This window comes from Athene noctua, chromosome 2, assembly GCF_965140245.1.
Source record: "Athene noctua chromosome 2, bAthNoc1.hap1.1, whole genome shotgun sequence".
In the NCBI taxonomy this organism is placed as follows: Eukaryota; Metazoa; Chordata; class Aves; order Strigiformes; family Strigidae; genus Athene; species Athene noctua.
The window spans coordinates 156,094,100-156,207,825 of record NC_134038.1 but is presented as its reverse complement, the minus strand read 5'-3'; the positions used below and the strand labels follow the sequence as shown (position 1 = coordinate 156,207,825).

At 38.8% G+C, this 113,726-nt stretch overlaps 1 protein-coding gene across 2 annotated transcripts; it reads left to right on the top strand.

Moving 5' to 3' along the window:
- The first annotated feature begins 44,099 nt into the window (after positions 1 to 44,099).
- SEPTIN7 (septin 7) lies at positions 44,100 to 109,255 on the top strand. Of its 2 annotated transcripts, XM_074900804.1 has the most exons (14): positions 44,100 to 44,190; positions 47,016 to 47,118; positions 83,215 to 83,321; positions 88,173 to 88,273; positions 88,859 to 88,993; positions 91,909 to 92,026; positions 93,819 to 93,911; positions 95,141 to 95,237; positions 97,322 to 97,373; positions 98,290 to 98,415; positions 102,855 to 102,875; positions 105,558 to 105,693; positions 107,536 to 107,675; positions 108,229 to 109,255. In XM_074900804.1, the coding sequence occupies exons 2-14, from the start codon at positions 47,109 to 47,111 to the stop codon at positions 108,266 to 108,268; spliced, it is 1,176 nt and encodes a 391-aa protein (XP_074756905.1). In that variant the 5' UTR covers positions 44,100 to 44,190; positions 47,016 to 47,108; the 3' UTR covers positions 108,269 to 109,255. The 2 variants fall into 2 exon arrangements, with proteins under 2 accessions (XP_074756905.1, XP_074756906.1); XM_074900805.1 differs by lacking the exon at positions 102,855 to 102,875 and having other exon boundaries at positions 44,102 to 44,190.
- The last annotated feature ends 4,471 nt before the right edge of the window (positions 109,256 to 113,726 follow it).

The window sequence follows — 113,726 nt, the reverse complement described above, 5'->3', positions numbered from 1 at the left end:
ATTTTGTATATTTATATTTTTTTCTGTCTGAGCCATTGTTTCACATCTGTTTGATGACACCTTTTTTTTTTTTTTTTTTTTTTTTTTTTTGTGGAAACAAGCTGGTTTAGGTTTTGCTTCCAAATGCTTCCAAATATTTTGTTTCCAAATGCTTCTCTATGCTTGTTTGTCTTTTTAGGTGTCAACTTGATATCTGTACTCTGGAAAATATAACAACCTCAGCCTGAAATGCTGTTTATGTAGCTATAAGATTTTATAATAGTATTATATTTATCTCTGTCCATTAAAGATCACATTCTTATGTAAGGAAAGTTTTTACAAGTTCTTGAATATCGTAAGGAAAGACCTGAGTCTCAGTTAAAAGTCTCAGATGCTTGTTGCTCCTATGCATGAAGCTTTACACCATGTTCTGAGAATCTATAGTAACAGCTTATTTACAATAGCAAGATACAATAAAATAACCTAGGAGTGGCATTTTGCCTGTAGTTCTTGATGCTTTGACTTTTGGTTGTTCTAAAAATTGAAAAGGATGATTTCAGCCTATATGTTATGTAAGCAGCAGGGATTAAACATCGTTAAAATTTAATTCAAGCCATGCTGAAGTGGTTGCAGGAGGAAGAAAGGCCCAATTTCCTCACAGTGACACTTCAAAGAGGAGCCTGAATCGTGTAAATCTGGATGCTCCAGTTCCAACAAGAGTAGGAGTCATGTGTGTGTATGTAATCAGCCTTCTGCCTACAGAGCGTTTAGAGCTTTCATGGCAGTGCTGCAGGTTACACAGCTCCTCCTAAACCTCAGGAGGATCATGGGACTTCATTCACCACTTGTGAAAACTCTGTTCTTCAAGATGTCGTGAGGCTCATTGTGCAGAGTTGGTTACTCTGGTCAGTCTTGATTCCTACAGTCATTCCATAATGTAAGACTGTTTATATATTTACACAGTCTGCTGCCTCACTATGTTTTCGTGAGTGCCTTTTGGACTGCTCAGACAGCTACTTGTGCACCAAGTATGCCAGGTATTTTTTTCAGTTTGCTGACACACGGTTCCTGCTGAGTCTTACATGATTATTAACCAACACTTCATTTTTCTTTGAGGATTACAAAAGCCTTTTGGTAAAAGGGAACTTCTTGACATCCATCCAGGATCTAGGTGTTACTGTGATACAAACTGTCTTTAAAAGCTGTATTTCATCCACTTTCATTCCACTTCCATTTTCACATCTTTCACGGCAGTTGCATGAATGTGAAATGTTCTTCATTAGTTTGTTTCAGTGAGGGTCTGTGGCAAGACATGAACTTCCTGCAAGATTCCATGGTCTTAGGACATGTGAGTCCTCCAGTCACGTCACACACAGGGTATTGCACGTCCAGCTCCATTTTCAAACACGTGCATCATCACCAACCTATGAACAGCTCTAAACACCAGTAAATATCCTGATTAATTCCCGAGTCAAAGACTCCCGTGCCCTTATTTTGCCAGGTTGCTTCATCAACATTGTGCTGGTGTCCTCTGACTTCTACAAGTTGATCAGTGTTCAGCAAACACCAACCTGAGGTGTCAAAAGGGGAACAGGACAGCCACAGACATCAGGGAGTCTCGTCACATTCTTTGGTGGAAATGCGTTGTGATTATGATTTTCTCTTAGCCTTACAGAGCAGCAGAGAAGTGGAAACAGAGCCCTTGCATGTCAGCTGCAAGATGTGATGCCGTCTTGCACTTAGGGATATATACAGTACAGGCTTAGGAGTGCTTATACACACAGCTACCTAACCAGATGTCAAAGCAATGAGTAATAAGGAGAGTCAGCAAGTTACTAATCAGCTATTAATTGTGTGCCCCAGTAATTAGCTTCTGCTGAAAACCAGTTTTCCACGGGCAACAATTCTAGGATGGAAATACAGAGCAAGTTAAATGACAAGCACATACACATGCTGTGGTTAACCTTGTCAGTCAGTAGGTGGCTGTATTGCTTCTAGCCATCTTCGGGAAAGAAAACTTCATTTCCATGGCCAAGAGAGCTCCTTTCCCCAGGATATAAGGAGCCACTGACAGTGCATACAGACCTTTGCGCTTCGTTGTTTTAAAATTTGCACATAATATTGTTCCTCTGTGTATTTTTATGTTATTATTTGTTAATTGCACAAAATCTTTAATGCTCTGGTTAAGCAGTTTATCTGTTGCTGTTTTATACAACTTAGTTGAGGTAATTATCTGCTCTTAACATCACCTTAATTTCATAGCAACAAGCTGCAAAATCGCAAATAAACCACTGTGGAGGAACTGGGTATTTCAACTGCTTAAAAGTGAGCTCTGAGTTTCTTCAGCTGTGTTGTAGGCTCAGATCTAGTTTATATTTATAGTCACTGCCCTGTTTCCTTCTCATTCTCACCTGGTGGCCTAGCAGTCCTATGTGTGAATGGTTTCCTGTCAGTTTAAAACACCACGATGCTCACATCACCAAAAAATACAACTGTTTCATTGATTAGGCCCAGCAATGAGAATTAATAAGCACAAAGTTCAAGCTACTCTTTCCTTCCAAAAAAACAATCACACCAAATTGGAATTGCAGGAGACTGCCAGGGTAGCGGGAGGAAACTTGCAGTGTTAGGCTCTCCATTCTGCAGATAAAATCAAGGTTTCAGTTACCCAGAAAATCTATTAATGAGTTTTCTCATGCATTAAATGACCACACAAAAACTCTTTTCCCCTCTGCCCTAAAAACACAAGCCAGCATGATGCCAGAAGAGCTCAGTGGTGGAGGAATTCGCAACAGGCACAAGGAGATTGTATTGGCTTCAATGAAAAGAAATTTAACAAGAGACGAGTTCATTCTCTGGCAATTGTGGGTGAGTACTTGAAAATAAGCAGCAGATGTAAAAAACCTGGGAAAAAAACATAGTAAACACTTTCAGATGCAGGTGGACTTAGGTTCAGAAGATGGTGACATTATCTGAGCTCTTGGAGTGCTGTCACAGCACAAAAAAAAAGGTGCTTGTAAGCAGGATTTGCAGTCCTCTGAAGGCACTGGAATGTTTTTATGGGTTTCAATAGCCCATAGAGCAATGGAGCTGCCAAATGTCATGCATTTCACTGAGGCTAGCAGGGACACTCTCACACTGGCCTCACTCTCAACTGGATTCCCAGGCACTCAGACTGGCTGCGGGATAATGTGGCAGGTTTTTGGCTTGTAGTTCTGTCTTAGGGCTGCTAGAGGCCCCCGTGGGTCTATTCCTGAGGCACATAATCACAGAATCATCTAGGTTGGAAAAGACTTTGAAAATCATCCAGTCCAACCATTACCCTCACACTGACTGTTCCCAACTCTACCAGATCCCTCAGCGCTGGGTCAACCCGACTCTTAAACCCCTCCAGGGATGGGGACTCCACCCCTGCCCTGGGCAGCCCCTCTCTGTAACTGGATGATGCCCCTAAGCAGTGGACCCGATCCAGGCCAGGGGAACCAGGATAAAGGTTCCCAAGCTGACATGTCTGTGGCCAGTTACAGCAGGATCCCCTCTAACATTTTGCTCCACAGGTGAAGTAGCTTCTACCTGTAGAATGCCCAGGAGTCAGAGCATCCTCTGCTTTCCTCACCCAGGAATGTCTTACCCACTCAGCATCCTTCTGCCACTGAAGCTGCCTGGGTCCGATGTCTCTCTGCTTCCCTACCGATGGTACTGTCAGCCTTGGTGACCATCTCTCCCCATCAATCCCCTTGCTACTTCCCAGCAGCACCCATCCAATAGCCCTCTCCAGCACTGCACTATCCCACACCTCTGCTCTGCCGCACCTTAGACTACAGTGTGTTGCTCACTAGTCTGAATATTGTTTGCAAGCATGTGTAAAATTGCACACAGGGAGTGGGGCACCTTTGGAAGTGCTGTTTCAGTCCCAGTCTGGGACAATATAATGAGGAGAATAATAATAACAAAATGAAAGAAACAGTAGTAGCTGAGGCACATCAAATGTTTCAGCTCGTGGAAAATGCCTACAGTCAAGAAATGACTGCACAGCATGTGGAAATGTACGATCAAGGTCTGGAACAAGATAGGATTCGTATTGCCGTAGGTTTCATACTGGATGGCAAAAAATGGCAAACAGATTGAAATAGCAGGGGAGTTTACCTAGAAAATGCTGCTTTGCAGAGCTATGAGAACATGGAATGTCAAAAATTCACACTCAATGAGGGGTCAAGAGAGAAATTTAACATTTCTTGGACTGTACACACATGAAAAACTTTTGTTAGATAGTTACAGTCTTTACAGAAAGCTGACCTATTTTGCTGTTTAAAATATTCTGAGACTTCCATGGAGACTTATCTCATGCCACCTATATATAATGACCTAGATTTTAAAAATGGTTGGGAAGCAGACGTCTGGAAACCTGCTGTGAATTTAACATTTTCCATACAAAGGCTGAGTGTAAATTTGCAGTTTAATTTCACTTACGAGAGACTAAAATGCTTTTAGGACTTCTCAGATATATAATTAGGATCGTCTTGTTTGGGAGATAACCATGAAGTGACAACAGAGCCATCCTTTCCCAGCCAGATTCCTGTCTTAAAGGACGCTCAGGTAAGCACAGGTCTAAAGTCATTACTATCTAATAACTGTATAGTTGTCTGTATGCCATATCTTAATATGCTTATTAGTAAACGGGTGTCAGTGTCACAAAATTCACCGGCATCATTAGTGCCTGCTGGGTGAGTTATCACAATGACCAACAAATGAAGCAGCAAAGAGAATGAATTACTTTGCCAAGATGAAGCACTCGGAATAAAACAGACATGTGATGATCAGGATGAAGCGATTTTGAGGATGGCTTCCCCTCTCCTCAGATTAACAAGCTTCAGTCTGCATGTTTCTCTTCCCAGCTATATTCTCTGGAACTCACTCAACCATCCAAAGCATGGACTATGTGAAGTGGCATTTCTAGAGTTCAGCAGGCAGGCTGCCAAAAGAATCTCCTCTACTCCTATTTTAAACATGAATTTCTATGAGTTGGGGAAACAAAATTAAGCATTCATATAAAAAGGAATTGCTGGAAGAAAATATTTGGAAAAAAAAAAACAAAAAAAACCCCAAACTAAAATATCTTCTTTTGGATTTTAAATAGAAAATATATCCCAGAGCCTCATAGGCTCAGGGATCCAAAGGTCAGTAGAAACAATAAGTAGTAAGACTTAAAAAAATAAATAATCGGGGGAGGGGAGGGAAATTTGTGAAAATAAGCAAAAGCAAGTTAAAGGGTAATTAGTGAAATAAATAATACTGAATTCCAAAAAGATATTTCAGCTGACAGCAAAGGGACATAAATATGTTTTTAGTGGAAGCTGACCAAAGATAACTAAAAATTGGTCCATGGGAGCATAATTGGCGTGATTGTCACAGCTATTTAAATAAGAGGTTTGAGATTATTAAAACGGTTATGTTATACTGCTGAAAGGGCTCGTTAAAATAAAGCAGGCATTTCTGCAGGCTGTTAACGAGAGTTTCCTAAGAAAAAGTTTGATTAGTACATTCTTGAAAACCTCTCTACCTAGCTTTTGGAGACCAGTGTACACATGGAACCAGAGGAATTAACTATCTGCACTCTTCTCCCACGGTTTCATCAAAACCTTGGTGAATCACATCTCTTTATAAAATCAGTGCTCATTCTAATCCCCTGCAAGTCTCGCAAGTGCAATCCCTGTTACACAAACAAGGTTGACTCCAGACACAACAGTTATGTCTTGAGAAATATCAAGCTACATCATCTTTCATCTTGAGAAATATCAAGCTACATCATCGTTCACCAGGACAAATAAAGACCAGGAAAGATAAAATACTACAAAAGTATGTTATCCATTTTAGCAGATGTCAGGGGATGATCTGTGTTATAGTAGTAATACTGAATGAAGTCAGGGCTAATTTTAAAGTGGTTATTGCGAAGAATGATGCACTAGCAGACATATGTGCTATGAATTGAAATACTCCAGATACTTGTTCAGAAGAATCTTTGTTAAAATTAAGTCTAGCACAGTAAATTTTACAGCCACATCTCCTCAGAAGAGCATGCTTTGAACTACTGCCCATAAATATTTGGTGGTTACTCTTGCAACTTTTCTTATTTCCTGGCTGCAGTCCCTTTACTATAGGATGAGGTTCCTTGAGTCTATTTAAGTCCAGCACCAGAGGGGACATCCACCTGTTTTATGCTGGCCTCATAGCAGAACACACTGGTTTCGGACAATGTAAGCATCAAGGGCATTTGAATGGCAACTGGAAGGACCAGGTGGAAACCCCTGGCAAAGGAAGGTCTGCAGCGGCACAGCAGACAGACGGAGCCTGCGCAGAAGGCAAGCAAAAGCCAGGGGTGGACAGAAGACCAGTGCTGCCAGACCTGATGCTTTAGCATCAACTAAGTAACATCCAGTCATTGTCACTTAACTGTTCTTTCTTACAGCTGCAATAGAGATGTTTTGCCAAAGCCTCACTTTTTTAACTGTACTTTTGCAGTGGAGGATTTGAATCTCACAGGAGCCAAGATGGTACTGCTGGCAGCAGAATAGTTTTTGTACCTGTCTTTTTTTTAACTGCAAATGGAACTAAACTTTTGTTAGTGTACACTGGAGTTTCCAAAATTAAATACTTATTGCTTATCATAGATTCCAACTTTTTTTTAAAGAATAATTCAGGTGGTAAAAACATATAGCCACTTCTCCTTCTAGGATAAAGACAACTATCTCAAGGCTTGCAAAGTTGTCTTCCCAACAATTTATAGTTCATGCCCCCCACAAACATGAGAAGAGTCAATCCCCAGCAGTTAAACGAACCACATCCTCTGTGAATATACCAGCCCCCAGCCATCTGCAGAAGGCCTGAGAAAATAGAGCTAGTAGCATAACCCAGAAGGTCAATAAACTGATTCTTTCAAACCTGCACTATTTTGGAGTTGGAGATAAAAGCAAGGATGTGAGCTTCCTGAGGCCATTGCTTCTCTGTCTATAGCTGCACATTCATAAAGATGATTCAGGACTATGTAAAGTCTTCAGCCTTTCACACTTATTTTGATATTTCCTAATTATAATTTGCCTCAGTGACAGGCCAGTTGAAATTCCTATGATCCTCATTGTAGTTGTTTTGCAGGCTTCCTTTATCTACATAAACATTTCCTGTTCTGCTTTCTCATCCTCCCCCAGTGTCCTATAAGGGCTTCCTATCATCATTTTTTTACCCTTTCTTTCACTTAAGTCCAAACAGTTTTTCACTGGTGACAGCTCTGTCTGTAATATTTCTTGCTTTAGGATTACATCATCATGGCTTCTCACTAAGTGAAGAGGTTTTCTGTGTGCTACTAAATGCTTTAGATAAAATGTGTAGCGTGATGTTTAAAATTCTTGACTGCATCTTAATTTGACCAGAGCTCAGGCACATCTGGTTCATTGTATTGTTGTGATGGCACCGCTCTCTTCTGGACACTCACAACATACAGAGGGTTCTTGTTGCACAAAAGATCCTCTCAAAACTAAAACTAACTTTCTTTTACCGCTACTTTTTCCTCAAAAAACTGCTATGCTAGTATTCCAACTCTGTTGCAGAAGCTGTTCCACAAGTACAAGTTCTACATCCTACACTTCTGTAATCTATTTATCCAATTCATTTTTACAGCTGGGTAAGTTATTATTCCTAGAACACCATAGGTGTGCTTTAGATACTGTTTAGGTGCTGTAATACTCTGCACCTTATACTTTCCTGAAATAATGGTTTACTACAGAGCTTGCAGTCTGACTGAGAAAGTTACAGACCACACAGCAAAAACCGAGGGAAAGACCGAGGCCATATAACACCAGTAGGGAAGTTAGTCAAGTCAAAGTCAAGCCAAAAAAGAGGAATCTTAAACTGGATCTTAAGGCTTTGGTATGTGGAATAAGGGAGGCAGTGCATCCTGAGGAAGGTCTGGGAAACAAGCCTGAGCAACGTTTGTCTATCCTCACCCTCCCTGTTGTGCTCTGACCCAAAGGCATGCCTCCAGTGACTGCCTCATCCACTCATCTCTGCTCCCTCTCCCTACTGGCCTTAAATCATGTTAGTCACTTTTACAGCCTTTGCTTCTTATTATCTTCCTTTCTAGCCATAAAATTTATGAATATCCCCAGCTACCACCACTGGCCCTGTCCTCCTTTCTAGCTCCCACATTCTCTTGTTTTTTCTGTGCCTTCCATTTTGGGTGTCATAATCATGTGCAGTTAATCTACTGCCAGTCACCTAAACCTCACCTACACCACAGCCTAAGGGATTCTCCCAGTAACTCTACAGGGGATTTGTGCTCTCTTTCGTGCTTTTTGTTGCAAAAACATGCAAGCCTGGTCTTTTTCCCATCCCCGAAGGCCCTTCATGAAATACTAGTTTGCAACATATATCTGCATCCTTCTCTGCGATGGTGAGGGACCTGCAGACGCTTTTGTTGGCAGGTCTCAGTTCTTAAGTCAGTGCTCATCATTCACTTGTATGCATTCCCACCATAACTGTCATTATTCTGTATTGTCACCAAATAAAAGACACAATTTTCTGCCCCACTTTACTGAAACAAGCACCAGTTTTACCTCAGATGGGAGAGGAGATGGGATGTAGCTGCCTTTTAGCGTGCTGCATGTCACTTAAAAGGAAGGTGGCATAAAAATTACTTCACCCAGCTCTGAGGTTTGTGTTGGTCCATCCTCAGCTGGAATGCCTCTACTATAGCTCTTGTTTTTAGATGAAATAATGGTTATAATATAGTTCAAGTAGGAGATGAGAGTGGTAGTTTAACAGGTGATATATCCCTGTTTCTGTTGAAGGAAGGCCTGTGTAAACAATATGCATCTTGCAATCTTTTTTTAAAAAATCAAACAATGATCTGCAATTTGTTTCTTTTTTTTCTTCATCAGATTAATTGCTGTAGCAAACACATGTTCTTCGCAGTCAGTCTCCTCAACTGATCCAAGTTTCATTTCAGTCATGACAATTACATCAGCCCCTCTCAGCAAGTATCCTTGGAGTGGCAGGGAGGGAAATACGGTTATTGATGGGGTTGAACCCTATCCCATGGAAAGCCGAAAAGAGAAAGATCATTGTTCTGGTTTAAAGAAGCTACTGAATACAGAGTCACTAAGCCATGGGGAAATATGCTCTGATATGTTCCCATTTGTCTTTGCAGCTCAAGAGATGCATAACTGCATGGTGGACTGTTTAATGCTTCTGTGCAGCTTCCTGGTCAGTTTAAAAGATAGAGCATTCCCATCTTCTGTCTCAGAAGTAAAGAGTCACAGGGATGAATGCTGCAGTCCCAAGAAGCAGGTTGGGTTAAGATGAAAGGAGTGTAAACAGGCTTCATGGGCGTCCATACACTGGTGAGCATTAACTATTATCTGAATGGTGATGTTCTTGATATTTTCTCATACATAATTTCTCCTTAGCAACTGATGGAAGGAGAAGAAAGTCATGATTTCCTTAAAGTGCTGTACCATCTGTCAGCTCTACTCATCTTTTCTTCAAACTTATTTTGAGTTAGCTTCTTTTCTCCTTCTGACATTCACTATTCCCAGGCTTGGCTATAGTTGGATGATTGTAGTGTTCAGTACAAATTATGAGATACATATAACTTCTCATTTTTAAAAACTGAGGTATCTCATGAAGTGACATCCCATTGACACAAATATTGACAACTGGCTTTCCACAAGGGAATGTGAAGCAAGGAAGATAACCAATATGACCTTCTCAGATATTTCTGCAGGGAGTGCAGATAGTTTTATCTTTAGAATGACCCCACTGATCCCAGATAACTTCTGTGGAAAAGCAGCCAGATCTTAAGTTCATTTGTGTCAAAAGCTGCTGATAAACCTTGCAGACTTTTACCAGAGATAAGAGGACCATACTGCACAATGCTAAGAAAGGTTTGGATTCCTATGAAAAGTGTGCATTACTGAACCTGGATTTTTTATATTTTTCTTGAAGTAAAAAAATACAGTGATTATACGATGTATTAAATATGATTCTTTTGTTGAGTAACATCTGGATTACGTCTGGGAAGAAATTATGCAGCTTTTTTAATCACGTACTTGTTATATTAATTTTAGTTTTGTATATACTATTTATTACTTTTTAATTTTATTTTTGCTGTCAGTAGGACTTTATTGTAGGGTTTCAATTCTTGGACTTCCCGTCTGCATTCTCTCTCTTCAAGAAAACACTAACCCTCAAGAAGTTAAAATGACAAAAAAGGCACATCCTCATACAATCAGGATGCTAAACCCAGCTGAGCGAAGCAAAGCAGAGAGCAGATGCAAGACAGAAATAAAACATGCAGCAAACTCAGAAGGGAAAGAATAAAGAAGTCAGTATGGCAAACAGTGAGAAACTAAACAAACACATTCAAAACACAGCCCACGAGAGAAGCAAACACGCATCAAATATAATGAGAAAGGAAAAGTCAGGCTCAAGCCATCCCCACTCATTGGCAACACATGATGAGAGTCAACAAATGCACGGGTTTCTGTAAAAAGAAAGGCTTGATTTTTCAGAAGCACTTTTGAGGATGGAATTTTCTTCTTCCCATTAAGCAGCAGATCACTTTGTAAAAGTCAGTCTCTCCAAAAAGTCAAAGCAAATACTGGAATGTGATTTAGCGTTTTGTCTTCCGGGCAAATGTTTACCCCTGCTAACTGGTGGTAGTTGGAAAGAAAGCATAAATTATACACAAAACATCAAAATTTATCTTTTGCATTGCATCGTGTGCTGGCAGTAAAGCAGAAGTAACAACATTGGTGGTTCGGGGGAAAATTTGGAACAGGAAACATCAGGAACAGCTAATACATAATACATTAATTCCCAATACATGGATGTTATACATGCACCTGGAGCAAACCATGTGTATGTACGCAGTGTGTATGTACGCACACACCTCCGCCACACAGACGCTGAGGCAAGAGGCAGAAAGACTGGGGAAGTGAACAGTTTAAGCACTCTGAGCCCGTGTTCACACGTGTTAGACCTCTGTCCCAAGCCCACCCACGCCGAGCCCTGTTTGTCCACTTTGCTAGTCTTGAGAAATCTGACAAAGAGCCCTGGCATGTGGGAAAGAAGTTAGTGGTTTGCTAAAGCTCTTAGGGGTTGGTCTGCTTTTTTAATCCTCTGTTAAATGTGCGCACAGTCCAGAATACATACTTTTTTATGTTTCACAAATTGAAATCAAAATACATAAATAGCTAAAAGGAGCTTGCTGGCAAATTTCTGTCATCTATGTGTTGTTATAATGCTTCTGGCAAACAGAGTTTTTCAGAGGACAGCATTCAGGGCTCAGGGCTTAGAAGAACAAAAATGCAGAAATAAAGGAGCAGGGAGCTACAACCTTTGCCACCAGCCCAGCACCTATTACTAAGGCTATCATAGAGAGGCAGCAGTGACATATTCTGAGCTCAGGAAGATCTCATATATCACATAGACAGAATGAACAACATTTTTAAAAGATGTGTAATTTTAAAAGATAATGAATAAAGATGTATATGCCTTGTTCCATATTCCAAAACGAGCAGATATTCAGAACAGGGAACTCAATAAACCTATCACTTCACATCACTTTGCATTCTTCTTCCATAATTTTCACAGACATAACAGCTTAATGGGAAAGCAACACAGGTCACCAAGGTAGAAAAAGCTGAATGTCAGATGGTGAGAAAAAATCATCAGTGGCTGTAACATTATCAAGAGAATCAGAGGCTTGGACTTCCCTGAAGCAAATGCTGTCTACAACCACCTCTCACAGCATTTGAACTAGGGGAACTGCTGATGCAAAAGAGGCAAAACGAGATTAAGTTCAAGTAAATACCTATTGCCGAGGGGTGGAAAGGTTTAAGCACAACAGACGCCTCAGCTTGACAACATAAATTCTGCAAAGACTCAAACAGAAAGGGGCAATTACTGCTTTATGTTCCAGTTCTAATCTTAAATTATAGGATATTTTCCTAATGAGGGGGAACATTGCCAGAGACAGCTGTGGTGGATGGAAGGGAACACTGCTGTAATTACAGATCCTTGCACGTCGGTGACAGAAGTTCCCAAATTCCAAGGGGAAACACCTTCATAATGTTTGTTTTTGCAGAATCAAATAAAGTTCTCAATTTGCAATGGAATGGAAATGTTTGAGCATGTGAGCCTTTAAAACAGATTGCAGCCCTGCGTGGTATATGTGAGGAGCTAGACTAAACTGGCAGAGGTGAGCTAGTGTACTGGGATCCTAACTCAGACTGGGGGTACAATAATGACGGTCAGCTAGAGAAATGCAAGATACGGCAGCAGCAACTGAGGGAGAGAAAACAGAAAACAAGGAGACAAGTCTTATCAGAACATCTGATATGGCAAAGTCAAAACAAACTCATTCCCTTCTTTCAAGATTACTGCTAGAAGCAAGGGTGTTGAACATTTCATACACTTTCTTATTACACAGAGGATGTTACTGGAAAGACCTAGAAAACGATCAGGGGTTTTTTGCCTTTGTGAGCTATACCATCAGACAGTGATTTATAACATGTGGTCTACAGACTCCTAGGGTTCCACAGATGACTTCCAAGGCTACACAAGAGGTAACTAAGAAACAAGCTGTTGTTTTGTCCTTATCCAAGGGTCTGCATCTCTCCTGCATAGTTCACAGGGATGTACAAGTGAAGAAAGCTCAGAACCACTGCTTTTACACTATTACTGTTGCATGAACAGGAATGGATGGTATTTTTCCAATTAGTACTTCCATGGATGACTCAACTATTTTCAGAGTAGGTCTGCTTCAGCCAGTTCACACAATTGGAGCTGGTCTTGTAATGAGCAACATTCAACGATTTGTGTTTCCCTGGTCATTTAATGAGGTTTCAAACTTTACTGTGCCGTATTCTTTTATTTTGCTCTGAAGGAAGAATTCTTTGTTCCCCAAGGTACGTATTTACTGGCATTATAAAATCTGAGCACTTCACAAATATTAATGTTCAGGGGTTTTTTAATAAAACTCCGAGGTGAGTGGATGAAAAATGGGGGAAAAGCTAAATTAATTTTGGCATCCAATTTGAAATATTAAAACCTGATCCTTCTAAGCACTTGATTTTTTTTTTTTTTTTTTTGGTGTACACGAAAGACATAGCCTCCATTGACTTTAGTTATAGCTCTTGAACACTCAGCACTTTCTCAGGCATCACGATTGATCACTGGAGAAATGAGGAGCTTCCAGGTAACCATATGCAAATTTTGCCAGGTGTGCAAGGAGTTCTGGAGCAGTGGGACAGAGTCCAAGGCAGCATTTAAACCCCAGGGAACATTTATCTGCATCACATGTTCTTCTTGGCCTCAGCTTTATAGTCCTGTACCTTTCTGGTTGAGACAATCCTTGCCTCCAATCTGTAAACTTCTGCAATCTTCTTGCTCAGCAAATCCTAGGCCCTAGCAAATCCAAGATAAGTGGCCTGCAGACAAGAGCTCCGTGCACAGCTTGTTGCCTGGACCAGTGCTGTTATCCTCTCCCTGTCCCAGCATCGCTGTCCCCGCTGCCTTTCACCATTTTTCCCGTGTCACCTCAGGCAGGTTCAACCCCAAACTCTGCTTGTGGGTACTTCCCAGGTCCCCCAGCCCTGAGCCCCCTTCCCAGCTGCCTTCCAACTTTTGCCTTGCAGTTTGCTTCAGCAGCACTCTTCTCCTCCCATCTCTGCTGCTGGTTTTAAACTCTCGCCCTTCCTCCTGCCACCTCCAGAGCCAGTTTCTGCCATTCTGAGGCTCCTTAGCCCCAGTAGCTTCCCTCTGTAGTGCCAACCAGGGGATACTGGCTGGAAACCAGGCTGTGGCCCCTGCTCAGTTCAGATCTCAGCATGGAGCATGACCTGCCACAGAGCCTCATAACAAAGGTACGGGGGAAAAATCATCTTAAATTTGGACCGGGGTGTGCTCAAGGCAGACAAAATCATCAGGGAGGTTAGCTGCTGAAATTGTAAAGATTTCTGTGGAACATGTGTGAGCTGCAAACTTTCAAAGGCCTCTCTCTGCCCGAGCTAACTGTGGCTGAATTTGCTGAGGGAGTGTAAAAGAGAGAGCCCTTTCAGAAAGACCACTCTCCCTCCTCCCGCCACGCCTCCTGACTGCAAAGGCCAAATCCTCATGCCAAACCCCTTTGACCTGAGCACGATACGCATTTCACTTTTATCCTGTATCTGAAAAGTACAGCCATGTGTACGTAGGTGTACCTAGTACAGCCAGACAGCTCTAAATGGCTCAATTCTAGGAGCTGAACTCAGAAGTTACAACCAGCTGGAAATGGCTTTGTAATGAGATGTGCAGACAGCTCTAATAATACTTGGAGCCACCAGCTTCACCTACGATAACTGATTTCATTTGGAGAAATCCATACAAAAACTGTTTTGGTGAAGCCTACAGTAAATAAGCTTTTGTTTTATCCTCCTCCTCCCCATGTTAATTGTGAGAGATACAGCCTGACATCACTGTAATCTGGGAACCAGATAGTTAGGAGAGGAGTTGCAGCCACACCAGCACCTAGCTTTCATCTGACTTCTTTTTGCTCTTTGATCTCTTTAGCTGGCTAATTAAGAAGCTTGAATCAGCACCCTGCCAAAATAGGTTGTGCCTTTTTCCGTACCTGTGACCCTCAGAAAGAGCATCCAGTGTACTCGTGTTCAGTAAGAAAGGTATTACTTGTGAGTCTTTCAGCTCTGTTCATTTAAGTGACCCTGTTAATGTGTGCTGTGTTCTACTGTGGACCCTCCTCTTTCTGCGTTTACTATTTTAAGATGAATTGAGGGGGAAAAAATATAAGCCTTGACATCACATTTTGCAAAGGAAGCAAATGGACTCCTCCCTAAAGTCTAAATGAATGGCCTTTTAAGGTGACTGCTGAATTAAATTCCTGAATGATGAAATCAACAGGCATGAGAAGGTTCTTATTTCTGAAAAAGAAAAAAACTGTGGGGAAAAAAAACCAAACCAAAACAAAAAACACCCAGTAGTGTGATTGCAGGGCTGAGACCTGAATAGGAGCTGTTTACACTGACTCCGTAAAGATACATTACTCAGCTTTCATAGTAATGCAGCTTCACAGGCTGAAGGGAAATACATATTCTGAGCCTGCTAAGCTTCTCTAATGTAAGATGTGAATTTAGTTGAAGTCCTGAAATACCTCAGTAAGTAGAAAGATGATTGAAACCTCAAGCACATCTTTCTGTTTATCATACATTACATATTTCTGACATACTTTAAGCAGTACTGTATGCAGCTGACATTGGTCTTTATATATATAATATGCCTGTAAGGTATGCAGCTAAAACCCAGTTTTTGTGAAGACCTAAGATACCCTTAAAACAGAGTAAAATAATGTTACTAGGGGAACGGAGCATGTCTGGACATTGTCAGGATTGAATCTCTACCCGAGCACAGCCTGCCACTCTACCCTTGCAGGGGGAAATCACAGTGAATCAAATCACCATGAAACACACAAATGAAACAATCTGCCTATAATCTTGAAAACTGGAGGAAGCCATGAAAGCCATAAATACCCTACAGCTCAGGAGGTCACTAGTGGTTGATTAACACTACCCAAGCACTTTTCTATCATTTTTTTCACAGGGATATCACAGAAAGATGAGAACACAATGGACATGAAATCTAATTCCAGTTTTTTTTCTCTCCTTATACCTGATACTCCAGTGTAACTCCAAACCCTGGGTCTCCACCAGACTTTCCTCCATAATGTCTTCCATTGTTGGGACTTCCCTTGTGGCTGGATTGTTGACAGCAATATTAGTTTTAGGGCAGGAGAGGTACTGTTAGGTGTTGGTATTTTTTTTTTATTACTACATTAACCATACTAGCTTGAAGTAAGGTTAGACCACACAGTGATAAAACACTGATGTCTTATCTTAATTGTTCTCAGTGTTGCTACAGGCGATGGTGCTACACCAGAGATAACTGAATGTTAGGGGAGGGTGGCTGTTTTAGACAAGCCTGCATCTGCAGGAAGGAAGGGAATGTGACACCTCTGTAGGGAGTTAGTTTTAAGATAAATGAAGCAGAAAGCTGTGATTTTCCTTTTTTGAATGGAACTCCTCCTCCTATCACAGATTTACAGGTGGTAAATTAATTACTTGGACAGTTCAGATAGGGAATGAAGAGGGAGTTGAATGATGGCTTGAAGACCTTCTGTAGGTTAGTCACTTCAATGGGCTAGAAGGATGTTAGGGCCAGATTATTACAACAGGCAGGGGAACTGCAGCCAAAGCTACATTCTGTGTCATAATCTGGAGCTAACACTGAACTGGATGTCTAAGCAGGGGATTTGACAGCACTACACTCCTTTAACTTCTGTCTTCTTTGCTCTCTATCTACTGAAAGAGTGAATTTTGAGTTTTGGACCCTATATATATTTTATCCATAGCAACCACAACACTTCCCTCAGATTTGCTAAAACACAAGTCTTTAATTTAGAACAAGGAAGATGGATCGTCCCCCTGATACTCTGCTTCTGAGCTTGACTGAAATTTAGAAGTAAGCATCTTTGTCAGCACCAGGGCTTCCTGATGCCCCTTCCCATCTTAAAGCCTCCAAACTCTGGCTTAGCAACCCATGACCTTTGCTAGCAATCACTGGTAAAGCGCTGAAGAAAAATCGTTGAGTGATGACTCACTCTACCACAGTTTGGTTGCTTTATCATTTTCTAATGCTGCTGATGGGAAGATATTTTCTATTGTGAGAGGCTTGTTTTCCTGCTCCATAGGAACAATGATCCATAAGGATTTCCTGAGGAGTGACTTCTCCTTAGAGTGTGTGAGATTTCTTGTCTCCTGGTAGGCTAATTGAATTCCCCTTCACCCAGTTACTTATTACCTTCCTGTTCCCTCTCGCCTTTTCAACACGTACTTTAATGCAGAGGGCTCCTCATAGGACACGGGCACTGGGAAAGAGGGTGCAACTAATGAAAAACTTGCATAAATCAGCAGTGGAGGAGGAAACGTGTAGGACCAGGCTAGAGCAATCAGGGGCCACATGTGGATGACAGTGTGGGGGATTGCACAGGGAAGGGAGCAAAGCTGGGGGTTCAGTCCTGGTGCTGTTGGCCTTTGGTGTGAACTGCAGCTTGGAGAGGCCACAGCCGATGATGAGGGGCACAGCAGAAGACTTTTTCTTCTCTGATCAGAAACAGCACTTGGGGTTTCTTGAGAAAGCAAAGGTGCAACAGCAGTCAAGGTTTATCTGCTTGGGCAGAAGGCCCAAAGCCACTATATTCTTCTCCTTTCATTTACAGCCTTTGGTGAGGACTCCTCTCCTCTGACAATCACAGACTGTAATGTTTTGTTGCAAGCACAGCCGCCTGGTTTGGGCAGCTTTCAGGCAGAGCTGCACCTGCTAGACTAGATGATAAAAGAAAAAAGATATGTTCTGACAGATACAGGGAGACTGTCTGATCAGTGATGGATTGCACGGCCAAAAGAGTTTGAGACCATCCTGTGTGACCTCCTGCACTGACCATCCGTTGACTCCTGGTTGGGTGTCAAAGTCTTTTAAGATGATAACAAAACCTATAGAAATGACTTTGATCTGATGGTGAGTATGGGTAAATATGTGTGTGTGCCTTTAGGGTGGTGGGGTAGAAGAGATGTCAGTCACACTGCATAGCTCACTATTGTCCCTTTTTCTGCTCCCAGGAGGCCGGGAGAAGCAGCTGTATTGCAGAGATGCCAACCGTCAGCAAAATACAGCAATTGTTTTATGAGTTTAATGCTCTTTATCGCCTAATTTATTTACCAGAGGCGTGTGTAATGCTCAGTGAAAGCCAGTTTGCCGAGGAGAAAAGTCTTAAAAACATCATTCCATTTGCTGATGTGTTCTTATTAAATAAAATCGTTATGTTTTAGAAAATTAAAGCTCTATTTTAAAAATCTCAAAGAACGGAGGGTGGAGAGCTCATGCTGAGAGAAGACAGCAGCAGGTAAATGGGAAAGCAGGTTGGCCAGGTCTCATCTTTTTCTAATTACTTGCCTCAGTGAGTACGGAGATCCCATTGCCCTGGGACCATATGGTCCCTGCCCCAAAGGCTCCCACGCTGAAGGGCGGACGGTCGCTTTGTGTAACCATACCTGAAGGAGCTCAATCTGATCTCCACCAAACGCGAGGAAGCTGCTGGCTTGGTATTTGCTAGGTAGGGCTATCTCCTTCGTGTTTGCGTACAGATATATGTAATGGCCGGGGCTTCCATGGAGAGCGTTGCCAACCTTGTACCAGGTGGAATTAATTGCAGGATAGAGGCCCGCTGTGGAGCAGATAAGAGGGATCTAGAAAAGTGACGGAGGCCAGACAGCATTAGATAAATGGTGGTGAGAAAGCCTGCATTAATACCATTAATGTAGCTGTGTTTCCTGAAAAGAAAGCAAGAAATTCCCTAGTGTAGACATACTTTTTGTTGGCCAAAAAGCATTCAGTAATCAGGCAGGAAGTGGTAAAATCCGTCAGACAAAATGACCAATATGTTATTTTTTCCGATATCAAAAATATACTTTAGGTCATAACTACTAGAGAAAAACATTTTGTGGCCAATCAGATTTATTTTTTCAGCCATACTAAATTTGTTGTTGATGTACAGCAAATGGAATTTCCGTATACAAAAATGTATTTTAAGGACTTTGTTTCAGTCCAGACCGGTACTTTACCTTATAGGTGTATTATTTATAAGCACTCACTGCTCTTTCAAAAATTTGCACAAATAGAAATGATGTTTTAGTATTTTCCCATTCAAGTAATCAGAGAGAAGTGCAGAATTATAACCACCATGGGTTTTGTGTTGCTTGTAAACAGCTGGAGTTTTCACCACAAACTGACACAAAACATATACGGTAATTTCTGATTTAATTTCATCATTTTGTGTCATTACTTTTGTTTAGTTTCCTACATGACTGAAGTCAAAGTGTTGACTGTATCGCAACAGGTCTAGAGTCTTGTACCTAGCTTGCTTTGGTTGGCTGATCAGAGAACCTCTACCAGGATTTCCTGTTGTCTCCATTCTAGAGGAGTTCTGTCTTTTCTCTGATGAGTAGAAGTTAGTAGGACCCACCTGGTGCTGCTGCCTGAGTTCAGTCAGCAGAGTAACACTGTGATGACTTCCAGCTTCTTTGCTGGTAGATAAAGAGGAAGGAGGATGCTAGCTTAATAACTTCTCCCCATTGTGCCCCAGACGTTAGGTACCTTGCCATATACAGATGTTATAAAAAATGGTATAATTTTATAAATAAACTGTGAATTAACTGCAGTCTGGATAAATGTATGCTTTGGTTCAAGACTGATGTATTCCATTCTTTGAGAATATTCTCTAAATAAACTGTATGTTTTCATTTTGTACTTTGTTATGATTTATCACATTGTGGTTTATTTAAGTCTTTCCATTCCTTTAGATATGGGATTAAAATACCCTTGACTGCACAGTCTTCTCTCTGTGTTCTAAGTCATGTAGCAATCACAATGGATTAAGACCTCCTACATTAAAAACCTGTGTCACTTTTGCAACTGTGTGCATTTATGCAGCAAGACATCAGTAGCTAATGGGTCCATCTAAGACACTGAGTTGAACAGACACATTTTTCATAGTTGTGGTAATTATGAATACTCTGAAAAAGACTTCTTTGTCAATTGTAGCCCAAGAAAATTGAATACTGTTCTCTTGCAAAAAATGCTCTGCAAGTATTCAGCCATCTTATTCCATTACATGCCATTACAAACTTGTTTATTTGTTGGAAGTTACATGCACATACACTAGATCTTCTGAAGGTTCATAAATGCTGCTTTAGCCTGCTTTCTGTCAAAGGCACAGGGTCCAGCTAAGAAGCTTTCTAAAGGGTTACTTCTCCATTTATCTGCTATGGACAGCCCATAGCACTAATAGATCTATAAGCATAAAAATTCAATTATTCCCAATTCTTTCATGTAGAACTCCAACAGCCACCTTTGCTCTCTGGACTTGGCCACAACAGAGTAATGAGGTGATCCACCCATCCACAGGGAATGGGTTTCTTTGAGGGGACATCTCCCAAAGCATCGGGACTAAACTCTCAAATGTGCCCAAACCAACTTTTTTGAGAACTAGGGTTTTCCAGAAAAGAATATTAATGGTGTTGAGATATATTCACAATAAACACCTTTTGCTGTTACCAAACATATCAACTTCCATTTGGTATTTAATTATGCCTTAAACCATCTATTTACTGTCTAGTTATGATTCATATAACTATATATTCTGCCAAGTGAATTCCATTACCATGGGGATATTTGCAGACATTTTAAATAGCTGAGATAAATACAATAAACTAGAAAAGCACCAAGAAATAAATTTATATAAAATGGGAGATCACTGGCTCACAAACAATACGCTGAATTTTTGGACTGGCTAGTCAACACATCAGTAACTTCATGAGCCACATAATAATACGCTACTGGTAGAACAATACTATGATTCTTTTTGCAATAAAGGAGTCAAAAAACTTTTTAAAGAAGAGTAACACAGGTAAATATTTGCTTCCTACACCACTGAACCTTCTTTCACTAACATTCAATTCTTCAGCTAGACATTTCAAGGAAATAAAGAACACACAGCAAGTGTAGGTTAGTTTGTAAGTGTCATGTCCAATAGACTATTTCTATCACAGTCTTTGGTGAAGATGAGTAATATCTGAGAACAGGCATGGGCATTACTAATTCTAGTATATTCATAAAACATAAAGTCATGCAACTAGGCACTCCAGGTATAAAAAAATGAAGTGGTTTTATTTAGTATATTATGTAACAGAGGTGTTTCCATGCACTCTTTAGAGCACCGCTTAACTGTCAGAAAGTGCTATCAATGTATAACCAAACAGTACATGCTTCCCGTATATTCAACTGCAGTTTTTAACCATGGTTTTTACAGAACATTGGGCATTACATTAGACTGTTTGGAAAAAAAAAAACAACAAACCCACCAAACTGAAGACAAAGTGTTGGCAAGGAGCTTAGAAACATCCTGGGTAGGAAGAGTCCATGCTGCCAAGTTAATCCAGGGAGGACACTTAATGACCCCATGATCCAGAAGTTGCTTCATAAAACATATCAATGATATTATGCAGATAACCCCCAACCCCAATTTTTCTACACTAATGCAGGTTATGTATTTTTCATTATAATGTATATGCTCAAAGGAGTGAGACTGAAGTTTGGATCTGTAACAAGTACAAAATTTCTTCAAAAACTCTCTAACACTGTAACTTTCTATTATTACAACAATACAAGAACTTTTCTTATCTGGAAGACCAAGGATATGTCTTGGGTTATGCTAATGGATCTACTTTGAAACAAGCTCTTGAAATATTCTTGGCTTATATAGTGGATTCAGCATCAAAAAGACCATTATCTTCCATTATGAATCCCAAATGTCTATATAACTGATTCTTTCAGAACTGTGCTCTATTTCTAGTATTGCTCAGTCATCATAGCAAAATCACTAAGTACTGTTCTCCTTATGGAAAAGAGAAGTTCAGGATGATGTAATTCAGAATACAAATACAAATACAAAGAAGTAATCTGAATTTTCAGTTTTTAATTATTTTTCTACATAATGCATCTATAACTAACTGGGTTGAACTATAATGTATTTTGAGTATTTCTATACTGTTACATCCATATTTTAGCTGTTTGTGGTTTTCTCACAAAACATAGTTTTGAGATTATTTTTTTTTTTTCTGATAATAGACAAATTTGACTGTAGGAAATTGTGTAACTCTTAAAACCAATTGCAAAATGCCCACTGTCATCAGTGGCAGTAGGCTTCAGTCAGCCCCATGTGTAAACAGATACCAATCCTTACACATGATTTAAGAAAAAAAGCAAGTTTTGATTTTTACTTATTGGTAAGTATTTCATATCACCTTTTGTTGCAAGGGACAAGTGAGCAGCTCTATTGGATTAACTGGAACTACATGCATAGGTGTGTTCAGTTTAGGCTGCCGCTAGATAAGCTATCACCAGAGCCCAAAAGACAGGTACAAATAAGCCATCCTCTGACAAAAGCAGGAGATAAAGCCAAGCAGTGAACTGTAAATGTAAAGACTGTATTAACTGATCCTAGCCCAAGGGTTCAACAACTGGTTTTAGGCTGGAACCTAGGTCAAAAGTGCATGGAATATCTGAAATTGAAAAGTGCAACTGAATATCTGAAAAGTGACTTTCAGGAAGCACAGGGTTGATGTTCTGGTGCGGAGGCACCAATAATTTTGTTCAAAGCAGCTGGTCAGAAAAAACAAGAAGGATGGTCTGACTACCCTGAATGAATTACATGTGTACATGTGGTAGAAGATTAGATGGGTGTGGAGGTTCAAGTCCTCTTCTCTGTGAAGTGCTGTGCTCCTGATGGTCACGATAAGCAATTCATTTTGCTTCTTAATCGATTCATTTAAGTGCCAGGTGCGGCCTCAGAGGGTGAATCTGGGAGCCAAGTCATGTGCAGGTCAGAACAGTAAGTGCAGCGGTAGACTCAGGACCTGCCTACCCATAGGGAGCAGACACCAGGCTGGTCCGACTGGTAGTGCAAAGGGGAGAGACTTGTCGCTTTGGGATGAGTTTGGAAAGGACTCCAGATTGTAGGTAGCCCAGTAACCATGTCAGAAGCTAGAGTCACATTTTCACGGGTAAAGGAAGTGGAACAAAGTGACAAAGTGATTAAAATGCCAGTAAGCTTCACAATCTGCAATGCTTCACTTCAGTTGTTCAACATTTGTACCCAAGGCCTTGATGTGGCATACTGCTACCTCCAGTCTAATGTCAAGTACTAGGCTACTATTGCTTTGGTGTCTGCAAGGACAAAGCCCAATACAATGTTCCTACGGTGATGTAAATGTTCTTTAATCAAAAGGGGACAACTGGAAAACAAAGCCAGACTGCTGGGACTGCAGTGGCACAGGGTACACAGTACTTCTTTCCTACCAGAGCCCATCACTGACTTTAGTTTGTGTAGAAAAAATGTTCTGGTATGAGTAAAGAGAATGAAGAGCTGACTACTGTACATGCAGAACTCATCTGTTTTCATTCTGTAATATTTTACTGGTATTCATTCTGTAATATTTTACTTCTGGAATGAAAAAAACGGTGGCATTTATGCAGGAAATTAATTTTAAGCTCATTAATTCATGTTGAGAAAAATTATCTTTCTTTTGGAGGGCATAACTCCGTTCCTTAAGTGAAAAGAATGTAATAAAATGCCGCATTGCATTACATGTCTAAGTATTTTTTTTCCTAATGTAATATTCAAAATATGACGGCAGTACCTTACGTGGAAGCACTTCCTAATGTAAATAGGCAGTGAGCCGGACTCTCTGGAGGCCTTGCTCTCACTGCAGTAGCAGTATGAGCAGACCCTTTATGCCCACAAGGACTCTGCTCAGACACAATGGTTCATCAGTACATGTTTGCCTGCAGCACCGGTTATTAATGATTACACATCTGGGTATATAGAAAGCCTCTCAAGGATTTACCAAGACCTGCCCAACCCCGGCAGGGGTTACTTATTAACAAATAAACAAACGGAGAACTGGAATTACAGGACGTGTGCTGCACACAATCGCCTTGCTCCTGGTCAACCAAGCAGTCGCTGCTGCTGCCTGCAAGTGGAGGGGTGGAAGGGTGAGAGAGGCCGTTGCTTAAGGCTCCGACTCCCTGGCGTAGGAAATACATCTTTCAGTCTGTCAGCTCACCGGCTTGCATCTGTGAATGCTGTACAAACAACATACTAGATGGCGCATTTTTCAAATAGTTTAACATTACTGGAAATCTGCTGTTTCCCAAGCTGCAAGTCCTTCACGAGGATGAAGGAAACTACCACGGAGCTTCTATCTCACCTCACTTAAGGAAGTAATCGTTACTGGTACAAGTACATGACTAAGGGTTAGGCTGCCTTCCTGCTTCTACTGGTCTATATTCCCCACTACCCAACTATAACTGCACAAAGCAAGCATTTTCTACCTTAAACAATAAGTGCATGTGTGTGCCTCTCACAAGGATCACATCATTGGGTCGTAATCTATCAAAGCCTCTTTCTTTAGATAATTGAAGTAATGGATGTATACCAGGAAGATACAGTAAACACACTACAAAACAAGAGATGCTGTATTTTTCCCATAGCAATTATTCAATAGAAGCCTGTGTTCATAACTTTTACAACACTTTATAAGCATTTGCTGATGAATATAGGTCTTACTGTTGCAGAGCATTTTTTTAAACACCAAATGACGGGACTTAGAAGGGGGTCAAGAGATATACATTTTATGTTGTTTCATTTGCATATTTGTAGAATAATGTTGTAGGTGGCAGCCAAAGACAACAGCTGTGATGGCAGCAACAACGATAGGATAGCTGGTTACTGTGCTGCTTGTGAGTTTGCAAGGGTTTTCTGTTTCATGACAGCGCTCCTCTGAATACAGAAAAGCACCACAAATACAGTCCTGATTCTGGAAATCTTTATTCAGACAAGTGGCCCTTCTGACTTGGTATGTCTCAAAATAGGAAAGAGTTGATGGACAAGACATCAAGGCCCAATTAGATGTGACACCAGATGCCTCATACTATTGTTTGCATTTGTATTACCATTGTGTTGGGCCGTTTCTTGTGCTAGCGAACAAAGGAAAATGGCAACATTTACAAAAAGACCATCCAATGTTAAGGGCAACAGATGTCAGAGATGCAGCAAAGTACAAGGACAGGAGACATTTCTGGTAGGCATGACAAGCACTGGTCAAAGAGTGGTCAAGATGCTGGTAGGCATTACTGCAAAGCTGAGATTTAAGGATGGGTTTGAAGTAGGATACTGTGCTTGTTATTTAGTGTTGAGCATCCTCCGCCTCCTATCTTGCAAGAGCTAGATTGTTTACAGGAGTGGGAGTTTAGGACTTTGCCCAGTTGGTATAAAGAAAGTGGTTGTTTTGGCAAGGGATTGCTTGGTATGCAAAGATCTGTTACTCTTGCACAGCAGCTCGGAAAGATGCTGAATACATTGGACCGACTGAGCAAGCCTGATTTGGTCTAGAGATGCACCATGTGCTCTACAAACCCAGGAAGGATTGGAGTTGCCATGCAGGAGCAAGTCAACAGGTACAAGCGCAGTAATTCCACACAACTCATGCTGGAGCTAGTGCTATGTGCAAATTCACCTAGTGAGTCACGTCTGCTTGCCTTAAAAAAAAAAAACCAAAACAAAATAGTCTTCCTATGTCTCACTGGCAAGAAGACACTGGAACTGGCTAGGCTGGTTGGGAACCAACCTGGCGGCAACCCTAGTTAGCAGATTTTGTAAATAAGGCGAGTGGGTTTTGTTTCTGTATCTGAAGACAAGGACACAGATGGGTTCTCAGTGATGGCAAGTAGCTTTCTACATTTAAGTTTGCGAAGCTTTTAATTCATTTTACAAACAGCAGTCACAAAATTGTATCTTCTTTCAAAAGAATCAAATAAATAAAATCTAAAGAGTCCTGAAATCTACTTGCTGAGTCCAGTTTTTTAACGTTTAGTGACACATTTAGTGAAGTCTTCTCCTTTTGAAAGAGGAGCAACAGATCGCTACAGGAATGGAAAAGTTTGGATTTATTATATTGTACATAGAACACAGTATTATTCAAACCTCAGGGATGCATTTGCATTTGCTTTATTTCTTCTCAAAATGAACACAATTTTGCAGAATCTTCCTAACCCTGTAAATTACCGTATGAAAAGAGAAGCCCCCCCCTGCTATTCACAACACAGAAAAATGGGACATTAACCTCACATAAAACCCACTGGCTTGCATCTTGCTTCCTCATTAAGCCTGTGCTGGTTTTGCAGTAGATTTCAAAGGTGCAAGCTCCCTTTTGTTTTTTTTCCAATGATCAATCCACAAAATAATGTCTTACTTAAAAGGAAATTACTTAAAAATCTTTTTGAAGATATCCCCATCAGTTATATACTATGTTCTCAACATTGCACATCTGAAAACCAAGAGAAATATTTTTGAGCAATTTGAAGCTTTTACTCCAAGAGAGAAAACAAGTATTATTCATATTGTTTGTTTTCCCACAATGTATTTTTATGGGAGAGCTGCAGGGACCATATTTTGTATTCAGTGAACAACCTCTGTGGTGTAAAATGTCTCTTTTTGGTATTCAAATAACCACAAAAGCAATGTAGCCATACCTCATTGCCATGGACATCACCACCTAAACCAACCAGAATGAAAAAAAAGGTTATTTCTTACCTCATCCATTGTGAAAGACACAGATTTATGAGATAAGATTTGGCATTCCTGTGACCAACGATAATAAAAATCTATTTCCCTTGGGCATCTGAGAACCGCAGTATATTGTACCAGTTCCAGTTCTTAAACAGTGCTGAACCACATTGTGCAGGGCTGCATACTTTTCTGAAAAGATATGTTTTCCTTGTTGTCGTAAAAATTGTTTGTTTATCAAATGCACCCTAAAAAGGAAAGTCAGATATCAGACAAGAAAGAATTGATGGAAATTGATGAGAAACAAGGACAATCTTAGAGTTTTCATTGCTGCTCCTGTCTGCCTTGCTACGGCTCTACCTACAGAAACACTACATTATTGAAAGTTTCCCTTTTGCTGCTGAAATGAAAACTGCTATTTTTCATCCTTCTAGTACCAGGGCACACTCTTAAAATGTACTCTTAATAACAGTAGAAATAAAGTATATCACAGGCACAATAAATTTATATATTTTCCCTTTTTGCCAAGTACCTTTCCCTACTGTGCCTTGTGTGAAAGAAAAGGCAAGGAATGGACCATGCTTGGAAATCCCTAACACAAAATAAAGTATATTACGTTTCAAATCACACATCGTAAATACAGGTCTCCCGTATTTGAGTTTGGGCATAAAATATCCCAGAGTTTAAAAGGATCCAATGATACCTGTCCCAAACTTAAAAAGGAAATACAGTGTTGAGAGCTGTACTGGAATAGGAAAGGCAATAGTAATGTTCCTGCCTCCCTTGGAGTCCATCCTTTTCCAGTGTTGGTTCTTTACTGCAGCAGACGTTTACCCTGACTCTAGCAGCTTTTTAAAGGAGCCCACTCTGGGTCTGGGGATGTGCTAGACCAGCCTAGGCAGTCGGGTTTGTCCGTGGGATTCCCAGGGCATACGAACACCCCCTTTGGCCTCCTAGAAGGTTCCTGCCAACAGCTGTGTTCAAAATTTTTTTTTTTTTTTTTTGAAATGAGTTCTCATGCTTTTTGACGGACATGGGCACCAAATTATCGCTTGCTGGTGGCAAGAACGGCCAGGCGTTGGGCCCATTGACGGGTCTGACAGTGGGGAAACAACCGGCCGGGCTGCGCCCCCACCCGCCGCAGGCGGCCAGACAGGGAGCGCCCGCAGTCCTGTGGAGAGAAGGGCCCGGGCCCGGGCCCGGGCCCGCTCCCCCTCGCCCCGGCGTCTCGGCCGCCGGAGCCCCGCAGCAGCGGCGGAGAGTGCGCGGCTCCGCGCCCGCCGGGGCGGCGGCTGCCGGGCTGAGGCGGCGGTTATAAATGGAACCCAAACGCCTCAGCCGGGGGCGGGCGCGCCGGAGCCGCGGCGGGGGGAGGGCCCGGCGCCAGCCCGCCGCGGCGGGGCCCCCTCAGCCGGGCGGGCGTAGCGGGGAAGCAGAGGGTCGGACGCCTGCCCGCCTCAGCCCGAGCGCTCCACGGGGATAAGGGCGGCTGGCGGGCCCTCAGCGCGGTGCCCCGGGCCTACGGGGGGGCCGCCACTGGGTCCCCGGTCCCTCTCGGCGGCCCCGGGTGTTCGTCTCCTGCCGGCCCCTAGCACGCCAATTGCGTGAGCGGGAGGGCGGAGGGAGCGTAAGACGCCGTAGCGCTCGCTGGGCTCCGCAAGGCGCGTAGGGACTAGCGCCGCTCCGAGAATAGCTCCAGAGAAAGGAGGGGGCGTTGCGACCGCCTCGCTCAGCCCATCGGCCGGCGGCCATCTTTGTTTCGGGCAGAGCCCGGCGGCTGCCGTGGGCCTTTCGCGCTCCTGAGCGTGCCCGCTTTCAAAATGGCCGCCGAGCGGTCCCTTTTTTCTCTGACACGGAGCGGGAGGAAATAACAGTCCGAGCCCGGCCTGGCAGGGGCGTGGGGCGGCGGCGAGCCCCACGCCGAGCGGAGGGGTCGAGCCGGAAGCCGTCGCTGGCGCCGCGTGCTGGGGGCGGCGGGCGGGGAGCGTGAGGAGCGGGGCGGAGGCGGCGAGGGAGGAGGAGCAGGCGCGGGCGGCGGGGGGAGAGGAGCTCGAGCCGCGCCGAGCCGCTAAGTCCGTCCGGCCGCCAGAGCGGGCGCGCGTAGGCGCTGTGCGGAAGGGCCGCGGCTCCTCGGCGGAATCGGCGTAGGGGGCGTTGGAGAATCTCCGCGGCGGCCGCCGGGTTGGCTGGCGGGAGGCGCGCGGGGGGGAGGGGGCGGCCCGCTCGGTGCCGCCGCGGCTGAGGGAGGGCGGGCGGGCAGCCGGAGCCCAGCGTCAGCAGCGGCAGCGACAGCACCGCCGCCGGCCAGCGCCATGGGTGAGTCTCCAGCCCGGGGCCGAGGCGCCGTGACAGTCCGAGGCGGGAGCCTGCGGCCGCGGGGTCTCCATGATGGGTGGGCTGGGAGGTAGCTCGGGAGGAGCGGGGGAGGGTGTCGGGAAGGGGGGTGGGCAGCGGGCACCGCCGCGAACCTCAGCCCGGCGGCCGGGCGGAGCGGCGGCCCCACCGCTGGGCCCCCTGTCCCTTTCGCCGCCCCCCGCCTTCCTCCTCCTCAGATGCGGCTCCAGCCCCCCATCGCCGCCTCACCCCCCACCCCCCCAGTCACTTCCTGCCTCGCTGAAATTGTATAATGCCTGCGCGGAGCTGGGGAGCCAGGCGGCGAGAATGCCGGAGATATTTCTTCTTCTCTTTCTCCCCTTCCCTCCCCCCCTTCCCATCTCTATCCCTCCTCCCCTTTTCTTCTTTTGCGCCCAAATTTGGGAGGGAGGAATTTGCTGCAGGAATTAAAGCAGCCTTCAAATATGCGGGAGAGGAGCGGGTGGGACTGAAATCACGGCACCGGGGGGGGGGGGGGGGGGGCGGAGAGGAGGAAGAAGAAGAAGGGGGCGCCCGTGCGCGGGTGGGTGCATGTGTGGCAGCGGGAGAGGGCCGAAGGCACGGCGGCGTGCTCGTCCGCCGGCCGCCTACCCGCCTCTCTGGCTTCCCCCATCCCTGCTTTTTTTTTTTTTTTTTTTTTTTTTTTTTAACACGTCCTCTAGGGCTGTTTGGAGGGTTTTACGCCGCTCGGGTCTGGCCCGGGCGGCTCCGGCCCTGGACCCCGCAGCGGCGGCGGGGCAGGGCCAGGGCCGGAGCCTCGGCCGGCCGTTCTTAAAACAAAAAATTTAAAAATGATAATTTACGAACAGCTCCCCCGGACATCTGTCTGAAACGCTTCAGGAGCGGTTTCGGCGTGATCCCCTCGCGTTTCGAACCGGGCTTGCAAAATCAACTTGGGGGTTGCTTTGTGTTTCTGGAGGGTGACTGGGAAAAGGGGTGATTACCTACTAAGATTTCTAATAGGCGACTTAAGAAAAGCAGCTAAACTTCTTTTAGCGTGTTGACTTCATGCTGAACCAGTTATGTACACATGTAATTCCGTGGAAGACAACGTTCAGGAATCTTCTGCATGCAGTTTGTGTGCCGCCTCCTGTAGATGAAAAATCACTGATCAGAAGACTGTCAGAAGTACCCATTCACTGAATGTTTCTTTTCTGGGCCATTGGAATCTCCCTCTGACTGACAGTGGCTTTAGGTTATGTTCAGTGAAAGAAGTGCTGTATCTAGAAATACCTATGATCTGTATTAATACCGGGACCAAAAAAATGTCAGCTTGTGTGAATATGCAGGCTCAGCTCCCGTCAAAGTTAGATGAGCCACTGCTGTGTATCCCAACTAAAAGGTAGACCATACCTGCTTATGCAGGATTTTTTTGTAGTGTTACCTTTTCAGTGCTAAGTGATAACTTAATTTCTGACTAGAACTTTAACTGAGACAGCAAACTAATACTATTGTAAAGTATTTATCCTTTACAATTCTGTCAACATGTATTTTAAAGTTCTTGCTTGCTGAAACATTAGGAATTTGGGAAAGATTTATTTCTGTGTTTCATATCTTTTGCTCAATACCTGCTTAGTTTGTAATACTTGTATCTTGTTTGCTCTGTGAGTTTACAAGCATTTTTGGCTGGTGACTTGTGAATGTAAAAGCATTATTTTGGTTTCGGATGACTGTGGTTTTTTAAGCAAATGTGAATAACAAAAACCAATAAACAGAAATTTTACTTAGGAGAGCGGATTTCAAAAAGCCATTGCTTTAAAGGTCAATTACTACCTTGTCTGTGTTGAAACCTGAGTTGAAATGCAGAAACATCACCTGTTCTGCTTTTGCTGCTAAGGTAGAAAGGGTTACTACTTAGTCATTCTGAAATTGAGGCAAATGCACCCAGAACCATGCATATCAGTCTGTGTGCTGATAATAACTCACAGCATTTCCTTCAGTTTACCCACAAGGACAAGCGACTAGTCTCAGTTAAAATGGTGCTTCAGATGTATGCTTAGTGTGACAAACAAACGTGTTTGTGTATATATGGATAAAAGCTTGATTGTTTGTCTTATGCAGAAATAAAGGATCAGATTTGTCTCCCTGTAAGCTAAAATACAATAGACTTTGCTTTCTTTTTGAATCAAAATGTATAAACAAGCACAGTAGAACTTTTTTTTTCCCTTGAACTGGTTAGCATCTTAATGGTACTTTCACTACTCTCTTCCATGCATCAGGCTCATACTTCCTGTACTTTAATTTTTTTGGTTCTAGTAGCTCAGTGCTGCTGTGGTGGTGTTTTTAATACTATCTTAAAATAGCCATTAAGACAACAAATAGTTTTAAAATACAGTGGCTACAGATTCAAAACCTCATTTTAAACACAAAGTCAGTGAAGGAGAATTTACCTCGGAGAAGGTGTAGGAGAGATTTCTGCTCAGAACTGTAGTGTGACATACATTTTTAGCTTTTAATTTATTGCCAGACTATTCACTTAACCTGTCTAGACCAGAGATGTGTATGTATGAGCGATGTTCTGTTTTCTGTAAGTTGGTGCTTTAGCTCCCGAAATAAGCTAGTTAATTGCAAATGTGTTCTCTGTAATTAGAATGGCATTTAGTCACCATTTAAGTAGTTTAGTTAAGTCTCGTTTAAATTAGTAATTCAAATTGGGGTAGTGTTAAACTGTAGGCGGTCACAATCCCTAGGAGGGTTTGAACGTCTTAAACTGATGTTTATAGAATAGATGTCTTGCAGAGGTGGAGATGGTGGCATAGGTGAGGTAAAGATGTTTCTCAACTGTGAGGCCAGAAACCTGGCTCACAGAAACCAGTGACTTCCTTTTCACCTTGTCGGAGTGAGTTTCACGTATGTCAGTGGTGAGTCAAATTGGACTTCTTTCCAGCCCTGGTTTAATGGTCACATCATGATTGCTCTGTAATGTCATCAGGTAGCTCTCCTCTATTTGTGGTTTTTTATAGGAAAGACTCAAATCAATATTTACCTACAGAACTTGTAGTCTTGCCTTCTGCATTAGTTTAAGGCAGCTGCCCTGCAAAACCAAGTATTTGCTGCGTGCCATATGAGCTTGGCTGTGAAGCTGCTGTAAGTTAAGGTGTTCTTTGTGTTAAAAATCAAAAAGTAACTAGTATGTTCATAAGCACCTCAGAAGACAGTATGTATTCACTTTCCTTTTGATAGAGTTTGAGCTGGAGATATGTAAAGCACACACCTGACTAAACGTTGTTCTGATGTACATCCTGGACTTCCTTCCCACAAAAGCCATTTAATCTTATTTCTTATTTTGTGTGTCAGCATTGTTCTGCACTTCTAAATGTACCTTACAGAAACCTGCCAGTTGCATGCCAGCTTTGGTGTGTGGTCTGGTAGTACCGCAGCACAGCGCGGTGTACTGCCGGGGAGCCCTTCTTAAAGCCACTGTTCTTCAGTGGCTCTAGCTTGGTATCTTATTTTCAGATGGCTCTTGGTGTGGCCATTTTCATGCCAGACTTCTGTCATTTAACGCAATGGTAGTTGAGAATGCATTTGCAAATAATTTTGGAAGCAGTACTACAGAACAATAACGCTATGGGTGTTACCTTCAGAAGCACTTAAGCAACTAAAATAGAACTGAATTATTTCTTAGTAGCACAGAAGATTTAGAGATGTTTTTGTCAACATTTAACATTGTATCTCAAGATGTAGATTTTTTTTTTTAATTAGTTTTTTCCCCTTTTTTAAGTTGTGTGCTTGTTGGTTGGTTGTTTTTAACCTGAATAGTGAAGATGGTAGGACTTACAAGCAGGAGGAGGACTGGTTAAAACGTAAGGGAGATTTCACCCTCCTTTGACCCACTGTAGCTTTAGGGAGATCAATATTAAGATACAGCACCTGGTTTTGGTGTCAGCGTTTTTAAAATAAAGCTTTTTAAATGGAAAGATTGCGTCACACTCACAGAAGATGTGAGACCTGAAGAAAGAAAAAAGAAAAATTGACTTCAGACTCATCTTTCATTTGACCACAAAAAAGACCAAGGGGTGACAGTGGTCTTAGAAGCATGCTCTCAAAGGAGAGAATGTCGCATACTAAGATTTTTCCAATGCTTTGGGGTAAAACATTACAAGAACAATGACCAGAAAAAGAGAAATGCAAAATAGATATATAAGGCATGCTCTTTAATTTAGTGAGTGTTGAGCTACAAAGTAGCAGTTTATCAAATTCCAATCAAAATAGTCTTATTATATGTAGAAATCAGTCTATTGTACAGTAATGCTATTGCAAAGAGACCTTTCAGAAAGGCAGCCAAAGTCATTGATAGCAGAATTTCTGGCGTGGCATTTGTCTGAAAAAGCATTGTAGGTCATCGCAGTTGATGCTGAGATAAATCTAAGATGACATGAATGTTGGTACTGGTGCCAGTGGTTGTCAATGTAGTATGGGCAGACTGATTATTAGAAGAATAATGTATGAAATACTACCTCTTTTTGTCTCTTATACATTAAAAGACCATTCATGTAATGGTTCAAGTTGAACTTTAAATAAAATGAAACTTGACCTAGTGAGGTGGTCAAAATTGCCAAGAATGCCTAAGTTAATGTTAACATAAAGCTTAAATCAAACCTTTTCCAGTGTTGGGCAGTTGGAGTGTTTTAATCTCATTTATGTGTAATTCTTTCTCAGTTTGTAGGAAATTTTAGTATGCCCAGCACTATTTTCAAACAGGAACCTCTGCTTTCCTTTTTGTTCTTTAAGAACCTTATCATGTGATTTCATAGCTTATGCTGGTATAACTGGACTGCAGCTGAAACATACTGTCTTGTGTGTTTTTCTCTTCTCCTTTGTGTTACCTTTAATATTCATATACTGGTATGATGAGCTTGCTGACGTAACAGGAAGTTAACCTTATGGTAGAGAAGTTTTCAGCTGGCTATGTGAGCTAATCTGGCTTGTTCCCTAGCTGTACAGTTCCCAGAACTGATAGAAGGGAAGCCTGAACTCACCCCCGATGGTACAGTTGCTGATGCTGGGTGAATCTGTTGGCCAGCTGCTTGAAAGGATGCAATTCTGTTGCTCTCCCCACCCTTGCAGTGGTGCCTCTTCAACCCGACAGTGAGTCAGTTCATGAAGCTCAACTCACAGGAACTGCCACATTTTTCTTCCTCAAGATTATTTTTATTTCTATCCATTGAGCTCCCTTGAACCTTTCATATCATGGGATAACAGAAGTGTTGGCATGAAAAAAGAAATGCAAGTGTGCTCTAGGCAAGAGATGGAACTTCAGCCAACCATTTCAGCAGTAGACGGGTATGCACAATCTTGATTTAGTGCCCATTTTAGACTGGTGTAACAGGGCACTGCTGCAAAGAGAAGCAGCCTTGATTTTCTGTTCCCACCCAAACACTGAATCTTACAGTAGGCTGAAAGTTGTGGTAGCATGCCCAAGGCAGCAAGAGATACGTGGTAGTTGATCTAGTTGTACAACTTGTTTATTTCCACTCTACCAGCGGTTAAGATAGGGAAAGAAGAAAACCCTATCCTGTTGGAGAGGAATTAATGCTAGTGGTTAAGAAGGTAGTACTCTCCCCTCAGTGCTGAGGTGGTGACTTAGCTGAGGATTAACACAAGTGGGCAAACTTTAATGGCTCTTGGTTTAGCTGCTATCCTTTACTCTCAGCACTGAATGGGTGAGGTGACCTGCTTTTTATTATCTGTTGTTGCATCATTACCTACAATGTTTATGGTAATACTAATACTAGCTTTGTGACTTCCTTGAGTGATGTTCAAACCTAAAGCCCTGAATAATGATGGCTGCAGAAATCTGGCAGTGCAGAGGATCTTGTAGTCCTGACCAGATCCTAACTGTGATGGTATTTTAAGTAAGTTGAGATACCAGTTTTAGCTGATTTCTTGTCAAAAACAAAGCAGTTGTGAGGCATTAAAAGCTGTTGCTGGAGAAATGTAATTTTTCTGGAAGCTTTTTGACAGCAGATTCCTCTGGTTGTGCAATCTTAACCAATACTCACTGTAGCTTTTTAAAACAAGAATGCAAAACTCAGAGTATATGACTCAAAATCTGAGTTCCAGATGCTGGCTTAAATGTAACTGAATACTTGCAAGTTTGAAAATTTCCAAAGTAGAATGAGCCCAAGAAACCCATCTTCTTATTTCTCTCCATGCTACCCTCCTCTTCCCCCGCCAACCGTCTGGAAACAAATGCTTCCTGATTGTAGTTAGTAAAGGTATGCTAACAAACCAAGAGATTCAAGATAAAATGAGTTCCCTCTTGTGAGGCTTTGCCAGATGGTGCAAAATTGAGGTCTGAGTAATCTCTTGATGATGGCTAAACGATCCTGTTGCCTTCTTCTGTGTCCTTTATTTTTTTAGCACTTAGTTAAGGGACAACTTAGAGAAGAATAGTCTGCAGACTGCTGCAGTATTAGTTATTGAAGCTTGCGGTCATCTCCTGTTGTTCAGATGCGCCAAGTATTGACCTTCAGTGCTCTTATTTGCAATTCTGTGGGCATCTGCAAACCTGTAAGTTTTTCAGAGCAGTGGAAGGAACCTGCAGTTTGTAAGTGGCAGACTGAAGCAATGGGGAACAAGACTTTCAAGAGACTGGGGCAAAAAACTAGAGAATATAGTTGTTCAGTCCTTTTTCATATGTGAAGTTGTGGATTGCGAATAAAAGGAATCGCCTTTTTAGGAAGAGTGTCTTAACGTTACAAGTTCAAAACAATACTGAAGACTAGATGCTTGAAAGGAGGAGAAGGTTGGGGTAGTGAGCCCCCATCCTACAAAAATTTGGCAATGAAAGCTGGGAATTTCAGCAGGGAGTTTTTCCTTACCAGCAGTTTCCAGTGTAGTGAGCTGATCGGTGTTTGTTCCTTTTTAGGTGTTTAACAGGGCCTCTGTAAAAGGTTTTTAAGATTTGTTGTGTTCTGAATCCTTAGACAGTTGAAATTTTCAGTGGATAAGTTCAAAATTATATCAGTGCTCAGTGTGTTATGCAGACCAAGTTAAATTATGTGACTGTTTATACTTTAGTAATGAAGGGACACTGCCATCTTGTTTGTGCAAATGTATGCAAGAGTTGATTTTGGAGAAGACTTTAAGACACAGCTTCTCCAAAGAAACATTCAATGGATGCTCTCTAACCTGGTTGCTGAATGAATTTCACTTGGCCCTAGCTTTTAGTCTCTGCCTTCTTGCCTAGCAGTATGCCTGCAAGGCATACAGTAGCCTCTTGGGTAGAGGGGACTCTATTTCAGGATGTTCGATATTTGTCACTGTGGGTAGCAACAACGATCCTGATCCTGGGTTTCCTGTTCCTTTGAATTGTGTTGCTGGTTGTGAGTCTTGGCCATCAAGTACTCTGGGGTGGCAGCCAGGCATGGAGAGGATGTAATTTCTACTATCAAATTTAGCAGGGCTAATCACGCAGGATAGCTGCTCTGCTGGTATATGTGCTGGACCATGTAATACATGCTCTTCACAGACAGCTTTTTACTAATGCCAGAACCAAAAGTACTTGGGAAGTTGAGAAACAGACAGATTTGGTGCTGTTGATCACTGGGATGGTTTGGTATCAAGCTGTGGCTTCAGTCCCAGCGGTCTTTACTTTTGTCAGCCAAGGCAATTACAGCACTTGTGTTCTGGATTGCCTTCCTCTTTGAAAAATATATGCAGTAAATGGCAAGTTAAAAATTAATTCCTTGACATGGAATAAATGAAATTAAAATGTAGGGTTTCTAACTGCCAGTTTATACGTCAGATGAGTGGTAATTGTACTAATTATGTATTGCAATAGTTTTAATGTTAAACCTGGATGATACATTTTATTATCAGTATGGACCATTCTTTTGTATCAGTTGCCATTGCACCCCGCAGGGAAACAATCTTAAGTTTTACTTACTATCTTCCTTACATGGTAATTATAATGGGAGCTATCTTTCTGTGGTATCTCTCTAACTTTAAAATAAAGACAATTAAAAGCAATGCAGCCAGCCAGCTGTGTTTCAAAACATCTAAGTTTAACACACGGAGAGGTTTTTATTAGTTGGCATAATTCTTTAAAATAGCACCTGTGTCTCTTTTTTTTCTTCTTGGTCTCTTTATATTTTCACTATTGAACTTCTCAGACTGTGGAAATAGTTATCAAGTAAAATCCTCTTAAGTATTAGTGATTTGATAGCATCCTTAAGGGCCTCTCCTGATAGCGTTTGATGAACCTGGTAGTAGAAGTATTAAAACATAAAAATAAATGTGATTTCAGAGTATCCTGAAAGTCCAGTTTATAATTAAAAGTCTAAGTTTTGTCTTTTAATGTCATTAAAATATGCTGGTATGGCGGGGAAATGAAACAGGTAAGGTATTTTTCCACAGCATTCAGGTGATCAAAAAAATACAGTAACTTATCTTTGAACTGTCACTATGCTTTTTTTTTCATAAAAATGTGTTTTAAATGGTCAGTTGGTAACAGCTCGTTAATGGTGAAATAGTCTCAAGGTATATTTTAACTTTTCCAAAAAGTTGCTTGTCTGAGACAGTGATTGGTGCTTTCAGAAGTACTTGGGTTTTACTTTTCAGGGGTGCTAGTTTGCTGCAGCACAAAAGTACTATAAACCTTAAAAGACAAGTGACAGGGATGTGTCTCTTAGAAAATTTCAGGTCAGAATGTCTTTCTTGGTGAAACCTACAGGGCTTCTGTAAGAGCTTGAGGTGTTCAGCATAAAAACTGGTATAGGAAAATAAGAGAATATACAGAAAAACAGATGGCTTCCATATGGGAATGAGTTGCATCCACCATACAGAAATGTATGGTAAAAGCTCCTTCATCCTAGTTAGTTTAAATGGGAATTCCTCACGTTAGCAGAAGCACCAGAAATGAAATACTATAATTTCTGTCATGATTTTAAGAGAAACACACTTCACTTAGAGTGTGTTGAACATACTTGAGTATTTTTGCATGAGTGATTCACCTCTCATTAGCATTTCTGCACCTACATGTTTAAGAAATTTTACTAGATCTGATAGTAGCCTTTTAGGCTAGAGATGGAACAGTACAGTTTCTCGTGAGCCATCCTTGTGGCTGCTTGATGAGGGGAGTGGGAGATACTGCTGGGCAGTTAGTTCACTTCTGTCAGTATTCAAGGCGTAGAACAGAAGCACATGTGCAAATGCCTTTTTCCAGGTCCTTCGGTTGATATACTGCCAGTTGGATTACAGGAATGTACTCTTCCTGAAACATTCACTCCCGTGCTTGGGTAAATGTAAGATGCTGTTGCTTCACCCAGAGATTTGGGGTGTGAGAGGGAGGAAATCAGTTGTTTTGGTTCTGTTGGTTTTTAATAGGTCTAAACCTGTAAACCATAATTTATCACCACCTGTTGAGTCTTTGTGTTAACTAACCGGTCTGTATACAAATTTTGAAGGAAAATGCAATTGCAGGTGAACCAGAAGGAAATAAACAATGTTCAGCAGTAACATAGATTAAAAGGAAATGGCAAAGGAACTAAATGATACGTTACAGTATGATACTTCAGTGTGTTTCTTAATACTTACTATGCTTTGTTGCTTCTTTCTACTATGTATCCAGTGCTAAGTAAGACTCTTGAAATGGTCTCCAGGTTGAGGCACTAACCTACTTTGTGGAGAATTTCTGTTTTCTTAAAAATGGCTCTTTTCAAACCCACAGTTTACCTGATTTTGTAGGGGATGAAGTAGTGTAAAATAAAATTGCCTGAAAGTTCCCACCAGTTTGATTTTTTAAAAATTCTTTAAAAAGTTTTATTTACATCTCTGGGAAACTTCCACAAACTAAATAGACAAGAGACATGTTAAATGTGGAGTACAGCAACTTTTTTGTTTGGGGGCTTTTTTTTTTTTTTTCTTTCCCTTGGAGGTTTTATATTGAGGAATCTTTCGTATTTTTCCTTTGCATCTTTCATCTTCAACCCTAGGCTTAGTGTTTATATTGGAATAAACATAAACACTCAATGATAGCAAAACCGAGGAGACGAAGTTAGGAAGGAAGGTTAAAAGTAGTGATAGACACACAGAGGGATGTGTGGTTGATGGTTTATCTATTCCGGTTCCTGACACTAGTTCCTCAGCTGCCGTTTCGGTGACCTCTTTCTGTAAGCTTTCCTTCTCCTATGCCACTTCTTGCTGTAGTCATTTTGATCTCCACTTTATGGAGTGGAAGATAATCAGTCACTTTACTGTCAAATTTGATTTCGAGTTGGTCTTTTCGATTAGATGCAAGTTACTATTGTGATGGTGGTTTACGTGCTGCTTTCTACAGGCAGACCAAGGCTTTTTTTAAAAACCGGAATAAAGGGGAAGATGCACAAAAAGAAGTAGCCTTAAAATTGTATTCCTGTACTTCTAAGTTGTATTTAAAAATGCACAAAAGAGGTTTACTTTTTCGTCAAGGAATTAGCTAGTTCTAGTGAAGGATGAACTATTACATAAAAATTGTCAGTACGTGCGGCTGGCCTCAATGTTTTTTAGAGTCATGATGGGTAGAACTTCTAATATCATATGTTTTAGTTACAGGCCTGCTTGCTTCTTTCATTTTCCCTTTCTTTCCTCCCCCTGTCTATCTATGATTTTGGTTTTTCTAAGTAGTTACCTGACTTCATTTTCCTGTAGTTGTCTGCTTTCATGCACTTCTTTGGCTGCTGTAAGAACTGCAGCACTGGCTGTGTTTGCTACAGCTGCTGCGGTCTGGGAACAGTTTGCTCAGACATGCCCTTGTATACTGTGTGCTGGTTCTGAAGGCTGGCAACTTTCTTTTTAACAGGCAAGTTAAGGCTCACTGTGTGCCTGCCACATCCCTTTTGTTTCTCTTCAGAGTTTTCTGCTTTCCTCTGCACACGCTGCCAGTAGCTCAACAGATGGACTATGGTGTCTGCTCTTTCTGATCTTTACAGTGCAGAATCCTTTTGCTCTTAGACATCACGTGTGTTTCAGTACTATCTTTTAATAAACCAGATGATAGTGTCTGGCACAGGAAAAGAGAGTCTAAACCTCACTCTTCACCCATACTCGCTCACTATGCCCAGTGAGGTTTTGAGGAACAGTTGAATTGAAAGTGATTCACTGGATCAGTGGTTGAAGTTATTGATCACTGACTTAATCAGCTTGCTTCTAGAAACTGAAAGATCCTCATTCCTTAATTGTGATTATGCAGCAAAAGGATTTTCTTTTTTTGGATACTTTATGAAAATAGTTCTGTTTTTTTTTTCTAATGTAGGCAAGACCCTAGGTTCAGTCTTGGAAGCCAAGCTGTCTTATAAAAGAAGGCTTTTAATAGGTTTGTGCTGTCTGCCACTGATGCCTGTTTGAGGGAATAAAAGTGCTGATTTCCTTTCCCATCAGTACTGGACTTGTACTGTGCAGATTATAGCAGACATTATTGACCTGGCAGATGTTATTATTTTACTCTGAATAGTGAAAGGACAAATAGGTTTGTAGATGCGCAGCATAAGTTTAACTGTACAGCTAGAGCTGATTAATTTCCCCCTTTTATGTTGTTATTTTCATACTTTTTAAATTCAGTATTTTTTTAATTATGGGTTATGTATAGCTTAATGGTTTTTTTGGGAAAAATTAAGATACTCTTATATTAACAAGTCCTCAGGGCTTGTAGAAGCATTACTACACTAAAACTGCTACCTAAAGCTCCTATTTTAAGAATGTAGTAACAAAAACTGTCAGTTGCAAGACACGTGCAGTTGTTGTCTGCCTCTGGGATATTGCAGGACATGATGGGGATATGTATTAGCTGTATGTTTTATGTATTATCTCCATACTGACAACTGGAAAAAAATGCAGATTTTGTTAAACTGGAAAAAAAAAAAAGCTTTTAGGGATTTTGAAAGTGTTGGTAAAGTAAATCCCTAGGCCTTCTCATGGGTTTCAGAGGCTTCTAGATGCTGGTGTGGAAACTAAACAACTGACACTGTTAGAAGAAAATAAAGTTACCGTATCAGGTAAATTGGAGGAAATACAAGTACACGGTATTTTATAGAGTAGTCTGTCTATGTAAAACTAGTCACTAGATCAGTTAAACTGATCTTACAGCATGATGATAGGAAATTGAGTAGAAATACTGTGGCTAAAGAGTATGCAGAAATTAGCTAGAAGTTAAAGATGATTTTAGCTTTGTTGAAAACAGTATTAGAGCAGGTGCAAATTCTTATGTTTCGGCAGCTCTGACACCTTTTCAAAGTAAACTGTGTATAAAGGAAACTTGCCCTATGCCTAGGTATCTTACAAGAACAAATTCACTCCATAGAAAACGTGAAATGTAGAAAAAAATACTACATTCAAAGTGTGCTCCCTGTTCCAAATGTGTGAACTAAATTAAAAAGTGTCACCTTCTAATTTCATTGCTGGTGACAAGTAACATTGCTTTCACATACCTAATGCAGTGGATATCTGTCCTTTCTAGTAGTCTTTTATATTGTTTATAGTTGTGATCAGATTTCAACAATTCTTGGGTTTTCTGTGATACTTCTGAAGACTTTTTAAAATAATGGTTCCTAGAAGGTTATTAGGGGAAAAAAAGTATTGCATTTCTTTCTCTTAGAATAAGTTTGAGAATCTCCAAAGCCAGCTTTGATTGGAAAGGACAGTGACTCCCCTGATGTCAAACTGCTTTTCTGTTTTGTCTTTTTTCTTTTACCTCTCCAGCTGTCTTCATTAATATTTCCTGCTAGTTTGACTAGGTCATAAATCCTTGAAGAGTTTTCATAACATTGTGTAAAAGGCTGCTGGTTACTACTGGTGCACAGCAGCTGCCCTTACGAGTGTAGAGTGTGAGCTGAGCTCTCAAGCTGCATTTAGTAGAGGTAAAATTGGCTTTAGCTCACCTTGGACTTGCCTCTCCTCTTGATCAGAAGGATAAAGTATGCTGTTTTGTCAGGCAGTGGACCTTATGCCAGAGACTGTCATCTTTTGGCCCAGATGGTAGTACCTGAAGAATTACTTTAGATTTATCATTCCTGGACTCAGTCAGCACAGAATAAAGGAATTATGATGTCTGGGCAATAACAAAGATGATAGAAGGGATTGGTAGAAAACAAGGAAAAGGGATTTTTTTGATTGTCAGTGTTCTTCCTTAAAACTCCTTGGAAAGCCACTGATGGTGCCTCCTTTCTTTCTCTTCACGCATTTGTGTAGTTACAGCAGTTTGCTGCAGGCAATTAATCCATCAGTTCAGCTGATGGATCTAAAACCACCAGCTCTGCAGCTGGTTTATGTGGGCTTTGACATTTTGCTTGGGGGAGACCTACATTAAAGTAACACTGAGCGCAGAGAGTGGATGCATCAAAAGTCAGCTAAGGCCGAATTTACAATTGTATGGCTTGTCTTCATTTGTGCTAAGTTAGAGCAGAGATGATGGACTGTTACAATGACTTAAAAATGTTAGAAGAGTTGATAAAAACTGATAGCTGAAATGCAGTGTAGGTGAATGTAACATGATACACATGGAGACTGCTGTTGTGCTGTATGCTCAGTGATAAGCTGTGAACATCTGTTAAAGCTCAGGAGCAAGGTCTGGGGCCTGTGTAGAGTTCACAGTATTATCATCTCAGTACTCAGAAGTAGTCAAAAAAGGCAAACTGCATGTTGGGAATCAGTAAGAAAAGATCAGAGAACGTGAAGTACCCCATGATCAGACTGTGGATCCGTGACTGTTTTGCCCCTTGGATGCTATATGTAGCTCTCACCTTGGCCTCTCCAGAAGAGTACAGAGCTAGAAGAGTGTTACAGAAGAGCAGCAGAGGGGATCAGAGGCACAAAATGGCTTCTCAATGAAGTAAACTAGATTATTAAGGCTGTTTTCCAACATCGGTAGTACTTTGCAGCATTTAAGTTAACAGGTGGTGATTTTGAAATCATAAAGTCAATATATAGGTAATCAGAGGGAGTCCTTGCTACAGGGGCCTTTTTGGGTGCTCAGTTGATGTGATGCTAAGAAGAGTATACAAGTGCATGGAAATCAGCTCTTTAACTGGAAAAAATACCCCCATCCTAACAAGTGTGTGAGAGGGGTTTGTTTTTTGTTTTTTTTTTTTTGGCTACAGAATTCTTTAGAGATATACTGCTGTCAGTTTACTCAGTTGTACATGCTACCTTAGATGTATGGTTTCGCTACCTTAGATGCATGGCTTAGTAATATAGTGCTTAAGAAGGTTGATATCAAAACCTTTGGGCATTCATACTGCTGCAGGATCTGCAGTATTAGTTGCATTCTGGCCTATAGAGCTTGCTTCAGTTCTGCTGCGCATGCACCCATCCTCCTCCCAAAACTATATGGAGCATCTTGTGTCACCTTTCTGCAGGGTGCAGAAAGGGACTGGAACTTATGGGCAGTGTTTTGCTTTTCCGTCCTCTGAGTGCAGCAGCAAAGTACCCAATGTGCTGAATTGTTGTGACTCTGGACACTGATAGAATATGAGAGGGTCTGTGAAAACAGAAGGCTCGTATCCCTTTAGGTAGAAAAGGAGAAGGGGAGCCCAGGGCCATTTTGAACTGTGGTCTCCATCACAGTGTAAGTTTCCTAAAAATGGGCTCTGAGCCTCTGGGAGTATGGGATTGATTAAAAAATGAGTTGATAGGGTGCAGAAGCATAATGGACTGCTGGCATAGAACTTGGTATTGAGATTTTTTTTTTTTTCTCCTTTGTATCAGTGTCTTGAAATACTCAAGCAGGGGAAAGATGTTTAGTGAAAAACAGAAATTTAAAGGGTCTTTGTGATATGGATTTGTAGTTAGAAGTACTTTAAGTGCCATGTTGGAGAACTAGCATAGGTCTCCTCTCACCCACAGTTAGGTGATGCTGAACAGACACCGAACTTGTGCCCTCTAATTTGTTCTTTATTTTCTGGCTATTCAACCATGATGGTTATGCCCAAATTTGCAGCAGTGCTCTAGTACTCAGTATTGCAAATGAAGTGCATTGACACTGTTCACTGAATATATAAAGTGACATAGAAATACAAAATCCTGGGAGACATTTACAAAGATGATGCCTTTGATCTTTGTACCTTTTCCACTCTAAAATGAAAATACTGTTCAGTAGTGTGGTGAAATGAGATCACATGTTCCGTTGAACACCTCTCAAGAAAACAAATACCCTTGAACCTTTTACAGTTTCAGATAGCGTATAGTAAACAAAGCACGCTGAATAACTAGAGTAAAAAGAACTATGGAATAACTACCTGTATTGATCATTAAATGGCGTTGAGGTCATGTTCACTATGAAATGAAGCTGTCATGCATAGAAATTAAACTAACTTAAGGTTATGTAAAACACTGTATACTAAGCATGCTAGATGAAACATATTGCGGATAACTGGTCAAATGTAAGTAACTTTTTCTTTCATTTTCCTTCTTTCCTCATACTGCCCATTTTTCTTTCTGGATTGCTGCTGCACCTGTGTGGACTCATTGCTGCAATGGTTCAAATTCGTCATTTTACTGGACTACTTCTGGATGTATTCTGTTGGTACCTTCAACACTGGAAATGACGGAAATGTGTTGTTTACAAAGTAGCTGTAAGTATTACTTTGATACAGATGTATTTCAGCTATTGTGCAAGTACAGGAAACATTAGGGTTTTAGTAGGTGAACTGTAGAGGAAACTGAGAAGAAACTAGTAGAAACTGAGTTTAGGTGACTGAAAATCGGGAGGGGATAAAAGTTAAGGGGAAGCTATTGTAAGTGTTAGAAATATCTAAGAAACTCAATTCCTAGTTTGTTTCAGTCTGTCTATAAGTACTAAGTTACAAACAAATGCAACCATTTGAAGATCGGTATGTTGAAAGCTTCAGTTTTAGTTGGTATTGGTATCCCAGAAATCTGAATCTGGCATCCAACTTTAGTTATTTAAAAAGCTTTTTCCTATGGAGTATAAATGCTCAGCATTAATGCCAAGTGTAACACTTCATAAGTCTTTCTGGTTAGTAACGTTTATATTTCATTATCTAAAATTGTGGGTGTAAATACACTTAACAGCAAACAACCCAAAAGTTACCATCTATTGCTCAGTACCTCAAACTCAGTATTCTTAAAGTTCTTACTTGTAAAGCCATCTTATGTGGAGCTATATAGAAAGGGGAGGAAAGAGAAATGAAAATGATTTAAAACAAGAATTACATGTAAACCCATTCTTTTAAGCAAAAGTATTACCTAGATTTAATGAGGGGGTGAGCTGTTTCTGGTAAGTGTGACATACATTAAAAGGTATGTAGTCATTAAAAGATGTAGGTGGTTGACAAGTAGAACTATAAGGAGTGTCTGACTGTGATTAGATATTTTACGTCTGGTAGGATGAATAACAATTGCATATTCTTAATAGTTATTAAGGACCTTCACTGTTGAGGAGCTCTTTAATATCTTAAAAACCACCCACTTGCATGTCATGTAGTATCTCTGAAGCCTTGGCTCCTATTCAGGGTTAGTGATAGATTGTGATAGATTGAATTCCTTACATGTAGCTGTAGTAATAGATAATAAAAATCTTTGGATTTTTAAGTTTCTTGAGATCTTTTTTTTTTTAAATCTTTTGAAACCTTTCAGGCTATTGCCTCACCAAAGGCCAAATTGAAGCAAAAAGCATCTTAAAAAAAGGTTCTTGATTACATGAGGCAATTATTCCTACATTTAGAGAAGTAACAACATTTGTTGCATTGTGTGTGTTTGAATTTGAAGCTATAACACCTAGCTTTAGCTGACTGTCATTAGATGTCCCACTCTTATTCTGTATGAGTTAATAAGTTCAAAGATACTGCCTTTTAAAAAAAAAACAAACTTGAAGGAGAATTGATGCAATGTGTTATCACTAAATGAGAGCTGATACTTGTTTGCAGTAGGATTAAATCTATCTTTTTCAAAGTAGTCCATCTAAGTTTGGACTTTTCAGACTTACTTAAGTTTGATGATGGCACCAGTGTAATATGTCTTTGTAGTGGTGTAGCATTGATGGAGAATAGTGGTTTGTTTGTCAAATGGAGAAATCAGTTATGTGACTTAAAGCAGAGTCAGTTCATTGACTAGTGCTGCTGGATTGCAAAGAAGCTAGTTTATCTTGCATTCAATGCTTTTAAAGGTATAGAGGCTTTATAACCTTGCAAGGAATGTTTGCTTTAATTAAAAACAAATTTTTTTTTTAAACTCTGGGAGTTATTACAGTAATAAGTTTATTCTGTCATTTTTAGAAAAGTCATCCAAATAAGCATGAGTCAACCACATACCAAACTGAAATTAACCATACTCTATCCCATACAGAGAAGTTCTGAGGCAATAGCGCCTGTAGTAGAACAATTTTTTTTTTTTTAATTATTTAGAATTCCTCTATCCTCTTGAAGGTAATCTTAGAGAGGGGAATGTAAACTTGTAGATGGCGCTTCAGCTGTGTGGATGTACAAACTCTCTTAAGCTCTGACATTGAGGTGGCATCAAGTCACGTCCTCTCAACTTTGGATGGACATGAAGACTAAAGACTGAGTCATTGCTCCATGAGAAACAGTACCTTGTTTTAAGTAGATAGTTGTGGCTGAAAGTATTTTCCACTTCTCTGTAGAAAAACTAAACTGTCTTGTCTCATAAGACAATCCTAAGAACTGCTGTGGTATCAAATACATTTCTAGGATTCTGCTGGCAGTAAGCATTAAAAGTAGCATGGGTGGTCTCTGGAGGGTCGCCAGGTTTAGTACTGTGAGGGAGAGGCATTTTGAGTACCTTCAACATTTTCATTAATGTGATGAGAAGTAGTAATGGCTGTGTCCAGAATTCTTCTCTTTTTTCATAGTAGGCAATATTTTGAATAGCTTCTTCAGAGTTTTGTCTTTATGGAGGGCTTATTGCAATGCATGCTCTGTTAGTGTAGATCTATATCTATATCTAGCATGAAGGCCTTCCGTTGTGTGACCCGGAAGTAGAGGACGTCAAATTCATCCCCCTCATGTCTGGGCAGTACCGTCATGACTCTCCTGAGTATAGGAAGGCTACACTCATACTACTTGCCTGTGTTTTGAATGGGCATTGAAGCAAGGTTGATTGTATTTTAATCTGTTTGCACTTGTACGCTTTTATGCTTGGACAAAATACTGTTAGCATAGCAAACTTTGTGCCAGTCTTTTGGCTATGCAGTCAAAAAAAATATTTTTTTTTTTTCTCACTTATTGTTGCAGTTCATTGCACAGTCTTTGATGTAGATAGCTTAGGTTGTTGAGAGGTTGGATAGATAGCACCTTTCTACAAGTTTGAAAATGAAGTGATCATTTAAATAACTAAAAAAAAAAACCAACAACCCACAAGCAAAGTAAGAAATTGCAAGCTTTTCTTTTAACTTTTTTGTCCTCAATATCTTTTGCCTTAGCAACAGAAGAACCTTGAAGGATATGTGGGGTTTGCAAACCTTCCAAATCAAGTTTACCGGAAGTCTGTGAAGAGAGGATTTGAATTCACACTCATGGTAGTAGGTAAGTTTCTTTCTTTGAGTGCTGATCTTTAGAAGTATATTGATGCACTTCTTAAAATCTATGATGATGATGTAAATGTTTTGCATGATGTGATGAGAAAATGTGCATCTTCCTCTTTTAGACTGTTAAATCTAGAGCGTTTAAAAAGTACATGTCGTCTGATGCACAAGTAGATGAGGAGAATAAAGAATAAGAACCGTATAGTTCATACAGTCTAAGAAAAAAGTTTGGTGTGGATCTAGTCTAAAATGTGACTTGCAAGTATGACATAATAGGAGTAATTTGAACTTGAATTTTCATTTGAATAAAAGAATTTAACTGCTTTTACAGTTGAATGCAAACATGGCAAACTAGGATCCAAAAGTAAAGCTGGAATCTTTCCTTGCACATAACCAGGCAGCAGGATCCTGTATATCCTGCATTTCTGTGGCCACAAAACTGTGCTACAAAATCAAAGCTTTAATTTAAACAAATCTTTCTAGTTTGTATGGTTGCAGAGAAAACCAAATGTAAACAGTGTGCTCCTTATGGACTACAGAGGGTGGGAAACTGTAGTTAGTATGGATGAATAATGCCTTGCAGAATGGTTCATTTAGGCTTCAGTAATGACCCAAATTGTCATCTTTCCTGCTAGGATGTCCAATTTCCTTCCCCCGCCCCTCTTTTCAGTACTTGTACAATAGTAGACTGTTATTAAGTTAGGGTACATTTGTGTGAAACTGATACATATATACTGGATATGTGACTCAGTTTTGACATGCTAATGGTTAAAATAATACTAGTAAAAGTGGTTTATAATAGGCAGCTGTCTCTTTGTTGATGTCTACCTTTATCTTTTGTAATTTGGCTAGCTTGGTAATGCTTTGATGTTTTGTCATCAATACAATGGGTATTTTGTGCAGTCATGTACATGTAGCATGTTACATAATAGTACTATTGATAGAGTCAGAAATCAAGGTCAAATTGGTGACAACTCATTGTTGATCACTTAAAACTTTATTTTGATTACAAAGTGAGTCAGAATTTTAAAATTGGAGGGTTGCTTTTTTCTTTTGGATCTTGATTACAGGTTCCTTTGTAATCTAGCATCCAAGTACATAATTCATTATTTGGTGCAGAACTGTTTAATCTTAAATAAAAGGTGGTTTTCTGCTATCTACAGGAAGAAGGGAAGGAACTGTCTTCATAAAGTATTATTTCAGAATGGGATATAATTTGTGCTTCCAAGTTTAATTCTTGCAAAAAGCAAGTTATTTAAAGCACGAGTAGTAGATGTAGCAATGTATTAGACCTGGAGAAAGTGTGTAAAATTACCTTGGTGTTCTTATGTTTGCCTTTAGTACAGTCCAATACAATTGCATTTAGGAGAACCGTAGAAGATTGTGGCCATCAAGAAGAAAAGTTTGTCCAAAATTAGATTGAAAAAGAGATGTTTATCAGGAAATTTTGTTACTAGTTTTATTTCTAATGTTTTTGTACTGACTACAAAGACTTAATTCATTTGCATGCAAATTTGCGTCATTGTCTGGAAGTTTATTGGGGGAATTGGCAATAGCTTTCTAAAAAATGCATCTAATTCTGTCTTTCCAACCCCCAAGTATAGAAATCAGATACTTGAAAGTGAGTGTTTAAACAAAATGATGGCTGATCTTTTAGTACTCTAATATCTGGGAAGGGACAGGGTGGGAAGAAATGATTTTGTTTCAAAGTGATGTGTCTGGTAATAGTATGCCCTGAAAAAATGTCTTTTAAATATGAAGATTAAATAGTTTGTGTATTAGTGATCACTTGTGTTGGTAAACATTGTTATGTAATGTGCAGTTAGATTCTTAGAATTTTAATTATTTATTGTTGTGTTTATCCTTTGAAATGGTATACTCTGACTTGGTTTGAGGTCTTTAGCTGACATCATGATACGGTTCTGTAATAGTAAATGGGATTATCTATAATCTCGTTAAAATTTAAGTTTGAAAATGTAGTGCTAATCTGTATATGGTTGGTGCTGGCTGAATAAAAATACTGTATGTATCATCTCTTAGAGATAATCTAAAATACCCTCTTGCTCTTTTTACTGTGGAGAAAGGTATGTATATGGCTGCCTTTTACTGTGGATAACACAATTGCTAGTCTGATGGCTATAGGTGCTTCGGCGTCAGTATGTTGCCTGTTTGTTCTGAAATGAAAAATGAGGAAAACAATGCTTGTGGTTTTGAAACAGGTACAAGGAAGAAGACAAATGTTGGGGTTCTCTGATCTCTGTGTCCAGCTATTTCCAGGCGTCTGTGAGGCTCGATATTGCAGCTAATGCATTTGTATAGAAACTATTTTCCAGTTGTCCATTTAGTCTGGAATTATCAGTTAAATTTAAGAGATACACATAGTGTGATATCTGGCTTCTTTGTCTTGAAATGTGCATTATAAAAAGTCACTGGATCAGTGTTTTGGAGGGACTTGTCAATATGGTTGTACGCCTGTACTGACTGTTGTAGAAACAATTCAGTTTTCAGTTTAACTGTGTAAGATACTTGTCGCTGAGGAAGTAGTAAGTACAGCATCCAACAGATCTGACATTGTTGCCAGTAAGAATTTTTGCAGGAAGATAGATCAGTTTTACAGAACCTTCCTAGTGAATTAAGTGTGAGCATACTCCATAAAATGCGTATTCCTCAGGAGTGAGTTACTGTCATTGCCCTGAAGGTGATGGGGCTGCCCATAGCAGTGTGTGGCACTTTCCTGTGCTTCTGTTGTACTGGTGAAGTTGGAGAGAGGACTTTTAAATTTGGGTGTGCATAAGGCTGAGTAGTTGTTGAATAGCCTAGAGCATGGTTCTGGAGCAGTGTTGGGACATAAGTGCTTATGTGAGCCCCTTATGTGGTTGAGGACATTGCTTTGGAAGTGTCTCCATTTCAGCGATACTGGCAGTGCTCTGTCCTGTCGCTTGCTCTTTGAGTCAAGACTCGGTGAGATTATTTGAGGCTTGTAATGCTAGTGTAGTCTTTTCTGTAAATATAGTTGCTAATTTGTGGGTATTCAGGTGTTTATATTAAATGGAACTAAAGGTGGAGTATTTATGAACTGCACACATATTATTATAAAAAGTTGATGTTAAAGCATCCTTTTTATATTTAATGCTTTAAGAATCATTGAAAAGCTAACCTTAAGAGGAACTGGGGTTACTTTATAATATTTAGCCATAATAAACATTTTAACATTACTATCTCTCTAACTGTATTTATGTTTTCTAAGTTATATTGTTTCTTTTGGTAGTGTTTCTAAACTTTTCTTAAGAAACTGAAGACTGAAATAGTTCTTTATTTTCTTTATGCATCAGTTGTCATTGGACATGGATTTGTCTTTAAAATTTTCATTAATTTCATATTAGTCATATGCTAAAAGGCTAATAATCAGTAGTTCAAATTGCACTACATCTGAAATGACTTGGTTTTATAGAATAAAAACTAACAAGCGCCTCCTCTGAGGACAAGACATAAAGTAGGCAGAAATATGCATTAAGCAGAGCTTCATTCTCCATGCTTTCAAAGGAAGACATCTAAGTAGTGGTTTAAAGCAGCTAATTCTACATCTGAAATATTAAAGCTCACCAGTGGAAAAAATGTCAAGTTTGCCTCAGTAGGCTGCTTCCTTCATAATCTTACATAATCTCTTCAAGTAGTAGAGAGTTGTTAAAACACTCGAGAACCCAACATAAATATTTGGTCTGTTTGAAATCCAAAGTGTATTCTCCATATTTCTCTGCTGCATAGGTTTTTTGGAGGGGAAAGTACATGCTTAAGTCAGATGCTTAAGAAAATAAAACTTCCAGAAGTAATACTACCATGGTTTAGTAGCTCACAGTTAAAGAAAATCTTAATTGTGAAATTGTAGTTCTGTCTGTTTATTAATATAATTACACTTGCTTAAGTAGTGGGTGTGTGTTTTTCTTCTTGTTTTAGTGTAATGAGGTGTGGAACAAACAGAGTTGCTTTTCAGTGTGTCTTTTTTTCTAAACACTGAATCAGGAAATCCCTCTTTTGTTGTTCTTGTATTGAAATTACACTGTTAACATGTGACTTGAACCAACACCCAAGTAGATGCAAAGTCATAATTTTAAAACATTCTTTTCTCCTGTAGAATTTATGTACTTAAGAATAATTATTAGGAGTGTCTTTTCCTAGAGCTATATGCTTTAAGGTGTTCAGGCTTTATGAGTCTTACTAGAGGTTGGACTCTTAAATTTGCTTTTTATTTTATTTTTTTTTTAAAATCATCTGATTTGCCAAGTGCAGAACACTTAGTCAAGAGACTTTCTAGAGGACCTTTCTACACAGTTCCTATTTCTTGGACAACTGTTTGGTAGCTTCGGCTCTGAAAGCTGTTTTGAAACCTCTCTTATAGTAAATTGTCTGTTTTGTTTTCTAATTGGTGCTTTAGCCTTGTAGATCACCTGTAGATTACAATTTAAAGAAAAATGTCATGCAGTATTGTCACAGTGTTTCATTTGTAATTATATGCATACTCAAATGTTTTGGTTTAAACATGGCTTTTTGGCATGGACTAAAAGGGAAGGGCTGTATTTTGCAAGACTTGAAGAAAAAGCACTCTCTGATTTTAAAATGCTTTTATTGTTCACTGAATAAAACTTGGACTGATTTAATACTGGTATCTTGTGATGGATCATGTTCTGATTAGAATTACCCCTTTTATTTGTTCACTTTCTAGTGCAGTTTATTTATCAAGCCAAGAGCCTCAGATGCACACAGCTACTTGTAAGCATATAGCAGGATATATGCAGAATAATTAAGTGAAAAATAATCGGGGGTTGGACAGTACAACTTAAAAACAGTTTTGGGATGATCCCAGTTTTTGCTGACTGCCGTGATTTGAAATCCTTTTAATGAAGGTGTCTGTAGTGTAAAACCATACTATAAACTAAACTATACTACCAAAGTATCTGAGCATGTGTTTGGCCTTCAGTGTGACCTTCATACTTGGCTGTTTAAGATCAGTCTAGTATCACCACTGAGTATTTGTTACCTAACTTTGCCATTAGTTTAGAGGCCTCTAGGCACTACTACCATACAAATATAGTTTAAATTAAAACATGATTTCTTTTAAACCAGGAAAACAAAAGTGAGTTTTGACCTTCCCAGTCAGTACTTAGCTTCCCTGGGCTGTACTGTTGCATTATCAGTTACGGAGTTTTTCCTCCTGTATACAGTTGGGGGTGTACACTGACACACATGTCTTAGAAAGAAGCAACATATTATGGAAAAGAACTAGTAAAGCCTTTTTTATTTCTTGAATGTGTCCTGTCTCCTTTTCCCCTGTAACTTCACATCTTCTGAATACCTCAATTCCTCTAATTCTCTCATCCACTAAAAATTGTCACATGTTCTGTGCTATGGCCTTGGCTGCAGCCCATTTTGAGCTACTTGCACGAGGGCTGACAGCCTGTCTGGTACTGCTGTGCCAGTGGGCTAGGGCCGGGTTAGACAGCTTGCTTTCAGTTCCCAGAGTACTCTCTGTAAAGAAAAGTAGTAGCCTGGATTCAACTGTTGTGTAACAGGTACAGCTCCCTTAGGAAACCAGATTAAAAAAAAAAAAAAAAAAAAAGATATTTTAAGTTGCAGGTATTCTTTTGACAGGATTATGAGATTTCAGTGAAGTACAGAAATAAGAAAGGTTCTTTGAAGAATTTTGTAACCTTAAAAAACCCATAACTTACTGTCTTTCATGTACTGGTTCTGTGGATATGTGCTCCAGCAATGATGTCTACAGAGTATTAAAATTGATAGTTTAATACTTACATGTACGTGGTGGGGATGCCAAAGCAAAATATGGCGAATTCTGGAGAGTTGGCAGAGATAAAAATGAAAGAAATAGAAAACTGGTGGAAATCAGAATGGAATCAGGGTATTCCTAGAGATGACACATTCCTCTGGAGTAATCGCTGTTGATGGAGTAATGCCTCAGCAATAGCATATCACTCCTTTTTGTGGAAGGAAGTTGATAAAGGTTTTTTGAGAAGGCAGAATAAGTGAACTCTGAAGATCTTCCTGTGGAAAAGATTTGAAAGGTCAGCAATTTAACAATGAGTTTACTGGCCTGCAATGTGTAATTTTTATATTTTTTTTTATTCCACCGAGTTACTTTTAGGTGAGAGCTAGAAGTATAGATTCATGTGACTACTTTGCCTCAATTAGAAAATATTCTCTCATACTTGTTTCGTTGTATGGATGGGTTTCCATTTGGATCCCTCCCCCCCCCCCCCTTTTTTTTTTTTTTTTTGTAATGCAATGAAATACAGTTTGAAGTGTGCTTATTCTGCTTGCCTGTTTTGTGGTATTTTCCTGTGCCTTTTTCTAGTGTTGGGGGAAAACCTGCACTAAGTTTAAAACCTGATGGAGGAAGAGAAACTTTTTACAGTGTATTGGTGTTGAAACAGTGTTGGGGAAAGTCAGTTAATCTACCTATTTGAGTTTATCTAGAAACTATAGCTCTTCAAATACTCTCATAGCATAGGGTTTTTATTCACTCAGTATAAAAGAACCCACATTTTAAAATCTTAATTTTTGTTAAGTTCATTTTAAACATTTTCCTCACTGTGCAGTAGCTTAGACTTGTACTGAAGGTTGCTTAAGGACTAACGGCAAGAACCAAAGTATTTAAAGTGATTGCTCTTCAATTCTCAAATTTTCATTGTTTGCAACTACAGTATTGATTGGAATTGTAGTGCTTACTGGACAACTTCTAAAGACCATTTGGGTTGTTATTTTCTTTATTAACTGCTTGGATGGAAAACTTCTTGAGTAAATTTTATGAAAGCCGACTTCAGTATTGTATCTCTTACTGCATGTTTGCTGTCATACAAACCATGAGTTCTGACAACTAACTTTAAATACCAAGTATTATTATATTAAAATATTGCTTTGAAAAATTAAGGAAAGGTTTTGTAAAGCTTTGGTGGTTGTATTTAAACTAAACTGTTTCTTGTGTGGTAGCATTTTGGTCAGAGCCTAATTTATCTTTTAAAATTCTTGGTTTGTTTCCTGGCAAAGGTTTTTGAGAGAACAGACTTCTACCGAAGTGTGTGGATGTGAACCCATAATTTGGCAAAAATTTGCCTGTAACCTAATTGGCTTTTATTTCTTTAAACAAGTGATGATTCTGTTGGAAACGTTTTATTTTTTTCCGTTTCCTGTATAATTTCCTTGTCAGCCTTGTAGCAAAGGGTATGAATTCTTTTACTTCTATTGGTATTTAAAACTGGGTCTTTAATAGATAAATTCAGGGAATTTAATGAAAACGTATCATGAGATACTGTGCTCTCCATTGTGTAGCTGTCATCTTCATCATCTTCACTGTCTTTTTAAGCTTTGTGGAGTTTTTCAATACTTACCTATATAATTAATCCTTTCACGGTATTAGCTGTCTTCAGGCAAGTTGTAACTTTTGCTATGTTTCTAGCTAAACATATTTTTTTTTGCTCTAGGTGGTTTTTCTTATCCTAGCTTTCTGGTTTTTAATTTTATTTCTAAATAAAAATGTCCTTGTTGATTTTACACATCTAAATATGTGTGTACATGCACATAAACACAGTTACTCTGTTGGTATTTCATATATCACAGTAGGCTTGTTCATTATGGTGAGATCAGCATTTGAACCTTGCCTTTGTTCCTGTCATGACAGGTTTGTAGGTCACAGTTTATCTGAAATGGATGAATCTGGGTTTTTGCTATTAGAATAGTCACTGCCTGATGTTCTAGTTATGCTTTTGTACATGCTCAGGTGTAATGGTTTTTACTGCAATGTGTAAACTTAAACACATCTTGAAGAAGGTACCTAACTAATGGATATGTTCCACTTCTCAAATTGATTATCAGGTGGCCTGCACTTGTTTTCATTCTACCCTCAAAAGTCAACAGATGGTCCTGAGCTGTCATGGTGCATTGGTAGGTTGCAAGGTAGATGATGCACATCATGCTACTACCGTTCGCAGTTCCTTAGCCCTGGATAATCAGGTGCCAGTTTACTGCAGGACTCTTTTGGGGACCATCTTTGTAACAAGTTCAGAGTGAGATTTTTGTCTAATAAGTCAGGTTTTTTGTGTAGATAAATATGGCACATGAATTGAAAACTGCTGCTTTCTTCCTGTTGTCTGAAAATGTTAGGCTTGCCTGCTGTATCAAGAAATGCTGACATTTTCATGAATGAATAGGTTAATACTGTAACCGAAGTGATACTCTTGGATGGAGTATTTGTGGTCTAAATATCCAATTGTAGTAAAGCCACTGTGACCTATTAAATGTGGCTCTTTTGATTCAATATTCATGTTTTCCCCCTGGCTGATTTTGCAATAGTCAGTTCAGATCTTCACTGTGAATCCATTTGAAGCTATTAAATTTTGTTTCTTTTTCTAGTGTTTTTCTATATGTGGTATAGCTATTGCACGCAGCTGTTTTGTTTTTCGGATGTTTTTCTATTGAGGTTCTGAGCACATTAACCGACAAATCAGTTTATACCATAGTCTTGTATAGAATTTCTTTTATTAAAGTGAATGAACATCTAAGAATAATTTTTTTCTCAATTCTTTTCTGGTGTTGTAGTCTGATGTTTTTTCCAGTCATTTACCATAACGTAATACTGAAGGCAGAATATTTAGGCTTACCAGTGGTTGGGGTTGAGAAAGTCTGATGAAGCTGTTTCATCGGATTAGCTTTCCTTTTTGAGTTCTTGTCAGCCTTTACTTCATCCCAGTTTATCACTATAGGTAGTTTTGTTACTTGTACCAAGAGCACAAATGTAAGAACTCTTACTCTATCATGGAATGGTGCTAAGTTTCTGTCAGAGAAGATAGAAACTGTGTTGAGTGTAATGATGCCATTAAATATAGTTCCTTCCCTCTATTAAGCTTGAAGTGAAAGTTTTCGGAGGGTCCTGACTTCCTAATTTCACAAGCAGGTTCTGTCTTTGTATCACTAAAGTTTTGACTTCTGTCACTGATGAGGCTTTAAGCCAGAAATGATGCTGACATCTTAAAACTGAAACTACAAGTGTGTCAAAGCTAATGTGAAGCTCAATGAGCATTTTTCCTGGGGCAGATGTTTCTCCAGAAGGGCAGAAATGGTCTGTGATTTCAGGGCATTAAACTCTTGACCTCCCACAGAATTGAGAAGCAGTGCAACGGAAGGACCCAAATGTGGGCTGGATAAGGACAGAAAGTGTCAGTTCTAACAGCATCTGGCTCTGGTATTTTACTGCTTGCTATGCATGCAGCGGTGCTGCTTTCCATGTGAGGTGGCAGCTTGATTATTAGAGAGGAATCTGAAGCATTCCCAGGTGACATCTATAACTGCAAACAACAGTGCTTTTTAAAACAGCAGTTTTGCAGTCTGAAGTCATTGTATGTTATGTTTCAAATTTATGGGCTGTTGTGATTTGAGCCCAGAGGACAACTGAGCACCATGCAGCTGTTCAGTCACCCCTTCCGCCAAGTGCTGGGAAGGAGAAAAATGAATCAAAAGGCTCTGGAATGGACATAAAGATGGGGAGGGGTGTCTCACCCATTAGTCACAGGCAAAAGACAGGCTCTTTAGGGGAAGAAAATAAAAAATCCCTTCTGGGCTCAGTTTTGTTCCTAATCTCTGTACCTCCTCTTCCTCCAGCGTACCTCCTCCTCCAGTGGTGCAAAGGCAGGGGATGGGGGGGGATGCAGTCAGTCTGCCACTTCTTCCTGCAAAAGTGAGGGGAATCACTCTTCTGCATTCTTCCCCCTGCTCCACGTGGTGTATCTTTCATGGGAGACAGTCCTCCACGAAGTCTCACTGCCGTGAGTCCTCCCCACAGGATACATTCTTCTTGAGATGCTCCAGTGTGGGTCACTCCCATGTGTTGCAGTCCTCCCAGCACCAAACTACAACCGTGGGGGCTGCTTCTCCCCACAGAGTCCTGGGGACCCTCCACAGGCCACAGGTGAATCTCTGCTCCTCCAGTGACCTCCATGGTGGCAGGAGGGCGGCCCTGACGTCTCACCATGGGATACAGGGGGGCTCTGCTCTGGGGCACCCCCCCCCCCCCCCCCCCCGCCCTTCCTCTTCCTTCCTTCCACTGGCCTCGGTGTTTGTACAGGTGATCTTCTCAGAACTCCTACTCACAAGTTCCCCCTCCTCAGGTTTCCCCTTCTTTAATATGTTATTGCAGAGGCGCAGCCACCATTGCTAATTGGCTTGGCCTTGGTGCAGAGGCGGGTGTGACTTGGAGCCAGGAGAGCTTCGAGAAGCTTCTTACAGGGAGTCACCACTGTTAGCCTCACCACACAAACCCAGCACAGGGCCAATTCTGAATCTTGAGTCCACTTTCTATTACTAAGTCAGTGAAAAAATAGTAATTCATTGGTCTGAAAGCAGTTGTTGGATGGCTGTGGATCACAGTACAGGCTTTGCAGTAACAAGCATTGTGCTAAAATGAAGACCTGTGAAACAAACAGCTGCTGAAAAATACAGTTATCAGATAAGCACAAATGACGTGGAGCAGCAAAGGGGATTCATTGCACACATGCATTGATTATTATTACTGCGTTGATCCCCCATGTCTTCTGTCTTTCAAGACACAAATGCTCTGCTTTGTAATCAAAAGCATTGTAGGGAAACTGTGTGTTTTAGAAGCGAGTAACGTCGATCTTGTTTTGTTCCAGTGTTTTGGAACTCGCTGTCTTTGATCTACTACTCATTTTAAGACCGTATTTTTTGACCTTAAATGTTACTTGCCCAGTGATACAACAAAGTGTTATCTTGTTCTACTGTGATGGAAATGCCTGTTATCAAGGCTCTGGTTGTTGTCAGTCAGGCCAGCAGTTCACTAAATTAAAGGATATTGAAATATTGCACCAAATGTAGTTGGATTTGTATTATTTGGAATAATCTGGGTTTTGTTACAAATGACATAATCTCAGGAATATTCTAAAGCTGCCTCATGAAAGATCTGAATAGTTTGCCTATGATATAATATTGTGGTGAAGAGCTAGTTGAGCTTTCATCTATAAATATGTCTTCAAACCATATGATGTAGAGCATTTATTTTGTATAAAGCTGTGATCTGCCTTCACATCTACATGATTTTTCTCACGAGGAGATATTGTTCAAGTTTGTCCCATTCTGCAGAGCTAAAAGGGAGCTGTAGTTTTTCTGAGAATAACGTTTTTTGTTTGTCTTGAAAGTCAGCAGTTCTTTTTTACCATCTGTTCTTCCTTGGCTTAAGGTATAAGAAAGCTTCCGGTTATTCTTGCTTCACTGTTTTCCTTATTAACTATTCACATCTGCCATTGATGAAGAGGATTTGGTTTGTTTTCTTTTTTTCACCCCCTGAAAATGATTTAAGTGGCAGTCTGTCAAAGAGGCCTTTGAGCAGTTTGTAATACTCAGAAGTAAAAATGCCATTGTCTTCATGTAGGATGGCCCAAGTAAATAACAGAAGGAGATCTTGAGGACAAGCTTGAGTCTGAACATCAGTTGTCTTGGGTAATGTGTGATGGTGTTTTGCTTAATGACCTATGGAGAGATTAGCAACATAAAATAGTGTTGGAGTTTTATTGTAATTATTTTTAGGGGGATTTTCCTTCTGAATTTACTTCATTTTGTTCATCAGTATTCTAATCTTATATCTCAAGACTTTTGGCAAAAGGCACAGGGGATGTAGAAACCTTTGAGAATGTTGCGTGGGTTTGTGGCTAACCATTCCTCCGTGCTCCTAGCAACAGAACTGAAGTTGTGAAAATAAATTATATCATCTCTTTGTGGACATTTAATGTATGACACTCCTTGATCTGCAAATGCCAAAGGTAGCCTTGTTAGTATGAGTATTCTCATGCAGAAAGAAATAGTGTTAAACAAAATCCTAACCACCTTGTTTCCATGTACTCTGAATCCTGTGTGAGAGGACTAATGCAGGGCTTAGCTTGAGCAGGACAAGTGAAGCCTCTTGTCCTACACCCCAGGTATGTTCCCCAGCACTGTCATCTGTGGCCTGTTGATTAACTTTAGTGAAACCCTAGCAAAGTTAGACCTTGAAGAGCACAGTCTTGCCTACTGCACCAAATTGTCTTCTGTATGTAGATTATCAATAAAAATATCATTTTACATTTACTTGTGCTGAAATGTTTCTATTTTTATTCTTTTATGGTCTGGGGTGCTTACAGTACATAAAACTTTTATCTGAACAATATTTCAAGGGTATATTTTGTCTCCTCCTTCCTGAGTAACTGGGGCTAAAGAACTAAACCAATTACCACTGCACAGAAATGTCTTCTATCTGTGATTTTGCAAAATCAGTACCTGCTTCTGCTACAGTACAGGTAGACCTTAATCCAATAGTGCATGTTACTTACTAATTCACTTGATAGACTAACACAGTCTAGTGGTTGGGAAACTAAATCTGTGAACTTTTCTTAAGAGGAAATGCACACTGTGTTTCTTTCTCTGTATGTTTTGGTCCTTTTACTTGCTGTTGTTGAAGTGTTTAATAGTGAAGTCACTCTGAAATCAAACATTTTTATTGACTGAATGCAAAGAAATGAGCTGAGACTTGGATGATTGGGCCAGATTTTAGCCTTAAGTATTCCTTAAAGTGGAACAATTTGGCTTGAATTATCACAGCTATTTCAGTCTATACAATAAGTAAAAGGATTTTTATATGCTGTTAGACTGTGGTTTGAACTGAGGGCAGTGTCCAAATTTGTATTTGACAGTGAATTTATCTGCTTTGGTCAATTTATGTCAAATGGCAGACATTCAGATAACTGAGTAAAATAGAACTGACTCAGAGGAAGTATTTTATGAACTTTGCAGATAGTTGGACTATTTGAGACTCTATTCAAAACCAGCTTCTGCTTTAAGTAACAACAAAAGCATTTCTACTACAGCTAATTGCAAAACATTTTTATATACATGTCTAATTAGAAAGGACTTGAGACCTACAAGTTCAAAGCATCAAGCACACTATGTATCAACAGACAAACTTCTAGGCAGTGTGTATATATATATATGTAATTCTTCTTGTCCCTCCGTTTTGGCACCCCTCATGTTTTCTATCTGTCTGGTTTTTTGCTAAAAATAAACTTAATTTCTTAGAAGTAATTTGCTTTTGGGGCACAGTGTAGAATGCTGTATTTTCTAAAGTGTATTAAATTGTGTTAAGTGGTTGACTAAGACCAGGAAAGGACACAGACAGCAGGATAAGTAGAAGATAGAGGAAATAAGGAGGATCAGCGTAATGACAGTAGCTGAAATCGTGACATGGTACTATTTGGAGAAAGTGAGTATCTGTAAAGATGGATGAAGAGTTCTCGGGCTGCATGCCTCCTGCAGTTTCTTGACTGTGCATCTGTAGAGCTCTTTTAAAATGCTTCAGAATAGCCTTGCTTCCTACTAAGTGTTAAGCAGCCATTTCTTGCTTAGAGTTTGTGACTAACTGAAGTCAGTGCCTTTTGGTTTTTGGGAAATGAATTTTGAGTTGAATAGCATCAGGACCTGCCTGTAGATGATGCTTGCTTTTTCACTCACTATTTGTAACTTCTCAAAAGCACACATTGTTAAGAGGTCAAAATAAAGATCTCTAGCAAATAGCACCATAAGCTTTGGGAGGTAAATGGTATTTCAAGGAAACACCGCTGCTTGTTTGCATGCCTTTTTACAGAATCATGAAATAGTTCAGGTTGGATGGAATATCTGAAAGATGTCTGGTCCAGCCACTGTTGGAAGCACTTTCACGTACTTTTTCTCGGACATCTGCTTTTGTCCTCTAGCAGGACAAAGGTACTGGGTATAGATAAAATAAGCTAGGTGCCATTTTGAAGTCACAGTTGGTGGCAGTTCGAGCGTTTCAGGAAGGTGCTGGTATGGAGCACTTGGTCAAAATGAAGGTTTTAAGTTCTGTACATAGCTTTTATTGAAAAGGCTTATTGAATTATTTTAAAATGTTAAATTGTTTGACTGTGCTCGTGCTGAAAGAGCAGTTGTATTTCAGGCTAGATTTTTTAAAATTTTCCTTGTACGTGGGGTCACAATACTAGAGTTTTCTGAAAGGTCTTTTGTATGTTACCTATGGCCATGTAATAGCTGTGGAATCAATGTAGGTTTTAAGTGGAGGAAGGCAAGGAAAGAAAAATTTTGAGTTTGTGTACAACATCGGCTCATTTTTCTATAGGTTATTTTATTGCTGTACACCATTGTTTGGAAAGCCAGAGGTCAAATGCAGTGGGACTATCCTGCTAATGGTCATTGCGCAGTCAATTTTAATACTTTAGGTATGGTAAAGCATATTTGATCCAATGCCTGCATATGTCTTATTGAATAAATTAATGTATACAGTGGTCTGATATCTATTACATTCTTGAATTTTGAATGAAACATAGGTCCTCCAGTCTGATTATTAAAATTACTTGACAAATGTTTCTGTCAAATTGGTTTGTGATGTTAACTTGGTACTCCAAGCATTTCCAGAGACAGACAACATTATAGTCTAGAGATTCATCATATGGATGAGATGCTGCGTAGGAGTCTTTACCGTTCAGCTTTCTCATTTTGCCATTTAGGCTGTTTCATTTTGTGTCAAAAAAGTCTAAACTGCAGAAATACTTTTAAACCATTTCAACCGAAAGTAGAGTTCAGTAAGATAGAAGATGTTATTGATAGTTTGAAAAGGACTCTGAAATCTTTGTGAATCTCATACCCTTTAGAATTTTTCTCTGGCTAAACTTGTCTCCTGACATGCTTTGTAGTTGCTAAATAGATGAAGTTAGGCTGTTTTAATTTTCTCATTGAGCAGATACTGTGAGTATTTTATTAAGTAGTAGTTTTTTAACCAAAGATTCCATAGGGTTGCCTCAGATAGAAACTAGCATTCAATTCAATTGCATATAATGACAGTTCTTATTTGAATACTAATTTGAATATGCAGAGTGTGAAGACCTTTGTCAATGTATGTATTTTTAATAAACTCTGAAAGAAATCATTATACAATTAATGAGCAAACCTGTAGTTGATTATCTTGTTCCTTTAGCATTTTAAAACTGATATGTTGTTGCATAATTTTTAATGCCATTGGAAAGCAGGACAAGAAAGTCTTCCCTCTTACTAGTGAGGTGAGCTGATGGCAGATGGAGAGAGGTTTTTTTTCTGCTTATTCAAATAAGGTTGTGCTTGTCAACATTGTGTATTTAGCAGTTTCCTTAACTGACTGCTGCTGTCAGCTTAAAAAATAGTAAAATCAATTTAATGAGTGTTGACTATTAATATTTAAATAAATAGTTTGTAACAATGAAATGATAATAAAATAAGCCCAGCAACCATGCTTCACTAAAGATATTGTGTTCTTTACTTGTTTGCATATTTCTAAGTAGTTTAATTTAGATACATCTTTCTAAGGCTGGGTTATTCTCAACTTGCCAAATGCAGACATAAGCATTAAGGATAGGGCCCTAGCCTCCATAAAGATGAATCTTTACTGACTGCATTTTGTGGCTTTGGGGAGGCATTTCTTAACTTGTTCTACATGCTGTTCATATTTGTGCTTTATGGAATGCTCCCTCTTGAGAAGTCTCTCTCTCCCCAGGTAAGTGGTTAAAGGCTTAATTTTCATTTTCATCTATATCCTTGTCTGTAAAACTACTTATTCTCCAGAACCACCTTCTCTATCCAATCAGTAATAAAGTGGTGGGTTGGGGGTTTTTTTTGGTTTTGCTTTTTCCTTGGTTTTTTTTAGGTTTTTAATAAGGAAGAGAAAACTGCTTGCTAATTGTCCAGATACTAGAACTAGACTTTTGCAGGTATCCTAGAGGAGTCAGTACTTCCTAGAAAAAAGTGTCACATCTGAAAAGCTGTTTATTTTCTTCAGGTGGACACCATTCTTTTAACAACACCCACTGTCAATGTGCTTTAGATGAAGTTTGAGGCTGGCTCTTATTGAATAAGAATTTGAGAGTCTCTAGCACTTTTAACTCTACAGAAAAGATAAAAGATTGGCTTTGACAGTTAAAAATATTGCAGACCATGGTATCTTTTAGAGTGGTGGGTGTGTATGCCAAATTTAGGTTGACAGTAGTTGCTGTATATTTCCTCTCCTGAGAATTTTCTCCATGAAGTATTTATCTTTTAAAATATCTCTTTTTTCACAGAAGATATTTCTGGCGCATATACTAGTACTGACAGTATTGTCTGAGTGACATGAACACCTTGATAAATGTTACTTCTTCATTACGAAGGGGCATAAATACTCAGTTTCTCTTACTTGTAATGAACTGCAGTCTCAATTTGCTGTGTAAGATTTCTCCCCTCCCCCCCAGCCTTTGGCTTTTTATATAAGCCCTCTTCATAGCTGAAGTTTTATGATCGGTTTTGTTATATATAGAGGAAAAAGATTTTAAAAAATTCAGCTGGGTTTTCTTGATGCAGTGAGAAGCTTTTAAATTAGGTGTCTTAAAAAAACCCACAAATAAACAAAACCCAAACAAAAACCCAAACCAAAAACAAAAGACCAAAAAAAACCAGGAGAAAGAAATAAGCAACTGATAAATTTTTATTTTCCTGCTAAGAAGACTAAGATAACTAAAAAGGCTATCTTTAGATGTTTCTGTAGATGATCACATACAACTTTTTAACTCAATTGTGCCTTGATTATGTTTATGCTTCTGAGAAGAGAAGATCAAGGGCCATACCTTATATGCCTTTCTACCTGTTTTCAAGTCGCTGTGTCATACCAGTACTATTGAGTATATTTAGTATCCTTTCATGTCCAGTAAATTGTAGAGATCTTGTTTCTGGTGATTTTGACTGCAGCCTTTTTGTTGATGTACTTTGGAACCTTTCTGGAAGTTGTCTTATTATTTGCTGTTCAAAAACATCTTTAGCTCTTTCCACGTATTCCAACAAAGTGACTGCATATGTCAAAATGTATGTATAGCTTCAGAGTTACCTGATTCTAGAAGTAAGCAAAAACTATGGTTCTTGAAGCTATTCTGGGAGAAAGTGAGGGCTTGATATGCTAGGTATGAAGGTGGGAACTACTGAAAGGGAAGATGAAAACAGAAGACAAAGGGAACTTCTTGTATTGCTGCTTAGTCTTGTGATGTAAATTTTGATCTACAAAACTGATTAGTAATTGCATTTCTGTGGATAAAAAAGTGGAAAAACGTGACTGAGACAGATATCCTGCTGTGTGCTGCCACTGGTTCAAATCACACAATTCAGATTTAGCACTGGGTGCTGCTGAAGAAGTGAAAACGGGGTGGCTGGCTGGTGATAAGGTGGGCCAGGATTGCGGAAAGCTGTGGTTCATGGAGAAGTTTCCGTGGTCAGATCTGTTAACAAAGGTGGATTTTGTTCAGCCTCTTTGCAGCGTGCCATGAGAGGTTGTCAGACAGTACCCTGCTACTCCCAAGGATTTCTCTTACCTCGAACCTGCTGAATACAGCAGCTTTTTGTGATCCTTCTTTGAGGTGACAGGAGCCCTTGCAAATGAGGATAAGAGGACACTGGAATCCTGAAGTTGAGTGGGGTAGAGGTGGGATACAGTGTTTCCCTAAAAAGTTAGGGTAAATGAGTTGCCATTTAACACAGTTTATTGCAAAGCAGATCTGTTAGGAGAGACTTGTCTGGCTGGTTGAGTCAGGTGGGTACAGTGCCCGGGACATTGTGCATAGACACTGTTCAGAATGAATGCAATTGCTGATGTTCCACTTACTTTTGGAACTGGTCTGAATATTGTATCATGGGGCCTTTTTATAAGCTTAAATTTTTCTCCATACCTCTTTCATCAGAAGCTTTTTTGCCATTTGTGTTACATGTGAGCTCATTGGGTGTTTCCTCTTGAAGGCTTAAATGTATTTTGGTTCTGCCCTTTCTGTCACTGAAGTTATCACTAAATACATTTGGTAATCCTCTGGTGTTTTTTACTACTTTTTTTTTTTTTTTTTTAAAAAATTTACATGATTCGTGTCTAAAAAAGACAGGCACCTTAAAGGTTTAGTGCAGAATTGGTTCTTGCACAAAGTGATGATCCATTTGTTCATGGTCTGAATCATGCTATGGATCTATTGCCTACTGCTGTTCTGAAGGGTTTTCTTGCTTCTTACCTTGCAGCTTGTTTACAAACTGGGTCAGTTTACTGGCTTCAAAAAAGGATGTTTGGCATAACACTTTAATCTGAAGTCTCTGTCTAAAACTAAAGTTTATAATAAATCAGCTGCATCCAGAAGAGCAGAACATACTGGTTTTCTTTTCAGAGTCCAGTATGACTGTAGAGAATGTAAAAGGATACATGGAAGCTATTCCTAAGATTTTTGTCACCTTCAGCTATTTTGAGACATTTCATTTCACTCTAAGCTACTTCTAGAGACCTTCAGTATAGGAATAGATTTTATATTTTTTCATAAAAATATAAATGGATATGGAAATAGGGGTCCTGTGTTTTAGCTATTTTTGTAAGAATCTTGCAAAGTAGCACAGAAAACTTTAAATACTTCATATAAAAAAAAAAAGCTCCCAACAAAGTAGAAGTTTTGCTAAAATGCAGTAAAATTTTGCCTTTTTTTATTTGTGTATAAAAGTTGTTGTGTAATGCTGTTCTTGAAAGGTGGTGTGAGGTTTTTTGTTATTTTTACCATGTCTATATTCCCTGTTGGCTGTATTTGAGTTTATGCGTAGTGACTATGACTTATGTTGATAATTTAACTACTTCAGCTTGTCAGAACTACTCTAGCTTGCTTTTCAGAACAGACTTCTTCATATCTCGGTTCTAAGCCGGCTAATTAGTAGTTAGTATTGGTCATAAATCAAAATTAGGCACTGTTTGTGTATGGTATGAACCAGATGAATTAATAGAGCTTTTTGTCTTGTTGCATGCATGTTTTTCTTGGCACTTTTTGTTTGAGGATATATGAAGAGTAGTAGTTCAGTGTTGATCCTTCTCAGTTAAATGCACTGAAGTTTTAAAATAGTATTTTTTTGTATGCTTTGGGTCCAGTAGTGCTTTTGGAAAGAAGTAAGTGAAAAAGATAAGGACAACTTTAAAGCTGCAGTGGTGTGGGTTTTTTGGTTTTGTTTTTCAGTAATACTGATTTACTTAGTTTTACATAAAGCTTGTATGCAAAAAGGTTTTTAAATATGTTGGGTTTTATGAATTCTTATGAGATCTGCTGCATAATAATACATTCCAGGTAGGAGTATGTTTGCTATGTACTGTGCCGTCCTTCATTTTCAGAACTGTGAGGAAAAGATTGCATTGTTTTTTTCTCCCCTATGATCCAAAGGTGCTCAATTCATTTTCTTGTAAGGTAATCATATATACTTGCCAAGATACTACTCAAAATAGTCTAACCATATTCTCCAGCTTCTTGCTGCCTGGGTCAATAGAACTAAAGTTAGAATTGTAAATAAAATGTGTTCAGGGGGTTATGAAATAGGAGAGTAGGAGTGTGGTTGCAAAAGTTGCATGGTCTTACATAGGCTATTTCAGGTTTGTTTTCTTGGGCAGGATTCCTGAATAGAAAGATGAGGGAACTAACTCCTAGTCCCTGTTTGATAGTGGAGTCAGCTGTTTGCTTCCAATAATTATATTCCACTTCCAAACACTGACATTATAACTCACCTTTGACTCTTGAAGGGGAAACATCCCAGCTATTCTGTGTGGATCCTGCTGCCTTGGTTTGCAAACCATCACCGCATTTTGGTGGGGTCAGCAAAAGTGGCTCTTGACTTGGTGGGCACTGCTTTAGGGGTCTGAGGGGATGAGGTCTAGAAAGTACTGCTCTGCCCTAGAGGAAACTGCTTCTGCGCTTGAAGGGAGAGTGAGTAAACAGACCAACACCAAGACTCTGGATAAGGAAGCTGGAGTCCAAAGGCATTAATACAGATGTATATGAAATACAACTAAAGGAAAAAACTGTTTTGGGTGTGTTCCTCTCTTGGTTGAATAAAAGCTTACTTCCTTACTTCCATCTGTAGGTGTAGGAAGACAGACCCTTCAGTTCTGAGGAAAAGGGAAGGGAAGTCTGTTTCCTTTCTGGGTTGAATATAAATTATATACCCCTATAATTGGATAGTTTATCTAGGAAAAAAAGCTTTTAGGTAACTAAGGCCAGTAGTGATCGTGTGAAAGAGCCCCTTGCAACTGGGAAAGTATTCTGCATTCAGATTTTAAAATTAGTACTTTTATAGCCTAACTCAGGATTGCATATGTCTCTAAAGTATCAGTGCTGTTTTTTCCCCATGCCTTTGGTCTCTGGCACCAGAACACTTGTTCTTCCTTATGGGTGGAAGACTAAGTGATCATGCTGCCTGTTGTCAGTTCCTTTTACTCCACCACCTCTTGCTAGATGACACTGGGACCTCTTGAAGAATTTCAAAAGGTGCTGAAGACTAGAAATGTTGTATAATTATACAGATGGTGGTTTTGTAAAATGTTTATAGGATTGTTTGACTTTCTCTCTCTGGAGAACAATATAAATAAGCTTTTTCTATTCCACAGCTGGCCGATTAGTTAGCACAACTGTTACTGGCTAGCAGGTCTCCCCTGTGTTTCTGGTCTGGTGAAACAGTATGCTAGACGGTTTCATCTACAAGGGAATTTTAGCTCTGATCATAATTCCGTTTTTGAAGTGAATCTCCCAGTTGTTCCCATTTACTGGGATTTCATTCACATCATGGGGCAGTCTAGCAGCATGTAAACTTGATTTCTTTCAGAAAAAATACCAAATCAGTAGATTCTGTCTACAGTTACATCTAATAGAGACCATTTGTTAATTAGCATGCAGTCCCTCTGCCTTCAGTTTTATGCTGAGGATGCTTTTCAGAAAGACAGAGGGGCAAGATGCACTAACTGCCTGGTAGAAAGTGATGGCCACTGGTGTCTAGAAAACCAAACTGGATTCTGCCAGTTCCAGAACAACTTGTACAATAATAACGCATAAAACTTAGAAGCATTTTTGTAAGTATATACTTGTAATTAAGCCCATATTAACTGTTTACAGATGAAGATAATTTTTCTAAGCATAGCTCTTGATCCAGTAAAAGTATAAACGTGGCCTTAGGTACAGTCAAGTCTTAATTAGTTTCTGCAGTACAATCTTTTATGCAAATTTTGCAAGTGTTTGGCTTTTCTTGTATGTAAGAAGTAGTTCATATTTTCTGTGAAGTGATGCTGATTTCTTTAAAAGAAGAAAAATCAGAAAGGTGTCTAGTAGCAAGTTTTAGAAGTCTGAGGGTTTTTGTGTGTAGAAACTCTGAGAATCCGTAAAAGCACATAATGAGTTTAATGTGCAGGCTGAAAGCTGCAACTTAAATATTTCAAATTAAATTGAAGTATTCAGGGTATTTCTGACCGTTTTTTACCCACATATTGCTTTGTCAACTGTTGAAAGCTTGTCAGTTGTAAAAGCTTCAAGCTTGTTCATCTTAATTCCATAAATGTGGAGGTGTTTAGCACTGACAGGTAGAGCTTGAGGATCTGAAGTCCCTTTGGTGTGTTGTTTTTTCCTAATGAGGAAATTAGCAGATCGTTCATCCATCTTTAATGGATGGTGGGGTCTTACTGATATTCCTCCCCTCTACCCCCACCCCATTTATTCCCATTTGTGAGATTTCAAGATGGTCAGTTAAGCATGTAGAAGCAGGCAGGAGCATAGGTATGGTATGTCTGTAGTAGGCTTGAGCTTCCAATTGTTTGCTGAGTAAAGGCCAATAGTTGTAATGATCTTTAAGATCAGGAAAGTGATCCTAACAGCAAAAAGGAACCAGTGAAATCGCTTTAAAATCTGGTCAGTAATAAAGATGTGATCAGGGGTTTTTTGTGTTCTTCTATACAAATGCTGTGAAATCAGTGTAGCTTTGAGCAAATCTGACCTGATTTGAAATAACAAATGTAATGCTAAAGAGTATCTTGTATCTGCTGTAAGAGGCACTATAGTGGAAAATGACCTTTGTATTTCTTCTGTGCTGCAGACTTTACTGTTGTCCAATCAATTTAAAGAACTTAATGTTGTTCTTTATGGGCTATATATATTTAAATAACTTATAATTTTTTTAAAATCTATACTTTGGGACTGGAAAAAGCCATCCAGGTCACTTTATCCTAGCCCATTTAATCGTTGCAATGAAGCTTTTCAAATTAAAAACCACTGCGCCACCGAAAAAACAGAGCAAACAAAACAAGAAACCCCCAACCTTGGTATATGTTTTTTGCAGAAATACTTTCAGTAGGCCTCGTACAAGGACTTCAGGAGTGACTGGTTGACATACTTTATTTTTAAACAAGTTTTTCAACTTAAATCTTTGAGTATGCTTTAAATGAGTCCTTTCATAATCATAGCTAGGTGTGTTTTAGGAAAAATTTTGACCCAGAAATATCCAATCTTATGTCCAGTCCTTCAGGATTATTTTAAGCAGCAGAAAAGATACATTTTATGGTCATGACTGGGAGAGGAGAAGCCCTTCAATCTACAAAAAGACAAGCGTATGCATCTCAGTCTTTGTAAAGGGGCCTAGAGGCATGAGGATGGTCCTTTTCATAATTAGGAAGTTAGCTAGTAGGGAAGGATTTTATTTTTTTTTTTCCTTCACTTACCTGTATAGTTGAAAGAAAGGAGTCAGGGTAGTTCTGACTGCGTCCTGATGGAGATTGCAGTGCTGCATCTCCAGCTGAGGGGGTGGAGGATGTTATGAAACAACTCTGGTAAAAGTAGCAAGTTATATCCATTTCAGTACCTGAATTATCTCTGGACCAGTTTAGGCCTATAATTCAAATGAAACGTTATTAGAGATGAGTGGGGAGAGGAAAAAAAACCCCAAACATCAAACCTTCATGGAAATTTGGAATAAAATATGATGTTTTGGAGGGGTGGTAGTGACAACTTTGATCTTTGTTTTTACAGTGTAGGTGAGTTTAGATCAAACTAAAAAGCAGTTAACCTGAGACACGTACTGTAAAGAGGGAGTTTGTTGTGGTTGTTTATGGTGAGTTTATTTTTGGAAGGAATATTCTTGGGAGAGCAGAGGGCATATTGATGTGCATTGTAACAGCTCAGTGCAGCAGAGATTTTTTGCTGAAGTCTGGATCTTGCCTAAAACCATTTTCCACAGCTTTCTGATTGATTTTTCTCTAGGACTGTCACTCTAGCATGATTGGATGCTGGGGTTACTAGTACTGGGAGAGCAGTACAATACTCAGTCTAGGACCCCGTCCTTGCTTTCTGTCTGGTTAGTCTGCATGGCTTAAGTGCTTCACTATTGAAAAGTGCTGTTCAGAAGCAGCGTAGGTTTGGCTTGCCTCTATAGCTATTATTTTCAGATATAGCTAGCAGTTTGCTTTTTCAATTTTATTCAAACTACCTTGTACTTCTTGAAAACTTTCCAACTTTCTCTTCTCCCAGTTTCCCTCCTCGCAGTGCCAGGTTTTCTCCTGATCCTGGTGTGTGTTTGCATGCTGGCTCGCCATCTGATGGGTATTGATGTTTGAGATACCTTACAGTACGATGTAACTACAGAATCTGCTGGCTTTATCCTTTTAATTCCCTGTCTTTTAGGCTGCTTCATATAGGCCTTCATTTTTGTGATCTTGACCTGGCTGTTGTCTTGCTTTTATTTTTGAGAACAGGGTTCCTGATAACAGTATGGAATTTCAAGTACAAAAACTTGTCATTTTTTTAATCATACTAAGTTTGTACAATAACTGACAGTACTTTAACTGTAAAAGTTCTGCCCCCTCCCCTTTTACAAGGATGTTTTACTACACAATGACCTATTTTAACCATAGCATTTGGAAAGAGCTAGGAAGAATCCAGACTTGCATCTTCCTTTTCAAAAATATTAGAATCGATGCAAATTCCTTGGCAGTCACTGCCTTAGCCATGACTCTGTTTCGCAGTTCTTTACCTCATCTGACTGCTTTTTTTTTTCATATCAATGTCAGTGGATTTCTTGGACACAGCCCCTTTTCCACTGACCAGTCTGATGTGGCAAACTGTCTTTTTCTAGTCTTCTTTGATCATTTTAATGTTGGTGGATCTGTAACATGACCAGCATAGTTACCACTGGAAAATAACTAGAACTGCTGTGTCCAAGATAGCTGGTTCCTTTGAGAGGTTTCCCGTCGGAACGTGGCAAGGACAATTGGCGTCACAGATGTTAATGGATAAAACACTGTACAGAAAACCACTTTTTTAATGTGGCACTGGAGTCGCTATTAACTTGTTTATTTCAAGGTTTGTTTTTGCTTGTTTTTTTCCTAGCTTTTCAGTAGTTGCACATCTTTTAAAGTCTAAAATTTAAATAAGTATTTTTGTTTCAGTACTGTGCACTTGTCAGCTTCTTTTTCCAAACCAGGTTATGGTGACTTTTAGGAAAATGAGACCTGAGTACTTTTTTGTTGCAAAAAATCCCCCAAACTTGAAGGGTTTTCTTGCTTAATGAAAAACAGAATGAAGTGAAGGGGGAAAAAATTAAACTCTGCATTCCATATGCGGTCAGCCTCTTTTTGACTGTTTTTTCTGTACAGCTTTTTCTTTTTCTACTGTCGCCTTCCTTTTTTTATAGATTCTGGAATTCCCTTTTCATACGGCTTCTTAATATAGTGGACAACCTTTTGAAGGTGTTTGGATGAGAAAGTTTGGTTGATATAGAGGGTGTCAGTTGCATAAATAAGAGTATGGAAATGATTCTCCATCCGTTTTAAGTACTTGAAGAGTCATACTGCCCTCAGTGGCATTTATGAAGTGTCATTCTAGTTTAATTGGAAAAAACTGTGGTCCAATAATAGCAGCTGTTCCTCTAGGCTGAAGTTCAGATTTTTAACCTGGCCTAAGTCAGCGCTGCTGCTGAAAGAACTAGTAACACTTGGCCCAAATTAGTTTAGTGTTCAAATCCAGCTGGAAAATTTTCTGGGAGCTGCAAGGAAGGTTAGTCTTCAGCCCGTTTGCAGCGTGGCAAAAGAAGAATCTTGTGTGAGCACAAAGAAGGGTTGGCATGGAGGCTGGGAATTAAATTTTTTTTTTTTTTTTTGTGGTGGTACTGTTTGATATGACAGTGATTAGGCATTTGTTTAAGAAACTTGTCAAAATGAGCGTTGGTTGCATGGAAATAATGCTTGTTTTTGGCTAAAAATCTTCAACATTATAATTACTGACTATACTGTGGTGATTGTATTGAAGTATATATATTTATGTATATTTTTTCCTTGAAGACTTTTAAGTTTTCTGTGTTTGGAAGAGCAGTTTATCCTATGGATACCTTCATACTAAAAATACTAAATGAAGCTATGCACAAGTCGGTTTTTTTGGATACAACTGAAAAATATTCCTAGGTAAATATGTAGAAACTGTATTTTATGTATTCTGTAGGTGTCTGAAATTTTTTGAGAGCTCAGGGGAGGAGCACAACCTGTAGCACTGCTCAGGTGAAGTCATGCATCAGCTGGTGTTAATGGATGCATAACTCTACGCTTTGGCAACATGCTTTTTAGTTGACACTTTTTTTGAAGCACTGGTTGTTGCAGCTGCCTCACATGGTGTAGGATGAAGACGAGCCTTTATTTCTCATTTTAAACAGAGCAACTAGAAGTTTTCTAAATGACCCATTGTTTAGTGTACATACAGCCTTGGCTTTAAATCAGTTGTTTAGGATGTGTGTTTCAAACAAAACATTTGTTGGGTATGGAAATGTTATTTGTATGTCTTTTCAAATTACTCCCTAAGTTTTTATTAAAGGCAGAGCTTTCACATGTGTTAAACTATAAATTACTACATGTTAATTAGATGCATCTTACTTGGACTTCTATGCATCACTGAAACTTTTTTTTTATGAAGTCTCATTAGTAGAATTACTATTTCAATATGAACAAGTATATGATATACCACTTTCAGCAACAAACTTGAACAGGAATCTGACAGTTACTCAAGCAAATTCTTAAAAATGTCATGTGAGAAGTGGGAAGCTTTTTGCTGTAGGAGAGCAACATGAGACTTTCAGTTCGGATTCTGAAGTTCACATAAAGTGAAAATCCGTAGTACTGCAAAGGTGGTATCCTCATATTCAAACTTATGGAGTGTAGAAATTAGTACAGTATTTTTTATGTGCCGCAAGCCCTACAGTTACTTGTAAAATCTGCTGTGGAACTCAGAGCCTTAGAGTAGCATAAATATTGAAATAGGAGACAAGGGGAGATTTTGTGATATTTTGTATTAAAAAAGTTAAAGAGCTACCATTACACTGTAGTGGAGGAGAAATTGCGAGATTTCTTTATTTTTTAGGTCTTGGAGGCATACACAGCTGACAAAAATGTGGAATATATACAGAGTTGCTAACTTAGAGGAAACTGACTCTTGGCAAGTATTTATTCACCACTTTTCTGCTACATCAGTGCCAGGCATAGCAGAAACCAATAGCTGACAACTCAGCAGCCGTTGAGAGAGAAAAGAGGATGTCAGATTTTCACTAACTTAACAAGTCAGTATTTTTTTCTTTTTTACATTGCATTTGGCTGAATGATTTAAGAATTTATGTGAGAAATTTTTTTACATTGCATTTGGCTGAATGATTTTAGAATTTATGTGAGAAAATATTTTAAGAATTAGGTTTTGTATTTCTTTTGTCTAAACTCATTGTATATCATCCTCACTTTCTGGAAAGGACAAGCCTTACCCGATTATGCCTCCTTTGCTCTGGGCAGTGTCGTCCCTAGCTGGCAGGAATTCCAGGAGTCCTGGTCCACCTCCCGTGTCTTTCCTTCGCATTCATCTGCTACAAAACATAGCAAGCACGCTAGACAGGTCTTAGGATATCACCTTATCAGACCTATCCGTTTTCCTTTCAGCTTTGTAAATGTATGCTTCTTTTGTTGGCTACAAAAGTGGCTCAGTTTTCCTCTAAGTAATTATTAGAAAACTGAATAGTGGCAGCCGCAATTCGGAAGCAATGGCTTAGCACTTAAGCAAAACAGTTCTCACCATATTAAAAACAGTGTAGTCTTGACAGCACAAGTTTATTCCAACCTACCATTGCCTTTGTTAGAGATAAAATACCCATTTTTACAACGACAGTGTAAGCTGTTTTATGGAAACAAAAGCATGTAACTGCCCCCAAGTTAATTGAGGTATCAAATTTGTGTACTTTGCCAAGGTGCTTAGAGGTGGCAACAGTGTATCCAGCAGGGCACATCTTTGCCATCCTTTTGCTCTTTGTTTGACTAAGGCTAGACCAAATACCAAAAAGCTGAATTATCCTGACTTGCAAATGACATTGCCCTAACTTGTCATTCGTTATTGCACTGATCATCACTGAGGTAAATCTGCAGAATTCGTTCAAGCTTTCTGTATCTTTCTCTTGCCACTTATGCCAGTTAAGTGTCTTGTCCTAACATAGTTTTCCTTGTACTGCCTGCAATAACGAGTGCTTTTAAAGATATTAAGGAGAGAAGGCATCAAGAGACAAGGTGAAAGGTATTGAATGAAATTTTGACTAGCACTAGATATCTTCTAAGTTCAGTCCTCTGACAGATTTTTGTGGATTGACTTGATAGCAGAATGTCCAACCTGGGGTATTTTGGGAACACTCAGCACTTACAGTAGTTTTTATTGTGTTCATGCATAAATTTTCAAGGGAAGAGCTGATGCATTGTTGAGTAAATCAATCTGGGTGCTCTTTCTTAGAGTTCTGTAGAGACTCATCAGCTTCCATGTAAATAAAAACAATTTTCTTTTTAGGCCTTTTGAAATTTTCTGTGATATCCATTGCCTTAGATGTGTCAGTTGGGTGTTTTCTTGAGTAACATCCTGCCTAATGTGCTTCACCTTTCTCTCCTTTTGCTAGAGTTGATCTGTAGTACTTTTGTTCTCAAGTAGAATACAAGTAATGCAAGCTATACTGTCTTTAAGGTATTGACCCTTTATCTGTACCAAGTATTTTAGTCTTAAAAATTAAGTAAACCCAATCACTCCTGTTATTTTCTCATCAGCATATAGGCAGCTGTGTTTTATTCCTGCCCCAGTAATGAAAGGTCCTACTGTGACTAATTAATCTGTGATCTGTTGATTAACAACCTTTCATTCTTGAGTCATCAAATGTTAGAATTTATATACTGGAAATGCTGTAAAATTAGAAGTCAATAGTAATTCATAGATTACAAGTTTCATGTTCCTGTCATCTATCTTTCTTTTTTCCTCTTTTTTTAAAGTTCATATAATTGGGGAATTTAATCAATTACACTTGTCACTGTATATGTCTCCAGAGAGTAAGTCCAGCTTTGCAGCTTTCTCTAGATGCATAATTCTTCCAGACCAGGTGGTCTCAGACATATGATTTCTTAATCTTAAAGAGAACATCCTTCTTTAGCATCTTCCACAACTGTTTTTGTGCCTCTTGCTTTCATTTTGAAGCAATATGGGGTTTTTCTTCTCTTATGAAGGTTCTTTATTTTGGCTTTGTCAAAGCCTGTGAAGATTCAAGGTATATGCTGGTTATGGGGTTTAACCATAGAAGATTTGTTGTTCTTGAGCTCTGCAGCTTCTGTCATTTCCATCTGAATCCCTTAACGCAGTTATTTCACAGATATCTTGTGCATTCAGATTTTCTATGTAGGTCATTTGTGACAACAGTTTGCTTGTAATGTCTCTGAAGCTGCATTGCAGTATGACTACAGCTTGATCAGACATAGGAGTTTTCCTTTAACTAATCTAGAAAAGCGGGGTAAGCTTTGGCAAGCCTGGGCTGCAGCTGCTAATTGCATACTTGTAATTCCATGCAAACTTGGATGCTGAAGCCCAGGTTGTCACATTTCAGCTGTTGTTGATACTAGATAGGATTGAACCAATGTTGTGGGGTGTTTTCTTCATCTGCAGTCATGCTGAAGAACTGAAAATGAAGAGAAACGTGGTTTTTGGTTCCTTGGTTTTACTAGGCTAGAAAGTTTGGTGTTTGGTTTGTTGGTTTTGTTTGGGTTTTTTTTAATACTGAAAATTTGCTTCCTTTGCCTCATGGTTAAGTAATATATCCTATTTTAAATGGCTACTTTGCAGACAGGCTATATATGAGGAGCAAAGCCTATATACATAATTAGAGAAAATATGATTTTCTTCGTGAAGTGTCAGAAATTCTTTCACTCGTGAATTGTTGGTAGTATTTTGTTGCAGAGGAAAGGTCTAGTTTTAAACGCAGATCTTTCCAAGAAGAGGGGAAGTTAAATGTAAGCCTGTAGATATGATTTACCTCATCTGTCTTGTGTCTTCTTTCTCTCGTTTTCCCATTCTCAAGTCCCTAATGCCCTGGTTTACTGGGTTGCTTCTTGCCTCACCATGCTGCATTCTGAATTCTAGTGCAAGTGGTGAGTTGGGACCATTTCTTTTGGCAGCAGCCAAAATCTCACATGTGAAGTTAAGCTGTTGTTTTGTGGCCATTTTAATCTGTCAGTTATAGAAAGCTAGAACTGCTTCTGCTTTAAGTGGAAATAATAGTACTTGTAAAAGACTATCTAGAATCTGTTGCAAAATTCTGAAGTACTTCCCTACCCCACTTTTAATGGCTTTTCTGAATTATTTAAATGACATTTATGACAAGAACAATATGCCAAGAGTCTGTCCTCAGTTATTGCTCTTAAATTTTGCTGTAAGAAAATTGAATTGTCTTACTATATCCTGAATGTAGAAATTTGGTTGCTGTTGATACAGTTACTGATAGGCAAATACAGTTACTGATAGGCAAATTGCTGGTAGACTTCCTTGTTACTCTGTTTTGCTAGGATCAGCTTTGTGGCTCTAACAGATGTTACTTCCATAATTCATGCTCCAAATTCAAGTTGTGAAATACTGGAGCTCTGACTTTTTTTCCTTTATAAATATCTATAAAATACGAAGTTGAACTTTTTGCAAGATTTCACATGGCACCACCCTACATGGAACTGTAGATATATGGGATCAGCTGTGCAACACCGTGCTGCTCTCACCCCTCTTTCTGTTGAGTTTCATTTGGATGTTCTTGTATATTTATCAAAATGCTGGTTTGTATTTTGTAGAGCAGGAAGTAGCCTTTACGAAAGCTTCTAAAATCGGACTTAAAATTAAAAGCATCTTGTAGTCTCTGTTTTTGTGGCCATCTATAATGACATGGCAGAGTATCATTCCCCCTTGGTGAGAGGGTGGTTCCATCATACCATTTGGTGTAGTTCAGGCTCTTTGATTATTCATGTAGTTTCCCTTCTGTATATAAGCCAAAACCTGTGTGTTACAGTGCTATCAAAGCCGTTGCATATTTGCATAAAGCTGCAGGTGCTGTCGTGCATATAAACTGAATTGTACAAGGATGAAAGAAGATTAAATGAATTACTTTTTATGTCTTCTGATGAGCTTTTTACCCCTCTTTGAGTCAGCAGCATCAAACTGATGGGATTATGTTTTAAGCAAAAACTGTCACAGTAATTAGAATTTATAAAACGGATAAAAAGCCATGGAAAAAACTGGCTCACCTGCTAAAAATAAAATATGCTTTGATGTAAACATTCCGTATATATAAGTTGTGGAGGAGTACATCATTTTTTCTGTTGAAATTGATCCCTTTGTAATAACTCTTTGGGGCTATCAAATGCACTAAAAATCTGTGCCCACTCACATCAGAGAAGAAACATGTTGTTGGATATCTTTATTCTGATAAAGCATCTGCAGTTTGTTTTTGACTGCTTGTATGAAGTAACTAAATACAGATTTCTACTTAGAATGCAGTGGAAGCTTTGAAGAAAATTGTGCAATTTACCCTGGGATGTATGGCATTGGTGGCTTGTCTCTAATAAGGTACAAGCCCCACAGGCATGAGTTACCTTCTTTCACCCACCGCAGTTGTTAGCAGTTAATGCACTTTCTGAATCTGCAGTTCCTACCATTCTCAGTGAAGAGATACATCAATGGAGACTTGGGTCACCTTCTTGATGACAATACGTGAAGCTTCCCCCCCCACCCACCCAATTCTGCGATCACCAAAAGCATTTTCTTTGCAGGTGGGTGGTTCCTAGGCAGTCTTGTAGTCCCACCAGGAGCTTGGGAAAGCAACTTGAAATTCCTAAGTACAGATAACATGTGTGGTCACATTCCCAGTGGTGCAATTGACTGTCCCAGGGCACGGGCATGAAATAGTTTGACTAGTAGATAGCCAAGTAATTGTTAGTGAAGAGTAGAAAAACTTTTGATGATTTCTGCAAGAGTAATTTTTTTCTTATTTAATGAAGATGTAGGAATTAAAAAAATGAAGAGTGCACACTGAGAATGTTCAGTATTAGTGATCTGGATTACTTGGTATATTTAATGAACTTCCACTGGGGTCATACATCTAAGCATGTAAGTCATGCTTTTAAGTTCATGGCTTAAATTTTAGAAAACAAGATCCTAGAAATACAGTAGAAAATTGATCCTGGATTTTCAGAGTGATGTGGTAGCTAGAAGACATAATGTGGTGCGTTATCAGGAGATGTACCATATGAATGAGAAAATAAGACTCTCCAATAAGGAGTTACATAGAAAGCTAGAAGCTGAGTTGGACTGGTCTGCCCGTCCATTTCTGTTGTAGGCATTTGAGTAAGAATGGCGGAGGCTGAAAAGTTGGAGGAGGTTGGAAATATGCCACATTCTCAATGTGCCACGACAATGAAAGGTGAAAAAAGCAGCATCATTAAGATTTAGGATAACAGTTCCCTTCAATTATCATAGGCAGGAGATGCTTGCAATTTAAGTTTCTTTGTAGTACTAAAGTCATAGCAAGAGCTGATGGATGGATAGAACTTGAACTGAAAAAAACAAAGCCATGTATTGAACACTTGCAATTCAGCTGTGAGTAGATTTTCTAACTGATTATCACAGATTAGGATTTCTGGTTCGTTTACAGGGAGTGATTTGGAAATGAGCTTCATTTACAGGAAGTGATTTGGAAATGAAGGTGAAAGATTTATGTAGCTCAGTTGAGAACAATCTGAGTTATTTATTTTTCATCTCTGTAGCACTGCTTTCCCCCATTCCCAAGGATTGCATTTCATTTTTCCAGTTTTTTAATTGTTAATTCTTTTAAAATTGTTAATTCTTCATACTTAATCTGCCTTAATATTTTTCTGGAGACTATTTACCATGGTTTACAAGCCATTCCAGTGGTTGCCAGTAGTCTCTCCTGATCCCCCAAAATGTGTTTGAGATATAAAAGAAAAAGTCAGATGTGGTGGGGGTTTTCTTGTCTACCTTCTTCTCCTACAGCTAGTCTCATCTGTGGAGAGAAAAGGGGAAGTACTTGATCAGTGTTTTGTTCACAGAAGAAGGCATTTTTGCTATCCAAGGTTAACTTTAAATGATGTGCCGTGGGCCACCTGTATAAAGATGCTAATTGTTGACAGGTAATTGTTAACCCAAGTGTATAAGAAAAGTTCCAGTAGTTGTACAGCCATTTAGAAATTCATAAACTTGAGAAGAATTGGAACTTTTGTCAGTCCTGTAAGTAAGGTCTGACAAAAGATTGTCCTTTTACTAACAAAAGTACATGCTTATTTCTACCAAGAGTGGCCAGCTCCATGTATTTGAATATGACTAGAGAGGAAAAATAGCTTGAGAAGATGTTGAAATTTTGAAACACTAATTTGCTGACAAACGTAAGACACAAAATAATGAAGAAAAACAACCATGTGTTGGTTCAGAAGAACTTGAAGCATATATGAAACAGTTTGTGGGAGAATGAGGGCAAGGTAAAAGCAGTAGCTGGATACCAAAAATAATTAAACTCTTGGATTCGGGATTACCCTTCAAAGTATTTTTTTCTTTTGAAAGAAAACATTTCACGTTGAAAACAGAAGAGAGGATATTTCTAAAAATCATTCACACTAAATTAGGCAGGTAGATCTAACTGCATCGTGATGCACTGAGTGACTGGCAGTTATTACTGCTGGAACAGTGCTGTTATGTTGCATCCTTATGCCACTTCATGTAATGGTGAAAGGGCAAAGTCTCATCAGAAATGCTTAATGAGAGTCAGAAGACGCTTTTTATTTGGGATGCACCTTTTTTCCTCACGTTAATGAAAAGTAAATTCCACTTGTTTTCCCTGTTCTCTTGTGTTTTGTCATATTCATAGCCCATTGCATCCTTGGAAGCTGCATTCCCAGCCTTTCCGGTAGGGAATTCTTCCAGGTGAACTTGGGTTGAGCAAGTTTCTATATGGTAAGAACAGAGGGTTTTGTTTGGGGTTGTGGTCGGTTTTTACCTACTGTATTTCTAGTTAAGGTCAGATTACTTTAATGTGTCCAAAAAGCCTGCTAGAATTGTTCAAATACATTTGGTTTCTTTAACTTTGCTTCGCCTGTAGACAGCAGAGAAATTCCTGTTCGATCACAGTGGAAGCAGCATGACTCCCCCACAGTACAATAATGAATCTTCTAGTTACTGTTTTTGCCTACAGTTTCAGTGTAATTGTTTTATTTGATATTATAGCCTTTTACTACCATCATAGGTGTTGACTATTACGTGGTCTGAGCACATAACTGCATCCAGGATTGGTGTGTTGATGCAAACCCTCACCTGTAATACCTCAGTTACTGGTGGTGGCCTAAACTATTACAATCTACTCTGAGTGATTAAAGTTCGCATGGGTAAGGGTATCTAGGAGGCTTGGCACCTTTGGGAACAAGGTGGTGCATAAATATCCTTAGCATACTAGTTTCTTCACTAATTTCAGCTCAAAACTGCCTTCCCATCCTTGCTACTGTAAGGGAGGTGGGGAGGGGAAACAAACCTCAAATTAATCGGGGTGTAATGCTTCAGCAGCTCAGGAACTACTTGGTCCAGAGTGCCACAGCTGCAGGAACCATCTAGGGAGAGCTGCTGGTTTTCCATCACATTCTTTCAGAGCTGAGAAATCTTATTTCCATATGTTGAATTTCAATGGCAACTTGATAAGCACTGTGATTTTGGGGAGAAGTGGTTCTGAGTGTTTTCCACTTTAAATTCTGTAGCAATAATCCTAATAGAAGGGGGAAGGGACAACCCTTTTTTTATCATCAAGTAGGATCTGATACATAAATCTTTCTTCAACAGTGCAGTACAGAGCCTCTTGCAAGGTTACAGTCAACTAAAAGATGTTCACTGAAAGGATATGATTTGTACTTTGCAAAACTGGAGCCCTCCTCTTGATGGGTTCAGTAGGGTGGAATAAAAACTCTTCAGTTTACCTGGAATGATACATGTATCTTGAGCAGAGTTGGGAGGTGGACAAGGTTAAGCTTCAAACTGGCTGCAGCTATGAGGTTGGAAAGCTGTGCTTTTCAGAGCTTCTTTCTAATTGCAGGCTTGGTAGGGAAGCCTCTCAGCTGCAGCTTGATGCTGCCCTAAAGATGCAAGAGCAGAGTTAGAAGATGCAAGTCCCTTAAAACCAGAAGCTTTTAGGCACTGTATTTATACTGTGTAGTTCTGAAATGTCTAATGCATCTGACCACAGAAAAAGGTAAAATTTGTGGTGGTAGTGGTGAAATGCTTGTCAGCAGGCCTGTCCTTTCTGGCTCACATATAGCTGTTGTGTCAGGGTTATTGTTCCCAGCACTAATATCTTGAGGTTATAACTTGAGTATCTCCTTGTTTCTTGGCTGCCTCAGCCCATCTTCCAGCTGTAGCCAGGCCCTGCTTGCAGTGTATGTTGTAGCTCATCTGTCAGACAGGGTGGGGTTTGAAGAGCAAGCAGCTCTAATAATGTAGCCAGACTGTAGCAGCTCTGGTTGCAATGTTTCATCGGCTGCTAATCCATTTACAGTATAGCTGATCAGATTGCTCTGGTCGGGACTGCAGAGACTCTTGTGCTACACCATTGTAATCGAGACAGCTGATGTGTATAAGCTAGTTTGTGTATGAAACCCAACCAGCTAGTACAGTGGGGATGACGTATTGTATACTGAGGCTTGTAACTACTTTCTGGTTTGTAACTCTTGACAACTTGCATTAAACCAGGGCTTGTCTCAAGACAAGTTTCGAAGCTTTCTGAGTTTAGTCTCTAAATCAACTGTTGTTTATTGGGGGTGGAGGCATTAGCGGGTTAGGTTTTTTCTTTTCAAAGTGTGGGAGCAGGACAGTTCATTCTCCTCCCTCAGTGAAAGTATGTAGTTTGCACCCAAATTCATTAGTTTAAAAGCAAATTTCCACGTGACTGTTCCTGTTTAGGTCTGTGCGCTAACGCAGCATATGAAAACTTAAGCAGAAAGTATCATTTTCATACACTTTTTTCTTTAGTTCTCATGCCAGTGTGAATTGTCGTGTTGAACCAATTTCTTTACAGTAGAAAGCTAAGCAAAAGCCTTGTCTTTTTAAATACTGTAATAAATAGTTGATCCAGAATTCTTGCTCCTGTCTCTGTAGAGCTGTAAATGGGGGGTAATATTTGCTGTGGGAATTGTGACTGTATTTGATTGGATTGTCGTGGCAGTAGTGTCTCCAGAGTCTTTAGCAAGGCTGACTTATTGTTGTTCATGAACAAATTACCAAAAACCCAAATAAAATCCAATCCCCCTTCCCTGCCTCAACAACAAAAAACCACATAGTTCTGGAACTGCATTTTAGCTTTTTAGCTCTTGTGGCTTTAGTAGTTAGACCAAACTAATGTCCACCTCTCTTTTTTTTTTTTCTTTAGTTTCTTCCCATCCCCCTTCTTTTTTCTCCTCCTTGACAATAAGACTCTCAAATAATACTTGAAATAAAGGATATACGATAACTTGTCTGCTTTGGATTATGATAGGAAGTCATACCAGGAAGACAGCTTGTTTATAAAATTTAATGTGGGGTAATATCATCTTTGTGTGTTGTAATGGGAGCAGTGGAGAAGTACTAAATGCATTCAGTACTTAATATGATCAGAAAAATGAATGTCTGTAGAATCCAGTAGTGACAGTTGGGTTTGAAGGATTTTCCTTGGAACTGGTAAAGATGATAGGTTCAGAAAGCCCCAGAGGACAGTGCATGTTTTCAGGTACCGTGTTTCAAGATTATTTGAGGTGTAGATACAATGTTTGTACTCAGTGTGATACTCCAGGTTGTACTGAAACTGTTCTGTTTTCTTCCAGGTGAATCTGGACTGGGAAAATCAACATTAATCAACTCATTATTCTTAACAGAATTGTATTCCCCAGAGTATCCAGGTCCTTCACACAGAATTAAAAAGACTGTACAGGTATGTCTGAGGGGAAAAAACTGCAGCATGAACAATATAACTTGCATTTTAGTAACGTAAGGTGATACAGTTGTCACATAAGTACCTATACTTCAACTAAGTTTAGTCATGATGCGAACCACTAAGAAATATTTAGTGTGTCTTTCAGTGTACTTTAGCTATACAAAACTTCCAGGTTCTGAGACTTGTAGCCTGTTGAAGTATGGGAGCCTTGAGGTGAAGTACTTTGTGTGCTGCCTGTACTTTAGAAACCTCATATGGGTGCAGTCCTGTTTGGAAATGGGATGAAAAGCGTTGAATTTATGTACCTGTTTCAAAGAGATGTTAAGTGGGCTGGAAAAGGTATGCAAATAGTTGAGGTCTGGTATAATATACTTACTAATGAAATAATCAGTGACTGCTGGAAAACTAAGTAGAAGGGTGATTTTATTTTTCTTTTTTGTTTTAATTGGAGAGCCATAGTGTGATTCATTACTGTTGATTACACATTGGTTTAGCAAAAGATAAACCAATTCAGGTTGTGTTAATTGAATTTAAGTAACAGTGGTTGGATGCCCTATCATTGGAAGATGATTTTTTTTTTTTTTTTTAAATTGGGAAAAATCATAGGAAGAATTTACACATAAAGAAACAACAAAAAAAAAAGGTACCACAGAATATCTTTCAAAGATAACTCAGTCCCACCCTGGCTAAAGGTGGATCAGTGTAAGAAAACTTAAACTCTGTGGAGTTTCTGGAATCTGAGTTAAGTACCTTGATGTATTAGGTGGTAAGATTAGATGATCTGTTCATCCTGACCTTTTGAATTCTTCAGAGATGGTTTGATGTTTATTAATTTACTGGTTGAAGAAAAAGCCCCATACTTTTCAGGAAGCTTCGCCTTTTTTTTTTTTTTTTTTGGCATGTAAAGCTGGAAAAGAGAAGGAGGGCTTGAACAGAACTCTGGCTGAAAACCCATTGCATTTTTTCCTGCTTCCACTGTGTGGGCTAAAGTCTGAGGGTGGCCGAAAGCTAGCTAAAAAACTATTTTCAGCAGTGAATTGGGGTCTATCATGACTTAGCAAATAATACGATTGGAATAACATATATTTGAAGACTGCCTTTACTCTTAGAAACTGTTGCTTAATTTATCTAATGAGTATCTGTTTTTGAGTATACTTGTGGTGCAACATTTGTTTTCAGTTACTTGGTGTGACCAATGAAAAATCAGTAACTGTAGCATTTTAAGAAGGAAACAAACTGTCTTAGTTTCAGTTCAATGTCTAAGTGATGATAAAATTGTTTCCCCCTGCAACCTCAAATTGTGTATGCTAGCAGCTTATGTATATGATGTGGAGGTGATTCCAGTCAAAAATGAAATCAAAGAATTAAAAATGGGAGTTGCTGTTTGGATCCATGGGGTTTGTACTCTTTGTCAGTGTAAACCTTTCTAAGTTGAGGATGTCAAGGGTTTTGTAGGGTAGAAATGAGACAGACCACCAGAGCACCCTAAAATCTTGGTGGTAATAATCACCTGCTCTTATATGGTGGGAATAACTTATTGATCAGGAGTTGTATGAGAGTTTCAGGTAGATAAATACAAACAGTGGTTTGGGCTTGCAAACAATTGCAGTTTAAAGTTGTTTTGTGAGGCAGGTCCTTTGTATTAATTTCATGGAAAACACAGAAAAACTGTTAACAGTAAGTGATTTGATGTCAGAATTCAAAGGAAACTTCTTCAGAAATGATTGGTTATGAAATATGTTTTCTCTGATCATTATTTCACTATCTTAAGTGGGGTATAGTAAAGGCTCGTTTAATCCATTAAAAGTAGTCAAGCTTAACAAGCATCATATCATGAATGCTGTGTAGTAACTGCCAAGGAGACCCGTGTGACCTAGTTGACTGGAGTGCATGGGAAAATGGCTGTTTGGAGGAGACTTTTATTAAAAAGTTTTAAATTCCAAGACTTGAACTAATGTTTTCCATGAATCCCTTGGGAATACTTGTAAATCAGATGATAGGATGCAGTTGGATGCTTAACTATGAGTGACAGTAGTTTACAGTGATTTTCTGGATCTTTTCCAGATGCTGCTGCTTTCAGTGCCTTTGACCATGTATGGACACATCCATTTAGGTTAGAAAAATGCGATTTTATGGAGGCTTTATGGCAGGTTCTTCACCCACTGTCTCTTACCAGTAGTCTCTACTGCTTACAATATATGGTGGATATGGTCTGATTGTCCACAACCCAAGCATAGGACATTTAATTTGATCAACTAATGTTTCTTGTTCTGTAGGTTTTTGAAAACTCTGCTCTGATAGCAAGATACTTACATGAATTTATGAAAAGTCAGAATAAATTTAAATCTTCACCACCCAGTAAGGTATTAGTACTGTCTGCAAAGATTCAGTTACTGCCGACCATTTGTCAGAAGATGACTTCATAAATTCAGCCACGCTTACATTTTACAAGCATACAGATTCAGGAAAAATGTTTGGTGTGGCATTTCTGAGGGTCTCCTGACCTTCCTTTTCCTTTGTTATAAACACATGTACAAGATAATGTTTTATTAATTGCTGCTTTTGTAAAAGCATTCCACCGTGAGTGCTCAATAATTTAATGGTTCTTGCTGGGAATTTTTGTGCTGGAGAATAAAGCTGATACCTTGTAGCTCTTGGCAAGAGAATAGCTCTTAACATTATCATTTCTAGTATTTTGAAACTGTTATGGGTTTCTTATACTTGCAGAGAGCTTGGTTATAGGAGGACTTTGTGGTTACTATGTGCAAGATAGCAAAAAGAATGTGAGGAATCAGAAGTTAATCTCCTTTGTGCTAAAAGCTTGTGAGTAGTAAACTCTTGGCTGAGTTGACTGTGTGGCTAGGGATTACTGTCTGGAGTTCTGGCATCGATTGTGTACAATAAAGTTTCTCTGTAGAACTCCTGAGGGGGGAAAAAATACATTTACCACAATTAAAATGTAAGTTTTTAAAGCACTGCATGTATTCCTAGATTCTTACGGCTTTGGACTGGATGCTTTTGGAAGGATAGGAGTTGTACCATTAGTGAAAGGGTAGCTTGGTGGTGTCTTAGGCAGGTGTGTGTGCATTCCAGTCTTTTTAAATTTCTTGTTCTTAAACCTTCCTAACCTTGCAGTATGGCCTGCTCAAGTAGGAGATTAAATTGGGTGGCCTTGAAGTCCACCCCAACCTGGGTTCTTCTGTGACTAGCAACCAGGTAGCCGAGTGTTGGGGAGTCTTGTTTTATGAGGCTGTCTTACTGGTTTGGGGTTGGAGTTTTTTGGGTCCTTTTGTTAGGTGAGGAACCAGCTCATGATGATTTCATGCTATAGACAACTGTAGTGTAGCAACGTTAATTCTTTGTGACCTAAAAGTGAAAGGGATTGATCTGGCTTGGATAGGATCCTTACTGATAACGAGATAAAAATAGCACCTTGCATACTCACAGGTTAAATTTGGAGATTGCTTTGCAGTTAGTTACTGTTTTCTGTTTTTCTGTATATTCTTTTCTGAATTAGAGTCAGTGTTTTGCTTCTGCAAGAGGTATTTAGTTTGACTTCCTGCAGGATGTTAAATTTATTTTGTAGATTTACATTGCATCACATAACCAGTGATTGCAAAGTGTTTACAACAATGATCAGGTGTGGCTGTGACAGAGTATGTTTCACCTATATAACTAGGGATGTGCAAGCACTTAAGTAGCATTGATACGATCTCTCTCAAATCTTGAACTGGTCAAGAGACCATCCAGATAGGATTTATTATTGAGGTTTTTACCCTTTCTGAAAGTTCATTACTGAATGTTTTTGCAGATGCTCACCTAGTTAAATATAACTTTCTTTTCTCTCCCCAGTTAGGGTTCAGAAGGCTTAAGAAATGTTAAGCAGTGAGCAACAAGGTGGCATCAATGTCTGCCAACTCGTTTGTGGCTCTGAATAAATGGCTTGCATCATTGATTTCTTGAATCCTTACCTAGAAAATGGCATCACTAGTGATTTAATAGAAATTGTCTTAATATCAGTGAAAAAGCTATGAATAAATGTGTGAGCAATTGGAAAGAGTCATCATGCTGCCACGAGTTTGTCATTTCTTACTGCTGTGGATCAGACTGACAGTGGTGTACAGCACTTTCCTCAAACAGATATGCCTGACATTGGCATTATTGGTAATTACTGAGATATTAGCAGAAGGAAGTGGGAAGCAGTCCATTTGCTGTTTAGCCTAAATTTTCTGTGTCATGACATGCTTAATCTGTTTGATGACATGCTTACTGCAAGCTGGCTGAGCTCTGCTGCAGATGGGTGGTCACAACGCGAGGTGCGCGTTCCCACACCCAGATCTTGCGTCATGCCTTGTGCTGATGCAATTGCCTTCTGAGCCAGGTTTCCATCAGTGACCTGAGCTAACAAGGAGTCGATCCATTATGGTCATGTGAGGTCTAGCTCAGCAGATTGCATCTAGATTGTATTACTTTCCAATATCAATCTGCTTGTAACAGGAAACCATCACTTTCTGTGATTCCTTTCCCAAGCATTATACTAGCTGAAGAATAAAAGTATTCTTAAAATACATTAACAGGACTAGAAATGAAGCGTCTAAGGTGCTTGGGGGGAGGATTAGTTTTGAAAAGTGTAGTTTTCTTTGAAATGACCAAAGTTCACAATTTCATTAGACATAATGGTTATCAAATGTTTGGGATTTTATAAGGAAAACGCAGAGCCAGTATCCCTCTGAAGCAGGAAAGTTAGCAATTCTTTCTCAGAGTTCTTATTCATTGAATGCTTTTCCCAGTGTTTAAGATGGGTGACTAAACTGCTAAAAGTTTAACCTTACCGTATTCATTTCACAGGTTGAGCAGTCAAAAGTTTTAATCAAAGAGGGTGGTGTTCAACTACTACTTACAATAGTTGACACACCAGGATTTGGAGATGCTGTGGATAATAGTAATTGGTAAGACGTTCTTTGAATGTTTTCCCACAATAATTCCAAATTGTGTATTGTGTGTGAGAAAGAGATAATACCTTGTGACTTCTTTTTAAATGCATGCTTTGATCTTCAGTTAAAATATTAATGCTTTTAAAGTTTTCAGTTAGCTGAAAATTTTAGTGACTGTAGTTGGAAGTACCTTTATAACTCAATTGAAATGCTGTCAGCTTTTCCCTTTTTAAAGTGAATGGACCTTTTGGCTCTTTATCCACATATGCAGTGTGCAGAACTAACTTCTCTGCTGTCACAAGATGTGTGACTAGTAAAGCGTATTCCTTTGGCTACTGTTAAGTGTTCTATTTAATGCTATTACAATGAAGGTAATTGTGTTTGAAAGGGCTTCTCAGTGAACTCACAGATTATATCTTCAGAGCTATGTAACTCGCTTGTATGTTGAGGAGCTGGTCACTTAAAATGTGCTTTGCTGAAGTCTCTTTAATAAAAAAAAAAAAAGGCAACCCATGGGGAAATAGTGTGCATCTATTTCTTAACAGACTTTTTTACATAAATGATGTAACTTACAGGTTTTTATTCATGTAACCTCTGCAGTTGGCAGCCAGTTATCGACTACATTGACAGTAAATTTGAGGACTACCTGAATGCAGAATCTCGAGTGAACAGACGTCAGATGCCAGATAATAGAGTGCAGTGTTGTTTATACTTCATTGCTCCTTCAGGACATGGGTTCGTATTAGTGTATTTTATGTTTTCTTTCTCTGTCTCCTATCTCAGATAAACATCCAAATTTGGCATTCTTAATTATGTAAAGTTCCAAATAGGATTTTCTTAATGGCCTGGAGACCATGCTTAATTTCAAAGATGAGCTTACTTTGGCTTGTCAAACATCAGCAAGCCAGACAAGTATTAAGTTAGAACACCAGAAAACATCATTGCACATTAATTACATAACAAGAAACATAGTATTAGAATAATTAAAAATACACAGGTTTTCAGAAGTGCCAGGTCTATTTGTTGTCAGTATGTCTTTTCTTCACATTAGGAGAAACTGGTTCATACTTCAAGCAACAGGACTTTCTGTTTTTCCTCCCTCCCTTTGACTTTAATGATAAGTTGATGATGGGAAGTTTCATTCATCTTTATAAGAATGTTTTAATTCACCTGGAGTGTAATCTTTTGTCTAGTGACAATTCCAAATATTAGCATTCTGAATTTTTTCAGTTATTATGCAGTCTTCCACCCCTGCTTAGTTTTTAACTTGATCAGACTTCTATCTAGTGGTGGAGAGAGAGAACTGCATTTTCAGAGTGTATTAGATGTAGATTGACTATATCTGTAATTGGTTGCTTAGCATTTTATCCTTATAGCTGATCACATTTGTCAGTCTTTAGTTATACCTTAAGAACCAGAAGGAGGAGGAAGTAAGTAGCCTATTCTATTGTATGGATCTAAAGTAGTAAAACTGGAAGGCAGTGATGAAGGAATTCTGAGGAATATTCCTCAGGCAGTGAAAAATGCTAACTATTGTGCTTGGCTTCTGTAGCTAACGTTGGAATGGTTCTAATCATTCTGAACTATACAGACTTCTCAAATTTGGAAAGAAATATTGGGTAGAGAAGTGTTTTTCTTATGTAGACTTGTCTTAATTCAACTTTTTTTTTGTTCAACATACATGTCAATTTTAAATGCAAACACTTGGCATACACTGTTTCACTAGTGTACAAAATCAAAATGTCATTTAAATAAAGGGAAGATGAACCATTCCTTGTGTTAGTCAATCTTTTTTTGAGATAACTTTCAGTTCTTCAACAAATGTTTGTCTTCCCTCCATATACCCCTTTATCCATTAAAACTTTCTAAACCAGTGGGGGGTACAGAATTGTAACGAAAAATAAAAGTAATGCTCCAGGTAAGTTTTGTCACTAAATTTGTAGAGCTAAAAGCTGGAAAAGTATGTTTCTTGTACAGGTATTTTATGTTATTCTTGCAGGAAAGAAGTGTAAAGTTAAGCTAGGTTTGTGTAGTGTTTTTCAAGTACTGGGATAAATGCTTGGAATTGTCATCTAATTAAGGAAATGGATGGAGCACAGAGCAAATTGGTGCTGCTGGTAGCATTCATTTCCTCTTTTAAGATATTGTCTTCTCTGAAAGGACATTGCTCACTTCCTACCTGGTTTTTGTGGTGGTGCAGTCTTTGGCCAGGTTTCCTGTGCAGACATCAGCACATGTAACCCTTCTAGTAGGGTACTCTTCACTCTTAATGCACGATTGTATTTACACAAAATGAAAGCATTTGTAGGTGAACTTACTTCTGTTTGTCCTTCTGACAAAGGCCAGCTTGTTACAATTTATAAATGCAGGTTAGGGCCTTCCATTTAACGCATTATTTTTTAACACATTTTTATCTGATACCCCTGTAAACATCTGAACTAATGGGTTAGTTTGTGTGGGGGTAAGGGGAGAGAGTGAAGGGGTGGGAGGAGCCTTCCTGGTAAATGAAGGGGGCGATAATGAATTGCAGCCTCTTTATGCAATTGGAGGATCTTTATGTAAAGGTTTCCTGCTTCAGTCTCTACTATAAACTCAAGACCTTGAGGCTAGCAGTATTGTCATTCTGAACTACTCTGCTTTGGCAACTGCCCTTCAATCTGGTGTACCCCTAGGTAGCTTTTTGAAGTGAGGAGAGGGAAAGCTTGTTAAGGTGAATGAATAGCCAAACCGGTGCTATTAGCCTAGACGTGCTTTAGTGTTGGCTATTTAATGGAAACTTGTTGATAAGATGAGAAATTCAGTGACAGGTAGAAAATGTCAAAGTGAAGTTAAATATACATTCTTTAACGTTTTCTTCTTTCTTTTATATATAGTTTGGAGAAGAAGCTAAATTTGAGTACCAAATGAATCTGGTTTTAATGTTCCTAATCCTAATTTCTTTTGTATGAGACATAATCTTGTTAAGTCCTTTAAGTGAATCCTTTAAGCCTGACTAAGCGTGCTATAATGCTGAAGCGTTAATGCATCAAAACCTCTGCGGTTCTACTTTAGCAAACAGGAAATATTGATCAGTTTGACCCACATCGATTGTTTTATATATCCATATGGTGGGTGCTTGTGTCATTGTTATACACTTTCATAATGGTCTTTTTGTTATACATAATGATTTAGAGATGAGATATTTCTACTTCATTTGTACACAGGCGACAGAGTTCACTGTCTTCAGCAATCTAATGTTAAAAAAAAAATCTCACAGCACACTCTCAGGAAGAAGCATACAAATAAACATGACTTTCAGAAAATGAAACTAGGTATGTAAACAGAGCATGACGCAGAACTGTAAACTCTTAAGTCAGGCTTTAAATGACAAAGCTTTACTGCCTTCTTAGGAGAATTATCACTTGATTAAATGAGTGCAATTTCACCTAGCAGAAGTCTCATGACTACTAGTAATATTAACATGACTTCTCTGGTATTATACAGTTCTAGGGGATTTCCTGTAGCAGTTGCACATAGCCTTTTGAATTTCATTCAAGCATCTATCATGCATAAATCAGTGTTTTAAGAGTAGTTGTCAGGACAAATCTCAAATCATTTGTACATTCTTGTTTAAGTAATATAAAATGCAAAGCTGTAATGCTGTCTTTCAGACTTAAGCCTTTGGATATAGAGTTTATGAAGCGCCTGCATGAAAAAGTGAATATCATTCCACTTATTGCCAAAGCAGACACACTTACACCCGAGGAATGCCAACAGTTTAAAAAACAGGTGCGTTGAAAGATTAATATTTACAACATTGAGTAATTTAGTAAGTTGATCCCTATGGAAATGGTGAGATTTAACTTCTTACATGCAAAGTTTAAACCCTGAAGCAATGACTTGAGACAGCAAAGCTAAGTAATTTATATCTCTAGATTTAATTATATTTCTTGGTGAAATAATCTTGTTTCTGTCCTCAGGGGAAGAGGTTTCAATTGTAGTATGATTCTTGGCAAGTGAAATAATTCACTGCTGAGATAAAAATCAGTAAGGGAAGAAGGGAACTTTCAAGATTTATGTGCCTAACAGAAGTTGTGTGTTTAAAAAAAAAAAAAAAAAAAAAGGTATTTAACAGTATCACAGCATTATTGATTGTATTGTGGTATTCACTTTCATGTTGATGTGCTATATTTATTAAAGAGGCCTCAGGTATTAAATGAGAATCGGTATACCTGTTCAGCCTTGGTCTGTGGTAATGCATTTTAAAGATGGTGAGATAATTTTGACATTGATACAACTGATACAATTTCTTTCTATTTATAGAATAAATTTGGCATTATTGTCTCCAAGTGGTTTGTTTTATTTTAACTGCATGATGAGAGTAGAACATGTAGGCTTTGCTGTATCCTATGAGGAGAGTAAGGAGGACTCAGAACAGGACAAGACAAGGCATGAAGTTTGTTTTATTGAATTGTGTCCAGTCCTAATGCAGAAGAGCATAGGTTCTGAAAAAGAAGGTGGCATTGAGAGATGTTGTGTGCAAAACTACTGATTTAAGATTAAAAATTGAGACACATCTTCTGCCTTGGAGAAACTTAAGCAAGGTGCTGTAGACCTGAAGTCTGGTTTAGTTGCATTTCATGGGTTTTTTGATGTTAAGGGGAAGAAATGGTAGAGCACAGAATATTTCTTAATACATAAGCAGCCTTATCCATGAGTTGATGTTAAATAGGGGAGATGTTCCCAAATGAAACTTTGAAAATAAGTCCTTGCATGAATTAGAAACTGTTCTTATAAGATTGCAAACCCATGAACCACAAATATCACCCAGGACTCTGCAGTGTAGCTGTCAGATAAATGGTCTACTATTTTTCCCTTCTAAAACTCTGGAAAAACAATCAGCTTGTTTTTAAAAATACCCTTCGGACAAATCAAGCACCAAAATGGTACAGTCTCATACAGTTTTTGATGACGCTGTCAGTTATTCTTACGTTTTCTTTAGTGCTTGCAAATATTTTTCAACACAACCTAACCTCTAGAGTCAGTCTATCAGTCACAAGCTCTATTAAAACAGGCAGGTGATCCTGCTTCAAGCAACTGATGCACAGGTGATCTAGAAACAGAATAAGAGTGACAGCAGTAGCTATTGTGGGAACTCAAAGAGCTGAAGTATGCCTGCAGTTATCCATTAAAATATTTTTTTAAGGGACTCAATTGCGAGAGTAGTCTCAGAATTTAAGCTGTTTTTTATTAGTTTTTGCATGTGCGGGTAGAATTCCCGTTAGTGTAAATCAGTTTGCCCTGTTGTAGAAAACTGACATTCACTTTTGCTGCCTTGTATTGACGGATAGTTTTCTGTTAGCTGTGAGGCTCTGTCTCTCATCATGTCTTCTGGCTAAGGAGAGATGGTCATGGTAATAATCCCTTGGGGTCACCTGATGGTGTTAAACATGTGCAAGTTCCGTGATGGATACAAGGATCTTGCATATCAGACAAAAGGAGGGATGATCAGATTGCAGCAAGAAATAAGAGTTATTACAAAGTATGAATTCCTCAAACAATTAACGTTTTTTTGGTTTAGATAATGAAAGAAATCCAAGAACACAAAATTAAAATATATGAATTTCCTGAAACAGATGATGAAGAAGAAAATAAGATTGTTAAAAAGATAAAGGTAAATAATTTTCTTCTGGACAAAACTTCTTGGGGGGTGGGTGGGGGTGGGTGGTAGAGAGTGAAAAGCTTTTTGTCATTAATGAAGAGCCCACCAAAATGTTTAGAAGATAAAAATCAAATATAAAGTTGTTCAAGGAATCAGTGCTCCTCAGCAGAGGCAATAACAAATGACAGTCTTAGACTGATGACTTAAGTCCTTTAATGGTTGAAGCTCACAATGAGAGCAGAAGATCACATGTTCATTTAACAGACTCTTAAAAGATCACTTTCTTTTTATTCCAACCCTATTTGACTTTTATCCACCTACCACATTTGTTTGATTTGGAGCTTTGAAGGAGGTAAGGATTGTCTTTCAGACAGAGGTGTGCAGTGACACAGAGTGTGTGCATTACACTTGATAGCTGTCTGACTAATTGATATACTGAAACCTTAATGGAGATGAATGACTACAGAAAATCAAAAAGACTGTCAGGCTGTTGAAAGGCTTTTTCTTTGTGTACTTGTGGTTTTAGTTTGCTCTTTTATATTGGAGTCCATCTTGTATACATTTCTTGAGTCTTGCTTTTGTTTGTTCAGTAGATTTAACAGCCTGTAAGAGCTTTTACATTTTTTTGTTACAGTGAGAATCGCCTAGGATAGATAAACACAAATAGCACAAATGGAAGATATTCTGGGACTAAGCCAGAGAAGAGCAGAATAAAAGCAAGGACAAAAGTCCAAAATACTTAGCTTTGTACACAGTTTCTTTCAGCTATTTGAATCTGTTCTTGGCTCCTTTGTTGCTTGTTACACTGGAGGGATTTTTGGTTAAGCTGAAAACAAGGACTTTGTGTAGTTTGCCAAACCTTTGAAAACTGGGTACAAGATCCAGTCAAAGCAACAGTTCTTGTAGCCAGTGAGGATGTGACTTAGTAAATAATTACTGTGCGATTGAGTAAATAGGAAATGGTTTGTCTGTTGCTTAGTTTAATATTAGTAACAGTAATGTCTGTTTCTTAACTAAATTTACAAAACACAAGTGTAAGGAATTTCAGAGGGGCGTGTGTGTATATATGTCATTGAACTAGGCAGAGGTCAGTAAACATAACTATTCTTGCACTTTGGGTAAGCTGCATTGCAGTCTTGTAGCACCAGACTAGCTTACATCAAGTTTATACATGGGTATGCTTTCAGTATCTTTTGGCAGCAGAAACTTTGCTTTTGTTAAAGTAATACTTTATCTTGTAGGATCGTTTACCTCTTGCTGTGGTAGGTAGTAATACGATCATTGAAGTCAATGGCAAGAGAGTTCGAGGAAGGCAGTACCCATGGGGTGTTGCAGAAGGTAAGGCTTTTTCATGATTTTTTTAATCCATTTAAAATTTAACAGACATTTGTCTGTATTTGAAATGTTTAAAATTCTTAAATTGAATGTGACTTGGCCTGGAAATTTATTGAATGTACCATTTTGTTATTCTGTCGTTCAGCAACATGTAACTTTGCAAGCAGATTCCTGTTGAAGGCTTACTGAGGAACTGTAAAACCACATAACTTACTGCAGTTAACAATGAGGCTTAGACTACAAGTGTTTGGTAGCATTCTTATTTTAATTTTCTTCATATAAAAACTGTGTATTTTAAAAAATTGTTCTTTCTAGAATACATTATAAATGTTAATTTGATCAGCTTGACTAGCATAAATTCAATTTAAAACTTCTGGAAGAATTTGTTTTTTTCCTAAAACATTTGAGTCTTAATTGCTGGGGTGTAGCAATAGGAAGGTACCTGGTAATACGTTGAATACTTTTGATGGTGGGTTTTTTGGGGGGTGGGTTTTTTATTCATTTAAAATTTACTTTCAACTGTCACAGAGGGTTGAAGATAACTGTGTGTTCTTCTGGCAACCACTGCTTGTGCTTTAATGCTGTTCACATATTTCAAATGGCACATGGCACTTGCACCATGCTGTATAGTGAAAAAGTCACTACCAAACTGTTTTTCCACGATTGAACTTTTTCCTTGTAGTGTGCATGTATTGAATAAAGAGAAGATTTTTTTTTTTTCTCACTGTTTCTGCCTTCCAAGGGCAATGGACTATATACTTGATGCAGTGTAAAACAGACCAAAAAAATCATCCACCAACAACCAGTTTAAGGACCAATACTTTAAAGAGAAATACTGTAGCACTTTTAAGTGTGTGTCTGGTAGGAAGTGAGGTTTGGCAGAAAGTAAAAAGAGAGGATCAAGCTTTATTTAAGGCTCTTGCATTAGCATTTGGAGATGTACAAAATGGTGCTGCTTTTCTTTATTATAAAACAAACTTCGTAAGTGTTTCATACTCATGTGATTGTACAACTTCTGGAAGCAAAGAGCTAACCTAACTAGAAAGAAGCTCTTTAAGTGGCTTTGATTCTGTCTGCTAAGGACAGAAAACTCAGAGATGGTGCTTTTTTGGGAGTATGACTTCTATCTACTCTCTGAACAGAACTCACCAGTTTGTGTAAAAGCATGGAATAAAATAATGCAGAGGTGCAGATACAAGATGAAGACATGAAGAGGCTATGTGTTTCATTTTTCTGTAGGATTCACTGAACTTGTGTTATTTTAATTCCTTCATCCTGTTTTTCTTTCTCCTTCCCATGAAAATGTCCATCTCTGCTTCAGGGGCACATTGGAACCTGCCTTGTGCCTTGATTTTGTGTGCACTCAGAGCTTTATGTTTTGCCTTCTCTGTCTGCACACCAGATTCTAGGGTGTGTGTTTTTCTCCACTGTCATTTCATTACCTATAAGGGCAATGCCACTCAGCATCAGCCTCTTCTCCAGTAGTGAAATGATAGGCATGGTGGAATAGGTGGCATCTAATGACAATTGCCAGTATTATCTTTTGGTCCACAGACAGGTGCATCAAATTAAATATATAAATTTTCTTTACTTAGTTAATAAAGAACTAAGTCCACATTAAAATTACAGTGAAGACTTGCAGCTCATTTGGTGGGGCAGGCTGAAATAGATTGTGTTAAGTCAGTCTTCTAAAGGTTTTGGATACAGCTGGATCTAGACTGACGTCTTTAGTTAGGTGTCTGATCCTTATGTATACAGCTCTGCTGACAGGGCCTCCAAAGGATCATAAAGTTAGTTACACTGGTAAAATGGTGTTTCTGTTGCAGTAGCTTACTCTGCTGTTCTAACTCAGAGTACAGTTTGCCGTTATGGGGGTTGCTAGGGGAGCACAGGAACTTTGCTGGTAAGATACATTGACATCATTAATGCTTCCTACTGTTAACACACATACCGTTTGAGTAGGGAAAGATTGGAAGTAATCTGTTGCTGGAATGACCGTAAGAGCTGGGTGACATCTAAAAGCCTTACCTCTGTGTAAGGCACATATCTCGATTGGCATCTCAACAAACATTTACTTCTTTCTGCAGTTGAAAACGGTGAACACTGTGACTTCACAATTCTGAGGAACATGTTGATAAGGTAAGTAACTTAAAGGTAACATTAAGTTTTTTAGAATGTCCAAGATATTGAAAAGTCGTATGTGGGAGAAAAAAAGATGTGAGCTGGTGAGTTCATATTAATGCCCATATTTTCAGTTGTAAACAGTACCTTACACTTTGATACCTTGTTTAACTACATATTTAGCAAGCGGTGGTGGTGGTGATTTTTTTTAATAGTTCTCCTTACTTTCTGATTACTTGTTCTTGAAAATTGTATTTAAACCATAGGAACCTGAGTTGTCTGTTAGAGCTGATGTGTACTTAGTTGTAGGTGGTTTTTTTAAAAAATTTTCAGTGCTGCAGTTGTCTAGCACAAGGCTGCCTGTGCTTCGCTGTGTTAGGTGCTGAGTCCTGTACTCACAGCAGTTCAGCTAGTCACATCTGCTGTAACAACTGTTAGTTTGATTATTAAATTTTGCTTTTCTCCAGGCTGACAATGGAAAATTATTAAAGGGAGCTAATGTTTGTATTTTGGTCTTGAACTTCCAGTTAGCTTTTGCAGACCTAAATGGTAGAAACTAGGAAGTTTTGGCTTGTTGTTTCTTGCCTGACATGCTTTGGCACACACCTACTGCAGTAGTAATACACAGTTTTCGTATCTGTTCTCCAGATAGCTTTCAAGCTAATCCACAACTCAGATTTTCCAAAGATTTTTCCTGTAAGTTAATGTTTGGAATATTGTGAACTTGAGATACTTCAATGCAAAGTAATCTGGTATTTCTGTGACTTTGATGCCTTGACAGCTCTAATTAAAGTGGAAGAATGACAACATTGCTGGGGATGGGACAGTAATGGAGGGCTGTAGTTTAAGTCAATCTGCAGAATGAACATGGACTGATTTTTCAGATAGTATTTTGTATTTGTGCACTATGCTGATAAATTACACTTATTGACAGAACTCATATGCAGGACCTGAAGGATGTCACTAACAATGTACATTATGAGAACTACAGAAGCAGAAAACTGGCAGCTGTTACATACAATGGTGTTGACAACAATAAAAATAAAGGGCAGCTAACAAAGTAAGTACTTGTTAGGGTTGTATTGCACTTTAAATCTTTTTGCTCTGTTTTTTGGTTGCTTGGTTTTGTGTATGTGTGATGGGATTTTTGGTTTGGGGGTTTTTGGGGGAAGGTGGTTTATTTATTCTCCAGTCAGTTGCCTCTTTGCTGTGTTCTGGTCTGAATGTTGTATACCTCTCATTTATTTGTTTGTTTCTGTTTCATTAAGATTTACACTAGTTTAAGTGAACATGTTAAATAACTGGGTTTTAGTTAGATTCCATTCTGAAGAGAATACTTACATTCACTATTCCTGTTTTGAATTTTATTTCACTGGTACTTATTGCAAAGTTTTGTGCATTAGTGTTTCCATTTTGGTTTATATACTGCTTTTGGGATTATTGGTTCTTTTGGCATGTATCATCAATACTCAGTGTCAGGCATATTTTTGAGAAGAATGGGTTAATATTTGTTTAGAAACTGTGAAAAACCAGACCTGCTACTGTCATCTTTGAAGTGCTGCCCTGGCTACTTCTATGGTGGCTTATCATGTCAGGGAGATTATTGCAACATTTTTATCTTTTGTGAGAGGAAAATTCCAGTGCAGGGGTTTTGGGTTTTGTTGCCTTTTATTTTAAGCCTAATATGTCATTTTAATTACCTCTGACAACAAGTTGTTCGCCAACCTGATGAAGTTATTGGAAGATATAAAAGTAGCTGTACTGTATTCTGCATTGTATGATGCTATTTGTGTATAGCTAGGCTCTTAAATATTTTTCCTGCTCTGCATATATCAACTGTATCAAAAATAATTAGTGTTTAATTAATAATCAGTGATACTCTTTTATTTATACTATATTTAAATACAAATTTCTTAACCCAAATATAGGGTGCTAGTCTGTTCAGCTAATGATATACCAAATTACAGCTGTTCTTCCTGAAAAAGATCCCTGAAGTTAAGTGGAAGTATCTGCTATTCCCATGCATATGACAGCTACGAAGCCATTTTTCAATAAGGGAGTGTCTATTCAATGCTAATGCTTTAAAAGTGGCTGTGAAGGAATGATTTAAATGGATATAATTTAGTTTAATCTAGTGTGAGCCTACACAAGACTTCCCTGCTCAGCATTGACAAAAAATATAATAGTACATGTCAGTTATATCAACTTTTCAAAAGTGTACTTAAATTTAGATGAAGTTTGTAGCGAGGTCAAGTCTTAAAAATTTTTCAAATATGTGCATCCTTAACACAGTAATTACTTCTCACTGTCATATTTCTTGCCATCATATCGACACACGTCTCAAGGCTTCTGAATGCATATAGCAAGTATATTAGAAATATTTCTCAAGCTACACTTGTCCTTGTAACAACACAGTGTTGATGGTAGGGAGAGAGGAGTTCTAAGAACTAAAATTGCTGAATGAGGTAGCCCCTGTGGGAAAATTGGGGTGAAGGGCATGCAAGGTAGTTCTTGCACATTTGAGAACAAAACAGTGCAGGTAGGCACATCAGAGAGGAAAACGTGCTTCAGTGCAAGAACTTGAGCCAACTTTCTCTTTGCTGAGGTGATAGTGTATTAATAGTAGCACAGAACAGAAAATTCTGCATTTCCTCCAGGACTTCTAACATGCTATTTCTATACTTTTTATTGTACTATTATTTGCTATTACTGTACTGAATAGTGAAACTTTCTCATTGCAATTTTAGATATTAGAGCAAGTTGTTTAGATTTTTTTTTATGTTGTTTAATAGTATTTTTTTATACCTTTCCAAATCTTAGTATGTTTTCCTTAGATTTTGAAGACTCTTTGTTTTAGTGATAACACTTTCACCATTTTTTTAGATTTGTGTTAGTCTGCACCCTACGAACTTAGTCTGTTACCTAATCCAAGTAAGGATTGGTTATTTTATATTATAATGCAGTGATTTTTAAAAAATTATGTTTCATTCCCATATTTCAAACATAACAAGATGCATTTTTGTATAAAAACATCTACCAGAAAGTTTCAGAACTCTTTTCATGTACTTCATTCTTTCCTCTCCCCCCAGCCACCCCCCCGCACCCTCTGCCATCAGTTGCTGATATAGCATTGCTGAGATTTCCTTTTTAGCTAGAATTTACACTAAGAGGGTTTGGAACTATTCTGCTTACTGAAGCACGCTTACTTTTGCATCTCCTACCATCTCAGATCACTGTGCTGTCCCACCTGAACATATCTAGGTGAATGTGCCTTTTGGAACCTTTTTCTCCATAAGAAATCTGTTGCTCAGAACACTGCAGTACTGCAGTTCAGAGGTGAATAAATACAACTGCCACTCTTGGCTATCAGGTTTTTGGTGGTTTGGGTTTTTTTTGGTTTGGTTTGGTTTGGGTTGGGTTTTTTTTAAGAGAATAAATAAATTATTGCAGTTTGTTTGATTCAGCCATCTGAAAGATGGAAAAATCTTTTGTAAACTTGTAAGAAATATTTTGAACCTTTCCTTAGTTTGTTCCTCCAAACATTGGGCGACTTAAGTAAATAAAAATCTTGAATGCATATACTGGTTATGAAACAGCTGATGCTATACTTGTCTTGTTACCTTATCCATATGTTGAGTTGCAGCATTTTTTTTAAGCTTTAACACACTTTTTTGGCTTCAGTGTGTTTTTCTAGTTTTGAATCTAGCATAGTTGAAGCAGCATAGAAGGAATTTTCCTGACAACCATGTGTATTCCTGGAAATTAATTGAAAGAGGGAAAACCAGATATTAACAGTTCATCTGTGCATCCCTTTAGGAATTTTATGCTTGCCTGCTTGCCTTTTGAAAGAAGTGTCTGTGTCTCAAAATGGAGCAATATTTGACTTGTCCTGTGGAAATGTGATTCTTTCACAGAAGACAGATCCTATAGCTGTCACTGAGAATGGAGATGTGCTCTGATGCTATCTGGTGGTATTACAGGCATACTGTTAAACACAGATACAACCTCTGGCTCTGGAAACTATTAAGCTGCTGTTCTTTTGTAAACTGGGAGGATGGATGTAAGCAGAGATGCACATGCAGTGGTTCTTGCACTTCTCCAAGTATCTCCTGCTGATAGCTGTTGGAGGCTGGATTGATAATTTCTACCTTTAAAGCATTTTTGTGATCTTAGCAGATCTTTGTTTTTGTTAACATATATTTTGTAATTGTTAACATATTTCTTTGAACAAAAATGAAAACATGAAAACAAGTAGAAGTATGTGCTACAAGTTTTAATAATACTGTGCAGATGAATTAAAGCAGTTTCTTCTGTCCAGTTGATAATTTTCTCTCTGATTTATCTCCTTTGATTTGGTGAAACTCTGACTGCTCTACAAGTAACTTGCTGACTTAAGAGCAATCCAAAGCATGTATTTTCCACAATTATGTAGCCTTTTTGTATTTTGCGTTTAGTGTCTGATTTCTTCAAATTTTCAACATCATTCCAACCATTAAAAAACCAAAATGTCAAGGGTGGTCCTCGCATATATGGATGACTGCTCTCCTCAGACTGTGGTAATTGTAATTTCATGTGTGTACTACATGACTTATGAAAGAATTGACATTTCACCTGAAATTTAAAATTTTTAGTTTGAGAAATTCTTTCAGTTTTTGTATGAAGCTGCTGTCTTCGGTGAATTTAAAAGTAAAACCTTATTTTATTGACAGTCATGTTGTACACTGTAAAGATGAGCCTTATCCATTTACTGATGTGTTCAATAACCTGTCACACAGGGTAACAAAATACACAATACGGAGGCCCTTCTGCTTAGCTTAGACTACTTCTAACTCCTTTTGCCTATTTTCTTAGCGATTTCTGTGAAATGGTTCTAATGTTATTAAGCCTATCTTACTATGTGGTGAGACTCAATATCGGCATTTTGTTTTCAGACCTTTTTTTTCCCCTCCTACAGTATTAGTGCAGGGCTAACCCAAGGCATGCTGGGGTTAAGCGTCATGCTCTGGGGAGGTGACCTTGCAGCCCCGCCATGGTGAGATCTCTGCTGGCCACTGACGTCATGTGCTCTTTTTGTAGCACTGGAACATTTATGGGGTTTTAGTCCTTTACCCTAAGTGTTAATTCTTAAATATGAATAGATAAGCCTCGATAGGTCATTGGTTTCTGAAAACTTGTTTAGAGCAAGTAGTTGTTAATGTCACTAAAATATTTAAAATCACTTTAAAAGCATGCGTATTCTAGAGAAAAACTATTCCTGAAAGTATCTCCACATCAAACCTGCATTACACGGTGTAGTGATTTACTAACTGAATTTGAAATAGATATAACGAGCTTTAACTAACAGTCTTTCCCTTTACTGTGAAAAATTTGCTTTTGGGGAGCACATAATTAGCTTTAGGAATCTATTAATAATGAATTTACTCTTTAAATTATTGCTTTTTGGTTTTGTGGTTTTATTTAAGCATGCTAAGCTAAGCCTCTGTATTTTTTGTTTTTTAGATTTGACACAGTTGAAGGCATGTAAGTGGTTATTTAAATTTTTCCAAAAAATTTAAAGACAAAAATTTTATAAACACAAAAAGGGTTTCATTGTTTAATGTTTCAAATTTAAAATAGATTCCTGTTATCCCGCTCTTGGCATTGTTTTTTTCCCTAGCAGTTTTTTTTATTCTAAAGCTGTGCTAATGTAAATTCTAGGAGTTTATAAATACTTTCAGTGACAAGTATCTCCTGTAAAAACCCATCCTCTTAGTAACTTCTTGGCTAAGCCTCAAGACAAATTTGGTCAAATTTCAACAATGAGTACAAGTGCATAAATTATTAAATTCCTCCGGTTTCTATCTGTAGCTTGTCATCTTTATAAGATTCTTATAAAAAATTAGTGGAATTTCATCCTTATCTGTAAATTTACAACTCTCCACTGAATTGGGGAATTAGTTACTTTAATCTTTTATGGCCATGGTTTTATCTTATTACTGGCTCGCAGAGGTTCCACTTTGTGCACATCTAGAATAATTTTTTGGTTTTGCAGATTAATTTAAGGGCTGTTATAACATACATCCCATTAAAAGAATTAAATGTTTTACATCTTTGCTTAGTGGTTTGGCGTTTTTTTCCCTTCAGCTCTTTTGTTTGTTTGTTTGAGTCCCCTGTATAGTTTCATCCTGAAATACAGGATGATGTGCTTTTACTCATGTCACATACTTAAGACCTAACAAAACCAGTTGTGACCTATGTTGTAAATCTCTCAACTGTAAATGCTCACTTGTTAGTTTATCAAATTCTCTGTGCAGGCTGATTTTTACCACTTTCTCAAATACAGCTGCATGACATCCCCATGAGATCACTAGGTTGTCAACAGAGGGATGGTTCTGCTCCCCTTTCAAGTCTGTAGGAACTGCAGCAATGATTCCTCAGTATTCAGATCTACTTTCTAGGTTAATTTCTGAAGAGCAAATACATTTGAGAACTTTACACTTCTAAAGGGTAACAAGAACACAGTCTTGTTTTGACAGCTGGTTAGCTTCCACAAGTGCTGCTACTCACCTCTTCTTTCATTTTCGTATTATTTTTGTGTATTATTGTACCTCACCTGTGTTTAACCATTTTATTTTTTTTCCTTGACAAAAGTTGGCCTTTTTAAAAGGCTAAAGTAAACATTAGACTGAGGATCCGTTTCAGTTCCATATATTATATGGCATTTTACTCACCAGTCCAAGCTTTGCAAATCTTAGTTCCGATTCAATTTAATTTTTTTATTTTTTTAATGGAAATGCCATTTTCTTCCTCACCCCCCACAAAATGTCACCTTTAAAATAATGGTATTTGTGGAAAAAGTTCATATGGCCTTGAGTTCATATGACATTGATTACTTTCACTGTACAGTTAGCTGGTAAAAATTGGCAAGCAGGAAGGATAAAATGAGACAGTTTATAGTCAAACAAAATCTTAACTATAATTTCAACTCCATTCCTGTAGGAATGAGTAGCAAATTCTGAATCAAAATAGATGTTGCTAATTATGTTTCAATCATCACTGAAAGTTAGTCAGTTCTTTTCTCCTTCTAGAATGCTTTTCCTGCATGATTTTTGTGCTTTTTTTTCTTGTAAGAAATGAAAACAAAAGTATTATTTTTGATAGGGCTTAGCCTCGCCACCTCTATTTTACAGTTTGGTCTGAGTGGCTTTTGCATGCATTACAGTAGATAACATCTGCTGGTTGATTGTAACAGTTCCAAATATATTCCGTTCTTCATTTTTGCCAACACAATAGTTCAAACTTTGTCATTTTAAGCCATACATACTCAAAACTGAAACAAGAGGCTAGTGATTTGTTGCGATTGCTCTTTGTTGAGCAGCAGAAAAGTCTTACAAGACTGTATGTAGCAATCATCACTAGATCAAAACCATCCTGGGTTATTGGGTATTTAATGTGAAACTTGATATTTAAAACCTGTATCACCATAACATGGATAGCAGGCTTATACAACTTAAAAAAATTCAATAGAATCCAGGAAAGTAATTACCATAAAGTGTGTAGAAAAATTAAAAAATAATTTACATTATTTTTTATATTAATTTTATTAATAGTTTTCTAAAGGAAAATTTTCCAACTAACACTTTCATGAAATACTGATGTTCAGTTGCCCGAATTTTTTTTGCAAAGTTGCTATCTTTTCAGCAGTATGACCACAGCGTTCAACACAGTTGTAATGTTAACTTACTTTTTGAGCTCATTTTGAACAGTGAAGATTTAGAGAGGAAATGGGACTTTTGCCTGCAACGCTCTTAAAATTTTTATGTCCATTAATTTTTTCGTATATTTGAATTGGAAGGAAAAAGATGCCTGAAGATCACTTGGAAGATGCTTTTTTCTTTCTTTTTTTCTGTCGTAACTTTGATTTCCTCTCTTCCCATGACCAGGTGCTACTAAAGATAGAAAGTTAAGAGTTTCTGTTCACCTAAATGTAATGTAAATCAGTTGGGAGGGAGGAAAAAGTACTGTATGAAATGTCTTTTTGAAGAAAGCTTAACTGAACAGTTAACATAATAATTGAAACTGAGTTTAAGCTAGCAGTGCACACAGCAGTGTTATTTATCTTAATGCTTCAGCATTTTCCTCTTGGTTTTTACAGATGCCCTAATGTAAGAGACAGGACAAAAAGTTCTTTTTAGCTAACTACTTCTTCTGGATTTATGGCAGGAGCCCGCTGGCACAGATGGAGGAGGAAAGGAGGGAGCACGTAGCCAAAATGAAAAAAATGGAAATGGAAATGGAACAGGTGTTTGAGATGAAAGTCAAAGAAAAAGTTCAGAAACTGAAGGACTCTGAAGCTGAGGTAATCAGAACGACTTAAACCCCAATATGCTTGAGTCTGAACAATTGTAGAGACGGCTCTTTTTGCCAAGACTTTGCAACATAACCTTTGTTTAGGAATTGATTCCATAGTTAGATTTTATGCTCAAAGACAACTCAGTTATTCTTTCTCAGTTTCTCTTTGCTGAAATGGTGTAAGCCCAAACTTAAAATGTAATTTCAGTGTTCACATGCATTCTCTTTTTATTTTCACAATCACAGTATGTTAAAATACTCCTTAACTTTCTTACCCTATTTTTTGGAATATTTTATGCCTGTTTTCTTCCATGTGCTTTAAAAAGTTTTTGAGGCTTTCATGGCTTACATAAGTTAATGTAGTAATATTAATTTGGTTTGCATATTAAAAAAGCATTTCAGGAATTTGATACGATGTCTCTAAGAAATCATGTACATGAGAATTACTAGACTAAGGAAGAGTCAGGGATATGTCGTTGTCAGAGTTTTGCTATCATTTGAACATAAATAAATTTAATGGATATTTAATTTCTGTCATCTCCAGGTGAAATCCTGACAATGAAACTGGTTTTTTATAGGCTTCAAGCCGCTCTTGAAGTGATCTTTTTAAGACACTATTATAAAATAACATTTAAGTGGAAAATTAATTGTAAGTTTTAAGAAGGCAGCTTCTCACAAGAAGCCTAATAGTGAAGTTCAAAACTGTCAGAGTTCCTAAAGAAAGTTTGGCTCCTAATTTGAGGTAAAGTGAGGAAACTTGGAAGTGTAGTTGAGATGCTTGGCAGCCTAGGCAGTGTAAGGAGCCAAGGCATACTGGATCGGAGGAAAAAATATATCAATCTAGATTTATTTTTTTTTTCTTTTGGAGAAGTGAATAGATAAGGATATAAATGCTAAGATTTTTGGGTGTTTTGTTTTTCATGTATTACCTCATGACTTTTTGACTGAGTGCATCCTGTGATACCAGTTTTAAAATGTTCATGGAATTCATTCTTTTTTTTCTTCACCATTCATGACTTTGTAAATTTCTGTTGTATTTCTCTTAATGTAGAAAATCAGACAATAGACAGTGCTGAGTATAAAGCATCTAAAATATCTGTAAAAGGAAATACGTTTTGAAAGGTTTGTGTAAGAGAGGGACTTGTGAGAGAGTAAGGAATTGAGGGAGTTTTATTTAACTCAGTTCAGAAATGTGTTATGCCACACAAAAGGAATCACTTTTCCTGACAGTGTCTCCATTCTCACATACAACACATTTGATTGTTAGCCTGTCTCATCAGTTTTCAGGAGAGACTTATTGTGCTGTTCTGGCAGTGTGGACAGTTCACTTCAATAATACCAATAATAATTCATTTAATTAGTGAATAAACTAATCCACTCAATAAGAACGTTTTCCCAAACAGATCCTTAATATAGTTAATGCTGTATGATGAAATCAATGTTTGGGGTTTTTTTCCCCACACAAAGTCAAAGATGCTACTAATTTATGCATTACTGATACTTAAATGCTCTGTAATTTGCTTAACATTTGCATCAAATATCAAAGTATTCTTGAATTTCTTTTTCTTTGCTACATGTAGCTGCTTACAACTCCTGTTTGTATTAATAACTCAGGAAGCATTTAGGGTGTTTTCTGTGAACTGTAAAATGAGGCCATGGGATTAATACCTTCATTGTTTCTGTTATTGGCAATAGCTGTAACCTTAGAGTTTTTGGTCTAAGTTACTTTTTCTGAAGAGAAAATGTACCATATATTCTTGCATTAGTAGAGCTGCTGATGTTTGTTACTACAGCTCCAAAAGTTGCTGTGTTTTCTGTGCTCACTGACTGTTCATGACTTTCTGTATAGCTGCAGCGACGCCATGAACAAATGAAGAAGAATTTGGAGGCACAACACAAAGAATTAGAGGAAAAGCGTCGCCAGTTTGAGGATGAGAAAGCAAACTGGGAAGCTCAACAACGTATTTTGGAACAACAGAATTCTTCCAGGTAAACTGGAGTCTTACCCTGCAGTTCAGAGTAAATGTTCTGTAGCTTTCTGCTAAGAGTCAGTTTCTGTGGTAGTAACGGCCAGTGGTGGTTGACTGCTAAGGAAGTGTCACTTAAAAGCCAAGAAAAATCTTGAACTGCTTTTAATTATAAATGAGCATATATCAGAAATATTGGGAAGATTAATAGTTTCTAAAGCAGGTTTTAATCTGCAAAATCACTGTATCCATATATAACTAGATCTATCTAAAAAAAAAATTATGTTTGCATTTGAAAGCTAGATAGCATCAGACTTCTGAGGGACAAAGAGTTAAAGCTTTGAGAATGAATGTGCTTAATTCTCCTAGTCCTAGAAGGGGAAATCTAGTGATAAATGTATTGCTTGACTTCAACCAGTACAAGTACTGTGTACATAATAAGTTTCATACATTGTATTGCAATGAGTAAAGCTTTATTGAAATGCCTATCTTAAAACAAGCGATTTTTTAAAAATTGGAGCAAGTATGCATTATTTAACAAACTTTTTTTTTTTTTTTTTTATATATAATTTTAGAACCTTGGAAAAGAATAAGAAGAAAGGGAAGATATTTTAAATGCATCATTTTGACCACCAGTTATGTATTAGTTGCCAATATGCCAGCCTGGACATCAGTGTTTGTTGGATCTGTTTGACCAATTTTGCACCAGTTGTATCCATAGTAATGGATTTAACAGCATGACAAATTTTCGTTAATTTTGATGGAGAATGAGATGCCTTGAATTGTCTAGGGTGTTGTGTACTTGGAAAAATAACAGCTCTAAGTACCTTTTTTCCTTTTTTTTTTTTTAAAAAAACAGATGTCGTTTTAATGCAAAAGAAAAACATTTTACTCTTGTACAATCATGTTCTGGTGGTTTGACGGTTTACAGGATATTAAAAACTGCAAGGACTCTAGACGGTTTTTAGTGAGGATAAATTGCCATAATATGATGCAAACAATGCTTCTCTATTATTATAATACAAGAATTCCATTCAGTGCAGCATATACAATAATGTAATTTAGTCTAACACAGTTGACCCTATTTTTGACACTTCCATTGTTTAAAAGTACACATGGAAAAACAAAAGTTGTAGGCTTACAGTGCACCTAAGCTTTTTATAACAACCCTTTTATGTTTTGGATTCTTTAAATATATGCTATTCTCATTTAGTAACTTCTTTAGCCAGAAGGATCTCATTACTGCTTCATTTTTTGTAATAACATTTAATTTAGATATTTTTCCATATATTGGCCCTCCTAAATAGAATATAGCTTCTTTCATATGGTAGGAACCAGTGAGTAAACTTTCCTTTAACTCCCTTTTTACATTTTATGGTAAGTAGCAGGAAAATGCATTTATAGGTCATTTCTAGGCGAAATTGTGGAGTTAACTACCAAACTGTTTCTACCTGTGTGCAGTCTTTCTTTATTTTACTAGAAATGGAAATATGGCCTCAAGAAAAACATCACCATTTCGCATTTAGCTGTATTCATATACTGCATTTCTGTATTTTTGTTTGTATTGTAAAAAGTCACATAATAAACAATGTTGTGATGTAACACGCTTGCTGTGTCAAATTTTAAAGGAGTCAAACAGCCAGGTACTCCTCTGGGAAACGTCTGAACTTCCTCTCCTCTGGACTTGATCGACCTGTGTCTTCGATTTGCCCGAGGAATTAGGTTAAGGGATAGAAAATGCCTATGCATTATGGAATTGTTAGAAAATCCAGTTTCAGTGGCTGTGCTCTGAATGGGCAGAACAAGGGTCTGTCTGGCTTGCCCAGAAGAGGGCACCGAGGGCCCACGCTCGCCGTGCTGTGTCCCGCTGGCTCCCTGTCGGTAGTCACCCTGTTCCCACTGTCTCTTGTGCCTTCTGCAAGCTTCTGTGTGACATCCAGGGAGGCGGTTGTGTAACAACAGGTTTGCAGCTTTTTGGAGTACTTGTCTTAGGCTCGTTGGCAAGGGTGGGGTTTTCTGTTTGGTCTTTGGTTTTAGTTATTCGTGCCAGTTCTAATCAGTGTAATAGCCAGGAACTTGATATTTAAAATATAGCCTATAAGTTGTTAAAAAATTGATGGGGACTTTTTATGTTTGTCTTTGCCTGTAAAACAATGAAGAATGTCTCCTTTTTTACAGATGTCCCTTGTATTACCCCTGCTATCACTCTGTTTCTGTTAATTTTTCTTTTGTGTGAGTTATACTTATCAGAAATATCCTTTATTCAACTAGCTTCCCAAAGAAATGAAGATATTTTCAGTAGTCTGTATAAAGGTCTCCTTATAACTAATCTCAAATGTACTGCCTGTCTTTCTTCAGAGAAAACACTGATTATCAGTGAGTTGATATAGATTTCCCTTTCAGGTAAACAATTGCAAAATCTCATCTTCCAATACATCATGGAGGATGTACACTGCCAGTATCTGCTCTTGACCCTCTCAGGTTTGAGTTTAATTCAGTAAATTGAATCATGTAAAATACACGCAAGATTACAGTCTAGAACAGAAACTGCAGTTTCTGTATCGCTTTTAGGACTCCTCAAAACTCAGGATACTGTGGATATGCTAGTGCTTTAGCATTCCCATTTGCTCTGAAATAGGGATTTTATTTATCAGAAAACTTGCTTTAATCACGCTTGTCTTTCTCTCCACTCCTATTATCTGTCCTCTCACACATACACACTTGGGACAATCAGAAACTAGTGTAAGTTCTTGTTAGATCCTTTGTGTGAGGGCACATAGATACCCTGTAACAGCATTTGTATTTGAATGAAAATTTAGAGCATATAGAAATCAAATGTTCTGAGTTCTCTTCTGAAATGGAGCATTGTCCTTTTGGGAAGACTTTTGTCACCTCTTAATCTTCTTAAATGTTTTGGCTTTTTATGTAAATTGTGGCTACACCAGAAGAGTACAAGTTTGCCAAAAATTAGAATTCTTTGTAGGACTTTCTGTACCCTGTAGCTGTAGGGGTTTTTAATTTTTTTTTATTTTTTTTTTAAAAAAGGTGATGTGAACTGGTGCAGCTTGCAATATAGTAGCTGTGTAGCCAATAAAAAGTCTGTAAGTCAATAAACTGAAGAGGTACTATGATACAGCCCAGGATTTTTTTCTTCTGTTCAATAAATCATAATTTGAATGTTTTATTTCTGTAAAGTCAAAACTCATTTTACTTGGTAATAAATAGGTACTTAAATTTCCCTTTATTGGTGTCACAACTTAACATGCAGCAGAGGTTTTGTGGTGTGTCTGCTACGTTGGTCAGAAAGCTGTTGCATCCAGATCTCACAGGACAGCTCTAGACTTGTCTCTTGTTTCCCTTACAGTACACTGTGCAACATTACCTGCTCTACTGAGGCACAAAATAAGAGGTGTTCAAGAGCTGTTCTGTACATCTGCTGCATGTTTCTGTAACAGGAGGTGTTAGATAATCGTAACTGTAACAGCTAAGTAGCTGTTGGATAACTGTAATATAGTCCACCCTCATGACTGCCTGAAGACCGGAACTTTTGCTACTCTGTTTTAGAATGAAGATTGCCGTTCAGCGTAGAGTGTTTTCTGTCGAAGAGGTAGTGAGGAAGGGAAGATGATCCTGGTCCTGTCAAGCATGGCACTGCAAACAGCCCTGCTGAATGTGCAACCACACTAGCCCATACATTTATATGGGGAGTGGGGGTGTATTTACTTTTATATATAGTTGTGAAAATGCATCTATATTTTTAGATAAAAATGTAAATAAAGACTGCAAACCTGGGACTTCCTTCTGATGTAAAATACATTCCTGTGTTGGGTTGCTTATCTGGCTGACCACAACTCAGGCTCAGTATCCAAAGTATCTGGATGCTGATGTTGCTGCTTTTGGCATAAAATATGAAGTGCCAAGTTTTGATGGAGTGGTGATGTAGTTCTTTTCACTGTGGTTTTCCCATTTGGTAGTCAGGGACCAGCTGATGCTCCTTCTTACTCCTCGAAGGGCCACATGTTGGACCTCTTGAGTTCAGGTGACCTTGTATCACCGGAGTACTTGTGGTCAGGCTGCTCAAGCAATACCAAAACCATTTCTCAATTTGGCACCCTAGGGAATGAGGCAATCTACATTTCCCCTTCATAATTTCCAGAGTAAGCATAAAGAGATTCTTAATTGTTTGAGGACTGGTTTTGTCTTCATTGATTCAAGAAACTCCTCAATCTGATTTAAATATTAATGGCTTGAAATATTAATGTTTTTAAAGGTTTCAATACAAATAAATCAATATGGACATCAAGAATTGGGCTGGATTACCAGTTCATGCTTTGGAAAGAAGCAGAAAGTGTAGCTGAACTTGTAGAGCAAATCAGTATACTAAAGGTTCACCTTCCTATTTGTGCATCATTCTGAAGCTTCGTTTGCCTTTGGGTAGCGAGGGCAGGCTGTGTCAGGTGCCCGAGGTAAGGATATGCTTTTCCCTGAGGGCTCGCTGCTGAGGTTGCTTTTGCATACAGTTCTTGGGTTTCCTGCCAGCTCAACCTTAATGTTTCTAAGTCTTCCTTAATGTAGTTTACATTTCCCCACTGCCACCATCGCCGCTTTCTGACCTTATGCTGTTTAAGGCTCAGCAAAGGCAGTTATTCCCTTCCCCGCAGCCCGTGCCCACTTCATCCCACGTTCTGCTGAGTATCCTGTTCTGCCAGGTGGCTGGTGGGTTTGGTGGCCAGCCATTGTGATAGCTTGCCCCTGACTCCAGGATCTGCTGTGGTGCTCTTCCTGGAAGGAGCTGCCTGTACCAGCACCGTCAGGAATGGAGCACGTCTGAAGCTCTGTGCTGTGGTGTGATTTTGCCCACCCCTGCCTTCCTGTTGCCACTTGGCTACTTCTCCCTGGAACTACTCAGCTGTTGCTCTTGGCAGCTTCCTTTGGTTCTAACTAGTCACAAATGTTCATCTTTAGAAATGTGCACTATATCCTGGTTAAAAGGGCAGAGGTCTTCAGAAGAATGGGATTCCTCCGCTCCTCCTGGCTCTAACCACCTGCTGATGCCAGAAAAAAGCCCTGTTCCTGTTGCCTTGGTTCATTGATACTGGCCATTGGCCATCTTCGGCTACGGACAGCAGTGAGAAAACACCATAAACAGAAGGCCTTTCCCTTCCTACGGTCACCAGGATGTGCAGCTGAGTGACCGGAGAGTTTGATCTGTCCATCAGGTACCACGGTGGGCTGTGGCATCCCCAGGTGAGGGGGGGGGGGGGATGCAGGAGGGCACCTGCAACTGTGGGTGGGGCCCAGCAGCTGCAATGGGGACCTGCACGTGGGCTGGGATGGCAGGTAGTGCTGCTGGAGGTGCAAATAGCCCCTGTATTCTAATGAGCTTCTAGAAGCGAATGACTGAGGGAACAGATTTTCGAGCAATAAAGAAACTGCCGACTGACATAAGAAAATAAGTATAAATCTTTATGCGTTCCCCTCATGATTGGGAAGGCAGCTTTGGTTCTTCCTCTAATATATCACCTTCGCATTGTCATCCAGAGAGGTCTCTGAGGCAGCCAAGATGCTTGCTTTGTGAAGCCAGAGCAATTTTTTAATGAAGGTGATCATCTTTCAGCTTGCCCTGGGACAGCTAGACCACATAAGTCAAGATAAAACTTGCGGTTTTGCTTTATTAAAGGGATATTATTCCTCTGGCTTCTCTGATTCCCCCCTCCCATCTTAGTCTGCTAGCAATAATCTTTATGGAAGCCAATGAAAGCAAATGGAAAAAGCAGTCATGTCGCAATGACCAAGGCAGATTTTTGTAGTTTCTCAAGATTACTGAGAGTCAAGGGAGTCCCTTTTTTTTTTTTTTCTCTCAAGACTTCTCACTTAGATACCTTGAGAATAATTTGTTCTTCTCCTTTGGGAGCTGCTGAGTCGCTTCTCCCTAAACTTGACATCCATATGGTTCTCACAAGGCAAGTACGATGGTGAAGTTTTGAAATCTTTGCTGATTTGCATTTCACTTATGCCCAAGGAGAGGTTGTTAAAATTCTGAAACAATATAATATTGCCCTCTTCTTCCCAG

What these genes read in the sequence shown, in the direction of transcription:
- SEPTIN7 (XM_074900804.1), top strand. An exon ending in GAATTAAAAAGACTGTACAG is followed by an intron (nt 83,322 to 88,172) that starts GTATGTCTGAGG and finishes TTCATTTCACAG; the next exon opens with GTTGAGCAGTCAAAAGTTTT. An exon ending in CCCATGGGGTGTTGCAGAAG is followed by an intron (nt 95,238 to 97,321) that starts GTAAGGCTTTTT and finishes TTCTTTCTGCAG; the next exon opens with TTGAAAACGGTGAACACTGT.